The following is a 144,179-nucleotide window of genomic DNA, read 5'->3' as shown; positions in this document are numbered from 1 at the left end:
ATATTTAATTGTTAGAAATTAGTTTATTCTTAATTGTTAAATATGTCTATGAACATGTTTAATTAGTTTTATTTTATAATTTGTATTTCTATATTGAATATAGGAAATGAAGAGTGATGCATCTAAACCAAAAATAATAAAAAAAAAGAATGGTACAACAATCCAATCTTCAACATTTTTATGTTCAAGAAAATGAATGGTGAGAATCCTTCTAATGCTAATGTGGCTCCTACAAATGATTCACCTCAAGAAAAGGCTATGGATTTGGGTGGTTTAAGTGCTAATAGTGTGCCACTAGAGGAGAAAGAATTGATTTATGATGTTGAACTTCTTCCTCATAATCCGAGAAAAAGAATTAGCATAATGGATTATCCTCCGAATATGCGAGATTCGATTAGAAGATCCTATATTCTTAAAAAGCCTTGTCAACCAAAAATTTATGATTTTCCTCAAAAAAGACTTTAGAGCTTCATCACGCCGATTTATTCCTTTTTGGTTAAAACAATGAGATTGGCTTAAATATAGTATTCAGAAAGATGCCATTTTTTTATTTATTTATAAATTTACAATATTAAATAAAGAAATTAAAAGGCTACGGCACAGGGGACTCGAACACAAGACATTTGGCCTTAGGCATTAATCCCTTACCGCTTGGCCAACACACGCACGCTAAAGATGCCACATTTTGTGTTGTTTGCTACTTGTTCAAGAATGTGTTGGATTTGTATACTGAAAGCAAGAACCTTTTATGCTTGTATACAATGATTCCTATGTTCACTGTTTAATCCCCTATCTGATTGTGTTCATGATTGCATATGTATGTTCCTTATCTCTATATAAGTAGATTATATGGTGTGTTGTAGATCACAGAAGGCCATATAATTGGAATAACCTTAAGAGATATAAAATGATCACAACCGAGATGACTTTAGAACGAGTCATTGGTTTAGGTTACAGTATAGATGGAAGCAGTTTGTCTTGACTACTTGTCTATACTGGTACGTCATAACGTATTGATAGGACCACAGTGAGATGTATTCTTCTGTCTGACTTAAGTGAAGAATCAAGATCTCGGTGACTTAATAGAATCTTAATACTAATAAGATTTCAAATATATATGTTGATTCGTATATCACTTTGACTTACTATGGGTGAGAGTTATATAGTAACTTGAGTACTCTGTATCTTGGGTGATAGCGATCGATATATGATATTTGATTATCTGTATTTGTACCCGTATCCGGTATAGGATAATGACATCCCCTTAAGGAGCTCAATAAGGTTTATTGCGTTAAACCCTGCAGGTTGATTAAGTTCAGACGCAATAATAAGGTTTGAGTGGTACCGCTTAAGGATTATCAAGATATTAATTAATTTTATGATGTCAGAGCTCTAATTAATTAATGGATGTCGGATATTTTAAATACGGAGATTTAATAAGTCTAAATACAAGCCCCGACTCATCACCGGCAATAAAGGGGTAAGTCAATATTGGTTCTCTAGTGGAATGAACTAATATTTATAAATTAATTATGGTCTGGGCTGATCATGAAGAATTAATTTATTTGAGGCCCATCTTTATTCCTTGTATCTGGTCCCTGGACTGGCCCAAAGTCTCCTAGCCCTAGAAGAGGCAGAAATCGCCCAGCTCAGAGAAGGAGGCGCCCCATAGCTTATTTAATCTATTTAAATACAGCTGTCTGCTCTCAGGAAAAACACAGACAAAAATTAGGTTTTTGAGAGCAGAGAAGGAGGCGCCAAACGTGTGGAGCAATTTTTCTCTCTTGGGACTTCATAGCTCGTTGTCCATCCAACGGTGAAAGCTGAGCGGGATACAGTTCAAAAGGTCAGAGCTGGAGTCGTTCAACACGATCATTGACAACCTCTGCATACAATTTACAAGTAAGTAATCCTAACTTCAACGTGCAGCACTTAAATTCATAGGAGCATGTTAGGATTAATCGTTGTATGGTAAATTAAGATATCCAAGAAACGATCCCGTGGGGCTATTAATCCTTCAGAATGATGTTGAAAATAATGTGGAGGGAGATGCATTTGTCACCATTATTCTTTCCCTTGGTTTGCTTAAATAGACTAATCATGACCAGTTAATCAAACATAGCCTAAAAGTGTCTTGGGAATAAAATATAAATTGCCTATTATATCCATATTACATAATATTTAATTTTAAGGGTAATTTGTGTAGTTTACATATATTTAGAAGAATATATTAATTCATTAGATATTAATCTATTTGATGTGTATCTGGAACTCTCTTTAGTATCCTGAAACAGATAAATATCTTATAGAATCTACCACTTAATTAGATAAATGAAAAACATTTGGGATTTTATTAATTTAGAAATATTAATATATCGAAAAATTGATAATTTTTTAATTTATAGAGTGTCTTTTAATTTCAAAAACTATAATTTTAAATAAAGTTATAAATGTGTAAACGTAAATGAGAGAAAATGTTTAAATTAAATAAATAAATGTATCTATCAATTCATTGTCGCTGATATTACTAGAGATCATAATGATGATCGAGTTGAAGATGATTCAACAATAAGTTTATATTTTAACAAGTTACTGATAATATTCATAATTCTTATATTTTAAAAATTATTAATTTATAATATTAACAAGACCTATATATTTATAAACGAATTCTCTAAAATATTATTATTTTATTATTTTATTAAAGTTAATGATTTTTTAAATTTATCTAAGTCGGAACTAAAGAAATTTATTAGTTTATAGAGTTTATTAATTTATTTGAGTATTAATTTAAAGATGTATCAAATAGACCAAATTATTTATTAAAAATATAAATATAATAAATATTATATTTATATATTTTACTTTTATATATGCTAGTATATCTAAAATTGAGTTATAAGATATTTATCGCACACGTCTAATGATTTGGATTGTATCGGATGAGTCCCCAATTTCAGGCTTTCATTGTGGCGACTGACTCATGAGAGCATCTGGAAGGCATTAGGTACATTCGAGGAGATTTTGGAGATGAACGATTTTGATGCTCTCTCAGAACATTCTAAGCCTTTTGTTAGATTCAACCTATTAATTATTTGGGGGTTGAAATTACTTTGCATTAATAAATTTTCACAAAATCTTGGGTACACCTGGGTGTATCGTACAATCGGGTTGATCTGTACCCAAAATAGTATTATTTAAATGGATTGGGTCAGGATATGAGTTCAAATTAGGATGCGGATCAAAGTTTAAGTAAAGGTATAACCCAGTTGTACGGTACACCCGGGTGTAACCAAGACCACCTCATAAATTTTTGTATCATTTCACCATATAGAAGATAAATCTAATTAAAAACTAAGTAATAAACTAAACAATTCTCGAAATTAAACATGTACATTACATGAGCATAAATCTGATTCAAAAAATAAAAATTACAAGGGAAATAAAGAAATACAAATATTTGCATCAAATGAGCATCTGCTGCTCAACATAGTTCTCTTGAGTGATTGTCAGCTCTAGGCACATTTTCATACATCTCCAAAGCCCTCAATCTTTTAGGAAAGATGCAGCGACCACCATGCCGCTGCTGCACAAACACAATCACAACCAACAAGATAAACCCCACAAGGGATTCTGATGTCCTAGTATTGGTGAGTAGTAGGTTGCATTCAGATCAAACTTGGGGTAGTTGTGAGCCATGTATTGGTTATAAGTGACTCAACCTAAACACTACACTAGATCGACTCGCAATAGGACGAGATCTATTGTAACGTGTAAGCTAACCCAAGTCGTCTCTCAAGGAAGATCTTAAAAGGCTTTTAATTATATCGCAAAAAAACAGTAAGGAAAGTAGTAAATCAACCCCCCCACACTTAGCCTTTTGCTTGTCCTCAAGCAAAATCAGTATGAATCCTAGGAAAAGATGGGTTTCAACGATGCTTATTTCCATCCAAACATTCACAAAGTCAATTCAAAATTTTGCAATCAACACACATCTCTCGATCATGCAAGTAACTCAAAGTTTAAGAAGCAACAAAACAGTAATGCAAGTAATTCGACCAGACCCAATTATCCGCTAGAAGTGAATTCCCTAATGTGATCGCCTTTATAATCAATATCACCATTTTTCACACTTTGTGTGCTTAAGTTTTGGACAGTTGAGCCATAATTCATGAAATAAAAACCATTTGGATGTAATCCGAAGTCTTTTCACGTCTTTTCCCATGCTCATAGTTAGACTAGAGGAGCAGAGACTCAGAGCTGTCACGTTTCAGAGCTAGCCAGATGTTTCAGAGCTGGCAATTCATCCAGCATTATTTACAGATAAGGATACGATCGTAGGCAATCACAATGACAACACTCCTTCTAGCATCTACTGGACAAATCACGTTTTACTTACTTACAATCGTGTTGCAACAAAACTCATAATTCTTTGCACAATCAAGAAACATATATCAAGAGTAAAACAAGAATAATCACCATTCATTCACAAACCCGAAATTCACATCGAAAATCATCTTCTCTTCCACAAATTCATAAAAATTAGCAAGTATCAAAGAATAAGCTAAGCATAAAGAGATCAATCTCGCCCAATTAAAAGCATAAGCACAACAAAACACCCCCCAACACTTAAAGCATGCCATGTCCTCAGGGCACAAAAGAAATAAGTAGAGTTAGAAAAACGTCCCTGATTATCGGCATTAAAAAGCATAAGCTCTGTGAGAGGCGGCGGAAAGTAAGGTTTACGGTCTGTGGCAGAGTAGAATTTCAGCGTTGGCATTTGCAGAGTGGAATTTCAGCTCTGACTCTGTGCGGCAGAGTCAGAGAAGAAGTGCAACGCTGGCATTCTTCAGAGTAGAGTTTCAATTATGGCCAGTTCAGAGCTGGCCTTTTCAGTGCTGGCGGCAAAGTCAGAGTAGAAAATGCAGCGCTGAAAACAAAGACATAAACACCCAAAAATCAAAGCATCCGCACAAGCAACCAAAACTTAGGAAAACACAAAACAAAAACAGAAAACAAAGAACAAAAAAAACAAAAACAAAAAACTAAACCAACGGTGGGTTGCCTCCCACCAAGCGCTAGTTTAAAGTCGCCAGCCCAACTTCAGCTCGGATCCTCAGCCTGGATTGTGCAGAGCTTGAGACTCTACCACCATCGGCGGGCTCTGGTGCTCATAGTACGGCTTCACTCGATGGCCGTTCACTCTGAAACTCTCCTTCGTATTCTCATTAAACAGCTCTACAACACCATGCTCAAACACCTCATTTAGTAGAAAGGGACCACTCCATCTCGATTTTAGCTTGCCCGAAAACAACTTCAGTCTAGAATTGAACAATAGCACCTTCATTCCGGGGCAGAGCTTCTTGTGGCAAATGCGGCGATCATGCAGTCGCTTCACTTTATCCTTGTAAATCCTTGCATTTTCAAACGCCTCATTGCGTAGTTCATCCAACTCCTCCATTTTGCAGCGTGCGCTGCTTCACGGTAGAGTCCTAATCATAATTGGCAGCCTTGATTGCCCAGTATGCTTTGTGCTCAATCTCCACTGGCAGATGGCAAGCTTTGCCATAAACGAGGCGGTATGGACTCATCCTAAGCACACCCTTGAAAGCAGTTCTGTATGCCCAGAGAGCATCATTCAGCTTTGCAGACCAATCCTTGCGCGAGGGTTGCACTGTCTTTTCCAAAATGCCTTTGATATGCCGATTGCTTGTCTCAGCTTGTTCAGAGGTCTGCGGGTGATATGGTGTTGCCACCTTGTGCGTGATCCCATTCTTCTTCATGAGCTTTGCAAACAACTTGTTGCAAAAGTGCTTGCCTCCATCGCTAATGATAACTCTGGGAAATTCAAATCTACAAAGAATGTTCTCTTGCACAAACTTAAGCAGAACATTAGCATCACATGTCCGCGTGGGAATAGCTTCAACCCATTTGGACACATAATCTACAGCAAGCAAGATATATTGAAATCCATTCGAAGCAGGAAATGGCCCCATAAAATCGATGCCACATACATAAAAAATTTCGACAATTAGTATGCTCTGGAGGGGCATCTCATTCCTTCGGCCAATATTTCTTACTCTTTGGCACCTGTCGCACGCAATAGTAAACATATGTGCATATTTAAAAATGGAAGGCCAGAACAAACCTGATTGAAGAACTTTGTGCGCTGTTTTCTGCCCCCCAAAGTGTCCTCCACAATGATCTTCATGGCACATTTTCAGAACTTGCTGCTGCTCTTCTGCTGGCACACACCGTCGAATGACTTCATCATTTACAAGCTTGAAGAGGTGAGGAATCTCCCAATAATAGTGCCTGCACAAAGCTAAAAACCTCTTCCTCTCCTGTGATGTTAGCTCGGGCCTCAATACTCCACATACTAAATAATTAACAATATCTGCATACCAAGGTACAGCGCTCGCAGGGTTGAGCTGGGCAGAGCTGACTTTGTCAGAGCTGGCCTGGGAAGAGCTGGACTCGGCAGCGCTGATCTCGGCAGAGCTGGACTTTGCAGCGTTGAACTTGGCAGAGCTGGCATGGGCAGAGCTGAGCTCGGCAGAGCTGAAGTCGGCAGCGCTGAACTTGGCAAAGGTTAATTCATATGCATGCTCAAAAGGAAAAGACTCAGGGATGAAGTTATGACCAGATTCAATAAAATGATTATCCATGCGTGAAAGATGATCTGCCACATGATTCTCACTCCCTTTTCTATTCTTTATCTCAACATCGAACTCTTGCAACAATAACACCCAACGGATTAAACGAGGTTTAGTTTGTGTTTTAGTCATCAAGTATCTCAGCGCAGCATGGTCACTATGAACAATAACCTTAGACCCAATGATGTAAGCTCGAAATTTATCTAAGGCAAAGACCATGGCAAGCATCTCTTTTTCAGTAGTGGTGTAATTTACTTGTGCACTGTTCAGGGTTAAACTAGCATAATAAATCACATGCAACATCTTATCCACACGCTGTCCTAACACAGCTCCTACCACAGAGTTAGACGCATCACACATAATTTCACAGGGCAGAGACCAATCAGGCGCAATCACAACAGGGGCAGAACTCAACTTCAGTTTCAGTAACTTAAAGGCATTCATGCAGGAATCATCAAAATTAAAAGGTACGTCCTGAGCTAGTGGCACGCACCCGTCGTGCGGTGCGGACAAAATACCTGTGTAAGCCCAGTACGGACAATACACGCTCCTACTTCTCACGACAAGGACTTAGTCTTAGCGGTAAGCGTAGGGTCGAATCCCACAGGGAGTGAGGAACCACTTTGTTCTCCTACGACAAACTGAGGTGTCACAATTCTCAATCTGTATACACTGCACAAGAAATAAACAAGATCAATAATAACAAAGGGGTGAGGTTTATTCGGTTAGGTCATAACTGTTGTTAACATTCGTTTCGGTCATAGGCACACTGATGATCCGTCTATGATCCATGCAATTCCAGGGCGTGGCCCAAAGACATTGGGGCGTTTCAAGGAATTGTACTTCACATTTAGGATGGTTGATCTCATTGTGGTCACTTGGTCCGAAGGTCACACAATCCCCGGTCACAAGGCAGTGCTTCACTCCTCCTTAGATAGTAGTCATACCCGTTACTCACCAAGTATGACCCTCACCAACCTTCTCTCCCGAGGTCCCCAACTCCGCACTAGAGTGACACATGCCTCCTGGACTCAACTATTTCCGGCCTTGTCGACCGACCAGTCATAGACATGCTACGGCGCCGAGATTGCTTTCCTCGTTTGATAACCATGGCTTTATGCCTCGTCACAGTTGATGGATATTCTCTAGAGAAGCCCAAGACTGAGGAAGGACAGTGTATCCCATCAATCCTTTCCCCACCTTTCGGATCTACAACGTCTTTTGTTGACGTTGCTCAGCTACTCGGTCTTTGGTATACCGGTTGTCGTTCCTTGGTACACCCTGGCCTTTGCTTGACACGGACAGCGTTTTACCGAACGAGGGTCTCCCGCTAGGCCTCTACTGCCCATGATATCGAACAGATCCTTCCGGAACCACGAGACTCAACCGAAAGAACAAATGCCTCACGAATGTTTACATGTTAACAACAATTATTTCCTCCCCTATAACCTCACCTAAAGGACTACTCACACATAATAAAATTCATAGATGCAAAAGGAATTAAACTCATGATTGAACGAAATGAAATACTAAAATAGATAAAATAATACCTAGGCTTCAAGCCTTCGAACTTTGTCCAAAAGTAACAATCACGACGAAATTAAAGTACGGAAATGTAAGTGTTTTTGATGCCACACGCGGCGAATAAAAGCAATAACTGATGAAAAGTAAAATGTTCGGGGTGCCAAGAAGTTCTTCACGCTGCACAACATTAGCCTTTTATACTGCCGAACGGTAGAGGCCTTAACCCTAGCTGCGCCGGTTACCAAATCTTCGCCGGGATCTTCTTTCCTTAATTAGCTCGATCTTTGATTGATCCTGATTGAAGATGGCGTCCAGCTGCAAGCTTAGTCAACCTTTCCCATCCCTTCGGTCCTTCTAGTCTCTTCTTCAACCTTCCGCTTGTTCCATGAGATCTCCGAGATTGACCTTCCTTTTATGGCTCTGGCTGTCTGCTTCTTCTGGTAACGATCAGACCGACTGCTCTTATCGGTGTGGCTCATACCAGGTGGTGGCTCCAGGTTCCCATGCCCCAAGTTGAATTGGAGAGGTACTTGTTGGCCGAAGCTCCATGCTGGCAAACATGATTTGGCAATCTGGGCTCGGTAATGCCCATTCTGACCGCATTTCTTCTGTTTCCGCTCTACTGATCTTCCTTTCTCCACAACTTTGTTTTCCCCCTGGACAGACCTGAACTGACACAAATAAAGAGAAAAAGAGGGCCAAATGGCCCAAAAGTCGAAGACGCATCACACCTACACACTTAAAGCATACTTGCCCTCAAGTATGTAGGTGGATTCACAGAAGACACGGACGAAAAGGGCGAAAGAAAAGAAATAAAACTAAGAGACACGAAACTTGCATATATTTCAGGATCAGATCATACCAACATGCATCATTCAGTTCAGTCAAACCACAAACCAGAGTACTGATCATGCATAAAGTGTGATGGTAGTCTCTCTTCTCGCTCAAGCACCGGGCTATGTGTTTGCACTCATAATTTGCTGTGCTAGTTCCTCTAAGAGTTTGATCGAAGACTACAAATTAAGCACACTAGTATGACTTATCAAAGGGTCTTTGTTGGGTTGTAATGTGGCATACGGAGCTAAGGTGGGAAAATATGGTCCAGTGGCTAATTTCAGTATCACCCTTACTCAGCATACACATTCAGTACAGCTATAACCAACCCTTAATTTCCCCGCTTTCAATGGGGTTCATTTCCCTTTTGATTCTTCTTATGGGCAATCATCTTTAGTCACAAAATTTCTTCTTGTGCCCAAATTTCTTTCTTTTCTTATAATCCCCTGTTCACCATTTCATTCATTTCACAAATTCTTCCTCCTAGATATAGCATTATCAAAGCTTAAGAAAGAATGAGTTCGGCTCAAGTTGGCATACTAGGGATTATTTTCATACTAGTCATCAAAGAAAATCTGGGGCCATAAGTCAAAGAATCGTGCCCAAATCACACAAGTCATGTACTAGCAAAATTGAGTCCTCAAACAAAACCAAGATTCCCTAGTCACAGCAAATTCTCACCACAAGCATGCATTTTTTAATTTTGGTCCTGATCTCACCGGTGGGGTATTCTCTGTATTCTCACAACTACCATCATGCATTTCATACTCAATCCACCAATCATACCAAAACAGAAATCAGCATGCATAATCTTTCACCATCAAACAATGCAAGTAGACTCGACATCAAAAACAGATTAAACCGACACTAAAACAAGAAAAGCAAAAGATAAAATAAATCCTAATCTACGAGTTCAGGGGAAAGTACTTAGTCATTTTGGTCGGAGGATCTCACCTCCGCAGCCATCATTTCTTTGATTTCCTTAAAGCAAGCTTCCATCGCTTTGAATCCTTCCTCCACAGTGTCCCTCAGTGTGGCCACTTCTCCTCCCAGCATCACCAGCTCGTCCTTGATTTCTTTCAGTTCGTCCGTCAGTTTGATAATCTCGCCATTGAGTGGGCGAGAAGTTCCTTGTTCCCTTGCACCCTTCGGTTCAGGTCGAACTGAGCTGCCTTCTGGTTGGACTAAACGGTAGCTTCCTCCTTCATCCATCTCAACAATCCGCCACCGCACCAGCCTCCCGATATCAAAGAGTCGGGTTTCTGCCACAGCTGCCTCATCTGGGGTTTTCTCGTCGAAACCAGCAAGCTTCTTCGCCAAGAGGGTCACCAGTGGGCATAGGGAGAGATACTTGTTGGTATGGGTTACCCCATACTGAAATTGTAGTGCAGCGGTGAACCCAAAGTTCACCCTCTTTCTCTCCACCATGCACCAAAGCACAAAGAGCTCTTGCTGCGTGACGACGTTGGATCCCTCAATCCGGCCATAGATGTTATAGGCCAACCAACGATGGCAAATCTGCAAGGCTGGGTCGCGGAGTTCGTTGGATTTGCTAATATTCTTCACATACTTGGTCCCTGTTGAGAGTTGGGACCAGTACTGGTCAATCTGACTGCGCCACTCTGGTGAGGCCATGGTCTCGGCTTGCCTGTACTCATCATCATACACCTCCTTGTCCTCGATTACCCCCAGGTGGATGTTCAAGTCGTTGATGGACAGAGGGAACATCTTCCCTCGCAACTGGAAGCGGAGGGTACCTGGTGTTTCAATCGAGTAGTTTCCCTTTGGCTTGAATTCCACCGTGCTCATGAACTCTTCCGACAAGTTCTTGAATGCCAACGCATTCCACTTCAGAATCTTTCCCCAACCAATGCTCTTGAAATATCCCTCCACACGCTCTTTTATTCCGAAATTCTCCAACATTTCAGTCACCAGAAAATACCAAGGGGTGATCTCCCGGCTTTTTAAGACGGCATACCTCTCACTGTCTCTCGGTATGACCGTTTCCGTAGTGCTGGGTCGCACTATTCCCTTGCGCTTGACGCCTTTGGATTTTGAGGTGAGTGTGCTCGTTACCGGCTTAGCAGGGGCGATCACATCCTCTGAGTTGGAGCTTTCAACCGTCTCGGTTCTCTCTGGATCTACTTCCATTGGCTCCTCCATCTCCTTGGCCTTCCCCTTTTCGACTGCAGTGGGTTTCCGTGGCTTCTTGCTCTGTGCAGCTCTGATTCGGGTCTTACTGCCTGCCTGCGTCGGTTTGGCCTTCACTGGTAGTGGGGGTTTTGCAACATCTAGCTTTCTCTTTACTCCAGGTCTCTTGCTCTGGGGTGTTGGGATTTCCACTTCCTTCTCTCGAATTGCCTCAACTTCCTCTGCTTCATCAGCCTCCTCCTCATCCACCTTCTCTTCTTCGCTCTTCTCCTCCTCCGCTTCTTCTTGTTCTTTCTCCTCCGTATCCTCGGAAGCTGTCCTTCCTTCCTGCATGGAGGTTTCCAGAATTTGTGGTTGGGGTTGAGTTTGAACAGGTGGTGGCGCGATAGTTGATCGCGCCGGAGTTGCTTTGCTCTCCTGACCCTTCTTCGATTTCTTCACAAGAGGGGTGAGCTCGGGCTCCCCTTCTCCCGGTTGAGTTGACTCAGCGGCTGTTTTTGCTACTTCTCGCTCCTCTTGTTGAAGGACTTCGGTACGCCCTCTGTCTTCGGGCTGGATTTTCAGCAAAGGATCTTCAGTGATTTTGGTAGAAGTCTCCTCCGAAGCGCTTCGCCTTGTGGTGCGCTTTGGAGGTGGAGGTTTGGTGTCTTTCTTCTTTGGTGGTTGGGTGTTTCCGGAGCCTGCTCCTTTGGTCTTTGCCATTGTGATTTGCAGAGCTCAAGAAGATTTAGGATTTGTGCGGAAGTTTTGGATTTTGTGGGATTTCCGGAGGCGAGGTTGGTCTTTAAGAAAGGTGATCGGCAGTTATGGAAATTTAGGGTTTGAGGTGAGTGGTGATCGTGGTGTAGCAGTTTTCGGAGGTTAGGGTTTGTGGAGAAGAGAATCGTGGGTTAAGGCTTTGAATATGGTAAGTGTGACGGTTATGGCAGAAAAAGAAATTTTAAGGAAATAAAAATCATGGCCAAAATTTGAAATTCAAATTTTCTGCGGAAACCGAAGGGTTGCAGTCACCTCGCCGCCTGCCCCCTGACACGCTTGCGTCATTTCTCTGCGTAAGCCCTTTCCCAGACCGTTCCAATCCCTAGCTCTCCACCTACACACTTTGCAACGCAAAGTGGGCTCGGATCAACCTCTGGGCCTCTTCCAAATTATCTCGGCCCGATTTCCCTGCAAGTTAGTGCATCCAAACACAAAACAAAACAACTTAAAAGAAAAGAAAAGAAAACTCGGTATAGACCATACCGAAGTAACCACACTGGGTTGCCTCCCAGCAAGCGCTCTTGTTTTCCGTCTTGAGCTCGACCTCCCTTCACTCTTCACTCGTACTCAGGGTCGAGAAGGTAGCATTCCTCTTTCTCCTTCTCTATTTCAGCAAGCTCGTGATAGGGCTTAAGGCGGTGCCCATTTACCACGAACGTATCAACTCCATTGTGATCATACACTTCAATGCTTCCGTTTGAAAAGATTTCTTTGATCACGAATGGTCCTGACCACTTTGATCGAAGTTTCCCAGCCATCATCTTGAAGCGTGAGTTGAAAAGTAGGACCTTTTGTCCCACCACGAACTCTTTCTTCCTGATCTTGGCATCATGGACCCTTTTGGTTCGTTCCTTATAGAGTACCGCATTGTCGTAAGCCTCCAACCGCAGTTCCTCTAACTCACTCCGTTGCAGCTTCCTTGTTTCTCCAGCTAGGGTCATACTGAGGTTGATCTGCTTGATTGCCCAGTACGCCTTATGCTCGATTTCCACGGGTAAATGACATCTTTTTCCATAAAGTAGGCGGAACGGGGACATTCCAATGGGTGTCACTCCAGTCTTTACGATTGGGATGCACCACCTTTTCCAGGATGCTCTTGATTTCCCTATTGGAAATCTCGGCCTGCCCATTTGCTTGGGGGTGATATGCAGTGGTGACCTTGTGTGTCACCCCCATCTTCTTGGTTAGTGATCTGATAATGGCATTACAGAAGTGCGAACCTTGGTCACTGATTAGAATTTTTGGTACACCGTATCTCCCGAACACTTGCTCCTTCAGGAAACCTGCCACGGTATGGGCATCATTGCTTGCGGTTGCCTTGGCTTCAACCCACTTTGATACGTAGTCCACTGCCACCAGAATGTATTCGTAGTTCTTTGACTTTGGGAAGGGACCCATAAAGTCAATCCCCCATACGTCGAAAACTTCGACCGGCATGATCGGAACTTGTGGCATTTCATCCCTTGCGGTGATTCCTCCAGTCATCTGGCACTTCGGGCAGCTCTGTACCCATTTCCTTGCATCCGCAAATATGGTGGGCCAGTAGAATCCACTCTCCAAAATTCTGTGGGCTGTGCGCTTTCCTCCAAAATGTCCGCTATTTGCTGTTCCATGACACATGTCCAAAATTTGGGCATGCTCATCCTCAGGTATGCATCTCCGTATGACTTGATCTGCTCCAGTCTTCCAGAGATATGGATCCTCCCAATGGTAGTATCGTGCTTGCGCGAGTAACTTCCGTTGTTCGAATCTTGTCAATCCTGAGGGTAACTCCTTAGTAACCAGATAGTTAGCTATATCCGCATACCAGGGCTCCTGCTTGGTCAGAGCATACAATTCTTCTTCTTCCTCTAGGATGCTTATGGAATATAGCTTCTCGTCTGGAAAGGTATCGGTAATGGGCATACCGTCATCCTCTTCCAATTGTAACCTGCTCAGATGATCTGCTACGAGGTTTGCAGCCCCTTTCTTGTCCCTTATCTCTATATTGAACTCTTGTAATAGCAAGATCCACCTGATGAGTCGAGGTTTGGATTCCTTTTTGGCCATCAAATACTTCAACGCGGCATGATCCGTGTAGACCACCGCTTTCGTTCCTAAAAGGTAGGAACGAAACTTCTCTATGGCAAATACCACCGCCAGGAGTTCTTTCTCCGTAGTTGTATAGCTGCACTGTGCTGGGTTCAGTGTTTTGGATGCGTAGTAGATCACGCAACTCTCCTTGCCTTTCTTCTGTCCCAGTACTGCTCCAACGGCGTGGTTGCTGGCATCACACATGATCTCGAACGGTAAATCCCATACTGGAGGTTGAATAATGGGGGCCGACACCAGCTTGCTTCTCAGAATCGTGAAGGCCTCCTTACACTCATCATCAAACTCAAACGGCACGTCTTGTTGGAGAAGTCTGGTCATGGGCTGGGCAATCTTGGCGAAGTCCTTGATAAATCGCCGGTAGAAGCCTGCATGGCCCAGGAATGCCCGTATGTGCTTTACTGTTGTCGGGTAGGGCAATTTGGCGATGGAATCGACTTTCGCCTTGTCCACTTCAATCCCTCTTTCTGATATCACGTGCCCAAGCACTATTCCTTCTCTTACCATGAAATGGCATTTTTCATAATTGAGGACCAAGCTTTTCTCCACACATCTTTTCAAGACAAGCTCTAGATGCTTCAAACATGTGTCGAAAGAACTACCATATACGGTGAAGTCGTCCATGAAGACTTCAATGCAATTCTCCAATAGATCGGAGAAGATGCTCATCATACACCGTTGAAATGTTCCCGGTGCGTTGCAGAGTCCGAACGGCATTCTCCGGTATGCGAATGTTCCAAATACGCAGGTGAAAGTAGTTTTCTCCTGGTCTTCATGTGCCACAAAAATTTGCATATATCCAGAATATCCGTCTAGAAAGCAGTAATAGGCATTACCGGCCAATCTCTCTAACATCTGGTCGATAAAGGGTAGTGGGAAGTGGTCCTTCCTGGTAGCATCATTCAGCTTCCGGTAGTCAATGCAAACTCTCCATCCAGTTTGTAATCGAGTAGGCACAAGCTCGCCTTGATCGTTCTCCACAACCTGTATCCCTGATTTCTTCGGTACGACATGGACTGGGCTCACCCATTGACTATCAGATATGGGATAGATGATTCCCAATTCCAATAGCTTAAGAATTTCTTTTAGTACCACCTCCTTCATGACCGGGTTCATCTTCCTTTGAGAATCTCGAACGGGTTTGGCTCCCTCTTCGAGGTATATATGGTGCATGCATTCCGTAGGGCTGATGCCTTTGATATCGGCTAAGGTCCAGCCGATGGCTTCCCTGTTCTCCCGTAATACTCTGACCAATCGCTCTTGCTGTACGACAGTTAGATCAGAACTGATGATGACTGGTAGCGTCTCTTCTGGTCCCAGATAAGCATATTGTAAATGCTTAGGTAATTGTTTGAGCTCCAAAACGGGTGCTTTCTGGATTGAAGGTAGCAGCTTCTCGTTCTGCCCATACCGAGCCAATAACTCCGGTTTGCTTGTCTCTGCTCCTCCGGCTAGATAGACTTCCTGGATTAATCCCTTGATCTTCTGGTCCACCTCCACCTCGGCTTCCAAAGTGCTTTCTTTGAGGGAGTAGAGCTCCATGATAGCTTCCTTCATTTCATCGTCCTCCATATGCTCGGCATCCCGATCCGTTAGACCATACTGAATTACCTTCTCTGTGGATATCCCTGGAACCGAAAGTGATTCCTTGTTCTTGCACCAAAGGTTCGAGTACATCGATCATGTCCACCGTCTCCATTGCTTGTTTCCTCTTCATGGTCTCATAGATATTGAATTCCACTTGAACTCCGTCAAACTCACATGTTAAGATTCCGGTTTTCATATCGATCTTGGTTCCGGCGGTCATCATGAACGGCCTCCCCAATAGTATGGCATTCTCTCCAGTTTCAGGTCCGGTATCTAGAACATAGAAGTCTGCTGGGAAAATCAAATCCCCAACCTTGATCAGCACGTCTTCCACTACTCCTTCAGGGTAAGCGTTGGACCTGTCAGCCAACTGTATGACCACACGGGTGTTCCTCATCTCGCCAATATTCAGTCTCTTGTATACAGCCAATGGCATCACATTAATGGAGGCTCCCAGATCCATCATCGCCTTATCCATGTTGGTTCCTCCTATGTTGCATGGAATAGTGAACATCCCTGGATCCTTTCGCTTAGTGGGGAGCTTCCGTTGGATCACCGCCGAGACACTTTCTCCCATTACGTAGCGGACCTCTTCCTCCATTTTGACTTTTCTTGAACAGAGGTCTTTCAAGAATTTAGCATATTTAGGAATTTGCCTGATGGCATCGAGTAAAGGTACGCTCAACTCAACCTTTTGAAACATCTTCATCATTTCACTTGCTTCTTTCTCTCTTGCTTTCTGTTTCAGGCGTCCTTGGTAAGGTGCTTCGGTTGGGTTGCTACCTCCAGCTTGTTCATCAGTTGGACCTTTTCCGTTCTTATTCCAGCCTCCTCGAAGCAATTCAGCCTCCGCTAATAATTCTTCCTCCTTTTCTTCCCCCTCAGGAAATTCGGTTATCACCACTTGGGCATGCTCTCTGGGGTTGATTCCCATGGCTGGAAGTTTACCAGCGTTCTCCTCTAGTTTGGCCACTGCTTTAGTCAAATGACTAATTTGCTGGTTAGTTTGGTTCATGCCGGCTCGAATTTCATTGCGAAACTTCTCGCTCTCCTTAGCCATGCTTTCAATTGCTTCCTCCCAAGGTGCTCTCCGATGTGGGGGTTGGTAAGGAGGTTGTTGCTGGTTCTGGTTGTGGTGTTGAGGTGGTCCTAACTGGTACTGTTGTTGATGTTGGTTCTGATTATACTGAGGACGTTGCATTGGTACGCCCATATTGTTCTGCTGCTGGGGCTGACCATCTTGCTTCCACCGAAAGTTGGGGTGATCCCTCCACCCAGGATTGTAAGTATTTGCATAGGGATCGTACTTTCGTGGATTCCCATCATGTCCTCCGATGGCATTGACATCAACAATATCTTCACCAAAATTTGGACAATTTTCAGATTGGTGTCCAGTGGCATCGCAAAGGCCACACTGGCGAATCTTCTTCGGTATAGTTAAACCCGACAGAAGTTCTTTGAGTTCATTCATGCTCTTCTCCATCGTTTTCTCCAAATTAGACATCTCCCCCTTTTCTTCAGCTTTCCTTGGCTTCTCCAGATTCCTTTCATGCCCTTCATCACGCGATTCCTCTGCCATGGTGCCCAACAGTTGGAAGACTTCCAACGGGGTTTTGCTCATCAATGACCCATTACAAGCTGCTAGTACCAGACTGCGATCATTCCTCCGCATGCCCTTTACAAAACTCTCCACCTGATCTTTTGGGGAGATCTGGTGATGGGGGCAATTGCTTAACATTCTCTTGAATCTCGTCCAGTATTCGTAGAAGGATTCTAGCCCATCTTGCCTGATGCTGCGGATATCCCATCGCATCCGCTCCACTCGTGCTGCTGGGAAGAATTCTTCCAAGAAGGCCTGTTGCAGTTGTGCCCATGTAGTGACACTCCCCTCTGGTAGGTCATACAGCCATCTTCTTGCATTGTCCACCAAGGTAAAAGGGAAAAGTATTAACTTGACATACTCTTGCTGTTCGTCATTTGATTGGTGCATGATTGTCATCTCAAAATCTTGGAGATGAGTATGAGGATCATCTCCTTGATATCCATTGAACTTCGGTAAGATCTGAAGCAATGATGGCTTCATGTCATACCGACGAGGTGCGAACGGATTGGCGGGTAAAGTGATTCCGTTCGGCCTCAAGTTGAGGTTAGTTGGATATGCCAACTGTCTGAGGGTCTGCTCCGGTACGACATCTGCTTGTTCGGCTTCTGCCATAGCTTCGCGTCTCGCTATTCGTGCTTCTGCGCGTAGTCGTCTTTCTGTTCGATCAATATCGGGGTCAAACACCAATGCTCTTACAGCTCTACGAGTTCCACGCATACACCAGTAGCGGAAGATGGAATGAGGAGAGAACAAAATTGCTGCGCGTCACTCCCCGGCAACGGCGCCAATTTTGGCACGCACCCGTCGTGCGGTGCGGACAAAATACCTGTGTAAGCCCAGTACGGACAATACACGCTCCTACTTCTCACGACAAGGACTTAGTCTTAGCGGTAAGCGTAGGGTCGAATCCCACAGGGAGTGAGGAACCACTTTGTTCTCCTACGACAAACTGAGGTGTCACAATTCTCAATCTGTATACACTGCACAAGAAATAAACAAGATCAATAATAACAAAGGGGTGAGGTTTATTCGGTTAGGTCATAACTGTTGTTAACATTCGTTTCGGTCATAGGCACACTGATGATCCGTCTATGATCCATGCAATTCCAGGGCGTGGCCCAAAGACATTGGGGCGTTTCAAGGAATTGTACTTCACATTTAGGATGGTTGATCTCATTGTGGTCACTTGGTCCGAAGGTCACACAATCCCCGGTCACAAGGCAGTGCTTCACTCCTCCTTAGATAGTAGTCATACCCGTTACTCACCAAGTATGACCCTCACCAACCTTCTCTCCCGAGGTCCCCAACTCCGCACTAGAGTGACACATGCCTCCTGGACTCAACTATTTCCGGCCTTGTCGACCGACCAGTCATAGACATGCTACGGCGCCGAGATTGCTTTCCTCGTTTGATAACCATGGCTTTATGCCTCGTCACAGTTGATGGATATTCTCTAGAGAAGCCCAAGACTGAGGAAGGACAGTGTATCCCATCAATCCTTTCCCCACCTTTCGGATCTACAACGTCTTTTGTTGACGTTGCTCAGCTACTCGGTCTTTGGTATACCGGTTGTCGTTCCTTGGTACACCCTGGCCTTTGCTTGACACGGACAGCGTTTTACCGAACGAGGGTCTCCCGCTAGGCCTCTACTGCCCATGATATCGAACAGATCCTTCCGGAACCACGAGACTCAACCGAAAGAACAAATGCCTCACGAATGTTTACATGTTAACAACAATTATTTCCTCCCCTATAACCTCACCTAAAGGACTACTCACACATAATAAAATTCATAGATGCAAAAGGAATTAAACTCATGATTGAACGAAATGAAATACTAAAATAGATAAAATAATACCTAGGCTTCAAGCCTTCGAACTTTGTCCAAAAGTAACAATCACGACGAAATTAAAGTACGGAAATGTAAGTGTTTTTGATGCCACACGCGGCGAATAAAAGCAATAACTGATGAAAAGTAAAATGTTCGGGGTGCCAAGAAGTTCTTCACGCTGCACAACATTAGCCTTTTATACTGCCGAACGGTAGAGGCTTAACCCTAGCTGCGCCGGTACCAAATCTTCGCCGGGATCTTCTTTCCTTAATTAGCTCGATCTTTGATTGATCCTGATTGAAGATGGCGTCCAGCTGCAAGCTTAGTCAACCTTTCCCATCCCTTCGGTCCTTCTAGTCTCTTCTTCAACCTTCCGCTTGTTCCATGAGATCTCCGAGATTGACCTTCCTTTTATGGCTCTGGCTGTCTGCTTCTTCTGGTAACGATCAGACCGACTGCTCTTATCGGTGTGGCTCATACCAGGTGGTGGCTCCAGGTTCCCATGCCCCAAGTTGAATTGGAGAGGTACTTGTTGGCCGAAGCTCCATGCTGGCAAACATGATTTGGCAATCTGGGCTCGGTAATGCCCATTCTGACCGCATTTCTTCTGTTTCCGCTCTACTGATCTTCCTTTCTCCACAACTTTGTTTTCCCCCTGGACAGACCTGAACTGACACAAATAAAGAGAAAAAGAGGGCCAAATGGCCCAAAAGTCGAAGACGCATCAGCTAGCAGTTTACATAGGGGTTGACTAATTTTAGAAAAATCTTTTATGAAACGCCGGTAAAAACCGGCATGACCTAAAAAACTCCTAATTCCTTTGACATCAATAGGGGGTGGCAACTTTTCAATTACCTCCACCTTGGCTCTGTCGACCTCTAATCCATGCTTAGACACCACATGACCCAAGACAATACCACGTGTAACCATGAAATGACTCTTTTCCCAACTCAAGGTTAGGCCACTTTCAATGCACCTTTGTAAAACTAAGTCAATCTTATTTAAGCAATCATTGAAGGACTGCCCAAACACCGAAAAATCATCCATAAACACCTCCACGAATTTACCAATCATTTCCGAGAAGATGGACATCATGCATCGTTGAAACATCCCGGGTGCATTGCACAACCCAAACGACATCCTCTTCCATGCAAACGTCCCAAAAGGAGTGGTGAAGGCAGTTTTGATTTGATCTTCCGGCGCGATCGCGATTTGGTAATATCCTGACAAGCCATCAAGAAAATAATAAAATTCATGCCCCGCTAAACGATCTAACATTTGATCAACAAAAGGAAGAGGAAAATGATCCTTTTTTGTGACGGCATTTAGTTTCCTATAATCGACACACATCCGCCAACCCGTGGTAGGACGAGTTGGTACCAACTCCAATTTATCATTGCGCACGACTGTAATCCCTCATTTCTTGGGCACGACATGCACTGGGCTCACCCACTCACTGTCGGCGATAGAGTAGATAATCCCTTCGGCCAGCAGCTTGAGGATCTCCTTGCGCATGACTTCCATCATAATAGGATTCAGTCGTCTCTGGCCATCTCGCTTGGGTGCAGCTCCCTCCTCGAGGTTGATTCTGTGCATGCATGTGGCTGGACTAATGCCATGTATATCCGCTAGACTCCATCCCAGCGCTGCCTTGTTTCTCTTCAACACCTCGAGCAGCGCTGCTTCATGCTCCAGAGCTAAAGTAGAAGATACGATCACTGGCTTCTCATCTCCTTCTTCTAAGAACACGTACTTGAGATTGGCAGGGAGTTCCTTCAGTTCCAACGTTGGCTTCCTGGATCCCACCTGTTCATCCAACTGCAGCTCTGTATTGCACGCCTTTTCAGATCTGGACAGTTCAGAGCTGGCGAGTTCAGAGCTGGATTCTGCAGAGCTGAACTCGTCAGCTTCCCGAGCTAGCTCCTCTATATCTGCCGATCCTGCACAGACTTCCACACACTCCTGCTCCTGCACAAATACCTTCTCAACCAAGCCATTAATAGAATCTATATATGAGCATTCATTAATAAAATTTACAGAAGGCATTGCACGATTTTCATGCACCGAGAAAGACACCGACTCCCCTAACACTGTCATTTTAATAGTTCCATTTTTAACATCAATCAACGTGTTAGTGGTTGCCATAAAGGGTCTTCCTAACAAAAGAGTGTGATCTCTACCGTTCTTGTGAACATCCCCAATCTCTAACACTACAAAATCAACGGGGACAATCAATCCCCCGACTCTGACCAGAATATCCTCTACTATCCCATGAGGATACCTAATGGACCTATCAGCAAGTTGTAGACACATGCGAGTAGATTTTAAATTACCTAACTCTAATTGTTGAAAAATAGAGTAAGGCATCAAGTTAATTCCCGCACCTAGATCTAACATACCCGTGGCTTCCTTACCGTTCCCCTAAGCAATATTAATAACAAAACTACCTGGATCTCGCTGCTTCGGTGGTAAGGACTGCTGCATGATCGAGTTTGCTACTTCCGAGACCAGCACTTTCTCATTCTTTTGTTGGATGCCAACTCCTTGAAGAACTTCACATAAGCAGGGATATTTCTGATCACGTCAAGAAGAGGCAAATTCACGTTCACCTTGGCCAACATATTGTAAAAATCCTTGAACTGCCGGTCCTGCTTCTCATTCCTCAATCTGCTCGGAAAAGGGATTGGTGGTCGATAAGGTGTCAAAGATTTGTGAAGTTTAACCTCCCTTCATTTCTCCATCTCTCCATCTTTTGGCTGGCTCTGCTGCTCTGCCTTCTCTTCTTCGCAAGGGCTCGTCAGAGCTGAGCTCGGAAGAGCTGAACTCGGCAGGGCTGAGCTTGTCAGATCTGGATTCTGCAAAGCTGAATTTTGCAGAGCTGAAGTCTGCAGAGCTGGATTTGGCAGAGCTGGATTTTGCAGAGCTGAAGTCTGCAAAGCTGGATTTGGCAGAGCTGAAGTCTGCAGAGTTGGATTTGGCAGAGCTGGATTGATCAGCTCTGGCATTCTAGTCTGCTCTGGTATGCGAGTCTGCTCTGATATGCGAGTCTGCTCTGATACATCCACTTTATTATCTACCATCTTACCACTGCGAAGAACAGTGACAGCTTGAACCTGGTGAGTCTGCAAGGGCTGGCCATAAAATTTTCCGGGTTGCTGCTGCAATGTGTTCAGAGTGCCCGACAGTTGCCCCACGGTGGTCTCGAGTCTTTTTATGGTGGATGCTTGAGACTCCATATTTTGCTTGCTGATCTCCATGAAAGCTTGCAAAGTCTCCTCCAGCGACGTTTTCTGCGGTGGCATCTGCTGCGCATTCTGGAAGTGTTGTGGCTGAGAGTTCCCTTGCGGCATGGAGTACTGCTGCTGGTATTGCTGCCGGTACTGCTGAGGATGATAATGCGGCTGTGGTGAATAAAACGGTTGTTTACCTTGATAGCCCATCTGCTGCGTGGGTTGGCGGAATTGGTTATTATGATTTAATCCTGCCCCTTGGCCAGGAGCTGAATTCCTCCAACCCAAGCTCTGCTGCCCTTGATTGTAGAGAGCGCATTGCTTGTAAGGCAGTCTTCCCTGGTATCCCTGTGCCACATAGGCTTCGGCTTGTCCCTCGGGTGTGAACTCACCCATCCGGTGGCATTCATTTACTCCATGTCCGAACTCACAGCAAATCCCACAACTCTCAACATAAGGCTCTTGGGGCCGAGGTGTATCCATTCTCCCCATCTTCATCTGCTGCATATCTCTCATGATATCGGCTACTTGCTTCTGCAGCTCAAACTAATTCGCCACAGCGCTGGCCTCAACTCTCCTTCCACAGACTGATTTCTGCTGGGAGCTCTCGGCTAAGGTCTTGAATATCTCCTTTAACTCTGTTGCCGTCTTCCTAGCAATGTTCCTTCCTGCCAGCGTCCACCATAAATTGGGCAGTTTGTACTAACCCATCATAGAAGAATTGTATCAACGTTACATTGGTAAATTGATGTTGAGGGCATTGGTGAATGAGTTCTTGATATCTTTCCCAAGCTTCATGTAAGGGCTCGTCCGATCCTTGGGTGAATTCCATGATTTTCGTTCTGAGCTCTTGTGTTTTGTGGCTGGGATAATACTTTAACATGAATTTCTCACAAGCTTTTCCCCAAGTAGTGATGGAGTTGGGCGGCAGAGTGAGCATCCATGTCCTTGCTCGATCTTTAAGTGCATAAGGGAAGCACTTGAGCTTTAATTGGTCCTCCGTGAGATTCAACAATGGGATGGTTTGCACTTGCGTGCAAAAATCGCAGATGAATTGCAGGGCGTCCTCACTCGGCATCCCATGGAACAACGGTAGCAAACTTGAGTCATTCAGCTTTAGATTGTAATTTCTGACTGCGGTGGGGAGCACAATAGCCGACGTGTTGGTGTCTCCGATGACGGGCCTGGTGAAATCTCCCATGTACTCCATGTTTTGCGCCATCTCTTCTTTGTTTTTATTCTGCTCTGATCGGTCAGAGTCAGAGCTAGCTTCCTCCTTCGTATCAATGGTGTGCTCTGTAGGCTGTTCTTCTTCCGTAGGCTGCTATGACGAGTTAGAGTCAGAGCTCGCGGGTGGTTCTGGAAGCTTGTATTCCTCCTCTTCTACGCTCTGCTCTGGTAGGTCAGAGTAGAAACAGTCAGCTTTGTCACGTGCTTCTCCTTCAGAGCTAGACTCAGAATCGTCTGCTCTGTCCTCAGCGAACACTCCCTTGCAACTGTTCTTCCTGAAAATCCCTTCGCTCGTACTGTGCAACGGAGACACAAGTTTGCCTTTAAGACTATGGCATCCCTGCATGCACAACACTAAACGAACGGATCAAACGCACCGGTGGGAGGAAAAGTAACAAAAATGAGAAAAAACTGAAATTTAAATAAAGTAAGTAAAAGCAAAAAAAAAAAGCGACACAACTAAAACGCCTAAAACCTTCCCCGGCAACGGCGCCAAAAATTGACTCAACCTAAACACTACGCTAGATCGACTCGCAATAGGACGAGATCTATTGTAACGTGTAAGCTAACCCAAGTCGTCTCTCAAGGAAGATCTTAGAAGGCTTTTAATTATATCGTAAGAAAATAGTAAGGAAAGCAGTAAAGGTTTGATTTAAAAACTTGTAAAATAAACTTGAACGTAAATTTAAACTTAAACTTAATCTAGGCAAGAAACTATGAAAACCCTAGGTAAGAATTAAACAACTTAAAGTAAATCTAAACTTAAGAATTTAAAGACGATTAAACTATGAAATTTAAAGACTTGAATTAAAACTTCTAAACTAGGCATTAAACGAAAGTGCAGAATTTAAATTGCATAATTGAAAGGAAAGCATAAACGTAAAAACAAAGCGTAAACATGATGAAACAAAGTAAATTGAATTAAATACGAAATACCATAAACTTCTTGAACGTGCAATCGCTGTCACTCGATCACAATCCAAGAATAAACTAAAAACAAACTAAATTGAAATCTAACTAAAACAATGAATTCGAAAACTTGAAGAAACTAAGAAAGCTTGTAAAACGCCTAAGTCTTGGTTGCCTTGCGGAACACTGCTCTCAAGGTGGAACGAAGATTAGGGCAAAAGGATTAATTTACATTGAATAACAAAGCCCTATTTATAGACTTCAATCCAATCTTGATCACCATCAAACTTGCCATGCAAAATTGGACTCTTAAGGAAATAGAATCGTGCAAGGGAAGGAAAGTCCATCTGGATCGTGCTCTGCAAGTCATCTTCACTCTGGCGAGAATTGGCTACTCTGGAAGTTCGGCTCTGGAAAGTAGAGTGCAGAGCTAGCGAGTCAGCTCTGGAAAGTTCAGATCTGTCGAGTAGTGCAGAGCTAGCGAATCAGCTCTGCATAAGTTGACTCTGGCAAAATATGTTGGCTCTGTCGATCTTCGCTCTGCTCTGCCGAATTTACTCTGGCGCGTAGTCAGCTCTGATGTTTTAGCTCTGCTCTGTCGAGTTTAGCTCTGCTCTGGAGATTTCAGCTCTGATAGGGAAGTTCAGCTCTGGAGATGTAAGCTCTGACTCTGCAAGTCAGCTATGCTCTGCAAGTTAGCTCTGCTCTGCATTTACGCTCTGCTCTGCGCGCGGGCTTTTAGCTCTGAACATGGGCTTTTCAGCTCTGGCACGGGCTTTTCAGCTCTGAACACCAGAGTGCGCCAGAATACACATTTCTCATCCAAAATCTCCAAAATTACACTCTTCCATCAATAAAACCTAAATCTCCTGCAAAGCATAAAATAAACCATAAAACGCACCAATTTTCATAATATTTAACTTAAAACATGCACATGCAAACCCCCCAAATTAGAACAATTAAGCATAAATCAATAAGCATGAAGCACTAGTCGAACCGCGTTTGTCCCAACGTATGTGCATATCGAGCATATAGGCGTAGGAATTCACTAAGAGCTTTTGGATCCAATACAACCAGTTTCAAGCTATCAAGTGCTTGAAGTATTTCATCCGATTTTCCTCTCCCGAACCTTCATAATATCCGTATCCAAAAAATTGTATCTTTATAATTTTTGTTGCTCCTTCTAAATCTCTAGAGAAGAGTCTTTGACAAACAACTTGTTCTTCTTTTGGACAACGGTGTTGCTCCAGAACTGTTTTGCCATTCCAGCAAAACTTGCATCAAAGACTTTGATAAATTCATTTTTATCATAGTCTATAGTTGCAATCGCAATCTTCATTGCAGATGCCAATTTATCAATGAGCAATTCCCAATCTTTGAAGCTTGCTTTTGTCAAGATTGAGAACTTCCCAACAAGTGTATTGGCTCTAGTGTCACCTTCCCAACAGGTGTATCCTACATCTATTCATATGGATGGATTGGCTCTAGTGTGACCTTTCCAACAGGTGTATCCTGCATCTTAGGTTTCGGCCTTGTTCTTCTTTTGAAGCCACTTATTGGTTATTGCTTCTTCGTGCTCTAATGGACCATATACGCCTGGTCTATTTGGCATAACCGATGGATTTCCTTGTGGTGGGATTTCGACTTTGGACTTGAAACCTCCTTGATTCATCTTCAGATCTATCATGTTTAAGTTAGCAAAGGATTTGGCTAACTTTTGTAGATCCTCCAATCTCGTTCTATCCAGGTTATTCAGGATCTTTTCCCTTCAAGAATCAAATTGCCTCATTCTGTTGCAATCTTATTTGTTGCATCAATCGGTAGGGGATATGTAGGGTCTTTGGACTATGTATTTTTCTGAATTTTACCATAACATGGTTGTTGCATATCTATCTCTTTCTCTTTTTTCTTGACATCTCGCAAGAGGATTAAGATTTCCTCTTGCTTTCCTAATATCTTGCTCATCTCCTGGGGTAGGTCATATAACTTATTGCCATAGTATTCTACTATTCTTTAAATCTAATGTAACTCTATGTTGACAAAAGAGTTTGGCTTGATTATTTGGAATGCGCGGGGAAGACAGTTTCTGCTTTGTTCTTATGCTCTATCAGTTATGCGGTGGATGGATGTTGGCTTGAATTCGTCTTATTGCCGATTGGATCTCTAGGATGTGTTTTTGATAGAACTCAATACTCAGTGATGATTTCACGAATATTCTCCTCGTTTTTTCCTTGACGAACATGTCCCTCAAGGCATCATTCGTACCATTGGAGATTGTCTCGTAATCTATCTCTTTTTTCCTCCAAATTTTGGAAAATAACCCTGCATGCATTACATCTGAGACAATTGTTTAGATTCATAATTTTTCTTGGAGTCTCCTTCCTCATAGGATTAATTACTCAATCAAATAAATATAATATAATTTCTCAATAAAAATTTGCTTTGATACTAATTTCAAAGCACAGATTGATGTATTAAATGAAGAAAAGAGAAATTTCTTAAAATTACTTGTCCAAGATATTTGAGAGTGAAAATAGCAATTTTAAGAATAGTATTTCACCAAAATTTGAGTAAATTTATTATGAAAATGGATATGAGTATTTCCTATATACGTTGTGGACGTAGGTATTTTACCCTATTAACACTTAGGCTGCATTTACTTTGATGGATAAATTTATCCATGGAAAAGAATGGATAACAAAAATTTATGCTTTAAAATATCTCATTTCTTTTCCAATATTGACTCAAAAGAGATGTTTACCATTTTTCCTTCCTTATTTTCACTTCAAGGATGGATAATATTATCCTCTCATTTTTTGAGTAGATAATATTATCCATCCTTGAAGTGAAAATAATGAAGAAAAAATGGTGAACATTTTTTTATGTGTCAAATGTTAGAAATAAAAGAAGATATGTTAAGACATAAATTTTTATTATCCTTCATTTTTTATAAATAAATTTATCCATCAAAGTGAACGCAGCCTTAGAAAAAACGACAGGTACATCATCAAATACTGGGAACATCTATACTATATTAAAAATGGAGTTTCTAATTTGAAACAATTTCAATGGCGATTTTGTAATTAAAAGTTTATTTAAGAGCAAGAATTTCAGCAGTAATGTGAACATAAAAAAAAACTGCCGTTTGGTGATAAATCATGTGTCCCGCTACTTTTTTTATCATCTCACAACAAATTTTAAAAATTGTGAATATATAATATTAAATTTATATTCATCATAAGCTTTGTGTTCCATTTATAAAAAGTGAAAATATAGTAGTATTGTTTTATGTTTTGCTATTTTTTTCTCTTATGAACCATTATTTTGCTCAACGTTATGCTATATTTTGAAAGACAAAAAAATGCCACTCAATCCTCTCAAATTAACAATGTTAAAAATTTAAATTCATTTGTTTTTAGGTAAGGAATATATATAATAATTCACAAAGTTGAAAATAAGTTATATAAGCCCACAAATATTAACGTCTAAATTATAAATATATTATTTATTTATTTTCACAATTGTGAAAAAAAAATAGCCAAACATAATTTAACTATATATACATATATATATATTAGGTAATGACAATTGTAAATAATAAACAAGGTTTATACATTAAAAATTCAAATAATACACTTAAAATATATTTTTTCACACGATGGAGTAATATTCTTAAATGTCCCAACATGATATTAAAATAAAGTAGAGATAATCAAGTTACATCATATAGCTGATATTTTCTTACTTAATTAAAATGAATACTTAAATATTAGTTTTCAACTTTGCATTATGATTAAAAGATTTAAATAAGTTACTTATTTCATATTTTAACTTGACTACTTTTTTTTAATATTATTACAGTTTAATTCTGCAATCAATTTAAATAGGGGAGATAAATTGACTAATTTACTACAACTACAAGGAATGGTTAGATATGATGAGTGCGGGCTACGTACATTCCTATTTATTTTATCTTTTGAACAGGACTACCTACTTCTATGATTTTATTTTGTAGGAGTATAATTTGATACATAATTCATTTTTCTTTAGCCTCTATTTAATTAAATAATGAAAATAATAATGAATGTTATAAAATTATGCTTTCTTAATACCACTACGTGGATTTAGACGTTTTAATATAAATTTTTAAAATTACATTATTTTTTACCATTCATAATTTTACATTTATGTATTTGTACATTTTAATTTTTTGTGTTATTTTTTAATACTATAATATAATGGCCGTGAATGGCACGGTGGACAAATGCTAGTTTACTTGAAGGAGTCACAAGTCCTCTAGAAAGACAAATTAATTCCAATATTATAATTTCTAAGTAAACGCTGACCAATAAAGGTCTTTAAGTCCACTTGGGAAATTTATCCTCAGTCCCCACTTCACTTACTTCCAAACCGCAACAAGCTTATCTACTTCCAACTACACGACATATGGTCAAATCCGGGTTCCGGATGAGATAGTGTCTTAAAATTTATTTAAAAAGAAAAAAAATTAAAATTGTAAAAATTTATATTATCATAACTTTTAATTTATCAATCTATTAATAATTAATGAAAGTGAAATTAAATGATAAAAAATGATTTTATACCCTAATTAATTTGAATAAACCTTAGTAAATAATCACAAAATTAAACTAAAATATATATAGTTGAAATTAATATATATATATATATATATATAATATATAAAATTGAAAATGAAATACAAATGGGGACATCAAATATGATACACTGAATTTCAATCCGATCAACACTATGTGTCAGCATAATATATAAGCAATTCAAATCAAATTCAATAATTAAGGATTATTTATGTGTAAATATATACATAAACTTTCAACATTTTCTAGTTTTTCCCATCAACTTTATTTTTTGAATATAATTACACAAACATTGTATTTATCTAATTTTTCCCACGGCGAGCAATTCCGATCAAATTGTAACTAACTTGGCTTTTACGTGGCATATTACTGTCTACGTGGCGTACACGTGTCAATTTTTAATTTAAGTTATTTACAAGTAAATACACGAACTTTCAGCCTTTTCTAATTTTTTTCCACAAACTTAATACTCTCTGATTTTTCTCACGAACTTAATACTCTACTAATTTTTCTCACAATTTTTTTCCCCACAAAAATCATTTCCCTCGTATAGTTCAATTAATTTGTGTTGCAATATTGGTTATTTTCCAATATTGGTTCATTAATTTTTTTTTATTGTATCAATAAATTGAAAATCTTTAATATAATATCTGGATCCATAAAATTTATCATGACATATTTCTCAAAGAGTTTGTACTTAATTAGTTATGGTTAAAATGTTAATTTAAATTTTTTATTGTGTTAAGAAATTGAAAAGCTTTATGATATTTGGATCAATTTTTTTTATCATTGAGTGAGAAATAGGGGGAAATTAATTTCGTGGATAATCCTTTACAAAAACATAATTAGCTGTCAACCTGAATCATAATTCTATGTTTGTCTATTGAAAAATAAAATAAGAATTAAACTAATTTCAGAAAACAATTGGAATATTTATTTTCTGAAATGATTTTTTGAAGTTATTTTCTCCTAATTGACGATATTTTTTTTTTCCGAGTGATTTCAAAGAAAGAGAGGCGTGGAAAAATGCATGAAGAAACTGGTAGTGCTAGACTTGTTCATTTCCTTCCTTACTTTTATTTACACTCATAATTCCATATCCATTATAATTAAACAACATCCTCATCTTCTTCTTCAGCTCGATTTACAGAAACTTTTCGTCACCATGTCGTGTTCATGGTTTCGCTACTTATCTTTCTTCTTTCTCTTGGCTTCTATTTGCACAAATCATGCCTTTTCTAAATCCGGAAACGATGACTTTTATTCCAAACACTGTGCTTCTGTACTTCCTCCTTATGATACCACCTCACGTAGTCGTAGCTTGGACGACTCTCTACCTTTCCTCTCCACACCCTACTTCACCGGCGGCGGCAGCCTTCTACGCGTGGAACCAAACCGGACCTACTACTACGTGCAGAAGAATCTGAGGCTCCGACTCCAACCGAATTGCTATCAGACTACCGCCACCGGCGTCTACAAGGTCGATGGCTTCCTCTACATCCGATCTTCCTACTCCGACGACGACGTTCATTCCAATTACAGCTACAGCGGGTATAACCGCCGGAGGAATCGATCAAACGGATCCATCAAGTTTTCGATGTCCGGATTCTGGTCGAAAAAATCGAGGAAGCTCTGTATGATCGGATCTTCTCTGTGGAAAGGCGTCGATCGTGACGCTGTTCTCAAGCTCAAGTTCGACGACGGCGAGAATCCGACTGTGTATACCAGCGTTGTAAGCGGGAGTTTGGAGAGCACAGCTTCTGCAAATGATCCGCGCTACTTCGCCCCCATTCTGATCTTCAGTTTTCCAGAAGTTTCCAATTACAATTACTCGCTGCTCAAGGAAGAGGTCTGGGGAGCGTTTCCGAGTCGGAAAGGCGAGTCACTGAGTCTGGACGCGGCCGAGTTCTGCTCGGTGATGAGGCGGGGGCCGAGATCTCTGGAATTGGAGTATGTGCCCGACTGCACGAGGCGGCGTTGTTCGCCACTTAGTGATGGTGATGGATTTTTGCCTGGCTTTGTCTCTCTGATTTCAATTCAGTGTCTCGAGGGATCAAAAAAGGCGAGATTCATCGCAAACTTTTTAAATTATTCGAGTTATGGTTATGATTATGATAGTTTTGATGTGGGGTCGACGGTGATCGGGGAGGCGTCGTGGGAGGATGACAGCAATAGAGTGATCGGCGTGGCGTGTGGAATCTTGAATCCTTCTCATGAATTGGGAAATATTGTGGGGAATTGCACAACCAGGTTGATTCTGAGGCTTCCTTCTGTCCTCACTATGAGAAATTATGCCAAAATTGCTGGACAGATATGGAGCTCCAAAGGCTACTTCACACAGATTAATCTCACCACTAGCCATCAAAATCATGTGGAGTCTTTACCGGAGCCGAGATATGAATACACAGAGGTGGATAGAGCGACAAAGTCTTGCACCAAAAAGGCAGCCAAGAAGGGGGATTTGTATCCTGATGGGCAGTCCCCAGATATGAGATTTGATATGAACATCAAAAACGGCAAAGGCCAAGAATTGGCATGGGCATCTGCTACACCCCTTTGGGTTGGAAATGATTCATACCAAGGCGGCGATGGATGGGGCAATCTTGTTGAAGTACAACCCATTGAAGCGGTGTCTTATGCAGAATCCACGGCGGTTCGGAAACGAGACTCCACCACCTTTTCGCCTACAAAGATTAGCTACAACATAAGGATCAACCCTTACTATATTGCCACCTCAAGTAATAATAATATCACATCACCGAGTCTCGATTGGCCTGTGGATCCTTACAGTAGAGTGGAGATCACAGCGGAAGGAGTGTATGATGCTACAAATGGACACCTCTGCATGGTGGGGTGCAGAAAGCTTCACAACTTGACATCTAGCACTTTCAAAGACTGCAACGTTGTGGTTGAATTCGAGTTGCCTCCGTTGAATAGGGAGAGAGGAAGTCTTACAAAGGGTGTCCTTAGAAGCACGCGACGAAAAGAGGATCCACTTCACTTTGATGATCTCATACTCGACTCCTATGCTTACTATCGTGGAGAAGCTGAGCGATCCATATGGAGGATGGACTTGGAGATCGCGATGGTGTTGATATCCAACACGCTCTCCTGCATCTTCGTGGCTCTGCAAATCTTCCATGTCAAGAGGAACCCTGAGGTACCCTCTTCTGTCTCACTCGTCATGCTTGTAGTACTCTCTGTAGGGCACATGATTCCGCTCGTCTTGAACTTTGAGGCCGTGTTTTTGGGAGACCGGGATAAGAGAACGCTGGAACTTGGTAGTGGCGGAAGGCTTGAAGCTAATGAAGTTGCAGTTAGGGTGATAACAATGGTAGCACTGCTGCTGCAACTTCGCCTTTTCCAATTAGTTTGGACTGCAAAACAGAGTGAGGAAAGCTCGTGGAGCGGAGAGAAGAAGGCTGGTTTTGTTTCCTTGACGTTGTACATTTTAGGTGCATTGCTAGCTTTACTGCTGAATTGGATAAGGAAGACATATATTGGTCGGAGATATTCTGTTTGGGGGGATTTAAGGTCTTATGCTGGTCTGATTCTTGATGGCTTCCTTGTTCCTCAAATCATGCTCAATGTGTTGAGGGGCTCAGCAGAGAAGGCCTTGTCTCATCCATTCTATGTTGGGACAAGCGCGGTTCGACTAGTGCCCCATGCTTATAACCAGTACAGGGCTCACAACTACCCCAAGTATGATCTGAATGCAACATACTACTACGCCAATCCAGCTGCAGATATGTACTCCACTGCTTGGGACATCATAATCCCTTGTGGGGTTATCGTGTTGGCTGTGATTGTGTTTGTGCAGCAGCGGCATGGTGGCCGCTGCATTCTTCCTAAGAGATTGAGGGCTTTGGAGATGTATGAAAAAGTGCCTATATCCGACAATCATTGAAGAGTATCTACGCTGAGTAGTATTTGAAGTAGATACATATGTTTGTTTTCTTTGTCTAGTCCTTTTTCTGAATCAGATTATGCTCGTGCAACTTGTATCTTCACTTTAAAAAAAAGATTTCAGTATATAACTTGCTTTGAGATTTCTCTTGTTTGAGTCGACATTCACACTTCAAGTATACGTGATGGTGTGTAATTTATGTGTAAACGAATGAACCATACTAACTACTAAGACAGATTTAAACTCAAACATTAAAATAACATTTGATTATGGAGTTCCAAGAAAGTTGTTTGTAGCATGCTCGCTATGTTGGTTGTATCAAGGAGTCAAAGAAACAAGGAATTCTGAATAGCTCAAAGAAGAAAAATAAGAAACGAAAAAAAAAAAAAAAAAACGAGAGAAAACTGAATTTAAAGGTCATTAATTTTATAAATTATCTAAAAATTAAAGTCCAATTTATTAATTTTATTAATTATTTGAAAATAAAGGGAATATGAACAAATATCGAACTTTGATTTTTATGTAATTTATCAAATAAATGAGCTCAATTACAATTTATGAAGTATTAGAATAAAAGTAAGTGTCTAAAACAAACAAAAATAATGCTAGCGAATGCTAAACGTGAGCGGTGCTCACATAAGGAGCTCATATAAGATATGCAGCTTAACTCTTTCTCTCTCTCTATATATATATATATATGAGTGGACTAAACTAAAAACACCTTTTAGAATATAAAATAGGAACTATTTTCAATCATTAGATTATTTAGACCTACGGTTGATTCATCACTTTATTGAGTGAATTCATGGTTTTGAGTTAATATTTTTTGAAAATTATATAATTATTTTATTTTACTTTTATTTATTGTTCCCTTTATATCTTGAAACATTCTAAAAAGAAATAAAAGATTATCAAGTGAGACTGATGAAGAATATTTTAGTAGAAATTCGATCCAAATTCTTTGTTATATATATATATATACTAGCATTTTCACCCCGTGCAATGCACGGAAAATATTTTTATATTTTTATATATAAAAATTGATACCAACTCAATTATTATATTTATAAATATAAGAAAAAAAATTATTTTTCACTTAATATATTTGAGTTGAATATTAAAAAAATAAAATAATAAAGAAAAATTCACAATAATAAAAATTGATATTGTGAAAAGGCATAAATAATAAGTAAAAAGAATAAAATAGAAAAAATAGATTTATTCAAAAAAAGAGGAGAGATGAGAGAGAATTTTTAAAAATCATCAATCTTTAAATAAATAGAACTCTCCATTTTAAATCAAATATTTACATAAAATATATCAAATTAATGCTCTTATCATGATATTTAATTTGATATATTTTATAAATAATTTTAATTTCACAATTTTAGAAAGAAATAATATTAAAAAATAAGAACACAAAGAAAAAATTATATTGTACAAATAAAACTTCAATTTTTTATAACTACAAAAATGCCACTTATTAATTTTGAAATCAATTTGAAATTGAAAATGATCTTCTTAATATATTATAAATTATTATATAAATATAAATTTATAAATTATTTATAACCAATGCCTTATAAATTGTGTATATATACACATATAAACATATAATTCATTATGGAATTATAAACGTGGGTTATGCAATTTTTCTTTTTAAACGTGGGGTGTGCATTTTTTAAAAAATTATGGGTTATGCAATTTTAATTGAGTTAGTTACTTAATTTTTGAATATATACAATAAGTCATTATTTTTGTAAGAAATCACAAAATTGTCATTGAAATTGAAATCAATTTCTAATTGAAAACTGTTGTTTTAATATAGTATAGATATATATATATATATATATATAGGGGGCCGCTCCAATGAGACCCCCTAATTTTAGTGAGATCTAGGACATGATTTGGTGCGTTTATTTTATCAATCTTATGGCTGATATTGTATCTGGAGGGTGATTTTTTTTCGCAGGGTTCGAATCCTGGAGAGAGCATAATATTTTAAATTTTGTTATTCATCAGTATATACTGCATTTTTCATCAGTATATACGGCCCTGTTCATCAGTATATATGTCTTATTCATTACGAATTTTTTAAATTTTATTTTTCATCAGTATATACATCTTGTTAATTAGATATACGTTTTGTTCATTAGTATTATATGTCTTATTCATTGTACTCATGTTACACGAAAAATATGGAGTCTCATTGGAGCGCGCCCCTATATATATATATATATATATATATATATATATATATATATATATATATATATATAGGGGGAGGCTAAAATAAAAACACATTTTAGGCTATAAAATAGGAACAACTATGGGCCCTTGGATTTAAAATATCACACGGCCAGAATTAATCTTATTTTTAAGATCTGAAATTCACGCCATTATAGTGTAGGAGAGGATGGTAATTTTATTCTTTAATATTCCGTTAATCCTTAAATTTGGGGATTACATAATTTACTTTTATATTATTTTCCATATCTACACAAATTTATGAAATTTGAGATTAAACTTAAACATTAAAAAATAAAAACATTACTACATTCACAACTTTTCACATGCTGCATCATACAGAAAAATATGTTTATTCATACAGAAATCTAAACTGATTCATACACGAACATCAATAGATGCATTTATAAATATCCATTGAATCATACACATGCTGATTCATATAAGGTTAGAAAAATCATTAAACATAAAACTAAATACTCAAACCAAGAAACATATTTATTCATACAAAAATGAAATTGGATCGTACACACGTTGATTCATACAGCACCATCATCAGGTTCATTTTAAATGAATAATACACATGTTGATTCATACAGAACCATCAATAGGTTCATACACAAATTAAACATTCTTCCATTTATATAGAAATATTTAAGGGTTCAAATAAAAGTGAATCAAATTTATTATTTAAAATTATGGGTGCAAAAATTAAGAATATATTTATATGGGTTTAATTTGGCAGAAAGAAAAAAAAATGAAATTGGATATCATTCATTGAATTATCGCGATTTCAATACATATTAAATTATGACAAATCTGTACAGATTCAGAAAACATTAAAGCAAAATTTAAATTTCCTAATTAGTGAGTGTGAATCTCGGAAATTAAGGGGTTGCTAATGGAAAGTCAAATTTGTGTATAATATCAATTATGTCCTTCTATTAAATAATCGGATGAATTCTACTAGAACTGTTATGAATTGGGACGAATCAACAAAATTAAATCCAGGCCGTTGATAGAGCCTAAATCTATGGTTCAAAATCATTCCTATTTTATAGTCTAAGGACTGTTTTCATCCTAGTCCTCCCCAATATATATATATATATATATATATATATAGGGGCGCGCTCCAGTGAGACCCCCCCTTAAGTGTTAGGATTAGGGTACAATATAAACCATAGGATCTTATAGATCCAACCGTGTAGATTTATTTGGTATTTTTTAATCTATTTTTTTATTAAACCGTCTACTTTTGCATTCACACTGCTAAAAGGATTGTTCAGTAATTTGCTCCAAAATGCGTCTGAACCGATCCCTTGAATCTCGGTGGCTAATTAATTGCTGAAAATTACATTTTCTCCCTCATGCGGCTCTGTTGTAATTTTCAGCTACATTAACTTTTTTTTAGTTCCTTCATTTTACCTTTTTCTTCCTTATGCGTTTAGATTTAGGGTTTTGACTTCTTTTTTTTCGTCGGTTGATTGTAGAAGAAGAAGAACTTGGTGAATAAAGTCGGCAAAATAAAGAATAGGTTTTTTTTTCGTTACTCTTTTTCTTATTAGTAGTATATATAATCTTTGAGGATTTTGTGGCGTCGATGGTTAAAATGGGGCAGATCGACGTGTTGAACGATTTCACTGGTCAGATCAAGAGCATATGCTCTGTAGTTAATTAGGTCATATTTGTGGAATTTGGGGATTTTTCTTCTTGCATAGTTTGGGTTTTCCGTTTGTTTAATTTCAGTTCATTTGTTGGGAAATTATGAGTGAGTCATGATTTGGTGTTTTGAGCGCATAATTTTTTTTTGGTTTATCAGAAAATATTATTCATTTTTCTTTACAAAATTTAGATTAGGGGCAACTATAGGGATTATTCTTAAATGGTGTTGACAACTTACAAAGAACAATGAAGAAAATGTAGGAAATTGTTCTTAAATCAATTTGGTGGTATTGGCTGATGAGCTTCACTCTTCATGAATGCTAGAAATCAATTTTTAAGTTCTACATATCACTTGCTCGACGAATTGCTTGATAGAATTTCTCATTATCTTTAATCTTGTTTTCTTCAAAAAAAAAAAATTGTGTTCCTGATTAAGCTTCTTATTTATGATTGTAGGGGAATGAATTGATTGAAGTTTAACTTTATTCATATTGAAATATTTTTTATTCATCAAAAACGTATTTTATTCAATATATTTTGTTATCTTATTTTAACTTTGTATGGTGTTAGTTATAAAACGAAGTGAAAAATGAGATCTATTTCTTTTATTCTTTTATGCAAATGAAATTGTGCAGGCTTACGATTGTCAACAAAGGAGGAATGAGAGGTAAAGATTTCTTGTGAATAAACTTGTTCATATATATTCTTCTGTTGGTATCTGTTTAGGCTTATTAACTATGATATCTCTATTTTTGTTGTTGATATACAAATATATTAGTTGCAAAACAGTGCTTTATTTTTTATTTCCAGAACCTGGTTAAGGCAAAGTCGATGCATCACGTATGGCTGGACAAGGAAAAAATAAGGGTAAAGAAAAATTAATCGAATGTGTGTTATTTGTCAGTAGTTTTTTTATATTCAGTTAAACTTATGTATTATGCATTAGAATAACATGTAATAGTAAATGCAGGTGAGTGTTCTAATGCGATTGCACGGCGTAAGGACAATCTAGGTTGAACGATAATGTGGAGAATTTGTTAAATATGAACTTGTTCTTGTGAATTTATTTACAGATGGATTTTAATGATGAAAACTGGTATGATTTATTTTATTTTATTTTATTTTTTTGTAGTTTTTTAGTACACCAAAATTTAAATTTTATTCATCAGTTGTTAATTCTTATGCGATAGGATATGAATTTAATGCATCTAATTTGTTCATGAACATATCTCATATTATAGTAAATGTAGGTTGGATCTTTCATCACTTGGCCATGATATGCGACAGACTTTTGTTGTTGGTGTCATTAAGAGCATTGAGAAGAAGGATTTGAGTGGTGCCAAGGTTACCAAGTGAATGGTGTTGGCTTCGACTTTTACTGATGTAGAAGTCTATTTGTTTGATAACTTGAGTTGTAAAAACCATTTAAATTTTGTTACTTGTTCAGGACATTTATTCTTGGTGTGCTGTAGTTTTCTGCGTTCGACATCGCTTCACTATATATCATGTTTTATTTTAATTAATGTAATCGTTATTTATAATTATAGTCACATAAAACACAAAAAAAATTATTTATATTCACTACATATTATGTTTTATTCTCATGAATATATGCATTATTCATTAAAGGGGTTAGTGCCGGAAAATATATGTAGTTTGTTAATTTTCTGGTTTATAACATGACCTTATAATTTGATCAGAAAATACACATATTTTCAATTTAATCGTAATTATAACATGACTTTATAGTCTGACCAGAAAATACACCAAGTTTTAATCGCAATTGAAACTTGGTGTATTTTTTGGTCAAATTATAAGGTTATGTTATAAGCCAGAAAATTAACAAACTACATGTATTTTTCAACAATAACCCCTGCATTAAATTATGAGCACGTTATTCAATTTGGGGAAAGTCTTATTTATAAATATTTGTTATAAATGTTACAAAGGTACACAATGATTAATAATTTGTTCATTACATATGATGTTTTATTCTAATGAATGTAATTATTATTCATTAATAGTTATTCATAACTGTAACCACATAAATATATGAATAAATAAAATTATTTATATTCACTACATAGTACTATGTTTTATTCTCATGAATATATGCATTATTCACTAACTACTATTAGCAGATCAGCATAGTGTAAAACTATTCTCCGCAACTTAGTTCTATTTGTAATCGAATTGAATGCGTAAATCTGATTTTGTACATCATGTATTATAATCTTATTCAGTGTGTATTATACATTATTATGACACATCACATAATATAAAACTATTGAATGAGTTCCATCTGGTGGATAAATAATATTATTGGATATTGTATTTTTAAACAATACATATGAACAAGCATGGCTGCATATTGAATAAAATATAGATTTCTATAGTTGCATAGAGATTAACTTTTTTAAAATAACAAATAAAAATGTAACAATCGAAAATGAACTAACATAAATTCATTCAGTAGACTATAAAAAATTTACTGATAAAATCCATAGTCGATGCCAAACAATCCATAGTTAATGCCAAACAATATTTTATACTGACTAATTAACAATTACAGAAGCTCTGTTAGTACATAAAATTATTAAAACTCAATTCAAACTAGAAAATTCATATAATATATAAACATCTAAAATTTAAAATTATTAATGCGACTGTATGGACAGCTAAGGGGTCAGGCTTATCCTCAAACCTTCACGATTGCACAAACACCACCTCTTGCAAATCGTTCCATCCTTCGCTCGTCTGATTGTGCTTTTTCTAGTTTCAAATCCACAATAACCAGCATAATCATCATAAAATTTCTCTCCTACTTCCCAAGGTAGGAAACACTAGACCAATCCGGGGTTTTAGAGAATCATCCCATTCAAGAAAAAATAATTCTTCATGCGAATCATTTTCGGAATCATTAATAGGCACTACATATATAAATTATAAAATAGTATTAAAAAATGTATTGAACAATACATGGTTTTACTGAATAAGACAACAAATATTACTAACTATGTTAGCAAAAATTAATATACTGTATTGGAAATTAAGAATTTGATAATGAAAAAATGCGAAAGAATATATATTAGGGTTTTTGTGCAAAAACAATTACTGAACAAATACAAACTCAGGAAAAAAATTAATTGAACAAATACAATACACTATACATTATAAACTAATGTAAATTCTGATGCATAATATCCAAAGCATAATGAATAAAATCAAACTATTGACAAATAACGCACCTTCAATCAATTTATCTTTACCATACCCTTGTCTTTTACTTGTGCAACGGTATGTGCGGCCTCTTCTTTGGGAGAATCAAGTTCTGCAAAAAAAAAAAAAAAAAAAAAAAAAATAAAAAAAATTAGAAGGCGTGTGAAAGGAATACAGATTGCAAAATAAAGAGAAATCAAAAAACGAAAACTACGAAAACTATTAAATCTTAAGATGATCCAAAAAAATTATGCAAAAAAAAAAAAAAAAACAAATTCAAAAACTTACCGGAATTCTCCATGAGAGGTATATATGAGCAAAGAAGATTTTCGATTGCAAAATATGAGCAGATTAAAAATAATTACTTCCCACGTCAAAGATATGTATGAAATAAAAATTAACATAAATAAAAATAATAATTAAGATATGAAAAGGTGTAAGATACGAAAAGAATCTAATAAGGATATGGAAAAATTAACAATGACAAGTCTAACCTTTATGGAATTAAATAATAAATAAAATCAAAAAAAATCTAGCCATAGGATTGAAAAAATAAACGCACCAGATCGTGCCCTAAATCTCACTAAAGATAGGGGGTCTCATTGGAGCGGCCCCCTATATATATATATATATATATATATATATATAGTATCTATATATATATATATATATATATATATAGGGTGTGTATCTAGAGAGAACTACATTATTTGTGAGAACGGGAGAACCATCAAATCTAATGCATCCACTGTGAAAATTAATGCATTCGCTGTTAAAATTAATGCACTAAAAAAATTTAAAAAAATGCTCCCTTCAGGATTCGAACCCAGGATCTGCATTCATCCAACAAGATGATGCATCCACCGTAGATCTTGATGATCGAATGGCTGAAAATGGTTCTCCGGTCTTCTTTTATTATGGTTCTTTCTTGAACCTCTCCCTATATATATATATATATATATATATATATTTATATTTATATATAAATTGTTGTTAATTAATATACGTTTTATTAGCTCGTGAGCAAATTCGTAGCGAGTCCTTTTTTTTTCAAGCGGATTAACTTGATCTTAACTAAGTGTGATTATTAGTGTTGGGCGAATCTGTTACAACCGCGGTTCAATAATTCGTCACCTCTCTTTTTTATCTGTCATGATATATTCTCTTCGTCTCACAAAAACATGAATATTTGTAAGTGGTTCGAGTTTTATAAAACGTTAGATAAAAGTGTATTATGAGTGAAAACTGAGTTTCACTTTATGAAAAATAGAGAGAAAAGTAAATAGATTGTGGTAAGGTAGTTTATAATAAAAAAATATGTATATTTTTTTTTGAGACGCCCAAAATGACAAAATATTCATGTTTTTGTAGATGGAGAGAGTGTATGTTATAGCATGCATCGCACCTCCATCTCCGTGAGTGATTCCCTCTAAAAAAAACCTTGCAAGTATATATTCAGATCTTACTGCAAAGTAGGTGCAAAATTGTCGACTCGTTAATTTTCATAGTCTATAAAATGACGATGGTTATTGGGAGAAGACTTGTTCATTTCTATACCAAATAAGTGCAAAATTATAGACTCATTAATTTCTAGTCTATAAAGTGATAACAATTATTGGGGGAAGACTTGCTCATTTTTATACCCTACCAGTATCACAACCGTGTGATGCACATGATGTACATCTATTTATTTTCATTTATACTAAAATTAATTATATTTTATGTTTCTAACTTTCAACGTTTCCTTTAAAAATATTTTAAATTTTCATTTGTTATTGAAAAACTTCAACTTTCAGCGTTTCTCATTAATGTTAAGCTTTGCAAAATTCGCCAACAGAACCAGGATTCACCTTGCCGAATTTTTAGGCTGAACAATGTTATTTTATTAGCGAGGTTGAAAAAAAGTTTCCACATAATAACACTAAGAATCTGGCAAGGTGATTCGTCATTGTATAGCCAGATTTTGTACAACGAGATATTTTTTGGACAATCATTAATGATAAGGGTATTTGAACAGAAAAAGAAAGTACGAGATATTTTTTGAAAATTTAAAGCTGAAAGTTGGAGATACAAATATGATTAACCATTTATCTATACATATTATAAAAGAGTGTTGTTTTACAAAATTGGTTTGCCTATTATATCCTTATGCTTTAATTTATTTTAACGGCGACAATGTGATATCATATATTGTCGTTGTTGTTTTATGGAGGGTGATGTCAGTCACGTTTGGATCAACATACACTAGCAATCTGAAACCACGAACAACGTTAGAGCCCTCCGAGGAGCACCAATGGGGGTGTCGATGGAAGGACCTCCGACGTTTAAATTAATATCGAATTAATGTGTTATTCGCCCAATAAATTATCCCAACCATTAAATTAATATTCTTTAAGCATAAAATTATCATAATAACATCTTCGATCTAAACAAAAAAAAGTAATAGTGTACGCCAACCATGTATGTAAGAACATGCATAAAAGTTTAACAATTTTCATACCTTAGGTACTATTCTTGAATCCTCAACTTCAGATTAAAATTCTATCTTACATTGGCAAATCATGGATGAATTAATAAACAAATTTTCGGGAGTGTTTCTAATGCATTTTTTTGTGTTTCTCAATTTAAGGTTTTTGAATGATTTGTGTTTCAGCAACCTTAATCAAAATGAAGTTCAGAAAAATACCTTAATGAATGCGAAATGTACGATCCAATAAATGAACTAAATGTTTGTTGTTGAGATTTGATTTTATTCATAAATGTGTAGTTGTGTAGGGAAAGTTTTTGCCAACCAATTTATTCTCGATTGATTTTTTTCTTTTTTGTTTTTTTTTTTATTAAAAAGTCACTCAACAAGTACAAGAAAATAAATGAGAAAAACTTATATATTTATCCAAGTCAATATCAACACCTTTTAAGGATATTTTAGACTTTTCACCTTAAAAACTGGCTATCAAACTTATAGTTTATGAAGGTTGATAAAAAATTCATATATTTTACCAAATAGGCTATATTCTTATGTATTGACTCTTTATGACAGAAGGGTATGTAATCACTTGACATTTTTTTAAAGGGACTATGTAAGCCCCCACTTTCTAACCCAAGTAAAAGCATATCTCCATTATGACGTGAATCTAGTATAACTCATCAAACTTATACATTTTAAAATTAATATTTTAACTACTATAAATAGGAATGCATTTAATTGACATATTCGATCAACATAAAGTCAAGGTCTTGACTTGAGTACAATATTTACCTATTTTTACTAAGTTATATATATATAGATTCCACCCGCACTCATATACGTATAATTACATTGTATAATAACTATATTTAAGTTTTTTTAATTTTTCATTGTTATATTTTATGCGACTAGCTTTTTTTTATCTAATATTGTTGAAAAAAGAAAGATATATTTAAACCCTTATGTTTTGATGATATCAAAACCACCCAAAGTTACACTCTAGCTAGCTGATGATGCTCCTATGATCTTAACTGTCTTAAGTTCTTTGTATAGCTTGAAGGATCAAGAAAATTGAAATAACTAAAGACATCGTCTCGACTGAAGAAGTGTTTGACAAAAAGACTCCACACGAGTCTAGAACATGCGGAAGATGCAGACTCAACTAAAAGCTCCTAACTAAAGGAAACTGCATCAAGAATGACTGAAGAAAGAAAGGCCACATGAATAAATTCCAAGACATGCCGCAGTCAATGAAGAAGTCAGAAGCATTGACTTTATAAGAAGATGTCCTTGTACCTGAGCCAGAAAAGACTAGTTGGTATATTACAATACCCCTTTTTAAAAGAGCGAGAAGAGTGTTTGTAATCGAGCTTGAGACTTAGACCAAGCTCAGTGGTTGTTTAGTACCAGTAAACTAAACAGTTAGGTTACTTAGCACCCGCAAGCTAAGTGTGTAAATCCAACTCAATGAGTTGGTTGCTGTAAGGAGTTTCTTTTCAGTATAGGTTGTTTTTCACCCGTAAGCATTGCAGATAGGTTTGCGTTGCACCCGTAAGCATCGTGGTTAGGTTTGTTGTGCACCCGTAAGCACATGCCCATAGTGTTTGTCAGACTAATCATCTGGCCGTGGATGTAGGAACGTTGTTTTCCGAACCACGTAAAAATTCCTTGTGTTCTTACTTGCTTTTATATTTAGTACTTGCGCATATCTCTGTTTCTCTAATACTGACTATCTGAAAAGAGTAACTAATGGATTCTCTGTGAAGAAAATCTTTCAAGGCTATTTCACTAAGTTTAATATTCCGCTGCTAGAGTTATAGGTTTAACTGATCAATCTTTAGATAGTAAGTTAAATAAGTAACTCTACTCTGTTTTACTTACGACTGAAGCTTTACTTGGACTAAAGTTAATTGACCAGCTCAATTAACTGAAGTCACCCACTGAACCTTTGTTTCAATATCAGCTGCCACCTCTTGTCAATTGAACCGCAAACTTTCAAAGCAGTAAAACTGTCTTTCAGTACAAAGGTGTTTGTTTTAAGTAAACATTTGAAAAATAGCCTACAGGTGTATTCCCCCCATACACCTGTCCTTTCAACCCTCAAGGATCTAATACTGTAGCAAGTACTGATATTTTTGTCGAAAATAGGAGAGGACAATCGTATATCCAAAATTCAGTTATAAGATATTTCATACTTTCATCAGGACCTTGTAGTGACAGTGAGCCTTGATGCATAGCTTCTAACTCATGACAGGATTTTGAGGTCCATTTGAGGCAGGTCGTGAGGAGATTTTGGAGATGAACGCTTTCAATGCTCTCTCAGAACCTTCTAAGTCTTTTGATACCTGATTTTATGTGAATCATGTTGTTGGATTCAACCCATTATTTGGGAGTTGATATTATTCCGTATCAATAGTTTTTAGCTTTTTTTGCAGATTTTGTATCATTTTACTATAAAAGGAAAATCCAAAAACTAAGTTATAAACTAAACAATACTCGAATTAAATATGTAAATTACACGAGCATAAATCTGATTCCGAAAATAAAAATTACTAGGGAAAGAAAGAAATACAAATATCTCCTTCAAATGAGCATATAATGTTCAACAAAGTACTCTGTAGTGATTATCAGTTATAGGCACATTTTCATGCATCTCCAAAGCCCTCAATCTTCTAGGAAGGATGCAGCGACCACCATGCCGCTGCTGCACAAACACAATCACAGCCAACAAGATAACCCCACAAGGGATTATGATGTCCCAAGCAGTGGAGTACATATCTGCAGCAGGATTGGCATAGTAGTATGTTGCATTCAGATCATACTTGGGGTAGTTGTGAGCCCTGTACTGGTTATAAGCATGGGGCACTAGTCGAACCGCGCTTGTCCCAACGTAGAATGGATGAGACAAGGCCTTCTCTGCTGAACCCCTCAACACATTGAGCAGGATTTGTGGAACAAGGAAGCCGTCAAGAATCAGACCAGCATAAGACCATAAAACGCCCCAAACAGCATATGTCTGCCTCATCCTATTCAGAAGTAAAGTGAGCAATGCACCTATAACGTACAACATCAAGGAAACAAAACCGGCCTTCTTCTCTTCGCTCCACGGGATTTCCTTACTCTGTTTCGCGGTCCAAATTAATTGGAAAAGGCGCAGTTGCAGCAGCAGTGCTACCATTGTGATCACCCTGACTGCAACTTCATTAGCTTCAAGCCTTCCGCCACTACCAAATTCCAGTGTTCTCTTATTGCGGTCTCCCAAAAACACGGCCTCAAAGTTCAAGACGAGCGGAATCATGTGCCCTATAGAGAGTACTACAAGCATGCCTAGTGAGACAGAAGAGGGTACCTCAGGGTTCCTCTTGACATGGAAGATTTGCAGAGCCACGAAGATGCACGTGAGCGTGTTGGATATCAACACCATCGCGATCTCCAAGTCCATTCTCCATATGGATCGCTCAGCTTCTCCGCGATAGTAAGCATAGGAGTGGAGTATGAGATCATCAAAGTGAAGCGGATCCTCTTTTAGTCGCGTGCTTCTAATGACCCCCTTTGTAAGACTTCCTCTCTCCCTATTCAACGGAGGCAAGTTGAATTCAACCACAATGTCGCAGTCTTTGAAAGAGTATGTTGAATTCTGAACAAGCCTTCTGCACCCCATCATGCAGAGGTGCCCATTTGCAGCATCATACACTCCTTCAGCTGTGATCTCCACTCCATCATCAAGACTCACCGGCCAATTAAGAATGGGTGATATGATATTATTGCTGGAGCTTTGTAGTTCAGCTTTGTAGTTACGGTTGATTCTTATTTTGTAGCTTATCTTTGTAGTTGAAGAAGTGGTGGAGACCAGTTTCTGAACAGGTTCAAGAACCGCAGCAGATTGAGCAACCGTATAAGGCACCGTTTCAACGGGTTGTGCTGCAATAAGCACATCGCCGCCTTCGCCACCTTGGTATGAATCATTTCCAACCCAAAGGGGTGTAGCAGATGCCCATGCCAATTCTTGGCCTTTGCCGTTTTTGATGATCATATCAAATCTCATATCTGGGGACTGCCCATCAGGAAACAAATCCCCCTTCTTGGCTGCCTTTTTGGTGCAAGACTTTCTTGCTTTATCCAACTCTGTGTATTCATATCTCTGCTCCGGTAAAGCCTCGACGTGATTTTGATGGCTAGTGGTGAGATTAATCTGTTTGAAGTAGCCTTTGGAGCTCCATATCTGTCCAGCGATTTTGGCATCATTTCTCATAGTGAGGAAAGAAGGGAACCTGAGAATCAACCTGGTTGTGCAATTCCCCACAACATTTCCCAATTCATAAGAAGGATTCAAGATTCCACACGCCACGCCGATCAATCTGTTGCTCTCATCATCCCACGACGCCTCCCCGATCACCGTCAAGCCGAGAACAAAGTTATCATAAAAACCACCCAAACGATTTAGAAACGTGGCCATGAACCTCGTGTTAAAAAACATGTTATCATCATAGAAGAGAGAATTTGTTTCTTGAATATTGTTCTTGTATTTCTTTTTCTTGATATTTCCTGCTGATACAATCATCCCCTTTTATAGTGTTTAGAAAGGGAGCTGATATTCTACAACATCATGAGGAACCCTACAACATCATGAGGATTCCTACAACATCATGAGGATCCCTACAACATTATGAAGATTCCTGCAACATCATGAGGATCCCTATAATTAAGGGATCCTTGATTATCTTTTGACTAACTTTATCTTTTGACTAACTTTTTTTATTCTCAACACTCCCCCTCAAGTTGAGTGACGGGATTTCCGATACTCAACTTGGAAAGAACTTCTGAGAAACTTTTGAAATCTACAGCTTTGGTTAGGATATCGGCGAGCTGATCTTCGGACCTCACGAACGGGAGCTCCACAATCTTTTCCTCAATCTTTTCTTTGATGAAGTGCCTATCCACTTCGACATGTTTAGTTCTGTCATGTTGAACTGGGTTCTCAGATATGCTGATGGCAGCCTTGTTGTCGCAGTACATTTGACACGTCTTTGTTGAGTGAAGTCCTAATTCCATCAACAATCTTCTTAGCCAAAGGACTTCGGTTAACCCACTCTTGATCCCTCTGAATTCTGATTCTGCACTTGAGAGAGCTACCACCTTTTGTTTCTTACTCCTCCATGAGACAAGATTCCCTCCGATGAATGCAAAGTATCCAGCTGTTGACTTCCTGTCTACTGGGTTTCCAGCCCAGTCAGCATCTGTGTAAGCTTGTACCTCGAGGTGTTCAGTCTTCTTGAACAGCACTCCATAGTCAAAAGTCTTCTTTAAATATCTCACAATTCTGAGCGCAGCTTCCATGTGGTCAGCCTGTGGTTGGTGCATGAATTGGCTAACAACACCAACAGCATAAGCAATGTCAGGTCGAGTATGGGAAAGATAGATAAGTTTCCCTACCAGACGCTGATATTGTCCTCGATCGGCTAACTGAGCTCCTTCCACAATTTGTAGCCCATGATTTACGATCATAGGAGTTTCTGCTGGCTTGCAATCTAGCATCCCAGTTTCAGCTAGGAGATCTAGAGTATACTTCTTCTGGTTGATGAAGATCCCCTTCTTTGATCTGAGAACTTCAATTCCGAGGAAGTATTTTAGTTTTCCTAAGTCCTTCATTTCGAACTCTTTGAACAAGCTTTCTTTCAACTTTTGAATCTCCTCTGTGTCATCCCCTGTTATAATCATGTCATCAACATAAATAACCAAACAAGAGATTAGATCACCTCGTTTCTTTAAGAATAAGGTGTGATCTGAGTTGCTTTGCTGGTACCCAAACTTCTTCATGGCTGCGGTGAATCTTCCAAACCAAGCTCTAGGAGACTGCTTGAGCCCATATAAGGTTTTTTTCAACTTGCAAACTTCACCCTCTCCAAAATCTCCTGAAAAGCCTTGAGGCACCTCCATGTAGACTTCTCTCTCTTCTTCAAGCTCTCCATGTAGGAAAGCATTTGTAACATCGAACTGATGAAGATCCCAGTCCTTATTAGCAGCAATTGAGAGGAGCACTCTGACAGTGTTCATCTTTGCAACAGGTGAGAAGGTCTCCTCATAGTCGATTCCATACATCTGTGTGTATCCTTTTGCGACCAATCGAGCTTTGTAACGCTCAATAGATCCATCCGGTCTCCTTTTGATTGTGAAGACCCATCTGCATCCAACAGTTTTCTTCCCTTTTGGTAGTCTACACTTCTCCCATGTATGGTTTCGATTCAGTGCACTTATTTCTTTCTTCATGGCATCTCTCCAGTGTTCACTTTTCAGAGCCTGTTCTGCTGTTTGTGGTATTTCTTCATCATACAGGGCCGCCTCATAAGCTGCGGCGGTTTTGGATATGTTTCCTTTTGCTACATTCCCAATTGCGTACCGAGAATTCTTCCCAAACTTTTCCGGGGAATACCGTTTGGGAGGGATACCCCGAGTACTCCTGGGTGGTAGAACATATCCCTTTGTACCTCCATTTGCTGTATTCTCCTCATGATCCCTTTCAACAAGGCATTGATTCTCTCCCTGATTCCTTTCAACATCTTGAGACATATGATCAGTGAAACCATAAATCTCAGTGGTAAGTTCAGGGGTGTTTACCTCAGATACCAGCGGCGGAGGAGATATTGACTGAGGAGGCGGACTAGGCGGACTTTGTACAGTAGTGGATGGAGTTTGCTCTGTGGCAAGGTTAACTTTTTCTGTTGGATCTGCTTCCGGGCTGTTTGGCATTGGTAACCAACTTAACAAGTCAATCTCACTCTCACTCTCCCCCTGACTGGTAAGGTGGTTATTGTAAAAATACTCAGTTTCAAGGAAATCACAGTTCATGGTGGTGATAATTTGACGGGTTTTGGAATTGTAACACCTATATCCTTTTTGATTAACCCCATATCCTACAAACACACACTTGACTGCACAAGGAGAGAGTTTGGTGCGTTCATGTTTAGGAATGTGAACGAAAACAGAGCACCCAAAGACCCGTGGTTGAAGTGTAAGGGCAATAGGTATGGAAGCCAGGGTAGACAATTTCTGTAATGGGGTTTTAAGTTTAAGAGTCCTAGTAGGGAGACGGTTGACAAGGTAAACCGAGGTTGCCACAGCCTCGGGCCAAAACGAGGAGGGAACATGAGACTCAATCATCATAGAACGAGTCATTTCAAGTAAAATTCGGTTTTTTCTTTCGGCAACTCCGTTTTGTTCAGGAGTGTGGGGGCAAGTAGTTTGATGAATAATCCCTTTTGTTTGACAAAAAATTTTCATGGAATTATTAACAAATTCCCCCCCATTGTCGGTTCTAAGGGTTTGTATGTTTTTCTGAAACTGAGTTTGAGCCATAGTATGGAAATGAGTAAATTTTTCAAAAACTTCAGATTTGTGTTTTAAAAAATATACCCATGTCATCCTAGTGCAATCATCAATAAATAACAAAAAATATTTAAAACCTTGTCCCCCTATCACGGGCGAAGGACCCCAAACGTCAGAATGAACTAAAGAAAACATAGAGTTCACTTGTGTATCATTTGATTTGAAAGATTGTCTATGGCTTTTAGCTAAGATACACGTCTCACAAGAAAGAGTATCACTTTGGAGTAATTTTGGAAATAAAAGTTTAAGGTATCCCGTGGAAGGATGTCCTAACCGACGATGCCAAAGCCAAGCTTCCCGGTTTGCAGTTCCGTGAGCCAGCATCACATTGCCTTTTTGAGCAATCTCATCCACATAGTACAGTCCATTTTTCTCAGTGCCACGCCCAATAATCTCCCCCGTCCTGATATCCTGAAGAAAACAGAAGTGAGGATGCATTAGCATGGTACAATTGAGTTCTTTGGTAACATGACTAATTGACAACAACTTATGAGATAGGGACGGAACATATAGACAATTGGATAATCGCAAGGTTGGGGTAATTTCTATATTTCCGGCCCCTTCTACTTGAGTTAAGTCACCATTAGCAGTTTGCACATGAGTTCTAAAGGATTTTGATGACTCAAGTATATCTGATTTATCAAAAGTCATAGTGTCTGTAGCCCCACAATCAAAAATCCAATTTTTGTTCCTACTGATTTGTTTATTTGAGACTTGACATGCAGTAGGGGTTTTTTTCGAATTTTCACAAAGTTTAGGGTCAAAATTAGACTTTTGCATAACTGTGGGGCTGTTTTGAATAACATGGGGTTCATTCTGGGATTTCCCTAAACTTGAGGGACTAGACTCAAAAAAATGGGGTTTCTTTTGCAATTTTCGAAAAATAGGGGACTGAAATTGAGAGAAGGCAAAAATGGGAGGGTTTGATGGATATTCATCAAACCCTATACCTAATATTTCCTCCCTTTGACCGAACAATCTCGCCTCTCTCTCCCTTTGACTGGAATCAGCCGCTGATTCCTCCTTTCCTCTCTCGGTTCCGCCTCCATTAACGCCGGCATAGGCTCCGGCAGTCGACAGCCTGATGTTTCCTCGGCCATCTCGGCCTGGGAAGGCGGTCGCGGTTACGCCTCTCTCGGCTCCACCCACGGCGGAAATCTCGGCTCCACCCACGGCTACCGCCGATCCGGCGGTCTCTCGGCCATCAACGCCGGCCGCTGCCTTCCCTTTTGCTTCCCACCATTCGGGGTAGCCGATGAGTCGAAAGCACCCTTCTTTGGTGTGCCTCGTCATTCCACAGTTTGTGCAAATGAGCTTCGATTTGTCCTCCCTTTTTGGTTTCGAAAATGGTAAGCCGGGACCTCTGCCGCCGGAGGTGCTGGCAGCGTGGGGTGGTCGGCCGCTGGTTCCAGAGTGGTGGCGGGAGGAGGCGAGTCCAGCCCCTATTTCTCCCGATGATGAGCCTTTATTTTCGGTAGAGTTGGTTGCCGGCTGCAGGATCTGTAGCCGGGCGGCCTCTCGTCTTACTTTTGAAAAAGCCGATTCGGCTGAGGGAATGGGTGTTTCTTTGAGGATGTCTCGGCGGATGTTATCGTATTTCCGATCCAACCCAGAGAGGAATTGATAGAGTCTCCGGTTCTCGATTAATTTCTGGTATTTATTGATTCCTTCTTCACAACACCCGAGAGGATCCGGCTCCCTTCGATCGATGGTGAGCCAAATCGCCTGCAGTTCGTTCCAATAATCCTCCAGAGTAAGTACTCCTTGGCTTACTTTGTTGGCCTTAACTTCAAGGTCGTAAATCTGAAAAGGATCGACCCCGCTTCCATAGGTGATAGCGAGGCTATCCCAGACAACTTTTGCCGTTTGGTGTTGAGCAAAGTTCACCACTAACTTTGTTTCCATGTTTTGTATGAGCCATGAAAAAACTGATAGATCTGTTTCCTCCCATTTGTAGTAGTCGGGATCCGTTGTTTTTGGAGGTGGTGGTCGGCCGGTGATGTGGCTGGATTTCCCTCTACTCCCTATGGCCACCTTCATGAGACGAGCCCATAGGGCGTAGTTATTGCCATCAAGCTTGATTCCCAGCGAGATGGTGTTTGAGTTTTGCACTAAATTTGCAATCTGTAGTGATAATTCTTGTGAGGCTGTTGTTTTTGGATCGGTAATTTGGGTTTCTTCTGACATGTTTTGTTTTGTGGTTTGTTTTCAGGAGAAACAGCGTGAGATAAGAACAGGTTTGATCGAAAAAAAAAAAGGTTTGAGTAAGGGATTTGGAAACTATGATGATAATTTTCTGAGTTTCAAGGATTTAACCTTGCTCTGATACCATGTTAAAAAACATGTTATCATCATAGAAGAGAGAATTTGTTTCTTGAATATTGTTCTTGTATTTCTTTTTCTTGATATTTCCTGCTGATACAATCATCCCCTTTTATAGTGTTTAGAAAGGGAGCTGATATTCTACAACATCATGAGGAACCCTACAACATCATGAGGATTCCTACAACATCATGAGGATCCCTACAACATTATGAAGATTCCTGCAACATCATGAGGATCCCTATAATTAAGGGATCCTTGATTATCTTTTGACTAACTTTATCTTTTGACTAACTTTTTTTATTCTCAACACCTCGCCTTTTTGGATCCTTCGAGACACTGAATTGAAGTGAGAAAGAGAGCGCGAGGCAAGAATCCATCACCATCACCGAGTGGCGAACAATGGTGAGGCTGAGGCCCCGCGCAGTCCTTTGCATACTCCAACTCCAGACATTTGAGACGCCTCATCACCACCGAGCAGAACTCAGTATCGTCGAGACTCAGCGACTCATCTTTTCGGCTGGGAAACACTCTTCCGACTTCCTCCGTAACCAACGAGTATTTGTAGTTGGAAACTTCTAGAAAATCGAAAATCAGAATGGGGTCGAAGTAGGACGGATCATTTGCAGAAGCTCTGCTCTCCAAACTCCCGCTCACGACACTCGTATATATCGTCGGATTCTCGTCGTCCGCAAACTTGAGCTTCAGAACAGCGTCACGGTCGATGCCTCTCCACCAAGTGGATCCAATCATACAGAGCTTCCTCGATTTCTCCGACCAGAATCCGTTCATCGGAAACTTGATCGATCCGCTTGCTCGATTTCTACGGCGACTGTATCGGCCGTCGCTATAATTGGTAGTAACATCATCGTAGTTGTATGGAGATTGAATGTATAGGAAGCCTTGGACCTTGTAGACGCCGGCGGAGGTAGTTCGATAGAAATCCGGTTGAAGTCGAAGCCTGAGATTCTTATCAGCGTAGTAGCTATTATGGTGTGGATCTATCCGTAGAAGGCTGCCGCCGCCGATGAAGTAGGTTGTGGAAAGGGAAGGTAGAGAGTCGTCGCTGCTGCGAGCAGTGATGTTGTAACGAGGAATTATGGCAGAACAATATTTGGAATATGAGTCATCATCAGTTTCGGATTTGGAAAAGGCATGATTTTTGCAAATACTAGCAAAGAGAAACAGGCACAAAGAAATGCAAAACCGCCAAGACTGCATTGTAGAAGCACAAGGGTTGAAATCTTACGAGCTCTGCAACAAATTACGACAGAAATTAAGAAGAAGAAGAAGTGGTCATAGTCAACTCAAAATTGCATAATCTATGCGACCTCCAATTTGGTGGCAGAATAGTTGAATTAATATTTCACATTTCATAAGTAAACTGCTAATTATTTAATCCATTTAGCAGGCTGAATGAGGACACGAAACATATTCACACCATTTCCATTGTAAAGTAATACGACCACATTCATGATTCCGACGCAAGCAAAAGATTCTATTTGTTCAGAGTTGTAATTTAATCTAGCCTGTTCAATGGATTAATTTATTAGCAGTTTTCAAGAAAAAACAAAAACAAAATGATTAGGTGAATTCAATTTATTCTGCCAGCAAATCGATGTTGATAAACGATGCAATTTGGAGTTGACTATGAGCACTTGTTGTTCTTCTTCATCTCCAGTTTGCTGTATGTAACTATTCGCTTGTTGCAGAGCTTGTGTCATTTCAAGTTTTCAACCCTTTTGCTATTATGCAGTCTTCACGATTTTGCATTTCCTTGTGCTTGTTTCTTTTGGCCTTTTCTTCTTCTTCTTCTTCTTCTTCTTCTTCTTCTTCTTCTTCTTCTTCTTCTTCTTCTTCTTCTTCTTCTTCTTCTTCCAAAGCTTCTAAATCCAGCCCCGCTGTTAGTGCTGACGAATTACACTCTACACTTTCCTTTTTCACATCTTATTACACAGGTGAAGAAGCACTTATTGGCAAGTTTCCACACAACACTACACATTACTACTTTACGAGGAAATATGCAAGATTACAAATCCAGGAGCACTGCAAAACTAATTCAACGGGCGTCTACCAAGTCAGAGCTTACTTGCTCATCCAATTTCCATACTGGTATGGCGGCGATCCTCCTTCAACTCATCATAACTACGCTGCATCTCGCGTTGCAAGTAGAGCACAAGGGCTGATCAGATTTTGGCTGGAAGGTTTGTGGTCCGACAAGTCCAGGCAGCTCCTGATGGTCGGATCTGCTCCTTGGGTGGTTGAGGGCAACCCCATCATTCTTGATGCTGTTCTTGATCTCAACTACACAGCCAAGAATAATCCAATCCTTTATAATTCCTACATTAGTGGGAGCTTAAAGAGCACTGTTGGTGCCAATGATCCTGGCTATTTCGACCCTTTATCTATATTCAGTTTCCCAGTACTTCCAAACTACAATTACTCCCTTCTTTCACAAGTAGTATATCAAGGCCGCACGTTTTCGAGTGACTCTGATGTCGCAGGAAACTCATGGCTAACTAATGAGGGACACGAGTATTGCTGGGTGATGATGAGAGAATCGATAGTTTTGGAGGTTGAGTATGGAGCAGAGTGCAGGGAAGCGCATTGCTCTCCACTCGATGGATCATCGTTGCCGCGGTTGCTGCTCTTCACTCCAATCCAGTGCTCTGCAGCTGAGAGAAAGCTGAGGTACATAGCCACATTTCAGAATACCAAATATGGTCAAGCCTTCGGCCTTAATTCAACTGTCATTGGAGAGGCATCGTGGGACGATGACAAGAAAGAGCTGTTTGGCATTGCTTGCCGATTCCTTGATCCATTGAATCGCTCTGCAGATGAACAACTGGACTGTACAATGAGGCTGAGCCTCAGCTACACTTCAATCTTCACTGTCAGAAACGAGCCCAAACTCGCTGGCCGATATTGGAGCACGAGACACAGACATAACTCCACCTACTTCCCATATATGAATCTCACAAAATCTGATGGGATTGGCCTCATCACTCTCCCAGACGTGAGATACGAGTACACAAAATTGGATCAAGTGAGCAGAAGTTCATGCGTCGCGAAAAAGCGGGTGAAGAAGGGGAGGAACACATATCCTGATGTGCTTTCTGGTAATATGAGATTTGATCTTTCTGTTGAAAACTCCAGAGGCCAACAAATCAGTTGGGGCTCCGCTTCACCTCTTTGGGTCGGAAATGATGCGTATATGATGATCTCTGGTGGTGAAGCTCACCACACCAACACCAACACATCCCACTCAAAAATCAGCTATATGATAAGCTTAAGCTCTTCTTCAGAGATCGAGTTTGGTTCTCTGTTTACGAGTCTCGACTGGTCAACCAATGGAAATTATGAAGTGGAGATCACAGCTGAAGGAGTGTACGATGCCGAAACCGGGTACCTCTGCATGGTGGGGTGCAGAAAGGTGGAGCCATATGGAAAGAGCTCAGCTCATATTTCCGGTGACTGTGAGATTCTTGTGACACTCCAGTTTTCTCCACTCACCGGAAAGAGAGGCGGCCGTACCAAGGGGACCATCACGAGCACGCGAGCCAGAACAGACCCTCTTCACTTCCACGACATGATAATGAGCTCCGCTGGTTATTATGTCGAGGAGGCTGCACGCACGGTATGGAGAATGGACATGGAGGTGGCCATGGTGTTGATATCCAACACCCTCGTCTGCGTGTTTGTAGGGCTGCAGATAAGGCACGTGAGAAGGTATTCCATGGTGCCATCATCCATTTCACTCTTGATGCTTCTAATACTCTCCGTGGCGCACATGCTCCCGCTAATATTCAACTTGGAAGACGTGCACTCGAGGAGACACCGCGGCAACGGTGGAAGGCTTGAAGCGAATGAGGCGGCGGTTAGGCTGAGCTCCTTGGCAGCGCTCCTGCTGCAACTGCGCCTCCTCCAGTTAGTTTGGACTGCCAAACAGAATGGAAGTAGCCCGTGGGGTGGCGAGAGGAAGCCCGGGTGCGTGTTGGTGTCGTTGTATGTTGTAGGTGGCTTGCTTGGTTTGGTGTGGAACAAGTATAGTGTGTGGGGAGGTCTAAGGTATTATGGTGGTTTGATTGTTGATGGCTTCCTTGTTCCACAAGTGGTGCTGAATAATGGCTTCCTTGTTCCACAAGGGGAAGCTCTGGTGTGGCCATTTTATGTGGGGATTAGCGCAGTTCGGGTGGTACCTCACGCTTATGATGTGTACAGGGCACACAATTATCCGGCTTATGATGTTAAGGAAACATACTACTATGCTAATCCAGACTTGGGATTCTACTCGAGGCCTTGGGATGTGGTCGTTCCTTTTGGAATCATCGCTTTGGTTCTCATCATTTTTCTGCAGCAGCGCTCTCGTGGCTGCGGCCTTGCACTTTGAATTCACTATTCAGACTTGCTTCTTCAAACTATCCTAATTCATTGCATGTGTTTTTCACTCTTCCATCTAAATTGATACTCTTCACAAATAATCAAATTCTATTTTATCAGTTATTTTCTTGATTACTCCATGAGTGCTCATTATCTTTTCCAACTGGATTTTCAATTAATCAACTCATAACCAATAAACAAATCCGAGTCTACCTACTTTACTAGGTCACATGAATGAATCCGGAATCGAAATTTACTAAAATTGTTCTTAAAAATATTTATAAATGACAGTCTTGGTTGATTAGTGTGTATTTGGTAGCAACTACCAATAATGTACTATACCCATCAACTTGGCCTCAATTTGAATGGCTTAAAGAAATAATGCAGATTCCTGAATTGTTTAGTTTGTCAAACATAGAATCTAAAGATTCTGATATGGTAGTAGTACCACTTGACCTACTTAAACCATATCACAGCCAGGAAGACTTCTGGGAGTCTTCATAGAAAATAAGCATTTCTTATAGTAATTGTCAACGCTAATAAATTTGTCTTCTCTCGAATAATATATCAACAAGTCAACCGCTCCTGCCTGCCTGCATGAGTAGAAAATTATATGCTAATAAGATGTAGGCATAATTACATTTTCATGAAAACCATCACTAATATTCATGAATATTATTAACTGATAATACACCTTTCTTAGTTTTCTTCTTCTTGATTTTCAGTTTTCTGAGAATTTGCTGTTTGGTACTGAACAACGTCTTCATCCTGGATTTGCATCACCTTTTGCTTCTTTGTTTCCTGCCTTTTCTACTTCCATAGTCCCTAAATCAAATCCCACAATTCGTACTAACAAAGACTCCATACCATATATATTTACATCTTTCTTCATAGGTGGAAATACGATTCTTGACCTCAAACCATTATAAAAGAACTACCACCTTGTTGGGAAAGTATCCCAAAATTCATAATCTTCCAGATTACCATGAAAGAGTTTGCTCCGTTTGATGAAAATGAGCAACTGTTGAAAGCACGCGTCGTGCTTTCCTCCTTTTTTGGTTTGAATCTAATCAAGTGACAGTTACACTTGTTTATGCTTCTTTCTTGAAATTATCTGCATATGTCGTGCTGTTTCTTGGTCTTCTTGTAATACTGTTTTGTATATGTAATGGATCCTTGTTAATGTACAACTCTAGATTTAAATGCAACAATGATAAAGTTACACAAAAATTTGTTGAAACCTAAGTCACTTATTATAATTTTACTAAACTTGGATCGTGTCTAGATGGTGGATGGGTGATGCATAAAATAATTAGCAGTCAACACCATGTGCCTGCCAGGAAAGAGAGGACTAAATATATGCAATTTTTGAAAGACTTTAGACTTTAAAAATACGTAACAGTAAAACCTTCTTCTTCTTCTTCTTCTTCTTGATTTTGGTTTATTTGAATTTTCTGTGTTGCTATACAATGCCTTGTTCATGGATCTACATCTCCTTCCTTTCCACTTGTATCTGCACAGTTCATGCCTTTTCTTTCTCAAATTCCACAACTGTTTCCTACACAGATCATTGCTCTTCTGTAGTGCCTCAATCCATCCCAAATAACTGCACTTACAAAAACTTTATACCGCGTTTCATCACACCTCATTTCACCGGTGGAGAGAGCCTCATAGGCAGGAAAGCAGGGAACCAGCCCAATCAAAATCTTGCCAAATCTCTCTTACTTGAATTTCAACCAAAATTCAATGGAACTGCTGAAAATGGCATCTACAAGGTCGAGGCCTTATTGCATATCATGTATGCATTCCCGTTTTATCACATCCCCGGATACACAGGATCTTATTACGAAACCACTAGAGATCAAGAGGCCATCACATTCTTGCTGGAGGGCTTCTGGTCCCAGATTTCTGGGAACCTTTGTATGGTTGGATCTGCTTATTTGGAGCTCGAGGGGGGCTGCTGCGTCAATCTGGATGCTGTTCTTAAGCTGAACTACGCAGCTGAAGATAATCCGTCTGTGTATACTAGTCTTATAAGTGGGACTTTACACAGCACTCTATTTGCTGGTGATCTAGCTTACTTTGATCCAATCTTGATATACAATTTTCCTGTTTTTCCCAACTATACCTACTCCCTGGTCCCAAAAGAACTCAATAGCATGTTTCTGAATGATTATGTCTTCCCAAAAGATCGGTCCCTCAGTTTGGAGTCGTCTAGTTTCTGCTCGGTGGTAACAGCAGGACAGGCTTTCTTGGAGTTGGAGTATGCAGTAGAGTGCTCAGATTCTCAGCATTGTTCTCCACTTGGTGATAGGTTCTCTCAATTCTTGCCTCCCTTTCTTTACATGCTCCCTTTGCAGTGTTGTGAGGATAAGAGAGAGCTTAGATACTTGGCAAAATTTCGACATAACAACTTTGCTTACAACAAAACTTTTAACCTTGATTGGACTCTGATTGTGGAGGCATCATGGGATGATGAGACTAATCAGTTGTTTGGTGCCGCGTGTCAGATCTTGAATCCGGCCGACCATTTTGGGAATGCCGTGGGAGATTGCACAATGAGGCTTAGTCTGAGGTACCCTTCAATCTTGGATATCAGAAATGAGGCCAGAATTGTTGGACAAATTTGGAGCTCCAAAACTGCTGAGGAGTCTGGCTACTTCAGAAGGATCAGCCTCACCGATACTTCTGAGAATCGCGTGGTGGCACTGGGCCACAGATATGAATACACAGAGATGGATAGAGCGAGGGAGTCGTGCCCCGTGAAGAAGTTTGAGAAGAATGGGAAAACATATCCAGTTGGGAACTCTTATACTATGTCTACAAGATTTGATGTTTTTGTTGAAGGCCAAAAATGTGGTTGGGGTTCTGCTGTGCCTTTTTGTGTTGGAGCTGAAATTTTTGAAGTGGATCCTAGGGCACAGCCTGAGCCTATGATCAGATCAGAAAATGCCCTTTTCAATATAAGCTACAAAATAAGCATCAATCTGTATTCTGAGGCGAAGTGGCCCAAGATTAATCCCCATCGCGAAATGATCATCACAGCTGAAGGAGAGTATGATTCTGAGACTGGATATGTTTGCATGGTGGGGTGCAGAAAGTTGAGGCCACAGATTCAAAGTGGCTCAACTTATGCAGCAGTAGACTGTGACATAGTTGTGAAGTTTGAGTTTGATTCCTTGGATAACAATGGTGCCTTTCTTAAAGGGAGCATCGAGAGCACAACATCACAAGCAGATCCTCTCCATTTCCCGGATTTGAGCCTCCTGTCACCCTTCCCTCATCATGACTTTGAAGTGAATCTACCTCCGACGTGGAGATTGAACGTAGAACTGAGCATGCTCGTGACATCCAACGCGCTCTCTTGCCTCTTCGTGTGGCTGCAGATTCGCCATGTGAGACGACACACTGAGGTGGCCTCTTCCATTTCTCTCCTCATGATCCTAATTCTGTCTCTAGGCCACATCATCATATCAGTAGCTTTCAACTTCAAAATCCTGTTTCCCAGCAACCAAAAGGAGCAGACATTCCAAGATAGCTTACTAAAGAATGATAAAGTAGCATCAATGGTGATCTCCGTGATAGAATTCGCTCTGCACATACGCCTATTCTACGTCGTTTGGAATGCAAAATCAAATCAAGGAGGCTCGTGGATACGTGAGAGAGCAGCCTCGCTCGTCTCAGTGTCGCTCTGCATTTCTGTGGGCTTGCTCAGCTCAAGGCCGTATGCAGGTTTGATGTTGGACGGATTTCTTCTTCCGCAGATTCTGCTCAGTATTTTGGGAGATTCAACAGAGAAAGCTCTGTGTGCTGCGTTCTATGCTGGCATGAGCGCAGTTCGATCAGCGCCCCATGCATATAACCAGTACAGGAAACACAATTATCCAGCTTTGTCCAATGTTGATCAAACTTTCTATTATGCAAATCCAGCTGCAGATTTTTACTCAGCAGCTTGGGATGTGATCATTCCTTGTGGTGTTATCGCTTTGGCTGCGATCGTGTTTCTGCAGCAGCGGCATGGCGCCCGCTGTCTTCTTCCTCCAAGATTCAAAGCTCTGCTCCAGTGGAAATATGATTCGAGACTCATGTAATGAAGCAGAACTTAATTTTCGTATACATGTTTGATAGTGGGGTTGTTGAAAATTGGTTTTGAGTTGATGAATGTTTGTGCAATTTTTTGAGTAACAAAAAAAAAATAATTTACTAGAATTAAATGGCATATATAGGCTCAAACTAGGTTTTTGAATATATGACCGTAGTATATTTATCGGAGGTTTGCAAAAATACCCAACTTCTCAAAAGTGTCTACAAAAAATACCTAAATTTTATATCATCTACCTCCTATATTCGTTTCTCTTTTTTAATAATTGTTGCTTACACAATGTCATAGAAGAATGTGGCGTGCTGTCGAGAACAAATAATTACATAGTTGATTGTACTTAGATTCTATTTTAATTATCTGTAAATATGCGCGTGATGTAATCGATTATGCCCCCCGCATAATAAATTATGTGGCGACAGTATAATGGACAATCCCGGACGATATAATGGATTATGTCGGCGGTATAATAGATTGATACATATATGCATAAAATGAGTTAATTTATTTTTAAAATGCGCACAAATTACAGTTTGGGTTGGGTCGAATGCCTTCCCGAGACTTTATCAGTTAGCCGCCAATAAGAGAGCAACTATTGGGGAGTGGGGGAGATGGGAAGAGGGGACTTGGGAGTGGGAGTTTAAATGGCGTAGGGAAGTGAGGGATAGTGAACAGGAGGTTATTGACAGATTAACCAATTATATTGGTCAATGTTCCCCTTGTACAGGTACCAACGACACTTGGATTTGGCTGGTTGCACCAGACGGGAATTTCAGTACCAAGTCGGCATACACAACGATCAAAACCAGAAGGAGTGAACCAATTAGGCAGGTCATTGACGCAAAGACCCTCAATGCAGTTTGGAAGGCTAAAACTCCACATAAAGCCTCGATGACAGCATGGAGAATGCTGAAAAATCGTCTCCCGACATGCGATAACTTGAGGAAAAGGAAGATTCCGGTGAGCGAGGAAGACTCGAAGTGTGGAGAGTGCGGTGGGGTGGAAGAATCGATCAACCACCTTTTTCTTCTCTGCCCAAAGACGGAGGAGGTGTGGAATGAAATTCAAAAATGGCTTGGCATCACAACAGCTAGGCCATTCTCCATCGACAAGCACCTTGGTATGTTTACGAGTTTCAGAAATGATAAGAAGATTCAAAACTTGCTCTTGGCTATTTGGATGGGATGCATTTGGATTTTGTGGAAAAAAAGAAATGAGAGACGTTTTCATAGTCAAGATTGGGCGACAAAAACTTTTGTTTGGGAGATTAAGACTAGAGTGTGGTGTTGGAATAAGATTTTGAAGATCGTTGACAAAGAGATCGAGTTGGACTCATGGTGTTCCAACAATTTGATTTGTAAACTGTTGTAAGTTCTTCGTGGTACTGCTGGTACCTCCCTTAATGATATCATTACTTTTTCTGATAAAAAAAAAATTACAGTTGGAAAAATACGATTGGTAGATTCAAAATGTGCAAACTACAGTTGAAAGTTGAAACAATCGTCAACGGAATTGTAAAATGCGGAAGTTCAGAAATAGATTATGCGTCGGTGGTATTAATGGGAGGTTTTAGTACAAAGACATGATTATTGTTAGTGGGGTCGGGATCGGCAAATCAATGTAGAATCTTTGTTAAAATTAAAGGTAGTCAAATTTTGGCTGCAAAGTATACTTCAATGTCAGATTTTGTTCCATGTGTGTTATTTAACAAATATTTAAATAATATGATGGATATGTGGTGTAGATGTTTGAAAAAATGATATTTCTTGTAGATAGTTTGAGAAAAGTAGATAGTTGAATATATGGATAATTGCATGTAATATCACCACCTTTAATCAAAATCCAATTTGTCCATGACCTTTGAATTTTCCAAAATTTATCATAACATTTCATTATTGTTCAATTTGCCCATACCAAACTTTTTGACTTATTTAGATTTTCCCCAAATTTGCACAAAATTATACAACAACCCCCATCTTCTTTGATCTTTGAATAAATAGGAAAAGGACCCCCAACATGAATTAAGCAAAATACGCTTAAAAGTTTTCTAAAATAAAAGAACAATAATCAAATTAATAAAAGGCCCAACATGCTTCCGTATCACTTCAAAATTAATCTAAACATAAACCAATTTCATACCTTTAGTCGAATGGTCTTCTTCAGGAGTCAGTACTTGTTGCGTTTTACGGACCGTCTACCCCCTCGGCTCCGTCCAACCACGCACTTGCAAGAGATGGTTGCAACCTTCCTCCTTCACTAAATTTCGACGTAAAATATTTTGTTGAAAAATGAAAGAAAATTCTTACTAAACCGGAAAGTTGAGCAAAATAAAAGCGTTCATAGAGGAATTATAGAATATTTAATTTATTTCATAAAATCTCCCTTAGGGAGGAGATAAACTTGTTTTAGCTACTCATTAGTAGCTAATACTTGTATACATAAAAGAAACTAAAAACTAGAACTTTAAAAACTTTTAAAAACAGATAATTTAAAATTACAAAGATAATTTCTAGAGAGAGTGTGTGTTGTGTGAAGGTGTTGTGTTTTTCCGGATGCCTTCTTCTCTCCAGAGCTTGTGGTTTTATAGAGGTTTGATGCCCTCTATAAGTCTTGGTGGTTGGCCTCGGATTCCTTTCCATTGAGGCCAGCTCATGGATTGTGACTGCCACCTTCTTTTGTCGGCCATGATTGCCGACACTAGTTAGTGCCTTCACATGGAGCTGAACCTTCCTTTTATTATATTGTGATAATTATTGGTAAGGGCCAGCTGCTTTTTCCTCCACTCAGCTTTGTTTTCTGCTTTTTGGTGAGTGGAGCTTCTGTAGGATTACCCACTTTCGTCTTCAGTGGGTAATTAGTCCGCATCCACCCATTTTTGTCGTTTTTCTTTTAGTGAGTGGTCCTCCTGTTTCGAGTCACATGACTCCCTTTTCTTTGTCGGGCATCTTACGTTTTTGGCACCCTAGGTGCTCGTCCTCGTGGAATCTTGTGCTCCTCATACTCGTAGGACCGGAACTTATTTTTATCGGGTTTTGGAAGGAAACCCTTGGAAAACTCCGGTTCTTTCTGCATGGGACATTCCACGCAGACGTGTTCATTCCAATGGCCCAAGTGAGCCATATTACAGAACTTGCGACGAACCTCTTTGCTCCCCGCGATCTTGTTTTGCCAAAGTGTTAGCCTTTTTTCTTCAAAGGCTTTTTCAGCATACTTGGTAGTAGTTCCTGTCATGGTATTTAACAAGAATGATCACAAATTCGAATTCTGAGAGAACTTGAATCTAGACTTAACTTTGTCCATCTCTATAAGACAGACCTATAATCCTCATGCTCGCCTTGTGGAAATATGTTCTTCCGTAAATGTGGCGACAATAGAAGACTGATGGTCGGGAGCCTTGATTCGGTTCAAGGCTTGATTGTCGGGCCGTCGAAGCTTTATGAAATGGAAAACCTCATGGTTGCCCTTTCCTATCGGTTCTGGCGCTGCACTATAGAAATACAGTTCCAAAACATCCCCTCGTTTGAGGGACTCATTGTTCGCCAGGCGTCGTAAACTGTTTCTTGGATCCACCTTGGTATACCTTTGATTTCGTTGAACGCCGGGAAGATAGTATAAACCGAGGCTAGCACCCCGAATTCATACCATTCCTTGACATCTTGTGGATTGGCTCCGGTAGTCATCCACACTCGAGGATATTTTTCCCCGACATCAACCCGGCTGTTTCCCGGATTAATGCCCTTTCTTGTATTTAGTTTCTCCCATCTGGACTGGTAAACCTGCCAAATTGGAGATACTTCAAGAAGATCAGTATCAACCTTAGATTTTCCCGTCATTGGCCTAAGATTGATCTCTCCCTCTTTTACCCCAGAGGTGGAGGGTTGACATGTTGGTTCGGGCGATAAAGCTTTAGCAACATCTTTTTCTTGAGGATTCGGTTTTGACACCTTAGCCTCAGAACTTGTGCTAGGGGTACTTGAATCCCCTGCTATCGGTAATCCGGCCAGTACGGTAATGCCTGCTTCGATCAGGGGAGCCCTAATCCCGCGCAAAAGCGGCTTGTGGATCATGAAGATTTATCATCTTCTTAAGGCATTCTCGTATACGGTCAGATACTTTGGCTTCATAAACCGATTGTATCCTTCCAGCTTGTTTGGCATGGAGTACACACTCTTTACCATTCCTGTTGTAGCATCTCCATGTTATCCTGGAGTTGCCTCTGGTTTAAAATGATGGCGTCAACCTCAGTTGGTTCCATCTCTTGTTAGGAAATCTGCAAGAACATTATCATCAGAATTCAGAATGACAATATCAAAATCATAATATTGGCATTCAGCCTGCCATCTAAGTAATCTAGCATTTTCAGGTTTAGATTTAATTTTCTTAGTTAAGAAATAATTAACGTTAGTGTTATCAACTTTCAAAATGAATTTCTTTGCAAGTAAAAATAGCGGCCATTTCTTGGACGCCTTTTTGACTGCATAGAATCCTTCTCGTTGATGTGCCATCGCACAGCCTCATTGTCGGAAAAGAGACCACTACAGTATCTACATGGTTCCTCTCCATAAGGGGTAATTTTTGTGAGCACTGCTGCCCACCAAAAATCACTTGCGTCGGTGTATAGGACTAGTTCGTCCTCGTCTTGTGGTATTGAAAGCTTTGGGAGATTTTTGCAAATCTCTTTAAGCTTTTTCATACCCTCACGATGCTCCTCCTTCCATATGAATGGAACATCTTTCTTCAGTAGTGGACTGAAGATTTTTCTATGCTCTGCAAGATTTTTGATGAACATCTCTGCAAAGTTAACAACTCCAAGAAAGCTTTGGAGCTGCTTCTTTTCCTTGAGATCCTCTGGAAATTTTTGGACCTTTTCCACAATATGATCTTGTAGAATTATCCCAGACTCATCGATCTCGATTTCCAAAAATTCCATCTTCTGGGTTGCCACGACTGCCTTCTTTTCAGACAACACCAATCCTTCTTGTTGACACACATCCGCAAAGATCTCCAGATGCCTAACATGTTCATGAGTGTTCTTTGATGCAATTAGAATGTCATCAATATAAACAAATATGAATGAAGAATAATCTTTAAAAAGATTATCCATCTTTCTTTGGAATATCTGAGGTGCATTGGCTAACCCCATTAGCATGGCATTCCAGATATAGTGTCCCTGTGGAGTTGAGAAGGCTGTGAACTTCTTGCTTCCCTCATCCATACGAATCTGGTAAAACCCAGATTTGCAGTCAAACTTTGAGAATACCTTTGCACTTCTGATACAGTTGATAAGGTGTTCTCTGCTCGGGATGAAGTATCCGTCAAACTCAAGAATATCATTAATTCATTTGTAATTAATGACCAGTCTCGGTTTTCCTCTTTTGATCTCCCCATGATTTCTCACCAGGAATCCAGGGCTGCTGTAAGGCGAATTCCCTGGTTCGATCAACTTTAAATCAAGGTGTTCCTTGATTATGTTCCTCATATCCTGCTGATCTTGAGTATTCATCAGGATAGGTCTGAACCTCACGAACTCATGCTCCTTTCCAGTTTTAACTTTTAAGGTAGCTTTGAGTTGGTTCTTGTCCTACCATGCCAAAGGATCCTCGTGATAACACTTCTGGATTCTCCTCTTGACATCGGCTATGGACATCTGTTCTTCTTCCTTAATATCTTTATATGATATCAAGGAAACTTTGAGGATTTGAGTTTCTTCCTCTGAGAGATCTGGAAATCCTTCGATTCTGCATTTAAGCAAAACATCTCTGAATCTCCGTTGATCCTTCATTTGTGGTCTCCGGAGTCTACCATCATCACCATGCTTGCTGCGAAAGTTAACTGGCATCGATCGATTAAAAGCTCATTCGAGCCTTTGCACAATGATTTTGTGGTCACAATTGGTTTTGAACACCAGCCTCCTGGCCTCATTGTCCTGTGTGTACTTCTTGAAAGTTTGCAGAAAATTATTCCCGAATAATATATTTGCTCCAGTATCATGGAAATAGATTGGTGGAGTCTTGACCTTGTACCAAGGTGTTTGGCCTGCTCCGCCTATCAACATCTTCGTCTGTTTTACTCATTTGGATAAGAGTAAAATTTTCTTGGAAAAGTCTAGTCCTACAATTCGAGGCAGTTCCTCTTCAACTTTTGTTGGAAAGACTCCTCTTTTTGTTGTGCAGATTCCTGCTCCTGAATCAATATAGGTAGCAAAATATTCTGCCTTGTATTTCCCATATAACATCCCTACGGAGATGTAGATCGAGAATGGACTCGTCATTTGATCAGCAACCTCTTCTCATCGATGGTGATCTCCATTCCACTTGCTTTCCTTGACCATGGTTGATAATTGTCAAGGAAATTTCGTCCTAAGATTAGGACGTCAGCTTCTTGTCCGGCTTTGCCTTCGATCTGGATCTCGAAGCCCCCAATCTCCAGAATTCCAATGTATCTATTATTTTCTGGATTTGCCAAATAATACAACGTGTTGCAAGGAAATTGATTTTTCCTTTCGGTTGTATCAAACTTTGTGGAAACATTTCTCCAACCTTCGGGGCATTTGAGTTTTACTCTTATGCCTTGAACTGGTGCTTCCTGGATTGCTTTTCTCTCGTAGAAATGAGAAAAGCTTCTTTCCAAAGGCCTTGATGTAAGCCTTTCTCCTTGGAATGACAACCTTGGCGCTTTCAATCTGAGACTTTGATCGTATTTCAGCACCTGCTTGTCTCCGATTTGGATGTCAATTTCCCTTATTTGTGGGATTTCGACTTGGTCAGGGCTAATTGCCTTGGCCACCTCCTTGCATATTTCTGGGATTTCAATAAAATCTTTTTCCAAAAATAGATTCGTGTGGTGGGAATTTGATAGGGTATATGAGACTTGATACGTAATCGAATATGGCCTATTTCCTCCTGTTAAAATATCCTTCCTCTTGTAGTCCTGATATAGTGTCAGGGCTCGGCTGAAGGCTGCATCTTGAATATTATAAGCGATCTGTGGGTACAACTCGGCTATAATCTGCTTAGCATAAAGATTGCCTGAGAAAGCTCCCAGTACTGAATCTCTTGAATTTGTGACTCTCTTATCACAAATCACAATGTCGATTGGTGTATCTGTTCCTGGATAAAGAGCAGACTTAACCACCAGCTGAATTGCTCCGATATGAATCCATTTCATCGTATTAGCGACTTCTGGCTTCATTTTTGAGAGATCTCTTCGCACGTCTTCGGCTGGAATTAACTGGATCTCTACTTGGTTGTTTGTCAATTCTATTGGAAGTGACAGCTCCCGGCTGGTTGTGCCAAAGAAAACATGATGCTTTCTTTTGAATGGACTCAAGCTTTGTAGAACTTGATCCAATCTTCCTCTTGAAAACCCTTGGAATGTTTGTATATCCACGGTTTTATTCTTGATTTTTTTCACGAGTTTATCCACCACCTTTTTCTGCGGGATCAGACAATGGCTGGTATATCCATTCTGATTGTCCTTCTGCAGGTGGGTAACAACCTCGTCTTCTTTAGTCTGACTCGCCTCCAGATGATCCATCCGTCATGTCTGAATCTTCAGAACTAAAGACTTCTTCCTGCTCGTATATACTCTCATCAGAGGATATGTCCTCGAATTGATACACGGGTATCAGTTCTTGGTTGTAGAGGGTGTCTTCGATATCCGGTGTGGATTTGAATTTTCGTATTCCTCTTTTCTCGTTGTCAGGGCAATTGGTAGAAATATGCCCTTTTGCACCGCACGTCCGGCAGTTACAATCTTTAAAACTTTCATTTGTTTTGGCTTGGGTACGCCTGAAAGTTTTCCTCGCTGGAGTTCTCTTTTTGAGATGAAAATCGGCTCCTCAATGGTCCGCTCCGTTGACCTGATTTGTAGGAACGAGCCTTCTGTCTGGTCCACATTGTTCTGGGCCTCCAAGATCTTTGCCTTGTTCTTGGTTTTGTTTCATAGGGTTGATACCTATGTTTCTTCCTACTCCTCCGTTGATACAGCAACTCAGCTCCAATCTCTGTTGGAAGATCTAGGTTGTCGCACATCAATGGAGATCTTTTGTTGATCCTTCTCAATTTCTTGAGATTTCTCTGGTCCGCTGCCTTCTGGCACCATTCGGACAACTTCTTGTGGACATATGACATTCTTCTTGATGCACTATCCAGTGGATAATCTCCTGGTGACACGTACTCGTTGATGAGCATTTCCCTCCATGGACTTGGAAACTTTGTAAAAAAGAGGTCCCTAGCTGTCTGATCATCAACTAACCCCATATGGACATATAGGGTATAAAGGCGCAAAAATTCATCAAGAGCTTTTGGCTCCAGCACTACCAATCTTAGATTGTAAAGTGCTTGTCGATATTTTTGACGTTTTTCTTCTCCCGATCCTTCAAAAAAACCCATTCCGAGAAAATGGATTTTAACCTGGTGGGCGGCATACTCAAGGATTTCCAGAGCAGATTCTTTGGTGAACAGCTCATTCTTCTCCTTTGTTGATGCTTTATCCCAGAATTGTTTTGCCATTCCAGCAAAACTTGCCTCGAAGATTTTGATAAATTCGTTTTTATCATATTCTATCGTGGCAATCACAACCTTCATTGCTGAAGCTCATTCATCGATGAGTCCTTCCCAATCTTTGAAGCTAGCTTCATCGAGGTTGAGAATCAATCCGTATGGATGGATTGGTTCAAGTGTGGCCTTCCCTACAAGAGTATCCTGCATCTGGGGTCGGCGTCGTCTGGTTCGTTGATAATGACTCGATTCTTCACGAGCCCCATCTCTCCTAGACGATTCTGCTTGTGGATGCTCAGCTTTGGGCACCTCTCCTCCTTGGTTCATCTTTAGATAAACCATATTTAGGTTAGCAAATGATTCTGCTAACTCTTGTAGATCTTCTAATCCGATTCGATCAAGGTTATTCATGATTTTTCCCTTTCACGATTCGAATTATGTCCTTCGGCTGTAGTTCCTTAGGCGCTGCATCAAGTGGTAGTGGATACGTCGGGTCTTTGGACCATGTATTCCGAATGCTTTCGGAACATGGTTTCCGCATTTCGATGTCTTCCACCTTCTTCTGGATATCACGCAAGAGTTTTAAGATTTTCTCTTGTTTGAGTGATATTTGGCTTATCTCCATTGGTAGATCATATAGCTTGTTGCCACAATATTCCACCGTTCTTTTAATCCCCCGTAAGTTGATGTTCTCAGAAGAGTCTGGCTCGATCTTCTGATAAGCTGGATAGGCGGTTCCAGCTTTGTTCCTTGGCTCCATTAGTCGTGTGACTGGTAGGCGTCGTTTCTTGCTCCCTCAATCGCTATTCTAATCCCGGCAATTCCTATGAGGTGTTCATGATAGGAATGAATACCCGTGATGATGTCACGAATAATCTCAACATCTTCTCCTCGCCGAATATTTGTTACGAGGGCTCGATTGTTCCAGTTGAGCTCGTCTATCAAACGAGTAGTTTCTCTCTCCAAATTTTGGAGAGAGTTCCTGTACATAATACATCTCGGACACTCGTTCGGATCCATAAGTTTTAATGGAGTCTCCTCCCACACAGGTTAATTATAAAATAAATTAAATATAATATAATGCCTCAATAAAAACCCGCTCTGATACCATTTTAGGCCAGAGCGTGGGGTCAATTTGATTTATAATTAAAAGAAAACATATTAGATGGGTATTTCATAAGATTTTGAATACACTGTCCTTTTCTATATCAAAAGCCTCAAAAGTGGGGTTTTGTGTAATTATTTCTGAAATGGGGTAGTTTCCAAATTTTCAAGAAATTGGGTAGTGGGGAGATTGAACAACTATCAAATGTTGTGATAAAAATTGGATTTTTCAAATCTCGTTGGCAAAATGGATTTGAGCTAAAGGTTGTGATATTATACGCAATTATCCCTTGAATATATTACTATTATATTTATTTACTCAAAATCAATTTTCATTGAGTAAGAAACAATTATTTAAAGTTTGTTACTTAAAATATGGTGTTATCGAATAAAGTGATAAATATAAAAGATAAGTTAATGCTTATCCATATTGATTAATTAACGTCAAGTAATCTAGTATAAAACTTATTACATCAGTATATGTAATAATTATGCATACAAGTGCGGGCTGCAAAGTCCTCACATGTGACGTTGTTCGCCCGACCCGGTCCCAGGGTCGTACCCACGTCGATGTGCCCTATCATCAAATATGTTGACAATTTAGAAATGAGAGAGAGAAAAAATGTAATCCATATCATTCATAGATGAAGAGTATGTTTAGCTAAACTTATTCCGAAGAGTTTTTAAGCTTTAATATTAATAGCTTATAAGATATTTCAAGAGTTTATAAGTCAAGATCTTCCTCTGGAAATGTTTGAGTGGGGCTCTACCGACGAGAAGAGCTCTAATAGCGCGATCTATTGAGGTTGATCCGGCTTGCTGCAGATGCGGATGGGAGGTTGAAACTATGGAGCATGCTCTTCGTGATTGCCCGTGGGTTACTTTCATGTGGGAAATCTCGCCAATCCGGCTTCGTCCCATGAACGCGACTACAGTTTGGAATATTGAAGAATGGTTCGAACAGGTGAGGCTGAATCCCAGCAAGGAGGTCCACTCCGCTTTTGCCACCATTGCTTGGGCCTCTTGGTATGCTCGAAATTTGTTGCTCTTTCAAAACAAGAGACTCACTCACATTGAATGTCTCATGGTGGCTCAGGGTGCCTCTTGGAAAAGACCGACTTGCTTCTCGCTGATCAGCTCTAAACCCAGGAGTGTTTCGTGTGTCCGAGAAACACAGGTCAAGATCAAATGCGACGCTGCTATTGGAGAGGGAGTGGGAATGGGTTTTGCAGCTGTCATGCTAGATGCGGAGGATGTTCTGTTGGGTGTTAGGTGGGGTTTTATCCAGGGGGTGTTCACGGCTGAGGAGGGAGAAGCTAGGGCCATTCTTGAAGGTTGTATCTTCTGCGAAGAGAAGGGATGTAGAGACGTCATCCTTGAAACGGACTGTCAAACTCTTTATTGGAGATTGCTCAAAAGGGAGGAGGACTTATCTTTCATCGGGGACACACTCAAGGACATTTTTTCACGAGCTGACAGTATGCACCAAGTCAAGTGGAGTTGGACGCCGAGAGAAAACTCTGTCGAAGCTGATCGTTTGGCAAAATATGCTTTAGTTTCTCGCTCTGTTTTTTCTTCTTCTGTTTTGTTTCCTTTTGTCTCAAACTCTACTGCGTTTTAGTTGAATGAAGCTCATGCTGGTTCTCAAAAAAAAAAATTAGTAAAATTTTTTCAAAAATTTATAAATTGTGAAGTATTTGGATAATAGAATTTATAAGTTAAAAAAAAAAATTTATGCAAAAAAGAGAAAATCTTTATTAAAGAAAAAAAAATTAAAGATAAATTTAAGAGTATAGATACAATTAACAAATTATGATTGAATAGTATTTGTAAAATGTTTATTGTATATAAAATTATAAAAAAAAAAAAATTGTGATAAAAACAAGTTACTCCCTCCGTCCCAATAATGAAGACACACTTCATTTGGGCACGGAGGTTAAGGTGAGGTAATTTAGAGAATAAAGTGTAGTGGCTCACATCATTAGTGTATTTGATTAAGGAGTTAATTAGGGGCTTTATTTACTTTACTCTCAACTCTCAACTCTCTCTCTCTCATCTTCTCCGACGACCACCACCACCGCCACCGCCGACCATCACCACTGCCACCTCCGAAAATCAAACCCAGAAAATCAAAACTAGACCACCACCGCCACCGCCGACCATCACCACCACCACCTCCGAAAATCAAACCCAGAAAATCAAAATTAGAAATCGCAAATTATCCAAAAAATTTAACACCAAAAACTGATTCAAACCACTGCCGACCACCGCCGCCGCCGCCGACCACCACCACCAGTCATTTTTAAAGAACCCAGAAAAGCAAACCTTGAAATCGCTCTCCCCATCATCCGTTAAAGAAAAATCAAAGAAACATTGAAAAGAACAGAAAAGCTAGCCTTTGATCCGGCGAGCCATCACCGCTGTCCCCGTCACCCTCTTTCCCTTCGCCCCTGCTCCCTCCGATCTGAGATCCCCAAATTCATACCCTCAAATCAGAAATAATCCCCAAAATCAAGGTCTTCATAGGCATGAAACATAAGTAAATCTGCAAATTTGAAACCCAAAAGGTATTGCAAGGGCGGCGGCCTTCCTGCCGTCACTTTGATTCGCCGGAGAAAGAGAGATAAACGACCGTCGATGAGTGTTGTTGACTAGTGCGTGAGAAAGAGAGGGAGGGAAGGAGGAGGGTGAGATGATCGAGGGAGATGGAGAGGGGCCGGAAGCCATAGCTGCTGTAACGGTGAGATGAGCGAGGGAGATGAAGAGGGGCCGGAAGCCATGGCTGCTGTAACAGAGAGAGAAACGATGGGTGGCTGTGAAGAGAGAGAAAAACCATTGGAGAGAGAAACTATTGGTAGGTGAGAGAAAAGAGTTAGGATTTAGGTTTCTATAGAACCTTAATTAATTCATGTTAATTTTAGCCCAAAATAGAAATGTGTCTTGTTTAATGGGACAGCCCGAAAAGGAAAGTGTGTCTTAAATAATGGGACGGATGGAGTATTTTTTAAGAAGCTGATAAATTAGTACCTTATTTTTACAGCTTATAAGTTATTCAAAAATTTATTTTATCAAATATTTTAAAAGAACTTATAAGCTCATTATCAACTTATAAGCTATTTTTAAAAACTTATATGCTCGCTCAAACACCTACTAACTCACATAACCAACATTACAAGGATGAATGATAACATCTATATTATCTCCAAGATAATATATTAATACAGCAGCATCCACTATACAAGATCTTATAATTAAGGGCTATCAAAGCAATTATTTGAAGTGGCCGATAAAGATGGAACAGGGCTTGAAGCCCCAAAACACAACACTCTACAAGAATTTTTCTATGCATGTCGTCAATGTAGATTCTGGTACAGCACCTATCACTGCATCTTTCTTCTCACCATTCTTGAACACTATCACAGTTGGAATGCTCCGGATTCCGTACTGGGTCGCGATTGAAGGGGATTCATCAGTGTTAACCTTGTACACCTTGAGCTTCCCGGCATATTGCAGGGCCAGCTTGTCGATAACAGGGTGGATCATACGGCACGGCCCACACCACGGAGCCCAAAACTCAACAAGAACGGGTAGGTCGGATTCAAGTACGAGAGACTGCCAAGTTGAATCGGTGACAGCAGGAGGCGCTGCAGTTTTTCAACAAGCTAATGAATAACCATGTCATTGATGCTAAGAATGTTTCAAGCGCATACATTGTCACAAAAATATAATTATGAAGGATTTTGATTCATAATATCTTTATCACAAATGAATGCATTCACTACCAAGAAACTTGAAAACATATACTGATTAGGGCACCAAGTAACTATTACTAACTAGCATTGCTTGGAAATTTCACAATTATGAACTATAATCAATTATATTGAACTTAACAACACAATTTGAGCATAACAACGAACTGCAATCCAGATTCCATCATTATTCATCCATGAACATTGGTTAACCTTTCGTCATCTCGATTTTTTTAGTCAATTTTCAGAACCAACAATGGATTACAATCTTGAATATTTTAGGAACGGGCTATGAACACAGATTTATTGAAGGATCATCTCACTGGAAAGGCTTAGGTAGTTAAGAAAGAAGCGTGATTTTACATATCATCTTCAACAATATAAATGGCTCCATGGATGTTCACTTCCTTAACCTTTATATCATCAATTTTTAAGAATCCAACAGGATTTTCACTTCATTTACAACATCAATATCAAAGAATCCCCACAGGCAAGCAACAAAGCGAGTCTACTGTCAGTAATAGCAATTGTGTAGTTATAGTGGCTAAATTCAAAGGATTTTGTTAAAATAGGATAATCCCCAAACCCCAACAAAAAAAATAATAATAATAAAAGACCTCCTCATTCTTATCCCCCCCCCCCCCCCAAAAAAAAAAAGATTGAGCTTATTTAGGGGCATTTAAGAGCTTTTCATAAAAAGTTGACAACACGCTTTAAGCAAGCTGCTTTTAATGGCGTATTCTCAGACAAATTCCTGTTTTGTTCCACACGATTCCAATAGAGATCGAATTAAGACATAATTTGATTTTGAAAAATATTTGAAGTTTTTTATCACAGCAGTCACTCCTTTGCTAATTGAATTTCAGCTAAAACTACACTCCAACAATATGCTACTACACACGACAATGCTTCAGCAAAACCGAAAAACCTACACTAAAAAAAGAGTGATCGGACTAAAATCATTCAGCAGAAAATTGAGGTATGAACCGAATACAAACCTTCGACAGCTGTGTCCTGCGCCTCACAGACGATTCTACTAGCAAGTCGCGCTTTCCGAGTTGAAGTGAGCTTGACGGAGGGGCGAGTTGGGTGGATCTTGAGTCCGCTGAAGTTAGAGAATCGGATGGAGGTGGATCCGACTACGGGAAGGAGGGAGGCGGAGGCGCGTGGGACGATGAGGGTTTCGAGGAGACCAGCCATGGCGAGGAAATTGGGGGAAACGGATATTCACACAGAAGGAGTGAGAGTGTAGATAATCATAAATGGAGGAGTGTGGTTGAGTGAAGTTTGTTTGTATTGTGTATGTGATTGAATGGATGAGGAGCTGTCTCACGTGGATCACGTGGGCCTCACATGGTCGTTGCACCACGTTTCTTTTCCTGGGCTCAGCCCTTTGGATTTGGGCTTTCAGTCAAGCCCACACGTCCTACCATCAACAAATAAAATAAGGAAAATATCATGTTCAAAACTCAAAAGAGGATTTGACCAACAAAATTACCAACTAGTTCAAAATTGTAGTTTTAGTGTAACTTTTAAAACGTGGTGAATTAAATTATCACATTAATAATTTTAGCAATTTTGTCCCCTTAATTTTCTTTCGATCTCTGGAGCGCTGAATTGGAGCTTATATGAATTAGTAAAGACGATTCCGCTTTTGTGAGGCATAAATGATGATGTTTCGTACAATTTTAATTAAAAATTTCTCAAAATTATAAAGAAAATGTATTATGTATATACACCCTAATTTTCGATATTTAACAATTGTATTGCAAACGACGTCGTAACATGAATATTACGTGACGAACTAATCCACGTAAACTTCAACTCAATAATCCGATGATTGAAAAAAATTAGGGGGACGAAATTGTAAAAATTAAAAAAAATGGTGATTTAATCCGCTGACTTCAAAAATCAAGTTATATTATAATTACAAAATAATTTGTGAATTTATTTGCCAAAATTCATTTTTGAAAAGGGTTAATTACATTTTGTATAGTTAAGAATTCAGTTGAACCAAATAAAAATTTGAGAACCTAGTCATTTGTACCAAAGGGATAATTGAAGACCTATTAATTAATTATTATTCGAAAAACGCAAGTCGCTCGAATACATATCTCTACAAGAGCTCTCTGCAGATAACTCGCTGGAACTGTACATTTCAAATACAAAACTTACTTCATCTATCTATTATACTAAAACAAAGTTGTGAAGCCAAAATTTCCCGCCTAAATTCTATGTCTCTTCAACTTCTTCTATGTCTCTTCACTGTATTCTCATTCTGCCTCTTCCAACTTTTTTCTTTGTCTTCTTTTAATTTGATATATCCCTAATTGTCTCTTCGAATTCTCTTGGTGTATTCCCAATGTTTCTGCAGTTTACTAGAATTCAAAAACATTATACTCCTTTCTCTATTTTTACTCCATAAACAATGTCATTTTTTTCATCTTTTGATTGAATTGACAATATTTTTCTTGAGTTCTTGCATTTTTTATTTGCTATACAAACTGTGTTTTTCTTGCATTTCTTATTTGCTATATAAATTATTGTTGCATTTCTTATTCGCACTGCAAGTTATAGATTTTTTTTTTGTTAATCTTCAAGTAGATTTACCTTCAATGTGTTGAAATTACATTTGGTAAAAAGAAATTCATGTACCTTCCAAGTATGTGTCAAAAATTGCTTCAAGATAGGCAAACTAAATGGCTCAAGTCCATCGAGAGGTTCCCAATGTAAATTTGTAAGGGATGAAGGTTTTTTGGCAGCAACACGAGGTAGATCGAAAACTAATTAATGAACTTGCAAGAAATAGAGCTTAACAAGTTTTATATACACAAATAAGTTTTTTTTGTACTTTTTTTTGCGTCGGCATTGTAGGATTACTCTTCTATTCAGAGGAGGAAAACATATCGTGTGAAGAAGAATGTGCAGTGCTATTTTTTTTAAGAAAAGATGCAACGGCGCAACGATGTTAAAGTTTTAGGGTTGTTGTCTTTTATTTTGTACTACCAGAAAGAGCGTACATTGTATGCATTATTATTTTATTTGATAAAATATAAAATATAAATATAATATATATTTATTATATTTAATTTTTCAATTAACAATTTAGTCTATTTAATTCTATTATTTCTTACAATATTTTTTTAGAAAATCTATTAGTTCATTACTTCTACTAATTATAATTATTGGATATATATATTTATTTATAAGCCTTATCAATAGCTATATATATATATATATATATATATATATATATATATATATAGGGAGAGGTTCAAATAAGAACCACTAATAAAATAAGAACGGAGAACCATTTTAAGCCATTCGATCATCAAGATCTACGGTGGATGCATCATCTTGGTGGATGGACGCAGGTGCTGGGTTCGAATCCTGAAGGGAGCAAAAAAATTATTTTTTTCGGATGCATTAAATTTAATAGCGGATGCATTAATTTGTATAGCAGATGCAGTAATTTTATTGGTTCTTATGTTCTCACGATAATTGTGGTTCTCACTATAACCGCACCCTATATATATATATATATATATAGGGAGAGGTTCAAATAAGAACCACTAATAAAATAAGAACGGAGAACCATTTTAAGCCATTCGATCATCAAGATCTACGGTGGATGCATCATCTTGGTGGATGGATGCAGATGCTGGGTTCGAATCCTGAAGGGAGCAAAAAATTATTTTTTTCGGATGCATTAAATTTAATAGCGGATGCATTAATTTGTATAGCAGATGCAGTAATTTTATTGGTTTCTTATGTTCTCACGATAATTGTGGTTCTCACTATAACTATATATATATATATATATATATATATATATATATATATATATCACATAAATTTAGTGTAATATTTAATCAATTAATATATTCTTACAAATATATAATATGTAAAATAATCTTAAAATAAAACATGTAATATGGATAAAATAGGCAATTGACATGTTGTTTACAATGCTCTTTTTATTATTAGTATAGATTTTTATTGTGAGCTGTTGGATTGTTTGATTCTATTGGGCGCCTATGACTATCATTTACTCGTTTTAGACTTCAATATTATTTAGGGGTTTTGGCGAATAAAATCACGAATTATTTCGAATTTGTTATTTTAACGTGACATTTGAAGTGTTGCAAATTAAATCACCACCTTTCCAATTTTGGCAATTTCATCCCCCCAATTTTTTCCAGTCGTCGTATTGTTGAGTTTGAGTTTATGTGGATTAGTTATCCACGTAATATTCATATTACGACGTTGTTTACAATAAAATTACTAAATATTAAAAATTATGGTGCAAATATAGTATATAATCCTTTTATAATTTGGAGAAATTTTTAATTGAAATTGTATGAAACGACGTTGTTTAGACCTCACAAAAATGACGTCGTCTTTACTAATCTCCATAAGCTTCAATTCAACACTCTGGCGATCGAAAAAAAAAAGTGGGGAAACGGAATTGCAAAAATTGAAAAGATGGTGATTTAATTCGCCACACTTCAAAAATCGCGTTAAAATTACAAATTCGAAATAGTTCGTGATTTTATTTGTCAAAACTCCTATTATTTAATTATTTTTTTGGATCTTTTTAGTGTTAAAAAACTATAGAATCTCTTCGTTTTTTGAACACCAACCTAAGAAATGTTCTCAACTCTCAAGACTGTATCAATAGAATACAATCTCTTCTATCTTTCACAAAGGTTTTGTTTGAAGTCTTATGTTATGTGCTAATTATGGTCTAATCTATCTATCTATATATATATATATATATATATATATATATATATATATATATATATATATAAAAGTACAATCACTTCCAAAAATAGTAAGTTGTATTTTCCCGCCAAAAATCACCTTATTATTTTTGTAAATAATTATATTTTTAAATTTTATTTGTTACTTTATTTCGTCTACTCTAGATGATACAAATATCTTTTTATTATATTTTTTTCTACTCATATAATTTATTACATTTTCATGATTTGTAGTTTTTATTTTAAAATGAGTTTGTAGCCTAACTTTTCCTTATATGACCATATTAAGTATGTCATAACAGAAATTTTTCTGATCATGAAATATTATATATATATATATATAATAAATATAAATAAAATTATCAAAATATTAATATAGATAAGATTTATGATCATATATGGACTTTTAACATATGTATTTATTTATCTTTCTTTCATGAATATTTAGTCAATTAATTAACAAGTATAAAAGAAATTTTGAACATTTAAAATTAATCAAACCTCTATAATCTATATCTATATAATATATAATAACGACTACATATTGTCGTAATTAATAACTTTTATTTTCAATTATGTTTCATATATAGTTTCTAAAAATGATATGTATAAATAACATATCATATTTATTTATTGATAATTTTGAATCAACAATTAATAACTAATGTTACAATGGCATAACTCATGACAACAAATTAATTTTAATATTTTAATTGAATGTTATTTCTATAGTGGCATGTAATAAACTTAAGAAGATTTACTTATATACAATTAATACTCCATATTATGTTATATATATAATATATTCCATACAATATATGTGTATATATGTAACGCCCCGATTTTTCATAAACTTTTCAAACCAAAAACTTGAAGAACTAATAGTTAAAAATAAAATTCCTTGACTATCAAAATTTAAAATAATAAAAAAAATAAAACAATAAACTAAACTTAACTAGTTCAACTAAAATTTTTCTATGCATAATCTTTATCTCTAGTCATTCTCGACTTCCATGGCCACCTCGACCCCAAAACTGCAAAACTGAAAAGATAAGGGGTGAGCATATTGAAAATATACTCAGTGAGGAAAAATAACGAAAATATTCATATACGTTTTCACATACGTAATCAAATCAAGTTATCGTACTTGCAAACATACGCCAAGAGACCGGAGCCCCTTGACAAACATAATCATAGTTTGAGTCGATGGCTTAAGTCCCATGACCAAACACATACATAGATCAATGGCTTAGGTCCCATGATCAACTTATCAACATATATAGATCAATGGCTTAGGTCCCCTGATCGCACATAACATCGTAGATCAATGGCTTAGGTCCCATGATCGCACATAACATCATAGATCAATGGCTTAGGTCCCATGATCGCACATAACAACATAGATCAATGGCTTAGGTCCCATGATCACACATAACAATATAGTCATAAGATGCACGTAAACAAGTAATCAAATGCGATAATAAAAACATATATAACCATATGAATAAGCGTAAATGTAATACCCGGGCTTTTGATGACGTGTTTAATTGCTTGAGTTTGAGTAATTAGGGTTTAGATCCCTTGTTTGATTTACTTTGTAAATAGATGAGGAGTTATATGAAGTTTTCTTGTTATTTTTTTTAAGATGTTGAGATGTTCTTTCGATGATGTGAGAATGATGTGGGATTTTATATCCGTATTTGAGTTTGAGTATTTGAATAATTCGAGATAATTATTTGAATGAGAACGATGAACTCGGAAGTGAGATCTGAGTCCGTTAAGACGTTTTTGAAAATTTTGACTTTTTGACGATGAATAGTAAAATACTGCTATTTCGCCTTTTTGTCGACTTTCAAAATCTTACGTGCACGTCGTCGAGAAATATTCTTAGTTTTTCGATACAAGTCCAATAATGAAAGTTTTTATTTTTGGACGACGAGTGAATAGTAAATCGGGATTTCTCGATAAACGAACCGAGCTCGTTTATCAGAATTTTGAGAACGAGCTTGCGTTTTCTATATTTATATAGAATTACGAGTGCAATGAAAGTGAGTAGAGGTTGAGAGGGCGAGTAACAAAGAGTATGGGTTGTTAGTTGTTAAAACGAGACGAGACGAGATATTTAACGACTAACGGGTTAATATCCTAAATATCTAACCTACCCTACCCCTAACCACCCCCAAACCTCCCAAAACCCCTTTCCCCTCACTAACTCACGCTATATCAGCCCACACCACACACACAACTCACATATTCACACACACAACACCTAAAACACACACTACACACGCCATTTTCCATTTAAGCTTGGACGGAGCTTTTGACCTCCGATTTGAGCACCGAGACGAGCGCCGATCATCTTTTCGATCACGTATCTAAGTAGGTAAGATCTTTACCTACGTTTTGATGGTTTTATTTTCGATTTTCGTCGACGTCGAAAAACGTCGATTCTCGACTTTATTTTGAAACGACGTCGGATCGTCGTGAAATTTTAGTATGTTGTTCTTGGGTAAATGTTGAGCATGTTTAATGAAGGGAGTAAGAACGGAACGAACCGTAGCTATGAAACCCATGAGGGCAGCCCCGTTTTTCACATATTAGCTTGTCTTTCGATTTTTGTTTGATCGTTTTGACTTGATATTTGTGCTTAGGGGTATGCTAGAATCGATATATATTAAATTCGTATTTTTCCAAGCACGAAAATTGTATAAATTTTTAGAGTATGATTATTTAAATTCTTGAAGTTTGAGACGTTGCATAATGAATATTATTGCGTATATGTGTTCTACGATATCACATGAGCATGCTAATTGATTTACAATTTATGGATGATAATTGTTGAACGAAATTAAAACTGGAATTCTGTCAAAATTTTACAGCAGTTTCAAGCTTATGTTTCGATGAGTTTTCATTGCTTGATGGCTCTGAAATTTTAGTATGTTTATCTATGATATGTGTATTTCGTTGCTGCAAAATTTCATGTCTTTTGGATGATTTGTGCTATTTTAAAGATATTTTGAAAAATCCTTGACAGAATCTGTCAACTATTGGTAGACTTCACAAAAACGTTTATATCTATTAATCCATGAAGGATTTTGCATCACCGTTTTTTTTTAAACGAAACTAGACTTCAATACTTTTCTAAAAACATAAGATTTCGATTTTTATGACCTCTGAAACAGAGCAGTTTATTATTTCAAAAATGCCCTGTTCTGCTGTCATATTTGTCCAACAGTAAAAGTGTATGAGTTTCATTGTTTATTTGGCAGATCATATGAACGTTTTCTCTTGTGAAATTTTAACCAAATCTTCAAGGATACCTTTAGTTTTGGATGATTAAATTTGATGGAATTTTATTAAGGTTTGCCTTGGTTTCTAATGGCCTAAACAAAATTGGCAGAAACTGTCAATCTTTGACAGCCTGCACTAAAAGAGCAATATCTCCAAAAACCTTTAACCTTTTTGGTTAACTACCATTTTTAGAGTGAACTACACTTCATGAAGTTTTTGAGATCAATTGGTATGAGAGTTTATGATGATTGAGTTGGTTGTTATGAATTTTTAAAGATGACACAAAAACAGCAAAACTTTCTAGAAAACAACTTGATTATATTTGTTTTGATGGATGATACGATATGACTAAATGGTGTGAGTTGTGAGAGTTATGATTAACGCACATAAATGTTGGTATCTGACACTCGAACAATTGGTGTCGAGTATAAATGATAGTTTACTGATAAAGAGTTTTGATGATTTTGAATTGTTTGGTTTGCGTTGAAAAGATGTCAAGATGTTAAGTTTTGAGTCGAGAGACGAGTTCACGTAGTGAGATTCACGCGTTGAAATCTCGTGGCTGACATTATATATGAATAGGTCATGCCGAAATTTTTAGTGAAATTAGAATTTGAGCATAGTCAATTCTTGTTGACCCGTGACTCAAATACATGCCTAATGGAAAGTTTAACTTTCTAATCGGTTAATTAGACGAGATGAGAGCGAATAGATCTGCTAAGAAAGTGGACTTTTCGATGTGTTAAATATTTCTTTTAATTGAAGCGCTGCTAATTATAACATAAGGATGTTATAATTAATGAGTAATGACGAGAGATAATAATTGTTATATTGATTAACAATCAAGGGAGATGAACATTAGAGATACTAATGTTTCATAAAAGAGATTAGATTATTAATCGAGGTTTCTTTTATAACTTCTCACCAATTCTTCATAACGATGAAGGTCCTTTTGGGAAGTAACGACTTGAGGGAGAGAGTGACGTTACTCATTGATACAGAGACACAACGAGGTGGGCATTACTTTTACTATACGTATATAGAGATCCCCTGCTTGTCGTAGGCCTCTTATACGAATGAATGCATGAGATGATTTAACTGTTAATTTCAGTTTTATATATCTATCAAACGAGTTTAATGCTACCTTTGAGCAAGTTATTTCATGACAAAATCTTTGAGTTAAAGTTATTTCAAGTATTGTCTTGCCATAAAATGTTTAAATTTTAGTATGATATCTATCTGCTTTGGCTTTGCCAATGATGCAATCGAATTCGGGTCCTGGGCAGTTGATAGCTATCCTGCCAGGACTAGTGTACACCAGTGACCGTGAGTCATCTAGCGGGTTGGCCGGTCAAGTGACCGTGAGAGGTGGCCACCTCTCCGGCACACAGTTTCAGATATGATAGATTACAAAAGAACTTAGTCTGATCAGACGAACTTTAAGAATCACAAATGAACTTAGTAAGCTTGGGCCTTTTTAGCGAAAAACTCCCTTGCTGTACTGATTATGATGGCATGACAATTTATAGTTTTGAAGCATGTATTTTTATACCTAGGCATACGTGCCCACTGAGTGCTTTTGTACTCAGCCCTGCATATGTTTTCTAAATGTGCAGGTTGAGCTGATGTGATGATGGTGCTGCAATGAGCGGAGTCTCCAGGGTTGTTAATAAATAGTTAACCTGTCTAGAATATGTCTTCATACATATGTCTAGCTACTTTCCGCTGCAAGATGTTGTTGATGTTATAGTATGTTATGTCATACTTTGAGTCTTAAGAGAATGGTTGCATATGATGTATAACTTGATTAATGATATTAATTAACTTTTATGCAGTCTTTCATAGACTGTTTTCAATTGAGTATTAATGAATAAAAATGACGAGTTTTATTAAGATGAGTAAGTTTTACGGCTATAAATGACGCCCCTTTTCTTCCCCTTCTTCTTTAACCCCATCCCTAGTCGTGGATCACTCGGCCTAACTATCCCTAGTTAGGGCGGGCTGTGACAGAGTGGTATCAGAGCGAAGGAAAGCTCTGAATTAGAAGTCTTGAGTTTAGTCTAGAATGAGTCACTAGACTTATAGTTATTAACAACCGTGAGCTCAGCGCACCATCACACCAGGCTCAACGAGGTATGTAAAATTTCAAGGTTTATTTGACGTTAAATTTTGAAGAGCATGATGTTGAGGTTATATGATGAGTTATGATGTTACACTTTAAAGGTGCATAGTTTGAGTTTGAGGATGACAACATGATTAATAATGAGTTATTATGTTGTAAGAGCATATGTTGATGTTACATGATGAATCATGAGAGCGTTTATATCATATGATGTTATATGATTGAGGATGCATAATTATGAGTTATGATGTGATGTATTTGAGATGTTTTGTGATGAGAATTGTTTGAGCAGTTGTGATAAGTCACGATGATTTAGATGAAGGAATCTAATGTCATTGTTAAGAGAGATTTTTTTTTACTAAGTAGAAGGATGAAATGAGAACTTAGAGCTAAAAGCTTGAGAGAATTAGCAATTGCTTTAAGTACTTGTTGGTTTGAGTTATGAGTTTGAGTTATGAGCTTGAGTATAATAGCATGATTAATGATGAGTTATTAGCATGCTGCAATGAGATATTGTACGATATGTTGAGTTATTTTGTGACGCGAGTTTTGCTCACGCAACCTTAATGGTACTTGAGGAGGTATCATGAGCCATAGTCTTTGGAGATGGCTTTGAGAGAGAATTGTTGAGTTGTCTTACTGAGTCACGATGATTTAGATTAAGGGATCTAATATCATTGTTTAGAGAGATTCCCTACTAAGTAAAGACGGGACGAGATGAGAATTTAGATGTTTTGAGCTTGAGTTTTAAGATAACAGTACTACTTAATAGGAGTTTTGCTAAGTTATGTTTTGTTTATTTCTGTTGCTGAAGCCAAGTAGAGTTAGTTCCTAGAGTCACCTTTAAGTTCTCCTTATAGGTTGGCCAGGACTGTTGGCACTGCACGAAAGTGGACTGTTGTGAGATCGAACTCAGGAAAGATCGGATACGAGGACGAGGCGTACAGTATGTGGTAGAGAGATACCCTAGCAGATTTTCAAACACATGTTCATAGACTATGAAAGGATGAAAGCCTTATGGTTGTTACTAGACTGGATGGCATCGTGCACCTAGTCCCCGTGCTACCAATCGAGTGGTAGGATTGAGCAAGGAAGAAAGCCACTCAATATAATGGGACATGTCGTCTTGAGCATTGGACCCACAGGAGATGGGACTTGTTACAGATACCCAGATTTTGTATGCGGATCTACTGACCGGATGCTTGTTTTCTACCAGGGACTCTAGAAGAGTGTAGTAGATATCGAGTCGATCCTTGAGTATCAATTACCAAAGATGATAAAATGATAAACGATAATGAGGATGAGAAGTAGCCGAGGAGGGCTAGAGTTGATGAGGATGAGAAGAGAAGTCGATGTAGGCTAGAGCTAAGGATGATCTTGAGAGTATGCGCGGTACACCCTCGTTTTTGATTAGTTGCAATTACATTGCGATGTATATAACTTACTTAGGAGATACTGGTACTTGAGATTTTGACATGATGATAGATAAGCATGCGAATTTAGTACCCTACTGATGTTAAATAGATGGATGTTCCTAGTGTGCTAAAGTAGCAACTAGATGAGTTAACTGGTAGCAATTACCGTAGGAGGTCCAGACCGAGACATAGTACTATTAATGGTGTCGATTTAGAAGGGACATTACGATAGATACTATGGTTTTTGTAGGGTTTAAATAACCCCTTTATGTAAGCCCTCTAAAAAGAGGCATTCTACTGATGGATATATTAGGTTGACCAGAGTGGTCTTTTTGTTAGCATTTCGTGAGTGCTTATTGCCTTACAGATGAATGTTAAGGTGACCGTGAGGGTTTCCTTAAAGTTGAGTTAGTAAATTGAACTTGAGTTTTGAGGATGCTTAGAGCGTTGGTCGAGTTGAGTTTTCCTTTTGTGATTTCAAAAATGCCTCAAAGATGTCATCAAGAGTGTGATGTGAAGGATAGGCGGGATAATACTCCGCCACCACCACCGCAACATGAGAGGAGAGTCGAAAAATATTGAACTTTCGAAACAAGAGTCTAGAACATAGGACCCTGAGTTTAAGCTTTTAGCTTGCTGGTGTGAACTTAAGTTTTGTTATGTATAGTATGTTGAGGGTTTAGAAGACACAGAATTTCCAAGTTCGGGATAGTATATCCCGTGTGACTGGGGAGTGATTATGTTGGACCTGGCCAGTCCGCATGATCCAAATCTCAGTAGACGTGTTTTGGGTTTATAAACCCACGTGTTTCAACTTTCGGTTGAAAAGCCAGATGGGTTCTTACTCTAGGTCATTTTTGTTCGACCTGGTAGTTACTTCATTCTACCCTCTGGTCATTCATTTGAGTCTCTTGAACAATTTGTTTTGATGTCGTTCTAGTGTTGAACCCTTACAACTTTTGAGTTATCCTAGTAGATTCTTTTGATGTATAAGACTAGTGAGAGGCACGTCAGAAGACTTTAACACCCGAGCAACTGGTAAACTACACCTGAGAACAATTGAAGACTACTCTTGAGAAGTATGTACCAAGGAGTACAGTAAGCAGAGAGAGGCTGATTATCGAAGTTTGATGCAAGAAAAGAAATCGGTTGTAGAGTATAATTGAGAATTCTGTGAGCTATCACGTTCGCTCATCAGAAGATGGATACTGATGAAGAGATGTCTAAGTTTTAAGTGTTGGTTTAAGGCAGGACTTTAAGGTAGTATGGGCAAGTTATTGGATGCACCAGTTAGAATCCTGTTTAATACAAGAGCCTCGCATTCTTTAATTGGTTGAAGCATGTTACCTTCAAACTCGAACCAAAACAAGCTAGTCCCGAGTTGAGAGTAATCACTCCTGTAGGAAGAGCTACTACAGTTTCTCACATGATTTCTAACTTAGAGCTTGAGTTAGGATCACTAAAGATGAAAACAAGAACCTTGCACTTAATGCCTATGTGGAACGTAGACATTATTCTAAGGATGGACTGGTTAGCAGAGAACTTTGCCCCGATTGATTGTAAGAAAAGACAGATAACTTTCCAACCACCTGGGAAGGAACAGACATGTTTTCACGGCATTGATAGAAAGAATAGAGTTCCAATCGTTTCGGCACTTCAGGCGTCGAAATTGGTAAAGAAGAAAGGAGCACAAGCTTACCTAGTTTACTTGAATGATGAAGGAGAATCAAGTAAAAAAAAAACTTTGAGGATGTAGCAGTGGTAAGAGAATATAGAGATGTATTTCCCGAGGTCTTACCAGGATTGCCACCAACAAGACAGTTGGAGTTCACTATCGACCTAGAACCTGGATCAGCACTAGTGTCGAAGGCACCCTATAAAATGGCGCCTAAGGAGCTACAAGAGCTGAAGATTCAGCTACAAGAATTGCTTGAGTTAGGTTTTATTAGACCTAGTGTATCCCTGTGGGGAGCACCAGTCCTTTTTGTCAAAAAGAAGGATGGCACGTTGAGAATGTGCATAGATTATCGAGAGCTGAATAAATTGACACTCAAGAACAAATATCCTTTACCAATGATAGATGACTTGTTTGATCAATTACGAGGAGCGAGCTTTTTCTTGAAAGTTGACTTGAGATCATATTACCACCAGTTCAAATTTTGACAGAAGGATATACCTAAGACAGCTTTTCAAATGAGGTATGAGCACTATGAGTTCATAGTTATGCCATTCGATTTGACGAAGGCACCAGTAGTTTTCATGGATCACATGAATCGAGTTTTCATCAATAACTGGATAAATTTGTCCTAGTTTTCATAGATGATATTCTCATCTATTCGAAGAATGAGCAGGAGCTCCAAAACATTTGAAAACGATGTTGGAAACACTAAGAGTTGAGAAGTTTTTTTTCCAAATTCACCAAGTGCGAGTTTTAGTTGAACGAAGTAACTTTACTAGGACATGTTATATCATCTGAAGGAATTAAAGTTGACCCCGCCAAGGTACAAGCTGTACATGAGTGGAGATCACCAACTACACCTAACGAGATTCGCAGCTTTTTAGGCTTAGCAAGATACTATCAGAGGTTTATTGAAGGATTTTCCACGATAGCAAGACCGATGACACAATTACTTAGAAAATAAGCTAAATACAATTGGAAAGAGGAGTGTGAAAAGAGTTTTTAAGAGCTTAAAGGAAATTGACTACAGCACCAGTGCTGATAGTCCTAGAAATGGATAAAGAGTATACCATCTACGCAGATGCGTTAGAGAATGGGCTAGGATGTGTTTTGATGCAAGAAGAAAGAGTTATAGTCTATGCATCACGATAACTTAGACCCCACGAGATAAATTATCCAACGCATGATTTAGAGCTTGCAGCCGTTGTGCATGCCCTGAAAATTTGGAGACATCATCTCTACGGAGTTAGATGTGAGATTTTCACGAACCACAAAACTTTGAAATACTTTTTCGAGCATAAGGATATTAACATGAGGCAAAGGAGATGGCTCGAATTAGTAAAGGATGTTAACTGCGACATTAATTATCACCCTGGCAAGGCCAATGTAGTAGTCGATGCATTGAGCCGAAAGGTCTCGTCAAAGTTAGGATGTCTTCTCACGAGAGAGGATGAGCTTATAAAGGACTTTGACAAGATGATGATAGAGATGATAAAACCACCAGAGACGATAGCGAGTATTGTTGCGACGATGCCTAGTTTGAGGAAAATGGTGATTGAAACACAAGGAAAGATGAGACAATGAACAAGTTACGAGAAAGGATAAGAGCAGGAGATCTCAAGAGTTACAAAAAAAAAAAAAAAAAAAACATCAGACAATGCTATCTTATTTGAGGGGAGAAGATGCATTCCCCGCGATGATGAACTTAAGAATACGATCATGAGTGAGACTCATGACACGCCTTACACCGCCCACCCAGGAGGCACAAAGATGTATCAGGTTGTAAAAAAATAGATTTTTGTGGGACGGAATGAAATGAGACATAGCTTCGTTTGTAGAGCGATGCTTAGCTTGTCAGCAAGTGAAAGCATTACACCAACGACCCTATGGGAAGTTAAAACCGTTGGAGATTCCCGAGTGGAAATGAGATCACATAACGATGGATTTTGTGATAGCTTTACCCAAAAGTCAAAGAGGAAATACAGCAATTTGGGTGATTGTAGATCGACTAACAAAATCTGCACATTTCATACCGATCCTAATCGCGTATGGACCAGATAAGTTATCACAATTGTACGTTCGTGAGATTATAAGATTGCATTGAGTACCGGTGTAGATCACCTCAGAAAGAAAAAAAAAATTTACATCACGTTTTTGGATGAGTTACAGAAAGAGTTGGGTACAAGGATGAATTTTAGCATAGCAGGCGATAGAAGATATGATAAGAACTACTATCCTTGATAGAGGAGTACATCGGGAGAATGTGTTGCCACTAATTGAGTTTGCCTATAAGATGTGAGACAAAGTTTCGAGATAGGAGACAAAGTTTTCTTGAAGGTTTCACCCTCAAAGGGGATGAATAGATTTGGAGTTAAAGGACAGCTTAGACCCAGAGTTATAAGTCCTTACGAGATATTGCAAAAGATAGGTCCAATAGCGTATAGGTTGGCTTTGCCACCTAGCTTTGGAAATGTGCATAACGTGTTTCACGTGTCACAATTGAGAGGATATATATTTTCGACCCAAACCATGTGGTTTACTAAGAAGAAATGATCTTAGAACCAGACTTGAGTTATGAAGAGAGACCTCAGATGATGCTAGATCATAAAATTCGGCAATTGAGTAATAAGTCGATTGCATTGGATAAGGTCCAATGGAGATATGATAGTTAGAAAGAAGTGGAAAGAGAGCTTGAGGATAAGATGTGAGAGAAGTACCTGAAACATTTACAAGAGGTACAAATTTCGGGACGAAATTTATTTTAAGGGGGAGGGTATGTAATACCCGGGCTTTTGATGACGTGTTTAATTGCTTGAGTTTGAGTAATTAGGGTTTAGATCCCTTGTTTGATTTACTTTGTAAATAGATGAGGAGTTATATGAAGTTTTCTTGTTATTTTTTTTAAGATGTTGAGATGTTCTTTCGATGATGTGAGAATGATGTGGGATTTTATATCCGTATTTGAGTTTGAGTATTTGAATAATTCGAGATAATTATTTGAATGAGAACGATGAACTCGGAAGTGAGATCTGAGTCCGTTAAGACGTTTTTGAAAATTTTGACTTTTTGACGATGAATAGTAAAATACTGCTATTTCGCCTTTTTGTCGACTTTCAAAATCTTACGTGCACGTCGTCGAGAAATATTCTTAGTTTTTCGATACAAGTCCAATAATGAAAGTTTTTATTTTTGGACGACGAGTGAATAGTAAATCGGGATTTCTCGATAAACGAACCGAGCTCGTTTATCAGAATTTTGAGAACGAGCTTGCGTTTTCTATATTTATATAGAATTACGAGTGCAATGAAAGTGAGTAGAGGTTGAGAGGGCGAGTAACAAAGAGTATGGGTTGTTAGTTGTTAAAACGAGACGAGACGAGATATTTAACGACTAACGGGTTAATATCCTAAATATCTAACCTACCCTACCCCTAACCACCCCCAAACCTCCCAAAACCCCTTTCCCCTCACTAACTCACGCTATATCAGCCCACACCACACACACAACTCACATATTCACACACACAACACCTAAAACACACACTACACACGCCATTTTCCATTTAAGCTTGGACGGAGCTTTTGACCTCCGATTTGAGCACCGAGACGAGCGCCGATCATCTTTTCGATCACGTATCTAAGTAGGTAAGATCTTTACCTACGTTTTGATGGTTTTATTTTCGATTTTCGTCGACGTCGAAAAACGTCGATTCTCGACTTTATTTTGAAACGACGTCGGATCGTCGTGAAATTTTAGTATGTTGTTCTTGGGTAAATGTTGAGCATGTTTAATGAAGGGAGTAAGAACGGAACGAACCGTAGCTATGAAACCCATGAGGGCAGCCCCGTTTTTCACATATTAGCTTGTCTTTCGATTTTTGTTTGATCGTTTTGACTTGATATTTGTGCTTAGGGGTATGCTAGAATCGATATATATTAAATTCGTATTTTTCCAAGCACGAAAATTGTATAAATTTTTAGAGTATGATTATTTAAATTCGTGAAGTTTGAGACGTTGCATAATGAATATTATTGCGTATATGTGTTCTACGATATCACATGAGCATGCTAATTGATTTACAATTTATGGATGATAATTGTTGAACGAAATTAAAACTGGAATTCTGTCAAAATTTTACAGCAGTTTCAAGCTTATGTTTCGATGAGTTTTCATTGCTTGATGGCTCTGAAATTTTAGTATGTTTATCTATGATATGTGTATTTCGTTGCTGCAAAATTTCATGTCTTTTGGATGATTTTTGCTATTTTAAAGATATTTTGAAAAATCCTTGACAGAATCTGTCAACTATTGGTAGACTTCACAAAAACGTTTATATCTATTAATCCATGAAGGATTTTGCATCACCGTTTTTTTTAAACGAAACTAGACTTCAATACTTTTCTAAAAACATAAGATTTCGATTTTTATGACCTCTGAAACAGAGCAGTTTATTATTTCAAAAATGCCCTGTTCTGCTGTCATATTTGTCCAACAGTAAAAGTGTATGAGTTTCATTGTTTATTTGGCAGATCATATGAACGTTTTCTCTTGTGAAATTTTAACCAAATCTTCAAGGATACCTTTAGTTTTGGATGATTAAATTTGATGGAATTTTATTAAGGTTTGCCTTGGTTTCTAATGGCCTAAACAAAATTGGCAGAAACTGTCAATCTTTGACAGCCTGCACTAAAAGAGCAATATCTCCAAAAACCTTTAACCTTTTTGGTTAACTACCATTTTTAGAGTGAACTACACTTCATGAAGTTTTTGAGATCAATTGGTATGAGAGTTTATGATGATTGAGTTGGTTGTTATGAATTTTTAAAGATGACACAAAAACAGCAAAACTTTCTAGAAAACAACTTGATTATATTTGTTTTGATGGATGATACGATATGACTAAATGGTGTGAGTTGTGAGAGTTATGATTAACGCACATAAATGTTGGTATCTGACACTCGAACAATTGGTGTCGAGTATAAATGATAGTTTACTGATAAAGAGTTTTGATGATTTTGAATTGTTTGGTTTGCGTTGAAAAGATGTCAAGATGTTAAGTTTTGAGTCGAGAGACGAGTTCACGTAGTGAGATTCACGCGTTGAAATCTCGTGGCTGACATTATATATGAATAGGTCATGCCGAAATTTTTAGTGAAATTAGAATTTGAGCATAGTCAATTCTTGTTGACCCGTGACTCAAATACATGCCTAATGGAAAGTTTAACTTTCTAATCGGTTAATTAGACGAGATGAGAGCGAATAGATCTGCTAAGAAAGTGGACTTTTCGATGTGTTAAATATTTCTTTTAATTGAAGCGCTGCTAATTATAACATAAGGATGTTATAATTAATGAGTAATGACGAGAGATAATAATTGTTATATTGATTAACAATCAAGGGAGATGAACATTAGAGATACTAATGTTTCATAAAAGAGATTAGATTATTAATCGAGGTTTCTTTTATAACTTCTCACCAATTCTTCATAACGATGAAGGTCCTTTTGGGAAGTAACGACTTGAGGGAGAGAGTGACGTTACTCATTGATACAGAGACACAACGAGGTGGGCATTACTTTTACTATACGTATATAGAGATCCCCTGCTTGTCGTAGGCCTCTTATACGAATGAATGCATGAGATGATTTAACTGTTAATTTCAGTTTTATATATCTATCAAACGAGTTTAATGCTACCTTTGAGCAAGTTATTTCATGACAAAATCTTTGAGTTAAAGTTATTTCAAGTATTGTCTTGCCATAAAATGTTTAAATTTTTAGTATGATATCTATCTGCTTTGGCTTTGCCAATGATGCAATCGAATTCGGGTCCTGGGCAGTTGATAGCTATCCTGCCAGGACTAGTGTACACCAGTGACCGTGAGTCATCTAGCGGGTTGGCCGGTCAAGTGACCGTGAGAGGTGGCCACCTCTCCGGCACACAGTTTCAGATATGATAGATTACAAAAGAACTTAGTCTGATCAGACGAACTTTAAGAATCACAAATGAACTTAGTAAGCTTGGGCCTTTTTAGCGAAAAACTCCCTTGCTGTACTGATTATGATGGCATGACAATTTATAGTTTTGAAGCATGTATTTTTATACCTAGGCATACGTGCCCACTGAGTGGTTTTGTACTCAGCCCTGCATATGTTTTCTAAATGTGCAGGTTGAGCTGATGTGATGATGGTGCTGCAATGAGCGGAGTCTCCAGGGTTGTTAATAAATAGTTAACCTGTCTAGAATATGTCTTCATACATATGTCTAGCTACTTTCCGCTGCAAGATGTTGTTGATGTTATAGTATGTTATGTCATACTTTGAGTCTTAAGAGAATGGTTGCATATGATGTATAACTTGATTAATGATATTAATTAACTTTTATGCAGTCTTTCATAGACTGTTTTCAATTGAGTATTAATGAATAAAAATGACGAGTTTTATTAAGATGAGTAAGTTTTACGGCTATAAATGACGCCCCTTTTCTTCCCCTTCTTCTTTAACCCCATCCCTAGTCGTGGATCACTCGGCCTAACTATCCCTAGTTAGGGCGGGCTGTGACAGTAAAATCCCTCACATTAAAGTCGAAGCTTATAATTCAATCAAAATCCGGAACGAAGGATCCTAGTTACACCGCACCTAATTAGATAAATAAATCGCTTCAATATTAATCCTAATATAACTTAAACTAAACAAAATCCTAATAACAAATCTAGGTAATTGTGTGAAAAAATTATATATACATATAACATAACTGACCGAAAATATAAATATATATATAGCTAGGAAAAATAAAAGTTCTGTAGACAAACTAATAGTATGGAAACTTTAAGAAATAACCATGTTTCTTATGTGAAGAAATATATATAGAGTGAATTTTTAAAATGGCCACTTTCATATTGTAAAGATAAAAAATGTCCACTAAAATAAAAAACTTAAAAAATGTCCACTGTTACCAAAATACCCTTCACATAAAAAATTAAAAAAATGTCCACTTTACATCACCCCTTTAAAAAATCCCGCAATTCACACTGGTTGTGAATTGAGAATTCACAACCAGTCGAATTCACAACCAGAATTTTTTGTTTGTGAATTCACAACTAGTCGAATTCACAGCCAAAATTTAATTCACAACCAGTCGAATTCACAACCAAAATTTAATTCACAACTAGAATTTTTTGGTTGTGAATTCACAACCAAAATTTAATTACAACCAGATTTATGTTGGTTGTGAATTCACAATCAGTCGAATTCACAACCTGAATTTAATTCACGATCATAATTTTTTGACTGTGAATTCATAACCAATCGAATTCACAACCAGAATTTAATTCACAATCAAAAAATTTTGGTTGTGAATTCACAGCCAATCGAATTCACAATCAGAATTTAATTCACAACTAGAATTTATTTTGGTTGTGAATTCAATTAGTTGTGAATTTGAGTTTATAAAGATTGAATTCACAATTAAAATTAGAATTTATTTTGGTTGTGAATTCAATTAGTTGTGAATTTGAGTTTATAAAGATTGAATTCACAATTAAAATTAGAATTTATTTTGGTTGTGAATTCGAGTTTTAGTTGTGAATTCATAAATCTAGTTGTGAATTCAAGAATATTAAGTTATAAATTCATCGAGCTTGTTGTGAATTCAAGAACATTAAATTATGACGAGATAGTAAACAAGTAATACTTAAAGAAACAACATAATCATTTATTACATAGCAAGTTGTTTCAGCTTACACATTTTTTGTCGGAATACAACCAAGAAATTTGGCTGAATCATTGTCATTACCCTGCACAAGCCCATTCCAATAAAAAATGATAACTAGAAAAAACCTTTGAATGGCATGATAAGATTGGATAACTAATTGTTTAACCGATGATGAAAGATGACATTTAAAGTTTCCATTGATGTCTTCCTCAAAACTATTTTTCTTTCAATTGAGAACGAAACGAAGCATCTATCATCTGCTCATAAAAAGGGATAAAAGCTGAGAAGCATCCATATGATCATCGTTTAAGTTGGTCTTTCATAGTAGACTATGGAACATTACAAATATACAAGAAAGATTCATATTCAAGATTCCTATCTTACTCAATACTCATTCTGCAGGATGGAAGAGTCTGAACTTGGCAGATACATCACAAACTATCAATTTGTATCACAAAACTAGAGATTGGTTCAAACGGAGACATACAATACAAGTTGTGAAAAAAGAGATTGACATGTTGTCAGTCGTGTAATCCATGAACTTCGCTCTCGTGTACCGCTCAATATCGTGGGAATCATAATAACCCCAGCGAAGCTGCACGTCAATCCAGTATTTATTGCTGGCCTTCTGGTCAAAAACATCCTTCGACTCTGCCACAAGACTTGGTTTTGACATAGGCCATCTATGGGCAGCAAACAACAGGATATCAGCGCATGAGCTGTTCATTTTGTAACTCTTTCGAGGGTGAATTGTTTCTTTCTGAACAGTCTCAATTTCCAACGCATCCAGCTCCTGATCCAAAACTTGACAAAGATCCATCACTACACTCTCATGTATCTGGATCAGAGATATCTTCAGAGTTGGTATCTTCCCATGCATAAAGATCCCAGTGAGATCCAGCTGGACTTGGAAACCAACATACACGTTTGCTCTGTTTATAGTCGGCGACCACCAAAGTGTAAATCTTCTGTTAGGAATTTGGTTGAGACCAGATCTTTGTGCATTAGTTAACTTCTTGTACTTCATGGACTCCTCAAAACCAGAAGCCTTCTCCCAGAAAATACCCTCCCATGCTGGGAAACTGAAAAATCACATGATCATAGTAAGACAGGATAACAATCATATGAACTTAGAAAGAAAACAAATGCATGCATCAATGATGTTATCTAAAACTATTGAAGACAGATACGTCAAAATACAAACTCCGGCAAGTTGGCAAACCAAAAACCAGAATGATGATAACCCAGTTACCGACAATGGGGAAAATAATAATTAGCTATTGTATCTTCCGGTGAAATTAAGATCTACATGAACCAATTAGGCTCATGACAACAATCTCTCATGTTAAACTTAATAACAAAGGCCAAACTATCTCTCTCAATCAACATACATTCTCCTTGTTTGGGATGAGAGATGGAGGCAGAAATAACAAAATAAATCAAGCTCAAAGGATCACAATTTTCTCATTGAAAGATCAAAACAGAATGTCGATATTGATCTACATAACAAAATATCATGCGACCAAGCTCAAAACATCACATGATTAGGAAACTGAGAACATTTCAAGATCATAATGGTAATCAAATTCCTTCTACACAGAGCCAGAAATAACAAAATTGAACAGCTTAAAAGATTATATTTGTGAAAGCTAGCAATGATGAAACAAAGGAGTAACAATTCACAATCAATCAAATTCATACAACGAGACAAAGTATCATTCAACCATAAAGAAAAAATTGGCAACCAAGCCCTAGCACATTATAACAATCACCTCACAAAAAATTGTCTTTCAGAAGAGAGTTCCAAAGAAGAAAAATGAATTGCGCAGTGAATTGTAGAGAGAGAAAGGTTAGCAGCAATTCCCCCCATTCGAATTTGATTTCAGAGAGAGAGGCTTCGCCAGCAATTCCTCACCTCTGAATTGTGCCACCGCCGTGCCTCCACTTCAAGCTCAACCCTAGATCTGCGTAGAAGATGACCGGAAAATTGAAAATCGGCAACAAGGACGCCGAATCGCTGGCGGCGAAGGGGGAAAACCTCGCCGAATTGGTGGCGGGCAGAGGCTAATGTCGCGGCGGGGGGTAAAGCAGGAGATGGCGGAGGCGACGAGGCTGGGGCAGCGGCGCTTCGCCGGCGATCTGAGCTCGAAGGAAGAGAGAGAGAGAGAGAGACGGGGGAGGGAGAGCGAAACCGTGAATGAGGGAGAGGAGATGAAATGGGCTATTTTAGGCCGAGGGGCATTTCCGTCCTTTCAACCACAAAGTGGACAGTTTTTATTATTTTTATCTTAGTGGACATTTTTTATCTTTATAATATGAAAGTGGACAGTTTTATATATTTACTCATATATATATATATATATATATATATATAGGGTTGGGTTCCGGTGGATCCCTATGCTTATAATAGATCCGTAGATCCAAATCTAGACCACACATTTATGACATGTGGCGCATCAAGATGGTGACACGTGGCAAGGCATTTCAAGGCAAAATCTGGAGAGGGGTAAAATTGGAATGTAATTTTCGAAATTCAAAAAAAAAATTATATTTTCTCAAAATAGGTATATTTTAGATGCATAAAGTTTCATACGAGAATGCATGAACTTTCATATAAAAATGCATAAAGTTTCATATAAATATGCATAAGATTTCACCCCACCCCAACCCCACCCCCCACACCCCAGAACCCCACCCCCACCCACCCCCTACCCCCCACCCCCCCCACCCCCCAAAAAAAAAATTTATTTTTTTAAAAACTGATTTTCTGACCACTGACCCACCCCTACCCCCACCCCCCACCCACCCACCAAATTTTTTTTTTTATTTTTTTATTTTCTCAAAAACTGATTTTCTGACCACTGACCCCCCCACCCCCCCCCCCCCCAATTTTTTTTTTTTAAAATCAGTTTTTAAAAAAATAAAAAAATAAAAAAAAAAATTTGGGGGGGTGGGGGGGTGGGTCGGTGGGGGTGGGCCAGCAATTAGAAAATCAGTTTTTGAAAAAAAAAAAAAAATTTGGGGGGGGGGTGGGGGTGGGTGGGGTGGGGGGGCAGGGGCAGGGGTGGGGTGGCGAAACTACCAGATTTATTAAAATGAAATGCATTTTTTGTATAATTTAATGCATTTTTATGTGAAAACTTTATGCATTTTTGTTTGATTTTATATGCATGTGAAACATGCATATTTTTGGGGGGTGGTAATTGGGAGGGTTGGGGGGTGGTGTGGGCTGGATTGGGGGGTGGTATGGGGTGGGGTGGTGAAAATACCAAAACTGGAAAAATTAAATGCATTTTTCTGTTCAAAGTTATGCATTTCATGTGAAAACTTTATGCATCTTTGTGTGAAACTATATGTATCTATAATTTTTTTTTGGGGGGGGTGGGTCGGTGGGGGGTGGGGGTGGGGTGGGGGGGCAGGGGCAGGGGTGGGGTGGCGAAACTACCAGATTTATTAAAATGAAATGCATTTTTTGTATAATTTAATGCATTTTTATGTGAAAACTTTATGCATTTTTGTTTGATTTTATATGCATGTGAAACATGCATATTTTTGGGGGGTGGTAATGGGGAGGGTTGGGGGGTGGTGTGGGCTGGATTGGGGGGTGGTATGGGGTGGGGTGGTGAAAATACCAAAACTGGAAAAATTAAATGCATTTTTTTGTTCAAAGTTATGCATTTCATGTGAAAACTTTATGCATCTTTGTGTGAAACTATATGCATCTAAAATATATCTATTTTGAGAAAATCTAAAAAAATATACTCCCTCCGTCCACGAAATGAGTACCCATTTGTGGATGGCACGGGTTTTAAGAAATGTATTGAGTGTAGTGTGAATAGAATATGGGTCCCACCTTTTTGAGTGTATTGATTAAAATGTTGTGTGGGGTACACTTGCCAAAAAGGGAAATGAGTACTCATTTCGTGGACGGACAAAAAAGGAAATATGAGTACTCATTTCGTGGACGGAGGGAGTATATATTTTTTTAATTATTAAATCCGAAAATTACATTCCAATTTTACCCCTCCAGATTTTGCCTTGGAATCCTTGCCACGTGTCACCATCTTGATGCGCCACATGTCATAAATGTGTGGTCAAGATTTGGATCTAGGGATCTATTATAAGCATTGGGATCTATATGATCTCATTCCTATATATATATATATATATATATATATATATATATATATATATATATATATATATAGGGTGTGGTTCTAGAGAGAACTACATTATTTGTGAGAACGGGAGAACCATCAAATCTAATGCATCCACTGTAAAAATCAATGCATTCGCTGTTAAAATTAATGCACTAAAAAAATTAAAAAAAAATGCTCCCTTCAGGATTCGAACCCAGGATCTGCATTCATCCAACAAGATGATGCATCCACCGTAGATCTTGATGATCGAATGGCTGAAAATGGTTTTCCGGTCTTCTTTTATTTATGATTCTTTCTTGAACCTCTCCCTATATATATATATAATAGTTATGGAATTAAACCATCTAATCTAAACTCATTTAAAAATTTGATACCTTAATCAAACGTATAAGTTAGCAGACTACCATTTGACCACAAAGATAGGCTCCACTAATAAACATCATTCTTAACCAAAAAAAAATTTATAATTAAGTAATAAAGCTACAAAAAGAAAACGCATTAATAACAAATTAAATTTGATTTGACTTTTTATATGAAAATCTTTATAGAAAAACATCAAAAGCTATAGGAATTCCAACTCTGTATATGCGAAATAATTATTTTACTAAAACATAGACTACAAGACAAAATCAATCAATTGAAACCTAAAAAAATATTTGAAATAGTATTTTGATGTAGCAATACAAAACGTAAGCAACATCGATTTTTACAGAGTGGAAAAGAGGACAAACTAATAAATATTTTCAGTCACTAAACTATTTTCAAAAGCTTACTGGTTAGAACAGACTACAGCAATTCAGGAAATCTTTGCGTAAAAAAAATAAATAAGAGTAAAAAAATATGTGTACCGATAGAAATAAGTCGAGAGAAGAAAACGGCGGAACAAATTTGCGTGTAAACGTGTGTTTTTACCGTGCTAATTTTTCCTCTATTTATACAAGTCTTTAAAAGAGTTTGGTAAGTATAAAAATTATATTCTATGTATATCTCCTAATACGATAAAAAAAATAAAGATGATAAAAGAGTTCTAATTCTAATAGGAATCATTAATAATAATAATAATAATGATGATGATGATGATGATGATGATGATGATGATGATGATGATGATGATGATGATAATAATAATGATGATGATGATAATAATAATAATAATAATAATAATAATAATAATAATAATAATAATAATAATAATAATAATAATAATCTAGATTAAATTAATGGTGCATATCTATATGTATCATGTAATTATCTAAAAATAAATAAACTATAAAAGAAAATATTAATAATTCAACTTATATATAAATCTAAATATTTGGGATGTTACAACTTATCCCACTTAAAAATAATTTCGTCCTCGAAATTTCTAATCATGTTTCATTCCTATCATCTGAATAATTTCACAATTCCAATTATTTCTAATAGATCTAAACGTAGTAGTACTAGAACATAAGAGCATCATAAAAAAAAATATCATGTAAAACATCATAACAGCCATATACTTGAACAATTAGAACACATACATTGGAGTCGATGCAGCGCATGAGTTTCAAATGACTAGACTTACTTAAGTTTTTGAAAGCCATTTTTTTTAAAGACGAGTCTACAAAAACGTAAACCTGGCTCTGATACCACTATGTAACGCCCCGATTTTTCATAAACTTTTCAAACCAAAAACTTGAAGAACTAATAGTTAAAAATAAAATTCATTGACTATCAAAATTTAAAATAATAAAAAAAATAAAACAATAAACTAAACTTAACAAGTTCAACTAAAATTTTTCTATGCATAATCTTTATCTCTAGTCATTCTCGACTTCCATGGCCACCTCGACCCCAGAACTGCAAAACTGAAAAGATAAGGGGTGAGCATATTGAAAATATACTCAGTGAGGAAAAATAACGAAAATATTCATATACGTCACATACGTAATCAAATCAAGTTATCATACTTGCAAACATACGCCAAGAGACCGGAGCCCCTTGACAAACATAATCATAGTTTGAGTCGATGGCTTAAGTCCCATGACCAAACACATACATAGATCAATGGCTTAGGTCCCATGATCGCACATAACATCATAGATCAATGGCTTAGGTCTCATGATCGAACATAACATCATAGATCAATGGCTTAGGTCTCATGATCGCACATAACAACATAGATCAATGGCATAGGTCCCATGATCGCACATAACAACATAGTCATAAGATGCACGTAAACAAGTAATCAAACGCGATAATAAAAACATATATAACCATATGAATAAGCGTAAAATCCCTCACCTTAAAGTCGAAGCTTATAATTCAATCAAAATCCGGAACGAGGATCATAGTTACACCGCACCTAATTAAATAAATAAATTGCTTCAATATTAATCCTAATATAACTTAAACTAAACAAAATCCTAATAACAAATCTAGGTAATTGTGTGAAAAAATTATATATACATATAACATAACTGACCGAAAATATAAATATATATATAGCTAGGAAAAATAAAAAGTTCTGTAGACAAACTAATAGTATGGAAACTTTAAGAAATAACCATGTTTCTTAAGTGAAGAAATATATATATATATATATATATATATATGGTCAAGTTAAACAAAGAATGACCCTATGTATAGAGAATAGAGAATAAATCTCATCCCTGGATTTTAATAGATCATGCGGTTGATATATAATCTGCCGAAAATTTTAATTTAGCAATTAATATGTTCTTAATTCGTTTTTAATTGAATTAAGGGTAGTTGGGTAAAAACTCATTATAGTAAATAAGGTAGTTTCGGATTTTACTCCTATCTACCGTCTTGAAGAAGTTTTGAACAGTCACCAAAAATTCACTTCATCTTCCACGATTCTCACGGTAGCTAGGGTTTCTCCCGGTTTGCTTTGAGCAGACGGCGACGGCGGCGCCTATCCAGGTAGGATTTCTTTGATCTGAAATAAGGCTGATTTTTTCCCCAATTCGTTTCGATTTTTCGAACAATATAATACAGGGTTTTGAACGGAACTTTTCTCTGATCTTCTCTCTCGAATCGCCGGCAACTTGTTCTAAAATCTAAAAGAATTTTTGGGTCGAATAATAGAGGTTTTGGGTTTTATGATTTGAACAATTCATTATCCCTAAATATCGAAAAACTTTTGAGAATAATAGAAGTCGTCGACAGAGTATAAAATGTTTTGGGTTTTATGACTGAATTTTTGGTTCGAATATAAAAGGTTTTGGCCTTTATACTATTTGATTAAAGAATTGTAGGTGTTGGTTGATATGTACATATGCAAAAAAATGGTCCCCCACTGATGAATATACTTTAATTTGTTTTTGTTGTTATTCACCTTTAACTTTTGTGGTTATTCTGTTGTAGGTATTTTGAATACAATGGCTCGTACGAAGGGTAAAGGAAAGGCTGTCGATGGTAAAGTTTTGGTTCATTTGCTATTCTCCTCCAGTTCATTTTTTGTTCATTTTTATTCTGCTCATGTTCGTTTTTGTTCATTTCATAAATGTGCGAATTCGCAGCTGGCACCTCACGCGTTAAAAAAACAAAAAAGGTAGTGCAAGGATCGTCCTCTGGCCCACCCACAAAGAGACTGAAAGTGGGCGAATCATCCGGAGTGAAGAATGTGGAAGGTACCTAATACATTCTTTAATTTTGCAAAATGATTTATTACAGTTCGTTGCGTTTCAATATATCATAGTATGAATACTGAAATATGAGGTTTATTGTTTGGGTGTGTTTCTTTTATTTGAACAGATGGTTCCGAAAGCCCAAAAGTAAAGAAGCTAAAGAGAAAGGAATTTGCAATTCCAAACGAGGTGAAGTGTCGTCGACGGATTAAGAACACCGAAGATGGTCCAGATGCCAAAAAGAAAACAGACCACCCAAGGCTCAAGACCCGTACCACAACATGTACATTCTTTAAAAAATTGACAGTTTTGAATGAAGCACAAAAGGATGCGGTCCGTTCTATTGGATTCGGGCATATATTAGAGTTCAAGGTGAACAGAGTACCATCAGAACTTGCTTATTGGGTCTTGGACAGGTTCAACCATAGGAGCTGCACATTAGAGCTTGATGTACTTACAAAAGTTGAGATAGAGGAGGATGATGTGTACAGGGTCTACGGATTTCCGAAAGGAAATAAGCTGATAGAGAACTTTGAAAGGACGGCTGAAAATGAGCTCTTTATCGAGTGGAAGAATTTCTTCAATGTAGCGAACAGAGACAAGATCAAGATAAAAGCAGTGCTACGACGTATGGTTGACAGTGCAGATGGCGGGACGTGGTTTAAGCGCCATTTCGTCATTGCATTGTGTTTCTCGCTGATGGAGAGTTGCACTAGTGGCACCGTACATCCTTACATATTTAGTGCTCTTGCTAACATCGAAGAAATCAAAAGCTGGAATTGGGGAGAGTATCTGTTGAGGTGTTTGATAGATCATAAGAAATCGTGGATGGCAGACAAGACAAAGGTCTTTAGTGGGCCGACTTTGTTCTTAGTGGTAAATATTCAATTAATTATATATATTACAAAATGATTACATTTTTTTATAACTATATCCTTTTTAGTGATTTGTACATTTTTCGTGTAGCTTTTCTACGTGGATAGGATACAAATCGGTAGGCAATCTGTGCCTAGAGGATTCCCTATTTTCATGCAGTGGACAGGGAAGATGTTGAGAGAAAGGCAGGATAAAGAGCTGGATGATGATTTCTTTGGGGGTGGTGCTGTTGTCAAGCCAATTGATTTGCCAATTGAGTACAAAACCGACGTCCCAACTGAATATGCACAGGGTGGTGAATACGAGGGCCCCGTAGCAACTAAATTGATGAACGATGCAATAGTAATTGGTGAAATGATCCGCATAGCACGTGAAATGGTGCAGAAGGCTTCGGATGAGGAGAAGAACTCACAGTATTTCAAGGATAGCTTGGTTGCAGCGTCAAAAATTATTGGTGTAACGATTGAGTTGGGTGGGAAGTTGCGTGACAAGTTGCCTGAGGGATTGCAACCTGAAACTGACCCGTTTTGGTATAAGGACGAAGTTCACGCTGCTGTTGATGCAGCCTCAGTTGAAACTTTGCCAAATAAAACACGTGACATGCCTGAGAATATTGATATTCCAAGTTTCTCCCTGAACGTAACACAGGAATTCGAAAATGCTCCTTCCAATGTAAGTATTATGATGACACATTCGTTTATTTGTGTGCATCTGTTATCTTTTTGAAATGGTCTGTTCAGTGGTATTCGTTTATTTATATGAATCTGTAAATTCCTACTAAATATAATATATAGTTTGTAGGTACTTTCTCAAATCTTGCTATTTAACAGTGGTGTTCGTTTACCTGTGTGGCTCTGTTCAATTTTTGATATGGTCTGTGCCTTTAGTGTTATAAAAGATATAGTCTGTGCGTTCCTTTAATGTTATAGAATATAAAGCTTGTTATTATCTGATATCATCTGTTCCTTTAATGATATAACATATTCTTTGATAATAACTTTGTGAAAGGTTGATGTTATGGGTGGTATTGGAGCTGAAACCCATGAAGGCATCGGTAGCAGAGTCGACGTTGGTGCAACAGCTGAAGTGACTGAGGATGTAGGTTTTAAAGAAATCAAACATTAAATTTTGGAGCAACAATCATAAAAATTCAATATATAACTTTTTACATTTTATATGCTTATTAATAGCAGGTTACAGAAGAAAATGAAGGAGCAATTCCAAGGGGGTCGGGTACTGGGATTCAGAATGACGGAGTAATGGACATAACTATCACGACGGATAAGGTAAATTATTAGTTCACTATCAAATTCATTATGAATATGTTTGTGTTAAAATAAATTTATATTTTAAACCTAGTTTAATGCATTTCAATTATATGTGTGAAAGGATGTGGTTGTCGATGGAAGCGTAAATGTTGGACATGGAGGGATGGAAGATTCCCTGCTGGATGATGTCAATGAACAGGAAGACATTGCTTGTGACATAGCCGTCGCAAACAAATTGAAGAGTGCGGCGACTGACGATGGTGTTTCAGCAAAGAGCGATGAGGTATTTGGTTACTATAAATACATATCATGACGGCAACGTAAATAAAATTCATTAAAAATGTGCTTCTACTCTTTCTTCAACGACAACAATTGACATTTGTTCGTTTCCTTAATGCATCAGAATTTAATTGCCGCGAATAAAAAAAATGCAAAGGAGCAAGGCAGGGATGTTAGCGGCGTTGTTGTGGAGAAGATAGAGGTCAGGCGTTCTAATACGGTAATTGATCGAGCTCTGTTCATTTTTTAATTATAGTTATTCGTTTTGTTAAGCCATTCTGTTCTTTTATGAGTGCCGGAATAACGTATGGGATTTACAGGTTCAGGGAAACTTTGGGCGTGATGCCAACAAGAAATTGATGAATGCTACAACAACAAAATCTGGGGTAAAGGTGGCATACCCTAAGAAGAAATGAAAAAATTCGATATGGTTGTATGTTAATTATGTAATTCTAACAGGTTGACGGGTGTGCCAAAACAAATTGTGTGGTGGATCGGTTAGCATTACAAGCCATTGACACAAACGTATGTGTCTTTTTGATTTGTTTCTAATGATGGCTTCATGATGATGTGGTGTTTTGTATATTATTGGTATTCTATATATCATAAGGTTAAAATATTATCAAAATCTTCTGATAATAGTAATATGTGCATTGTAATATATATATATATATATATATATATATATATATATATATATATATATATATTTGAAGATTGTTAGTTCAGATAAAACTGATACTAAGACGCCCAAGAAGAGCATGTTCTTGCATACTCTCAAATTCCGCTCGCCCTATATGCAACGAGATATATCCACTTCAAAACCACTACAAAAAATTGAGAAGGAGTTGGGATATTATGCCATGTATTTGGAAAGTGGGGAGAAGTAAGTCAACATTTTATTATATTATTATATAAAATTCCATGGTCTTTTGCATATTCATATTAATTTGTTTGTCTTATATGTAGGAATGAAATTTTATTTTCATTCTTTGATATACACGTAAGGCGTTTTGAGATGTTGTCAATGAGAAGAGGCAATGTGGTGAACATTTGTATCGTAGATGCGTGGACACTAGTTCTGAACTGGAAGGAGCAATATCGTTCAGATAATTCACCACTACGCTTCTTCGCTACAGCCAGCCTATATGTAAGTTTTGTATCTTCATATTTTTAAAAACTTAACTACAACTTACATTTTATTATTGTTTTAGGTTGACAGTATAGCTCCAAGTAATTCAACTGAAGAATCGCAAAGAGCTTCATTCTTCATGTCATTATATGTTGAGTTGAACGAGTTTGGCAAAAATCCAGTTGGGAAAATTGATATGGTAAGAAATTACTTTCGATTTATATAATAACCATTGTAATGTACCTATTACTTATAGATATATTTGTTGTTGGACAGTTCTTCTTTCCAGTTGTTGAACAAAACCAGTACTTTGCTTTGTGTGTGGATTTAAAGAGGGAACGAATCTTCGTGCTGGATAGTCTCGTAGATATATCAGATGATAATGATTTGGGAATGTATGAGAGCATTTGTATTAAAGTTGTAAGTATTTTCAACTAATAGCAATGTATATACATGTGTTCAACAGTAATCATTTATTAGTTTTCATTGCAGCGTACACTGTTGGCGTATTATCTCAACTACAAAGAGGAGACCATCAAGGCAAAAACTGTGGCTAATTCAAAAATACATATTGTCAAGTTGAAGTGGGCGGACAAGCGAAATACATTGGACACAGCTATTTATCTTATGCGACATTTGGAAACCTTCATGGGGGGATATTTCATCAAATTGGAAGTGTGACATGTACAACGCAGGTGCACGCCAATTATCTCGAATGCGCGTGAGGTATTGCTCGTCCATAATATCATGGAATCAGAACGATAAGAAACAAGAGATTCAGGATACTGCTGCAAAAGAATATCATGAGATTTGTCTTGATCCATCTGTTAACATAAATGCATTATTGGTCGGATGACTTAGCTTCATTTTTTTGGGAGTTTGATTATCTAGATTTCTGGACATATTTTAATTATTAGTTTGCAACAATGCTTATGCTGTTAGATTGATTTGAAAAATTATGAACATAAGTTAAATGATCTGTGTGTTTTTTTACTATCTATATTGTTTTGATTAATTTATGGTATTTGTGTCTTATTCGATAAGTTAAATTCTCTGCATTTTTTTTACTATCTAAATTGTTGGGATACAACAACAATTTAAAACCAGAAAGTGAAACGTCTACATATAATTTTTTACTAACTAAAGGAACAGATTAATGATATAAACAATGACTTTAAAGAACAGAACACATATAATATTTGAACGACATATATAAAACTACTGAACACATAAAATAATACTTAAATAGAAAAATATTTCACACTAAGAATTACTAAATTAAACAGAACACATGTAATATTTGAACGACATTTATAAAAGTTCTGAACACATACAATATTACGCGCAAAAGTAAATATATTTTTGAACATAGAAAATATTTCACACAAACAATTCCTAAAATGAACAGAACACATATAATATTTGGACGAGCTATATAAAAGAATTGAACACATAAAATATTACGCGAAAAAATAAATATATTTTTGAACATACGTGAACAAGATGATATCAAATTAAAAAGTTCAACATATTTCTTGAAAATTAAATAGGTAAATGTTCACAAAAATAAGAAAAAATAAAAATTCAACCAAATCAGATAAAATAATCAATGCAAAGTCTTTTTTGTTGGGCAATTCCTTGAATCATGATGCCCCATCGTATTGCACTTCTTGCAATTACGCATTGGCTTCTGAGCAAGAACCATGGCCTTCTCTTGGTTTGATTTTCTTCTTCCACCAGTGCCACTGCCTTTGGTTTTGGCTATGAGCGGAGGTAAAACAGATGGTGTTTCAGGTGGTGCAATACCATAAAAATCATTGAAAAGCCTATGCTTAGCTTCGATCTTAGACTCTATACTGCCCTCCTTTGAAAATCTTTTTTCCACTTCAATCAGGGCTGCAAGTAGTTCTTCACGTAGCTCTTGATTGTCACCGACATACCCAACACAATTGCAAAGAACATTGAAAAACTGATTGTTACCAATAACAGATTTTTGGCTAGGGGCACTACCGAGCTCAAGTCCAGGAACCATGGCCGACAAAATTCTAAACTTGCTCCAGCGAATTGATATGTATTTATCAGGAATTCTATCCACTTGCAATGTGCGAAAAGCAAGAAAAATGTGTTTGCACAGAATACCTTTTCTGACGAACAGGTTGCAGTTACAAAATGAATAACTGTCATCCAGTCTGTGTCGCACCACAAATTTGCCATCAACATTGTCATGCACAGTATATATGCTCTCATCGGCTTGATCCTCCATCTTATACATGCTGCAATAGGATTGAGAAGCATATATCTCTTCTTGTACCTCCTTGAATATGTTGTTGGTGTATATAGATGAAGCATGCTTCTCTATTTTAAGGCTCGTCTTCAAGGGTAGAACGCCAGTCTCGTCAGCAAGAGTAATCTTATGATAATTATGACGTTGAGCCTCCAATGCACTGCAATAGTGCATGTACAACATCATAATATTTCCGTTCTTGTTAAGAAACCGTTTGAAGTAGCTATTCTCGCTCTCTGACAACGATGTCGTTATGAATAATCCACTCATACTCACATCTCTAAAATATGCCGGGATCCAGTGTGAACGATCCTCAAACATATCTGAAAACCATCTATTATCCAACAAGTCGTATTCATCCATAAGATTCTTCCAACTCTCCTCAAAAAAATAAGGCTCAACCAAATCAGTCCACACAATTTTCCCAAACTTGGTCTTGAAATCGGTGCTATCCCTCAATCTTGACGGCAACTTCTCAGCCACCTTGATTGTAATATGCCACATGCAGTATCTGTGACGTGTTTCAGGCCACACAGCCGCAACAGCCTTTTTCAGCCCTGGATCTTAATCAGTTATTAATAGTGGTGGGGCATTTCCCACGCATTCCACAAACTTCTCCAAAACCCAAGAATAAGAATCAACGTCTTCTCGAGATATAATGGCTGCACCAAATGACAAACACTTGCCATGGTTATCCCTACCGGTGAACGGTGTGAAGATCAATTTATACCTGGCGAAACAAAATATGAAAATGGTAAGACTGAAAACAGTGGACGGTTGTCAAAGACAATACAAACAGTGGCCAAGATAACATACGCCAAAAATTAAAAATACCAATGAAACTGATAAAACGAACAGTTAAGTAAATAAAACGAACAGAATAACAAACGACAATGAACATATAAATACCTGTTGGTATTGTATGTTGCATCAATGAAACTAATAACGAACATTTAATTAAATAAAACGAACAGAAATACACATGACAACGAACATATAAATACCTGTTGGTATTGTATGTTGCATCAAAGGACACGTCTTCACCAAATAATTTGTAGTTTCTGATAGATGTTTCGTCGGTCCAAATCAACCGAATCAGCCTGTTCTCATCGTCTACCTCGTAAAAATATTGGAAGCCATTGCCTAACTCTTTTTTATTCTTGAATGTTTCTAAAATCATGTGAGCATCTGAATCAAGTGCATAAACATAGAGCTCATGAGCAAAATTTTTGAAATCATCACTAGTGCATCCAATGTCTTCATATTTATCCACAATCTCTCTGTACATGCGAAAAGATCTCATAGGACCAATACGTGCTTTAATGGCAGAAGTAATCCACATCTGATGGACGGGAGTAACAGTCCGGTTGACGGGCATAAGGTGTCGAGATACAGTAGGAACCATGGTGTGGTTATGACCCTCGTTGAACGTACGAACCTTATATACACCTAAATCCAAATATTGAAAAATAATTCGTGCCATGCACTTCACCTTGCATGATGTTTTCTTACGCTTTTTTATTGAACTTCCACTTTCAGGCATCAACAACACATCTGGTACAGGAGGATGGCCTTCTCTATTGCATAACATATAGTATGTTACAATTGTACCATCAACTTTTGTGCTTGTACTTTTTCTGGCTGCAAAGCCACATAGTTTTGCATAGTCTTTGTAGAATTGACATGCTAATTGTAGATTTGGAAATATCTGCCCCTCAAACGGTTTGCTTTTAGCATCACATTCCGGAAATACAAGTTCAATTGTTTCATCTTCTAAAGACGCCGGATATTCTTCAAAACAACAAAAAAAATATGTTTTACTTAGAATACCCACGCAAAATCTAAATGGTGAGCCATTAAAACTAAAGTTTGATGAACTGTTAATTCTAGATTAATAATATAATAGTAAAAAGGAAAAGATTAGTGAAATATGAAGCCCACTTTAAAAAGAAAAAAAAATAAAAAATTGGAATTCAGAAGACAAATAACAAAATGAATGAAAATCATCACAAAACGAACAGACAACTTAAAAAATCAAACAGGGATGAACGCACTATAAGAGATGTGGACATAATAGTGTAGATAGACTAATCATGTACATAACTTAACACAATTATTCCTACAGAAATTAAAGCTTTAATAACTATAACATTAAACTGAAAAAGATTAGCGAAATATGCAGCCCACTTTAAAATGGAAAAAAAATGAAAAAGGGGAATTCAGAAGACAACTGATAAATGAATAAACACCATAATAAACGAACAGACAACTGAAATAAACCGAACAGGAATGAACGCATATCTACAGAAAAATGAAAATTATTACCTAAATCCTCCATGGCCGCCGACTTGAAGCTTCCCAGACTTACAGGTTTTTGGTATAATACGGAGATGAAGAGTTTTTAGAATATAAGATTTTACAGAAGAAGAATTTACGTTAGAAGAATTTACGGTAGAAGAGATTGGAATGGATATTGAGAATCAAATCTTACCAAATAAAAATAGATAAATTAAGATTTGTTTCCCTTAAAACATGCTGGCCGAAAATTGCTTGTGCCTAATTTACCCTTTTCGGTTTTAATAATAGAGAATATATTGAAAAATAAATGACCATTAGATTTGTTAGATTGGATGATCCAGATTAATTCTCCTTTCTCTAAATACTTAGCATTCTCTGTTTAACCTTTCTCTCTCTCTCTCTCTCTCTATATATATATATATATATATAGGGAGAGGTTCAGGAAAGAACCATAAATAAAAGAAGACCGGAGAACCATTTTCAGCCATTCGATCATCAAGATCTACGGTGGATGCATCATCTTGTTGGATGAATGCAGATTCTGGGTTCGAATCCTGAAGGGAGCATTTTATTTTATTTTTTTGAGTGCATTAATTTTAACAGCGGATGCATTAATTTTTACAGTGAATGCATTAGATTTGATGGTTCTCCCGTTCTCACAAATAATGTAGTTCTCTCTGGAACCACACCCTATATATATATATATATATATATATATATATATATATATAAAATAGTTATGGAATTAAACCATCTAATCTAAACTCATTTAAAGATTTGATACCTTAATCAAACGTATAAGTTAGCAGATTACCATTTGACCACAAAGATAGGCTCCACTAATAAACATATCATTCTTAACCAAAAAAATTTTTATAATTAAGTAATAAAGCTACAAAAAGAAAACGCACTAATAACAAATTAAATTTGAATTGACTTTTTATATGAAAATCTTTATAGAAAAACATCAAAAGCTATAGGAATTCCAACTGTCTCTGTATATGCGAAATAATTATTTTACTAAAACATAGACTACAAGACAAAATCAATCAATTGAAACCTAAATAAAATATTTGAAATAGTATTTTGATGTAGCAATACAAAACGTAAGCAACATCGATTTTTACAGAGTGGAAAAGAGGACAAACTAATAAATATTTTCAGTCACTAAACTATTTTCAAAAGCTTACTGGTTAGAACAGACTACAGCAATTCAAGAAATCTTTGCGTAAAAAAATAAATAAGAGTAAAAAAATATGTGTACCGATAGAAATAAGCCGAGAGAAGAAAACGGCGGAACGGATTTGCGTGTAAACCTGTGTTTTTACCGTTCTAATTTTTCCTCTATTTATACAAGTCTTTAAAAGAGTTTGGTAAGTATAAAATTATATTCTATGTATATCTCCTAATACGATAAAAAAATAAAGATGATAAAAGAGTTCTAATTCTAATAGGAATCATTAATAATAATAATAATAATAATCTAGATTAAATTAATGGTGCATATCTATATGTATCATGTAATTATCTAAAAATAAATAAACTATAAAAGAAAACATTAATAATTCAACTTATATATAAATCTAAATATTTGGGATGTTACAATATATATTTATTGATTTTAATGTATAATAGATAATATATTATAGTATATGAATGTTCATTAATTTAATCTAATATATATCTACAAAATAACTCATAATATCAATATTATATGTAATCAAAGTAGTTCATTAAAAGTAATTTGTCACTCACATACACAAACATAAAAAGATTAAATTTTCACCTTTAAAATTTTGAGGACATTGTAGAGTAGCAGCTCTCAATCAAGACAAGTGATTTACTACATTTGTTACCAACTTTATAATTTTTCAGTAGAAAACACGAACTAAGAGGTGAGTAGGATTAAAAAATTTAGAATAAAATCAAATTCGTTATTACAATTTGAACTTATGAAGATGATCAATTTTTTTCATGAAGTGTCTACTTCTATATAAAAAGAAAGCAAGATGTGAAAATGAAAATGTGAATACAAAATAATTTCACTTCATTGAATTTTAAGAAAATAAATCATTTACTTTCTTAAAAAAAATCTTAAACTTTTATATTATCTTATGTAATTTTCCTCATTCAATTTATTCAATTAAAAAGAATTAATTCATTTTAGTTTCAAAAATTTATCTAAGAAATCATAAATTCACACCGAAAAAGAGTATAAATTTTAGTGTGCTCAAAACAATCATCCAACTTCTTCTCATCTCTATTGTCCTTATCCGCGTTGATAAAATATATTATATCCATCTCAATTAAATAGACTTATTTTTTTGTTCAGATATCTCAAAATATAGGTCGATTTTCATAAAAGGGAATGCATTTTAAAATTATTTACAAATATATCTCTATTTAATTTTTTGATTAACTCTAGCATTAATGTAGTGTCAAAATAAATATGGGTATATTAATTAGAAAGTTACGTGTATAAATTTTCTTTTTCAATAATTTTCTTAATCCTTATGCAGAAAATCTTAGAATAAAAGTTATAGAAAATCTTTTTTTGCTAATATGCATAAAAAAAGTTTCAGAAAATCTTTCTTGCTTAGTAGAAACTTTAAAAAAAAATAGATGGATATTTTGATGGACATATTAACTAGCTAACAATGATCGTTGATAAACATATTTTGTTAATTGAGATATTGGTCATTGATTTGACTCACATAGAACTATAAAAAGTCACCTTTATAATTATTTGAACAATTATAGTATTAGTGAGATTTATCTTATATAAATTAAAAAAAATTATGAATGTTATCTTTTAAGTTATTAAAAGATTACTAATTTTATTGTAGTTGACATTTAATTTTAAAAAGTATAGATTACTTATACTTTTAAATAATTTAGTTAAATAACTATTACCGTGCATCGTACAAAACTAGTAAAGTGAGAAGGGAGAATGAGGATTGGAACCTTCTGGCAGTATGCTAAAACAAGTCCCGTTGTCGCATATAATGCTTAATTTTCTCTACATCTTCTGGAACATCAATGTCATGGCATTCGTGCTCAACTTTTTGTCAGAACCGGGTACACGATCAAGATATTACAAAATAATATTTTGAGAAATTACAACTCAAAATAATTGAAATATTACAAAGTAAATAATTTGAGAAATTACAACTCAAATAATTTGATACAACTGAAATACACTGTATAAATAAATTATACGTATAAACAAAATCGAGTCGAGATGAATCTCTTCCCGCAAGAAGATTATCGCCCCGGTAGTGCTCTTCGGTTTGGCGTATCTTCCCCAAAGGTAAAACGACTACGTCTCGGCGGATGTAGCACCACAATCCGGCGAGCTCCGGCGAACTGAATAAGGATCGAAAACTGAGCTAGAGGTGGAATGCAGAATGCAGACTATTTTGTGAGTTGTGAGTTGTGAGTTTTCAGAGTGAATTCTAAAGCTCACCACACACCCATATTTATAGGTGTTAAACCGAGTGTGAACGGATCGGCAGTCAACTCCGGCGGCTGCGGTAGGTGGCCGCAATCGTTGAACGCAGAAGTTGAAACAGTCAATTCCGGCGGCTGCGGTAGGTGGCCGCAATCGTTGAACGCAGAAGTTGAAACTGATTTTCCCTCTTCAACATCCAAACTTTGACATAATATCTCACTCACCGGAAATCGGTTTTGAGACTTCAAGTATATCACGTTGATCTACTCGAGATGTAGATTAACATCCAATCATTATTTTAATTAAATAATAAATATTTAATTAAATAATAATTTCCAGATATGGCATTAAAACCATATTTCCAACAATCCCCCACATGAGTGAGAAATCAGTATGCGTATGTATGCAGACATTTAGCTCAGTCTTCTTAAGAAACAACATTGCTTTTGGAAAGGTAGCTTGTGGCTTTGAACCTGCCATAGTCAATATTATCGAGTATACCGGCGGCCTAGTGGATTGTGTTCCTTGAACTAGTCCTCCTCGGTGTATACTTAGTCAACAATATTGACACAATATTGCTTCAATCCTTATTCGTTCTCACGTTTGTGTCCATTACAGGCCTTGGAACACCTCTTTGGATTCATAAGTGTTTCAATCGAAGCGGCCCCACTTCACACTTACATAGGTGACTCTTAACTCAAGTATCCTGCTATACTTGTCCTCTTCGAGGAGTTCTAGAGTCATTAAAAGTCAAAGACTTAACCTCACCACGTGCAGGTTTCCGAACACTCACTGTTCTACAAGGAATAGGCAATTCGAGTGTTCAACACACGGATTTTCATAACTTAGTTGTCCCATTGAACCAAGTTCTTGGGATCCTCCAGTCATCATGGTTGGGTTGCCACTATGATTATCCTTAATTTGTGGACTTCAAACCCATTCCCCCTAACAGTTTATACATTTGATCTCGATGGATACTTTTTGTCAAAGGATCCGCTATGTTATCAATTGATCTTATATAATCAATTGAGATAACTCCACTAGTGATCAAATGTCTCACGGTATTATGACGTCGACGAATATGTCTCGACTTACCGTTATACAAATGGTTTTGTGCTCGTCCGATAGCAGCTTGACTATCACAATGAATTATCACGGACGACACAGGTTTCGACCAACATGGAATATCCTCGAGGAAATTTCTAAGCCACTCGGCTTCTTCACCAGCTTTATCCAAAGCTATGAATTCTGATTCCATGGTCGATCTAGCAATACATGTTTGCTTCTTGGATTTCCAAGACACAGCACCACCCCCCACAGTGAATACATAACCGCTCGTTGAAAACGAGTCTTTGGCATCCGATATCCAATTTGCATCACAGTACCCTTCAAGTACAGAGGGTTCCCTAGTATAATGAATCGCATAGTTTTGAGTATATTTCAAATATCTCAAAACCCTTTCAAGAGCTTTCCAATGTTCATTACTAGGGTTAGCTGTAAAGCTGCCCAACTTGTTGACCGAGCATGCTATATCGGGACGAGTGCAATTTGTTAGATACAACAAGCTCCCAATAATCTTCGCATATTCTATCGCGTCAACAGGTTCTCCCTTGTGTACACTCAAATGCACATTAGGTTCCCATGGTGTCTTAGCTATTGGCTTGTCAAAAGCGTTGAATTTCTTTAACACTTTCTCAACGTAGTGAGATTGTGTTATAGCAATACCATCAGGTCTTCTTAGAATTTTAATTCCAAGGATAACATCAGCTAAGCCCATATCTTTCATGCTAAAATTTTTACTTAGCATGCCTTTGGTTTCTTGAATCACTCGGGAATTACTTCCCATAATGAGCATGTCATCTACATAAAGACAAACAATAACATATCCGTTATTAGAATTCTTAATGTAGACACATTTATCGCACTCATTGATTCTGAATCCATTTGACAACATTACACTGTCAAATTTTAAATGCCATTGAAGCGGTGCTTGCTTCAACCCATATAAAGACCTTTGAAGTTTGCATACTTTGTGCTCTTGCCCAGGTACTACAAACCCTTCAGGTTGCTTCATATATATTTCATCTTCCAACTCGCCATACAAGAACGCAGTTTTCACATCCATTTGGTGAATCTCAAGATTGTGCAAGGCAGCAATAGCGAGAAGCATCCGAATAGATGTTAGTCTGGTCACAGGTGAATAGGTATCGAAGAAATCGTATCCTTCTTTCTGCCTGAAACCTTGAACGACAAGTCGGGCTTTGTACTTATCTATAGTACCATCAGATTTGTACTTCTTCTTTAGGATCCATTTGCATCCTAAAGCTTTACTTCCAGGTGGTAGATCCACTAACACCCAAGTATGATTCTGCATAATAGAATCAATCTCAACATCGATGGCTTCTTTCCAGAGAGTTGCATCTGAGCCAGACATAGCTTCTTTAATCGTCACTGGTTCGCCATCTAGCATTAAGACAACATAATCCGGTCCATAGACATTAGCTTTTCTAACTCGTTCCCCACATCTTGGTTCTACATCCATAGGTTTAGACCTTGGTCTTTTCCTATTAGGTGGTACAGGATTAGAACTTGTGGCATCATCTACTTGAGTAGAATTACTTGCTACTTCCATAGGTTTAGAACCTGTAGCATCACCATCAACTCCATCATTAGAGTTCGATGTACCTTTATCCTTGTGAGGATAGATATTTTCAAAGAATATAGCATTCCTTGATTCTATCGTTGTCCCAACATGTATATCAGGTATCTCCGATCTGTGCACTATAAAACGATAGGCACTGCTATTAAGTGCATGACCAATGAAGATACAATCCACCGTTTTAGGTCCTATTGTAACTTGCTTTGGTAAAGGCACTTCTACCTTGGCTAAACACCCCCACACTTTGAGGTATTTATACGAAGGTTTCCTTCCTTTCCATAGCTCATAGGGAGTTACATCTTTCCCTTTGAGTGGAATCTTGTTCAAGATATAGTTGGCCGTTAAGACAGCTTCCCCCCACATGTTCTGGGGTAATCCTGAACTAATCAACAAGGCATTCATCATCTCCTTAAGAGTTCGATTGTTGCGTTCAGCAACGCCGTTAGATTGTGGTGAATAAGGAGCCGTCGTTTGATGTATTATACCACTTTCGTTGCATAATTCAGCAAACGGAGCTACATATTCTCCACCTCTATCACTTCGAACCATCTTAATTCGACATCCAAGTTGATTCTCGGCTTCATTTTTGAAGTTTCTAAAAGCTTCAATAGCCTCATCTTTACTTTTCAATAAGTAAAGGTAACAATACTTTATGCAATCGTCTATAAAGGTGATAAAGTACTTCTTGCCACCTCTAGTTTGCACGAACTTTAAATCACAAACATCGGTGTGAATAAGTTCCAATGGTTGAGTGCTCCTTTCTACCGATTTAAACGGTAACTTAGTCATTTTGGCTTCAACACAAACTTCACATTTTTCTTGTGAGTTGTATTCATCAACTTTTAGTAAATTCATTTTTACTAATCTCTTTATAGCATTTAGATTAACATGTCCAAGTCTACAATGCCATAAATCAGAACACTCAATCAAGTAAGCAGAAGCATTTGATGCATCTTTATTGATTTTAGCCTTGGCAGGCTTACAAGCTCTTACCCCAAGTTTGAAAAGTCCTTCGGAGGCATAGCCTTTCCCTAGGAACTTTCCCCACTTGCGTATTACAACATAGTCAGATTTGAAAAACAATTCAAAATCCTTATTCGTAAGCCTAAAGCCCGAAATTAAATTCTTTCGGACAGTTGGAACGTGTAATACGTCTTTCAATGTGATCTCCACGCCCGACGTGAGTTGAAGAATCACATCTCCCATGCCAAGGACTTGGGATGTCCGCTCGCTAGCCTCCATTATCGTTTTGTTTTCCACTTCTTTGTAGTTGTGGAACAACTCACGATTTATGCATATATGGACGGTAGCGCCGGTGTCCACGAACCAAGCGTTCGGGTTGTCCACATGATTCACCTCGGAGATCATGGCAGCAAAGTCATCGTGGTTCCAATCGTCGAAGTCCTTCTCGACGTTGTTCACGTTGCCATTTGCTTTCTTCCGCTTTGGCTTGCGGCAATCCTTAGCCATGTGACCTTTTTTGTCACAATTATAACATACACCATCAAACTTTGATGGTTGACTACCGCTTTGCTTTCCTTTACCCTTATAATTAGGGTTAGGACGACCACGTTTGTTGGAGGGACCGCCTTTCTCGGTGAGATTGGCCTTTGCCTCCATTGGAGCTTTTCCCTTTTGATCACGACTTCTCACGTGATCCTCCATTTGAAGCTTGGATATTAATATCGGCACGGACATCTCCGAGCGCTCATGCTTCAAAAGTTTTTGAAATTTCCTCCAACTAGGAGGTAATTTCTCTATGATGATTGCAACGAGCAATGCATCCGCCAAGGGCATCCCTTCGGCTTGAACCTCATGTGAAAGATTTTGGAACTCTTCCACTTGGTCCATCAATGGTCGGGAGTCAACCATTTTATATTCCAACCATTTGGCAACGACATACTTGGTAGTATTCGCCTTGTCCACTTGATACTTTAGATCAAGGGCCTCCCACAATTGTTTCGCGGTTTCATGAACCTTGAAAACACGGTAGAGCCGTTCGTCCAGAGACATGAGAACGGTGTTACGGCACAAGTAGTCGCCGCGACACCAGTTCAAATATCCGGCACGAATTTCTTTGCTTGTCTCCCCTTCCCCTTCACTCGGGGTTGGAGGTTTATCCTCCATTAAGAATCCGGCAAACCCCACGGTTGTGAGGTAGAATAGCATCTTCTCTTGCCAATAATTGAAGTTCTTGCCTGAGAACGTTGATGGTTTCTCGGCAAGACCAATAGTTCTAGATGTTGACGAAGAAGCCCCCGTTGATGCAAACGAGGAAAATATTGACGACGTGGTTGAACCGATGGTTGCAGAGGTGGTGGAGCCGTCCATATTGACGTCGGTGTGAGCCATTTCTCGAACGTGTATCAACGGCAGAGAAATAATCTTCTTGCGATTGTCAGAACCGGGTACACGATCAAGATATTACAAAATAATATTTTGAGAAATTACAACTCAAAATAATTGAAATATTACAAAGTAAATAATTTGAGAAATTACAACTCAAATAATTTGATACAACTGAAATACACTGTATAAATAAATTATACGTATAAACAAAATCGAGTCGAGATGAATCTCTTCCCGCAAGAAGATTATCGCCCCGGTAGTGCTCTTCGGTTTGGCGTATCTTCCCCAAAGGTAAAACGACTACGTCTCGGCGGATGTAGCACCACAATCCGGCGAGCTCCGGCGAACTGAATAAGGATCGAAAACTGAGCTAGAGGTGGAATGCAGAATGCAGACTATTTTGTGAGTTGTGAGTTGTGAGTTTTCAGAGTGAATTCTAAAGCTCACCACACACCCATATTTATAGGTGTTAAACCGAGTGTGAACGGATCGGCAGTCAACTCCGGCGGCTGCGGTAGGTGGCCGCAATCGTTGAACGCAGAAGTTGAAACAGTCAATTCCGGCGGCTGCGGTAGGTGGCCGCAATCGTTGAACGCAGAAGTTGAAACTGATTTTCCCTCTTCAACATCCAAACTTTGACATAATATCTCACTCACCGGAAATCGGTTTTGAGACTTCAAGTATATCACGTTGATCTACTCGAGATGTAGATTAACATCCAATCATTATTTTAATTAAATAATAAATATTTAATTAAATAATAATTTCCAGATATGGCATTAAAACCATATTTCCAACACTTTTATCACTTCTACAGTGGAATCTAGTAGTTCACATCGTAGGAAGCAAAGCAACACGAAACACCTACAAACAAGATCACAGAATTCAACTAGTTAAATGTGAGCACGTTTTAAATTAAAAGTGATACAGCCGATTATAAATGTGGATTGTCCGATTTTCACAAATACTAGTTCTTATTTTATATGTTATGAAGTCACGAGTTAGGGTAGATTGATTTGTGGGTGTTGATTTCATATCTTATGAAGGATATTTACCTAGATGACAATTTTTTTTACCAGTGTTCGAATCTTGGATAGAACGAAAATTTTACCAATTTTTTTATCGTTATTTATCGGTATATACTGCCTTATTCATTGTACTCATGATCTCATGAAAAATAGCTAATAAGACAAATGTTTGTAGAATTGAGAAGTAATCATAACCATCTATTTTATGCAATCTAATGGCTATCAATTTCTCTGATTTCATGCAAATTATTTAACTAAAAATTTGATGAACATGTTAATAATTTTGATGAACACGAGGGTTCGAATCCTAAAGTGAACATATTAAATAAAATTCGAATCCTAAAGTGAACATATTAAATAAAATATGTCGCGTTCATCAAAATTATTAACATGTTCATCACAGTTATTGATTTGTTCAACGTTTCGTATCGCAAAATATTTAATTTCTCAATGAAACCTAACTATATATATATACTAATAACAAAATAGTAATAATACTAAAGAAAACTAAAAGTGAAAAAAAAATCGGTTATTGATTGCTAATAAATTAATTCCATTACAATTTTCACTATATATATTATCTATCAATCATCCATATATAATTTTATATAATATCAGTAATAAGTGTATATATGCGATGATAAAATAAGCGACGAGATAAAAAAAAATGAAATAATAAAACTATCTAAACATTTTATCTAACGTTTCCTGATATAAGCTTAAACCACTGGGTTTGGGGAGAGTGTAGGCAATTGATGGAAGCATCTTGCTCCAAACAGAAGCACTTGTTGGCTACAACTCTTGATGAGTTATTAGGATCCCATTCCAAGCACAAATAATCCCCATTTGCATCCCTATTTGCCACTTGAAACTTGGTGTTGGAAACCAATTCCCATCGACTCTCTCTGCTATTGCAATCCTCAGAAAGCGTTACGGCTTTTCCTTTCCCATTTGTTGAGAGACACAATTCGGTGCCTATCAATTGAATTGAATGTCCATTTTCATCATGACTCCATTCACTAAAACCAAGGCAATCGCCCACCTCAACCTCCGAATTGTTTGCATGAATGCATCGCCCGCTTAATGGATGGTATAATATTTGGTATGTTGGACCCTTTGAGTTGGGTTCTACAAAACATTGTGTTACGCCGTTAAATAAAAAATTTCGAACTTTCAGCGTTTTCCAACTGGTCCCCAAAATATTTTTTTCGGCGAGATAATTCATTTTTTTTTCATTGGATTCTGTATAGTGGGACATTTTACGGAAAAAATTGAAAGTTCGGGATTTTTTAGGAGAAAATGAAAGTTCGAGACATTTTGTGAAAAATGCTGAAAGTTCGGGATATAAAACACTATTAACCATAATAATAATAATAATAATAATAATAAGCGAAATTGACCTTGGATTTTGTGCTGAATAAGCTGAAGTTGCTGATGAAAATCCGGATTTCTGATGGAGCTCCAATCCGAATCCAACATCCCATACGTCTCATCAAGCCCACGAACCCCGTCCCTTATATAATACCCTCCTTGCAAAGCCCACACGCTCCAATCCAGATCCATTTCCGCCAAATAGCCCACGAAACAGCCCAAGAATAGCCTCTCGACCCGACCCATTTCCACCTGCTTTATTCCAAATTCACTTGCAAATAAAGGAGCTGCATTTTCACCCTTAATCAGAAAACCTGCCTCTTTCTCAATCTCTCGTGTGATCCTATCACAAGCTGTGTGAAAGGGTTGTGTTAACCACAAATTCCTCTGCCCCGTTGAGAATGCGTATCGATGGAATTCGAACACCAACTTATTCTTGAATATTTTCTTCAATGGCTTTTGCTTCAAGAACTCGAAACTAAGGTCGTAATGCAATCCCGACACGATCACTAGAAGATTCGGGTTAGCTTTGTGGATCGTTCTTGCTCCTTTTTGTACGTACTTGTACCACACGCTCGAGTTCTGTAGCGTGCCACGAAGTTCGTTTCGCATACTCATGCCCACCACCTATATCATAAACTAACACAATATCAGGTCATAAAATATGTAAAGGAAATTGCATCTAAGTACATAAACTTTAATTCGATTTAGATTTTATAATTAAACAAAACAAATTGTCTTCAATTATACATAATTTTTCAATTATTTTAATTTTTACACACATTTAAACGATTTTCAAAGAGTTAATACCATTGTGATTTAACTGACAAATTAATGTCGTCATAATAGTTGGACTGGCGTAAACATGCAATAACACTGCCATTTAAGTAATTACTAGTATACGCCCATTCGTGCAATGCACGATGGACATCATATCGAAATTAAGAGGTATCCAGATTAAAAAATTTAAGGAAGTTGGTAAATTTTAAATAAAAATATCCTTAAATTTTATGAAAAATATTTTAATACACATTCTTCATAAAGTAGGGGATTCAAATATTATATGAAAATTTATTCACATGCCTAGTTTATATATGGATTGGTTATTGTGAAAATTATGTTTTTCGTAAGAATGTGAGAATACTGTATAAAATATATATAAATGTGAGAATACTGTATATAAAATTATTGGTTATCCGTGAATTTATAAAGTTAATGCATTTAAAAATATACTCCCTCCGTCCATGAAAGAACTTCCTAGGAGGGAGTGACACGGATTTTTAAAAAAATATTATTGAGTGTATTGAGAGTGAATAAAAAGTAGTTGAGTGTATTGAGAGTGGTGAAAAAGTGTTATAATTAATATTGAGAGTTGTGAAAAGTGAAAAGTAAGAGGATTATAAGTAGTGGGGTATAGTCCAAAAATAGGTAGGAAGTTCTTTTGTGAACGTCCCAAAAAGGAAAGATATAAAGTTCTTTCGTGGACGAAGGGAGTATATATTACCAAAAAAATTATTGTTAAATTAAATAAATATAAATCGTATGTTCAATTCTACTTTTTTTTACAGGAAAAATAAATTACAAATCTATGAATTTATCTTTTTTTTTATTAGATTAAAGAATTCTAAAATAAACCAATATAAACTCCTACACCAATATAACCAATACGAAATAATCTATTGAAGCAATCCAGACATACGACAAACATATGAAAATAATTAAATGCACTATGGTCCTTATCTCTCTACACTAATAACAATAAAAAAAAACCTATAAGTATAACGCAAAAAGAAATTATGAAAAACTCATGCAAGTTTAAAACATGAATATAGTGAAAAACTAAAATAAAAACTTGAAATAAAAGAGTAATAAAAATAATTGCAGTCTTGCATAATAAAATGTACATAATTTTCATGATTTCATAAAATATTTTATGCAAATAACAAAAAAGATGAAAACTAACTTCATTTATAAAATAAGAGAGAGAAAGAGATTAATTTTTAAAAAATTAATTTGAATATCTTCTTTTTAGTTTAAAGTTTTTTTATATACTATTATAAATTAAATTAAAGCTCATGTCATGATATTTAATTTGATATGTGTATTAATTTTTTTAATTAATTTAAATGTATAATTTTTAGGAAAAACAAAAATTCCAAATGTCAAAAATAAATTAAAGAAAAGAAAAAAAAAATTGAAAACTTGCAAAGAAAAAGAAAAAGGAAAAAAGAGGGAGAGAGAGAGAGAAAGAGTGAGTGACGGATAGTTGGTTAGAAGTGAGAGAAATTGGTTAAATTTAGAGAAAATGGGAGAGAGAAAATTTAGCGGTAAAAAGTTACTGTTATACTGATCTTTTATATTATATATAGATACAGGCATTTTAATCCAGCGTCCACCTCAATGTTAATTTTAGACCAATTAACAATCAATCATGTGAAAAATAGAAATAATTGGAAGTTCGTGTATTTGGAAGGTAAAATCTTAAATTCGCGTGCTAAACTAAAACATTGATAATTTTTATTTTTTAATTTAAGCGCAATTACCCTACTATCTAAATGCCAATTAAATGCCATAAGTAAACTTACCATTGGTGTATGTTTGTAGCGCTTGGCCACAATTTCCAAGCCATGTAACCACTCATTGGCATCAAAATTCTCATCCCCAAAGAAGCCATTTCCATCATGATCGCCACAGCACCACATGGGCTGGCTGACATGGTTGTCGAGTACAACCATTAGACCCTTTCGTACAAGCTCTTCAACCACGGCCCGTTGCGCGTCGACCACGGTGAGATTGAGAAAGCCCGGGTTGTTCCGGGCTATCCCATCCGCAGCCTCATGAAGCTCGAGGCTACGAAAGGACTGGGCCACCGTGGTCGTGGCGTATCTGGTGAACATGTAGGTGGCCCAAGTGAGGCGCACACAATTGTATCCCATTTCTTTCACGTGCGTTGCAATGTGGTCGACGGGCTTCTTATCAAGCCCTTCGGCCAACATGGGCTCGAGGTGGGCTGCCCAATTGGTGCACGCGAGCTTCACCCGTGCCCGGCTATGGTCATCCACGATCCATCTTGACCTAGTTGAGAGAGGAAGTGAGAAGCAGAGATTTGCTAAGGAGAGAAGCAACAAATGTCCGAGGATTTTCTTCATGGGTTATGGTTCAACTATTATTAGTGATTAATTGAGCCTCAAATGTTTGTGTGGGATATATAGAAGGAGGCTAAGGATCAAGGTTGTTAATTTCTACAACAACATTGGAACAGAATTGTATCAGTATCCTACCAAGATTTGAACATTTATAGAGTCCTTAAATTAATGAAAGAAGTTGAGGCAGGGATTAGGTGGTTTAAAGGGAAAAAGAAATTAATGTATTTAAGTTATTATTTACTATTGATGTTCTTATGTCATACTATAAATTTGCACGGAATTGTCGATTGTAAATGGTGCTTTAGATTTTCTTTTGATGTCATCAATGAAAGTTAAGTGTCATCAATGTGCTCTTAACACATGCCCGTATTAAATTATGAGGTTAATATATATTGGGTAGGGTTATAATAGTAACGTTTCCTTCAACACATACTACGAGTCATTATTTCGTTTTATTTATGCATTAATGTTTTTTAATATATATATTAATATGGGCAAATAGCGTCAAAATTCACGAACTTTTATCCAATTCTCGTTTTTCCCACTACCTTTAAAAGTTAGGCAAAAATACATAATCTTTTGATTGATTTTGATTTTTCTTGCGATTGTTAATTTCGCCCAATTTAAAGCTTAGGTGGCACTCGGAATTGCCAACATGGCAACGCGTCCGGCGAAATAAACGACATCATTTCCAACTGTTAAAAACGCTATCGTTTTGTGTTAAAAAAGGTAGAAATTGGTTGCAACTTATAAATTAGGGTTTTTCATTCATTAGGGTTCTTCTTGCACAGAGATTGGCAGGGTTCTTGTGCAGAGATTGGTAGAGTTCTACTTGCGCAGAGATTGGTAGGGTGCGATTCGGCATAATCCATGGCTAGTTCTTGATGTGCTCTTCAAATATGCAAGCAATAAACAATCGAAAGTGATGAAGAGAAGCAATTGTTGTTAGCGCGCGATTGAGAGAGAGATACAATTGTTGCAATATAAAATTAGGGCAGATTTAAAAATTTTACAATAGAATGACAGTGTTATAATTTAAATTGTAACGACGTCGTATCCTCATCAGCATTATTAAGCCACGTCAACTTTAATTTTTGCCGGAGAAATTTATGGTGAGAAAAATTGGAATCAATCAAAAGGTTATGTATTTTTATCTAATTTTTAAAGGTCGTGGAAAAAATGAGAATCGGGTAAAAGTTCGTGAATTTTGGCGCTATTTACCCTATTAATATTTAGAGTTGATAACTACTTTATTATATTTCATATATCGAAACAAAAAATTATCCATGAAAAAAAAATTGAAAATAATAAATTTTTTTATCGCGTGAGAGATCTTGGATTCAATTGTCAAACAAAATGAATCTGAAAATTCAATATCAATCGGCAAAGTGGTAAAATGAGGCACTTAAAAATTCTTCATTGTTAAATAATTTTACGGTCAATTGGCACCGAAATGAATCTGAAAATCCATTATCAATCTCTATGAAAATAATTTGTTAAATAATTTTACGGTCAATTGGCACCGAAATGAATCTGAAAATCCATTATCAATCGCTATGAAAATAATTTATTCTAATACTAATTTTCTTGATGCAACTAATTTAGTCAAAGTAACTCCAATATTTCGGTGGTCTATATATATAGAGGATTTAGGAACATAATTCAGTAGCTAGTTGAGAGGTTGAACTAAAGGACTATTTCACATAATTTGTTTGGGTGGTCAACATTAATGATTTATTGTCGAACTGTTGTCCATAAATTAACTCTTCCTTTCCTTCCCTGTGTAGTACTCCATTGAGCCAACAACTACATGCAGTATTAAATTTCGATTACCTTAATATGACTTCTTTCGTATAATTTATTTTAGGGTAAATTTGGTATAAAATCATAATAAATTTTTAAATTTTAGTTTTCCCATAATCTTTTATTTTTGTTTCAAAATTCATAATAAATTTATTATTTTTGAAATTTCTCACGATGACAGATTCCAATAAAAAATTTAAATAATGTGCCAATACAATGTAATAAAGCGCCAACCCTGACGTTAGGATGTTAAAGCGATATGGGTGTCAACGTTGAGGGGGAAAGTGATACTTAACCCTTAAACTTGGCACATCACTCAAGTTCGGCGCCACGTCATTTAAAAAATTCGCTGAAAAGTCACACATGGGAAATTCCAAAAAAAATGATTTATTATGTATTTTGAAACAAGAATGAAATTTTGTGGGAAAAACCAAAATTTGGAAATTTAATATGATTTTAAACCAAATTTACCCTTTAATTTATACATTTATCATACATTACTCTTTGTCATTTATTACTAACTAAACTTGCCTTCATATGATCGATGCATGAGAAATATTTTATATTTTTAAATTTTTTTAATTATTTATATAAATGCGAATAACTTGAGAATTTATGATTTATAACAAAAAAATAATAATAATGTGGTATTGATTTAATTATTAAATATTATTTTAATTATACTCATATATTGAACTAATAAAGTATATTTTATAGTTTTAACTTGAAAAAATATTTTAGCTGCTTCGTCGGATTTATATAGATACAAATCGGATTTAAATTCATATTCCTTAAATAGTTAAAATATAGTGAAAATTAATAATAGTAGTTTCAATACCAGAAGAACAAGCAAAAATGTCATATGTTTCAAATTTACAGCATACATAAAAAAAATATTAATAAATATTCATATATCTACATATATTTGTGGACTTATATTTCACAAAACCATTCAAATAGTATATAGATATACATTTTATGTTGTATTTATAAAAAAATATATTTTAAACTTTATAGTAATATTAATCATATTGTTATCTTAAATATGAAAATTCTTTAAGCAAATAAATTACATATAGCTATATACATATTAATGTAATTAATAATTAAGTAATTGAGTTAATTTATATATATATATATATATATATATATATATATATATATATATATATGGGAGCGTTCCAATGAGATCCCTTATTTGTGGGTGTTGATTTCATATATCCTATGGCTGATATTTAGCTAGAGGGTGAAATTTTTTACCAGGGTTCGAATTCTGGAGGGAGCGAAATTTTACCAATTTTTTAAATATCTTTATTCATCAGTATATACTGCCTTATTCATTGTACTCGTGATCTCAAGAAAAATAGCAAACCTTCATCAGTATATACTACCTTATTCATTGTACTTGTCAATTTTGTGATTGAACTTCATCAAGTGGCGAACCTCTTCAGTTACAAGGGTATGATTGTGAAATTCAGAGAAGCTAGTAAAACCGTATTGGCCAAGGTCGTTGAGGGTTGCAGTAATACGAGCCTTACAGTCGTTTTTGGTCGATGATTTTCGACGTCGTATTTTGATTTGCGAACTTGCTTCTGTTAACTCCTCTTGCGACTTCGGTTTCAAACCTTCTCTTGTACAGATAAAGTATTGATACAATATTTGTCCATGTTTGCATCTTTTGACAGTGCCCTTGCGAGTTCCGAAGCCCTCGACATATCCATAGTTTGAATAAAAATCATATGCTTCATCCAATGTTTTGAACACTTGACCTAGGTAGGGTTTCTTACTAGCCTCACAAGCTGGTAAGTGTGAATGAAAAGCAACAGCTACACCGTGGTGAATTTCATCATCTGTAAAATGAAGAGAATACAGATTAGGAAAAAAGATTATTTATATGCATTGCATAGGTTGTTGCTGTCCAAAGCAATACGTGTTGTATAGATTTTTGGTCCATATACCTATGGTGTGAACTACGAATTAGTTATGATAAACTAGGTGATAAATTTCTGAAATCATGTTGGACATAAAACAATAGGCGATAAAACCAGAGGGCAAATTTTGAAGCGTGAGTGAATACATAATTCCATCATCTATAACTTAGAACAGTACGAATTACTAAAGTGAATGTATGAATCGTTGGAACAATTCCTTAATAAAATATAAATTGAACGAATTCGTTCTGAAAGGTAAATTAGTTCATGCACGTATATTGTGAACAAATACATTATCATGTATGAATTGAATATGTACCTCATTACAATTCGTACTGAATTGTAATATAGTTCATAAAACTCATGTCTTGAACTATCACATCATAACGTATGAATCAAATAAAAAAAACAACCAAATCACATAAGCTACATTCTAATTCCGTGCAGTACTAACGGTAAAATAAGGGGGGGAGACTTTAAACTGTGAATATGAGTTAATAATATGAAATCATGAATAATCAAAACAATTCCTTATCAAAATTTGAATTAATCGAATTGGTGGTCTATATATATCGAGCAATCCAAGAAATCTTTTTTGACAATAACATGTATACTAAATAAATAGACATGGATAGCTAGAGCAACAAACTGATTAGAGTGACGTACCAGACGATAAGATTAAAGGAATTTCGGGTTTTCTGCGTTTTCGGTCTACAGATTTTCGATGCGCAGAAAATTTCGTGAAAGCTTTGAAGATAATGCACGCTTGGGTTAGGATATAATGAATGAAGATTTGGTTTAGATATGAGAATAATATGCTAATAAAAAAACATATCATAGTAACCGTTTACAAAAAGATAAAATGACCTGAATATTCTCTTGGAAATGGAGCGTGTATATTTAGGCTGGATTGAAGGATAAAATCTGGCCGTGAAATCTGTGAGAATCAATGGGTGATATGTGTTCCTATTTTATACAAAAAATTCTGTTTTTATTTTAGCCCAACTATATATATATATATAGGGTGTGGTTCTAGAGAGAACTACATTATTTGTGAGAACAGGAGAACCATCAAATCTAATGCATCCACTGTAAAAATTAATGCATTCGCTGTTAAAATTAATGCACTAAAAAAATTAAAAAAAATGCTCCCTTCAGGATTCGAACCCAGGATCTGCATTCATCCAACAAGATGATGCATCCACCGTAGATCTTGATGATCGAATGGCTAAAAATGGTTCTCCGGTCTTCTTTTATTTATGGTTCTTTCTTGAACCTCTCCCTATATATATATATATATATATATATATATATATATATATATAGAGGTTCAAATAAAACCACTAATAAAATAAGAACGGAGAACCATTTTAAGCCATTCGACCATCAAGATTTACGGTGGATGGATGCAGATGCTGGGTTCGAATCCTGAAGGGAGCAAAAAATTATTTTTTTCGGATGCATTAATTTGTATAGCAGATGCAGTAATTTTATTGGTTCTTATGTTCTCACGATAATTGTGGTTCTCACTATAACCGCACCATATATATATATATATATATATATATAGGGGAAGGTTAAAATAAAAACGCTTCTTAAAATATAAATTAGGAACCATTTTCAGCCCTTAGATCATCAAGATCTACGGTTGATTCATCACCTTGTTGGATAAATTCATGGTCCTGAGTTCGAATCCCAAAGGTAGCAAAAAATTATTTTTCGCAATTCATGCCTTTATACAGTTTTATTCATGCGTGTTATATATAAAATTCATGCATTTTTGCTGGTTCGTAATTCTTAAAATAAGGGTGGTTTATTGAATAACCGCCCCCCCCTATATATATATATATATATATATATATATATATATATATATATATAGGGAGAGGTTCAAGAAAGAACCATAAATAAAAGAAGACCGGAGAACCATTTTCAGCCATTCGATCATCAAGATCTACGGTGGATGCATCATCTTGTTGGATGAATGCAGATCCTGGGTTCGAATCCTGAAGGGAGCATTTTTTTTTATTTTTTTAGTGCATTAATTTTAACAGCGAATGCATTAATTTTTACAGTGGATGCATTAGATTTGATGGTTCTCCCGTTCTCACAAATTATGTAGTTCTCTCTAGAACCACACCCTATATATATATATAGGGGCGCGCTCCAGTGAGACCCCCTATTTTTTGTGAAACACTAGGACAATGAATAAGACACATAATACTAATGAACAAAACGTATTCCTAATGAACAAGATGTATATACTGATGAAAAATAAATTTTTTTAAAATTTTTTAATGAATAAGACATATATACTGATGAACAATATAATATATATTGATGCACAATGCAGTATATACAATGAATAACAAAATTTAAAATATTCTGCTCCCTCCAGGATTCGAACCCTGCGAAAAAAATTCTCCCTCCAGATACAATATCAGCCATAGGATTGATAAAATAAACGCACCAGATCGTGTCTTAGATCTCATTAAAATTAGGGGGTCTCATTGGAGCGGCCCCCTATATATATATAGGGGAGGGCTAAGATGAAAAGTTGAAAATAGTCTTTAGAGTATAAAATAGGAATGCTTTATGACCATTGATCTCGATAAATTAATGGCTCAAATATGTTTTATTGTGCATTTGGGATTCATAAATAATGTAATTCGTACATTTTCATTGAGTATTAAATTGTGGTGTTGTTCGACAAATGACTGGAAAACACTTAGAAGTGTCTCTGGAATGGTGATCGTAACTTTTTTTTCTTGTGTCGGGGTAGCTTCCAATCGTCGACCTCTGGTACCTCTGTCGTCGACACCTTGAGTAAATCGGGATTCAGATCTGCAGGTGATGCGGATCTAGATCCTTCTAGTTCTTTGTCAAAGTCTGGCAACAGATTCCTGAGTTTATCCATTTTCCTGTAAAATAAAAGCATAAATAATAATCCTTTACGTTTCAACGCTGTTGACTTCCTCATGAGAGACCCCCCTCCCCTCTTTCCATGAAATCCATAAGGCAACGAGGAGAATAATCACATTTTCAAATAATCCTAGAAATCTCCAGAAATCTAGTAGACAGAGCGGAGCGCCGGCGCACGTAGAAACCCCCAAGAGAATTCCTTCATAATACGTTTTCCTGGAAATTTACCTAGAGAACCTTCCCAAAGATCACAAACAAATATTTTTTCTGCTCATGAAGATTGAAAATGGTATGGAAAAAATCCATACCGAGTACGGAACCATCGCAATATGATAAGGAAACTAAAAGACAATCAACGGAAAACATACAAACTATCGAGAAACTCCGATAACCAACATATTCATCAAGTAAGTTTTTCAAACGAACAACAACAGTGACTCACAATCTTTATTTTCAAAAATAGGAGCACTTATTAGACAGTGAAATTCAAACATATATATTTCTTATCAACAAACAGAGTATACCCAGTGAAGAAAAATATAGCAGACTGGTATCTTAACGAAATCCATAAGATTGAAACAACAAATCCCATTACCAAACAAGAAAAATGACCACATTGCGTAATTAATAAAAGTTATAAGAAATCCCACGTCTTAACACAAAAATTTCCACAGACGGCGCCAGTTGGTGAAGGCTGGTCTAACCAACACAGACATTCACTGTAATAAGCGAGACATTCTAAGCCTAGTGTGGAACGTCAGTGCCCCTTTAGCTGCTACCGACCGAAACAAATCTTTGATTTTTCTTTTTCTTACTGATAACCCTTCTATTATCTTTAGATTTTTGAATATGAAGAGCTTTAAAGAAAATCGATAAATACTTGAATTTGCATAAATTTGAATCAACGTGCTTTACAAGGTGAATTCTCCTACTATCTATAGACTATTACAAATGAGGGCATTTTTGTAATTAAGCTCTGAGTACCGGGGGGAGGGGGTATTTTCAGTCATCTCCGATCTCTCATTCTTTTTGTTTAAAGGTATGGGGATGTCTTTCGAACTTTTGGGCATCTTCCACAGCGGCTCCTGCAAAAGTTGAAAGGACCACCTACAAATCAGTTACAACAACCACTCCTAGGTGCACTCTTTTGCAACTACAAAAAATGACTTTTGTTACTTTTTTTAGATTTGGCGGTTTATCGAAATCGTGTTTTTCCTCCATCTCTTCCCCGAGGGTAATATTTTTTCCTCTGAAGGTAGAACACACTTCCCTAATCATTCCATTGTTAATCTACCCTTCCTTTTTTTTTTCTTTGATGTCAACTTTGGACTGTCTAAACTTCTTTACATAATTTTAAACATTTATATTGCGAACTCTTGTTTTAAGGCGAAAGTCCCATGAGCTTCTTTCTGTGCTTTCAAGGGTTCTCTTTTAGGCTTTTTCTTTTTCTTTTTTTATATAAAACCATATTTAATTAATTAAGGTGAAAGTCCCATGAGCGTATTCTTAGTCCGCTGAAGGCCCATATTTATATTGATAGACTTGGGTATTTGGGCTGATTTCCTTAATTTCGGCTCATCAATATGTATATTGAATATTCTACCATTAGTAAAATTAAACTTCATTCGTCCACAAAGATTGTGTGTTTTCCTTTTTTAGAAACCTCCTATATACTTTAAACCTCATTCACACTCAATATTTACAAAATATCACCCTTTACTTTTTCAATTTGGTGGGCCCAATACTGCCCTTTAACTCTAAAATCTCACATTCCAATTTTTTTATTAAAATCTGTGCCCTCCACTCCACCAAACACTCTTTATGCACGAATGGATTATTATATTTGAAAAGAAAAAAATAGAAAAAAAATTGTACTCCCTCCGTCCACGATATCGTTTTCACTTTGTGAACGGCACGAGTTTTAAGAAAAAGCTGAATAGTATTTTTTTTTTTTTGAGAATATAGTAGTGAGTGCAGTTTAGATCTCACTATAATTGTGAGTGGAGTTTGTGGACCCTACTATTATAAATGGAAGTATGATATTGTGGACGGACCAAAATGACAAAAGTGAAAACGATATCGTGGACGGATGAAATATTAGTGTGAAGGCATTTTGGAGTACAAAAAAATCAATTTTTTTAAAAAATGACGCTAAAAAGTACTCCCCCCATCCCAATAGTAGTGTCTCATAACTTTTGGGCACAGAGATTAAGAAATGTGTAAAAAGTAGATAAAGTGGGTTGATGATGAAAATTATTTAAATATTACGTATAGAGAGAGAATATATTGCCAAAAAGGAAATGAGACACTTGTATTAGGAAGTCCCAAAAAGGAAAGTGAGACATTACTATTGGGACGAAGGGAGTATTAGTTAAGAACTGTGATTTTGTATCATATATATATACTCCCTACGTCCCGCTTCAAATGGCCCTAAATTTTTTGGCACGGAGATTAAGATGCGTGATAAATGTGTAAAGTGGTGGTGGGACCATCCAAAAAGTAATGTTAAATATTTCTAAATTTGGGTTGGGTCATTTGAAGTGGGACAACCTAAAATAGAAATAGGGTCATTTGAAGCGGGATGGAGGGAGTATTATATATATATATATATATATATAGATTGATATTATAGTTTTTCTATAAACAAAAGGAATTAAAACTGAAAAAAATAGAATAAATAAAGTAAATTAAATAAAACCAAATTCTAAAAGAAAATATAAAAAATAAATAAAGCAAATGATAATATCCAAACATTATAAGAGAGAGAAAATTAGTCTTTTGAAATCTACACCATTTTTATTTTAAATCTATTTTTAACATAATATATATCAAATTGCAGTTCTTATCATAATATTTAATTTGATACTATATATCTATATATATATATATATAGGGAGAGGTTCAAATAAGAACCACTAATAAAATAAGAACGGAGAACCATTTTAAGCCATTCGATCATCAAGATCTACGGTGGATGCATCATCTTGGTGGATGGATGCAGGTGCTGGGTTCGAATCCTGAAGGGAGCAATTTTTTTTCGGATGCATTAAATTTAATAGCGGATGCATTAATTTGTATAGCAGATGCAATAATTTTATTGGTTCTTATGTTCTCACGATAATTGTGGTTCTCACTATAACCGTACCACATATATATATATATATATATTAAATATTTTATTATGAATTAAAATAAACAATTTTTAGAAGAGACTAAAAAGAAACAGAATAACAATAAAAAAAATGTAGTGGAAAGAAAGTTGAGTGAAACCTAAAACTTAATTTGTATGCATGCGAAAAATAGGCAGAAGTAAAATAGATGAATGAAACTAATTTTTAAAACACATAAATAGTAGTGGAAAAACTTTTTAACAATTGGCGGAGAAAACACTGTGTTTTTTTATATACTCCCTCCCTCTGTCTTATAAGAAGTACTCCCTCCGTCCCACTCCAATAGGCTCAGTTTCCTTTTTGGGTTGTCCCACTCCAATAGGCTCAGTTTCCTTTTTGGGTAAAAAAGTTGTACTTAATTGGTGTGGACCACACCACTTTACTACCATTTTCCTACTAAAAAGTAAGTTTTCTTAATCTCCGTGCCCAAAAGAAGTGAGCCTATTGGAGTGGGACGGAGGGAGTAGTATCTTTTTTATTTTTGTTCGTTTCATAAAAAAATTTCACTTTCATTTTAAAACACATGAATTCACTTTCTCTTTTTAATTACAACCACTCATTTCTACAGAAACCTCAATTAATTCAACCACAATCATTCATTTTCACTTAACACATTAACTATCATTTTTTTTTCTTAAAATTCGTATCATCCCTAAGTGATACTCTCTTATGGAACGAAGAGAATATTATATAGATAAAAAAAACATAAAATATAAATACAAAAAAATAAAAAATGTAATAAATCAAAATAGAAAAAAACAACAACGTGAAGCTCATGTGAAAGAGAGAAAATATGAAAAATAATAAAAAAAATGTTTTTTTATTAATTTTGAATCGATAATAATTTTTTCGTTTTAAATATATTTGTTATGATTATTTTCATGATCCTTAATTTAAGATGCATATTAGATACTCCATTTGTCCCATAAAAACATGCATAATATGTGACAACACGAATTTTAAGAAATTCTTTAAAGTGTAGTGTGAGTGAAGAAATAGTTCCACAATGATTGTGATGTTTAGTGAGAATCTTTTTATTATAAATAGACTATACATGTTTTTATGGAACAGACGAAAAAGGAAAATTATGATTGTTTTTATGGAGTGAAGGGAGTATTTTTTATAAATCAAATTCAATAATTAAGAAAAAAAACTTAATAGAAAAAAAAGTAGAAAGAAATTAGTCGCTAAAAAATAATTGTTAAAATTACATTTTCATACTATAATACTCCCTCCGTCCTAATAAAATGTATCCAATTCATCATTTTCATCTGTATTCATAAAATGTAGTATCAAATTTATTTATGGTAAGTTTTCTAATCACAAAAAAATAGCCAAACTAAACAGCTAATACTAACACATAAAAAAGAAGAATACAAGTAGTGACAAGTCAAACCATTTTCTACGCATAGCGAGAGAAAATGGGAGAACATGTTGGGAGAGAAACACTGCCCAAACCAGACATACTGCTCAAAGCAGAAGAATTGGTTAAATCCGCCATGGAAGGAAACGATGCATCCCACGACGCCGCACATGCGTTTAGAGTCAGAGACCTCGCTCTTTCTCTTGCCCGTGAAGAGCCTCTCTCCGCTTCTCCCCATTCCATGCTTATCGTAAGCTACTTTCTCTCTTCAATTGGACTCTTATTTTTAATTCATTTGCTTCTAATATTGTGTATGGTTAGATGGATATGAGGCCGATGATGATTGCTATCCATGTAAATTGTAATATTCTTAATTCGAGTGAAGTTAGACGTGAATACGCACTGAAAGGGGCTTTGCTCTTCCATGGTAAATTCATGATTTATCTGGTGATTGTTATTTAGAAAAGAAAATTCTTTGTGTTAACTGCTGCTGTGTCTTGATTTGAGGCACTAATCATTAGGAATTCTACTATGTAGGTTGTAGCTTTTCATATGATCGAGCACCTTATTCGTCCCAATTTTAATTTTTCAGAATTAAATTAATGTGGCAATACACAAATATACCCAACTTTTGATAGCAAAAACAGTGGGCGTGTCTCCATATTTCTGTATTTGTATTCTGTGTTTCATATATGACTTAGCAAATCATGTATGTTGAGATGTTGTCTTCTTGCTGTTCAGGTGGAGTTAGCTGCACTTCTACATGATATAGGTACTGATGCCTTTTCCCTTCAATTCTTTTTCATAACAGGGTTTGAATTGACTTCTAAATCTTTTCATTTCTTGTCCTCTAATTGGCTTAAATAGATAAACAGCTCGCATTTCTCTGGTTTCCTTTTAAAACCACTGATCACGAGGATTGAAATACAATATTGTATACTTTAAATAGGCAGTTTTTCTATCTTAAAAGGCATTGCTCATCGGATATTTATGATAAAATCTAACAGCTTATGGAAATATTTTGATAGCACCCACATCTTTTATATACTTATTCATGTATTTTGATGCCAAGCCTTTATCCAATAAGACTTTGAAACTATCGCTTAATTGGGTTTGGGTGTACTCTTGTAGTAGTTGCTTAAATAATCAGTTTTTCTTTTAAGGTTGTACTTTCCATGGGTATTTTGAGTACATGGCTGTAATTTATGGTAGCTATTGTGTGTGCTCTTGTTGTATCACTATGCTTTTCTTTGCAAAGGAACTGAATTTTTCTCTTTCTTTCTTTTTTTTTTTCCTGATAATTGCAGGGGACTATAAGTATATAAGGTTGGTGTTATTCTTGTTAAGTGACGCTGTTTTCTTTACTCTGCCTGTTTTAGTTATACATATGGTTAACAGCTCCGTTTTGCATCTTTTGAATAGAAGTCCTCTAAATAATTGGAAAAATAATATTTTCCCATACTTTTAGGGGGTGATTACTTTGAAGGCTTAGCCTAGATAGATAACAATGGTAAGGCTAATCTCTTGTTTACTAAGACGGATTGAAACTTTGGGATATTCCAAGGCCCTTGATAAAAACTATCATTTGAGCTAGTTTTGCTTGATTCATATCCCATTGAAAGGAAGAGATTGGAGAAATCCTAGTCTTGAGGATAAAAATAATCAATCATGTATCTTATCAATCATGCAAAGTAAACACCCCCTTACGCTTGAAATTATCTTTAGCCAGATTATGCATTTCTTGAAATCAGATGCATTTTCATATGGTAAACTTATGTTTCTAATTAAAATCTCAATGAGGAACTGCATATGTTTCTCCCTGTTCATAATGAATTTTCGTGCAGCTCTGTAATCATAGCCATAGGTTGATGGTGCTTTATTCCTTGCCTTTTTCCTTATTGATTCAATTCCAATATCATTGTCTTTCTTAATCTTTTTGGTCTTATTAATACTCTGATTCTAGAGATCCATCAGAAGGGAAAACTGTTGAGAACTTTCTTGTGGAGGAAGGAGTAGATGAAAATACAAAGACAAGTATATTAAGCATAATAAAGGGAATGGGTAAGTAACTCCAGAGCTTTTATTTCTTTTATTTTTCCCGGTGGGTTATTGTTACATGTTGGAGTCCTAAATTGCGTCCATACTATTTGAATTTTTGGTACCCCTCCCCCTTGCGTCCATATTGAATGCATGAAGTTGTCTTCTGGTACATTATGTATGCTTCTGGAATTTGGTGATTTTTTTAATCATTTTTATGCTACATCGATATTTTTGTGTTCTAGTACCAGCCTACTCACAATTGAATTTGCTAACGTTTTTCAGGCTTCAAGGAGGAGATTGGTGGGCTGACAGAGAGTAATCGTTGTCCAGAATTCGGAGTGGTACAAGATGCTGATCGCCTTGATGCAATTGGTGCAATAGGTAAGATACTTCAAGTCTTGGCCGTGCATGAGAATTCAATATTATGTAACATTTTGTAGGTATATTTGATTGTACAACTTAATTTTTGTTTCATGTATATGCATGAGAGATTTCTTACTCTGGGCTGTTGCAAGCTCATCAAGCTTGAAATGCAATGCAGAACTTTTAGAAATGTGTATTAAGTGAAAGCATTGGCATATAAATAACCTTGCATCCATTCATTACCAAGTTGGACAAAGTGTGAACAGAGAGGTGTGGGGCACTTGGGGATTGATCTATGTTCACTTCTAGCCTTGTGAAGTGTGAAGTGTAGAATTGAAATTTCCTAATTATGAAAATCTTGGAAATAGATTCTATTTCTTTCAAGTTGGAAGTGTAGAATGGTTTACTTCATACGTATGATTCATTTTCAATTTGTCATTGCTGATAAGAATTGCTTGTAGGAATTGCTCGTTGCTTTACGTTTGGGGGAAGCAGGAATAGGGTGCTACATGATCCTCAAATAAAGCCTCGGTCTGATCTGTCCAAGGATAAGTACATGAACAAAGATGAGCAGACAACAGTGAACCATTTTCACGAGAAGCTTCTCAAATTGAAGAAGTTGATGAAAACTAAGGTTCGTACAATCATGCATATATAAGTTTGTTTGCTTCATACAACTGAATTGGATAGCAATAGCATATGCTATAGAAAAGAAATGTTCTGCATGAATACAATCGTTTGAGTTTTAGATGTGTGATATCGGGGCATAAAAAATTGGATGATGCATTGCAGGCTGGTCAGAGAAGGGCGGAAAGAAGGCACAAGTTCATGGAGGAGTTCTTGGAAGAATTTTATGAAGAATGGGATGGGAGAGCTTGACGACGATGGTGTACCTCCTTTCTTTCCAAAACTTCCATATTTGGGTCATAATTTGTTCTGCAATTTGATTATGTTCCTGAAAATGCAGCAAACTGATTTTCACAGTACATGTTATGCAACAAAAGTTATTATATTGGTTTATCAATTTGTGCACGGGAGCGAGAAGGGTTTACCTAGTCCTCACACCTCTTTTGTAGTGGCTCAGTTTTCCCTCTATCTGCAGTGATCTTTCCTTGGTGTTTTCTCATTGGATTTTCACCCTGGGAGGTTTTAATAAGGCTCGGCCCATGGTGATCGAGCTGTGATTGTTCAGGATTTTTATTATGTGTTTTGCTCTGTGATTGTTCAGGATTTTCATTATGTGTTTTGCTCTTTTTGTTCTCTTTTATTATACGACCATATTTTTCAGCAATGAATTTTAATGAGGCTCGACCCGTAAGTGATCTGAGTTGGGAAGTAAAATTATGAAGGAGAGTGGGAGTAGAAATATGAAGGTAGGACATAGAGAGATCTTTCATTTATTCAATTGCATTATTCCACCAAGAATATTATTAACTCATTACTTTCTTCAGTTACACACAGCTAGCTATGCTGATATTGATAGTTTCACTCTCACACCCACAATAAAAGAGTTGTCACAGCACTTGTGCATATGTTGTGATAAAAAGATGAGACTGCTGCATCACAGGATTTACTATCATAAAATAATTATTTATATGTACACGAACGAACACAGACAAATCAAAGTAATGATATTTTTTGTTCTTCCCTTGTTTACCCTGACCCATCCTATTCCTTTTTTAAGAAGACACTAGTGCAAAGCGTTTACACATCGGGTGTGTTATCTTTAGTTGGTAAATAAAAAATAATTAAATTTTATTCTTTTAAATTTCTTTTTTTTCTTTATTTTTAATTAAAGAGAATTTTACCCTTTTTTATATCTTATTTTTCACTTTAAAGAGAGATAATATTATCACATTAAAAATGAAAGGATAATATTATTGATCATTAATTTATTAGCAACAAAACTACAACTATAACAGTGTAATTGTAGCAACAAATAGCAAGTAGAGTATCGTATCAATGATGACTGATAAACGAAATTACTCTAAATAATTTTAAAGAAAACTCTAACAATATTCAGGCAACACACTGAGATGACTGAATTAATTAAATCTAATCTTAGAATGAAGCAAATAAAATTCAAGAATAAAATCAGATAATAAAAGACTGATCCTAGGGAAGTAAATTCATTAATCAAATTCACATAATCAACACATTAATCCTAATTACCAGTTTAATCCAGCTATGATGAGAGATCACACATATAATCAAATACTCTCGCTAGAGCAGCAATGACAGTACGTTAGTAAATTATCTATCTCCGTTAAGTCTCCAAAAAATCTACTAACTCTCAAAAGCACCTAAGAATAGCTCCCTACGATCCACCTATCTTCGTTAGGTCTCAAGGTTAAAATCATATCATACATTCCTAAATCCACTAAACAGTTATCTCCATTAGGTCTCAAACTGAATAGCTACACATGCAAATTATTGATCAGATAATCCACAAAAATTCAAGGACCAAGAATTATGAATCATAAACTGGAAGGCAAAAAAGGTATCAACAGATTAAAAGGATGAATCAAATTAACTATTTACAAACCCCAGAATCAGATAAAAAACTTAGTCAGACATAGCAAAATAAAACATAAACATAATTAAAAAGACAGTAATTGTAAAAACAGAATTATATAAAAAATCGAATAAACCAAAGTTACAATCTTGAATCTTCAATCCTTGCAGAAATCCAATTCAAGCTTTAAAATCTGGAAAACAATAAAAATCTAAAGATATGAAATTCTACATGTAAAACTGAAAAAAATAAGAAAAGATGGAGAAAAGATGTGAAGAAAGGTAAAGAGAGGTGTCTAATAGATCAGGAAAATGACCTATATATAGGCACAGAGGATAAATACAGCATAGAACTCGAAAATACTGACAAAATCACAAAATTCTGAAAATTCCCGAAATTTGGAATTCACGTCGTGCACTATTCACTACTGCACGCGACTTTCTTATTTCGGTCATATATTCTTCGTCTGAACTCCGATTTACGATCCGTTCGTGCTCATGAAATCGTATCACGATGATCTACAACTTTCATTTTTAGACCTTTTTTCCAAATTCAGACTCAATATTTCTGTAAAATTCATCAAAGTATGAGCAAGTATCATATTTAACAAGGTAAAACAATATAAGCACAAAATAACTATCCAACACTCAATTTCCTATAAAATTGACATCATATGAACATTAAAAACCATGATTTCTTCTGGTGAGGGTGGAGGTTCTTCGGTCAGGATAGATCGCAGTCCTTCAATTGCTTCTCGAGTGGGGGAGTGTTGAACAGGTGGTGTAGTAGGTTCTGCACGTTCTTCAGTTACAGTCACTCTTGTTTCTTCAGTCGTTGGAGTTCCCCCTTTACTGACGCCTTCAGTCCTTTGACTGATCTTCTGATACTGGAGTTTTTCAGTATCTTCATCTCTTCCTGGTACCCACACCAACACTTCAGTAGGTTCGGTGCTTTTTATTTTAGTATTGGAAACCCTAAAGTTTTCAGCATTTTCTTCAGTTTCCTGTTTCCTGAAATCATCAATAGACTCATCAAAAATAACATGAGGTGTTTCTTCCATACATAGAGTTTGACAGTTAAACACTCGATAGGCTTTGTTGGATCTTTCAGTTCCAGAATATCCAAGGAAGATTCCTAGATCAGCCTTGTTGTCAAATGTGTTTAGCTTTCTCTTATCATTGTTATGAATGAAACACTTAGAACCGAAAGCATGAAAGTATGGAATTGTTGGCTTCCTGTTCTTCCATAGCTCGTATGAAGTTTTCCCATGTCTTTGTGTGAGGAAAGATCGATTCTGAGTGTAGCAAGCATTGTTGACGGCTTCAGCCCAAAACTTCAGTGGTAGTTTTGATTCAGCTAGCATAGTCCTTGCTGTTTCCTTCAATGATCTATTTCTTCTTTCAGCAACTCCATTTTACTGTGGAGTTCTTGCTGCAGAGGTTTGATGACTGATCCCTCGTTCCTCGCAGTAGTTCTAAATAACTGAGTTGAGAAATTCAGTCCCTCTATCTGATCTGATACTGATGATATTGATCTCCTTTTCAACAGTAAGTCTTTTCATCAGTTTTGGTAGTTCCTTCAGTGTCTCACTTTTCCTGTATAGAAAAATAACCCAAGTGTATCGAGAATAATCATCTACAACTACTAAGGTGTATTTTCTACCGTTATAACTTCTGGGAGACACTTGACCAAAAAGATCCATGTGATGCAGTTGAAGAATTCTTTCAGAGGAGTGTCCTATTTTTGACTTGAACGAAGTCCTAATTTGCTTTCCTCTTTGACATGCTTCACATTCTTGCTGTTTCTGAAACACAATAGAAGGCAAACCTTCTACCAGTTGATGTTTAGCAAGTTTGTTGATCGTTTTGAAGTTGAGGTGGTTGAGCCTTCTGTGCCATAGTCAGTTGAGCTCTGAGCTGCTCTTGCTGATGAGGCACATTTCAGGTGGGCTATCTTTCCATGATACAACGTAGAGATTTCCTTGCCTGATTCCTCTCAGCACCACCTTTTTCTGGTTGTTTCTTACAGTGAATTTATCTTTCTTGATCTTCACTGCGAATCCACTGTCACAAAATTGACTCATAGACAACAAGTTATGTTTAAGACCGGAAACATATCTAACATTACTGATACTGGCGTTACCCATGTTGAGTACACCATAGTTTTTTGTTTCACCTAGTGAGTTATCTCCGAATGCAACTTTTGATCCATCTTTCTCAACGTATTGCATGAGATATTCTTTATAGCTCGTCATGTGCTTCGAGCATCCGCTGTCCAGGTACCATGTTTTGATTGAAGCGTTAACTTCTTCCTTCTTCTTATGCATCTGCTGTCCAGGAACCCAATCAATGTTTGGGTCCTTCAACATTAGTAATTGTTCCTTTTGGAACCCAAATCTACTCAAAACTGGTCGTCGCGCTGGTCCTCTGTGGTTGACTGGTTGTCTGACTGAAGCTGTTGGTACTTCAGTTGACACATGTGCCTTTGTTGGTTGAGCTTTCTTCTTTGGAACCTCTTTCTTGTAGTAGTTTTGTCTGTTTTGAACTGGAGGTCTCCTTTGCTTCATTGTGTATCTTCCTTGAGATACATAAGTCATTCTTGACTGATGGTGTCTTGACTGATACTGAGAAGCATAGAACTGATATTGTCCAGTCACATGATGTTGTGAGTGAAGTTGAGCTCGCCTGAACTTGTCATTGTCTTGTCTCCATGGCTGCTGTTCTTTCCTAAACTGAACTAGTTTCAGTTGCTGATAGCTCTTGTTGGTCTTCCCTCTTAACTGATGAGGAGGACTTCATTTCTTTGCTCCATGGGCGTGCTGTTGCTTCAATCTGGATGTTCCTTCGCCATACTTCGACTGAAATCTGTTCTCCAGTCTTTTCAGAAGGGCAAACTGATTTGGTGCCTCCTTTGCTCGTTTGTAGTTCCGTGGAGGAGGAACATTCTGATTCACCATCATATTTCTCTTTAAGATTTTTTCTTGTCATAATCCCTTGGTTCTTCTGTAGAATTGTCATCAGATGCTTCAGCTCCATCCTTGATTATGACCTTCTTTCTTTTATCAGCTCGAATCACCTTGCCTCTTATACTT

At 37.1% G+C, this 144,179-nt stretch overlaps 14 protein-coding genes and 3 long non-coding RNA genes across 17 annotated transcripts; 8 read left to right on the top strand and 9 right to left on the bottom strand.

Moving 5' to 3' along the window:
- Nucleotides 1-5,116: 5,116 nt before the first annotated feature.
- LOC131008290 (uncharacterized) lies at nt 5,117-5,461 on the bottom strand. The gene has a single exon (XM_057935178.1). The coding sequence runs from the start codon at nt 5,459-5,461 to the stop codon at nt 5,117-5,119; it is 345 nt and encodes a 114-aa protein (XP_057791161.1).
- A 24,725-nt stretch (nt 5,462-30,186) lies between these two features.
- LOC131008289 (uncharacterized) lies at nt 30,187-32,928 on the top strand. The gene has a single exon (XM_057935176.1). The coding sequence runs from the start codon at nt 30,187-30,189 to the stop codon at nt 32,926-32,928; it is 2,742 nt and encodes a 913-aa protein (XP_057791159.1).
- A 3,772-nt stretch (nt 32,929-36,700) lies between these two features.
- Nucleotides 36,701-38,360, top strand: LOC131013314 (uncharacterized). Its single transcript, XR_009097633.1, has 3 exons — nt 36,701-37,704; nt 37,808-37,933; nt 38,088-38,360. It is a non-coding gene; the product is annotated as an uncharacterized LOC131013314 (long non-coding RNA).
- A 322-nt stretch (nt 38,361-38,682) lies between these two features.
- Nucleotides 38,683-40,455, bottom strand: LOC131013313 (uncharacterized). The gene is made up of 3 exons (XR_009097632.1): nt 40,345-40,455; nt 40,086-40,168; nt 38,683-39,767 (listed from the first exon to the last, which is right to left on the bottom strand). It is a non-coding gene; the product is annotated as an uncharacterized LOC131013313 (long non-coding RNA).
- A 4,599-nt stretch (nt 40,456-45,054) lies between these two features.
- Nucleotides 45,055-53,558, bottom strand: LOC131013311 (uncharacterized). The gene is made up of 2 exons (XM_057941388.1): nt 52,542-53,558; nt 45,055-46,983 (listed from the first exon to the last, which is right to left on the bottom strand). The coding sequence occupies exons 1-2, from the start codon at nt 53,447-53,449 to the stop codon at nt 45,126-45,128; spliced, it is 2,766 nt and encodes a 921-aa protein (XP_057797371.1). The 5' UTR covers nt 53,450-53,558; the 3' UTR covers nt 45,055-45,125.
- Nucleotides 51,039-52,538, top strand: LOC131013312 (uncharacterized). The gene is made up of 2 exons (XR_009097631.1): nt 51,039-51,659; nt 51,864-52,538. It is a non-coding gene; the product is annotated as an uncharacterized LOC131013312 (long non-coding RNA).
- Nucleotides 53,559-53,878: 320 nt separating the features above from the next.
- LOC131008288 (uncharacterized) lies at nt 53,879-56,618 on the top strand. The gene is made up of 2 exons (XM_057935175.1): nt 53,879-53,915; nt 54,187-56,618. Exons 1-2 carry the CDS (start codon nt 53,879-53,881, stop codon nt 56,616-56,618), a joined length of 2,469 nt encoding a protein of 822 aa, XP_057791158.1.
- A 1,459-nt stretch (nt 56,619-58,077) lies between these two features.
- Nucleotides 58,078-60,699, top strand: LOC131008286 (uncharacterized). Its single transcript, XM_057935174.1, has one exon. The coding sequence runs from the start codon at nt 58,078-58,080 to the stop codon at nt 60,697-60,699; it is 2,622 nt and encodes an 873-aa protein (XP_057791157.1).
- Nucleotides 60,700-66,974: 6,275 nt separating this feature from the next.
- Nucleotides 66,975-68,243, bottom strand: LOC131008285 (uncharacterized). The gene has a single exon (XM_057935173.1). The coding sequence runs from the start codon at nt 68,241-68,243 to the stop codon at nt 66,975-66,977; it is 1,269 nt and encodes a 422-aa protein (XP_057791156.1).
- A 2,916-nt stretch (nt 68,244-71,159) lies between these two features.
- On the top strand, nt 71,160-71,933 carry LOC131008284 (uncharacterized). Its single transcript, XM_057935172.1, has one exon. The coding sequence runs from the start codon at nt 71,160-71,162 to the stop codon at nt 71,931-71,933; it is 774 nt and encodes a 257-aa protein (XP_057791155.1).
- Nucleotides 71,934-73,485: 1,552 nt separating this feature from the next.
- LOC131013310 (uncharacterized) lies at nt 73,486-75,386 on the bottom strand. Its single transcript, XM_057941387.1, has 2 exons — nt 75,060-75,386; nt 73,486-73,956 (listed from the first exon to the last, which is right to left on the bottom strand). Exons 1-2 carry the CDS (start codon nt 75,259-75,261, stop codon nt 73,640-73,642), a joined length of 519 nt encoding a protein of 172 aa, XP_057797370.1. The 5' UTR covers nt 75,262-75,386; the 3' UTR covers nt 73,486-73,639.
- Nucleotides 75,387-95,172: 19,786 nt separating this feature from the next.
- On the bottom strand, nt 95,173-97,082 carry LOC131013309 (pre-mRNA-processing-splicing factor 8A-like). The gene is made up of 2 exons (XM_057941386.1): nt 96,961-97,082; nt 95,173-96,127 (listed from the first exon to the last, which is right to left on the bottom strand). The coding sequence occupies exon 2, from the start codon at nt 96,070-96,072 to the stop codon at nt 95,497-95,499; it is 576 nt and encodes a 191-aa protein (XP_057797369.1). The 5' UTR covers nt 96,073-96,127; nt 96,961-97,082; the 3' UTR covers nt 95,173-95,496.
- A 4,932-nt stretch (nt 97,083-102,014) lies between these two features.
- LOC131008283 (uncharacterized) lies at nt 102,015-107,076 on the top strand. Its single transcript, XM_057935171.1, has 16 exons — nt 102,015-102,133; nt 102,578-102,628; nt 102,733-102,843; nt 102,968-103,716; nt 103,807-104,388; nt 104,725-104,814; nt 104,910-105,002; nt 105,106-105,267; nt 105,388-105,483; nt 105,584-105,649; nt 105,723-105,788; nt 105,980-106,149; nt 106,233-106,413; nt 106,478-106,594; nt 106,672-106,815; nt 106,888-107,076. The coding sequence occupies exons 2-16, from the start codon at nt 102,592-102,594 to the stop codon at nt 107,074-107,076; spliced, it is 2,853 nt and encodes a 950-aa protein (XP_057791154.1). The 5' UTR covers nt 102,015-102,133; nt 102,578-102,591.
- A 925-nt stretch (nt 107,077-108,001) lies between these two features.
- On the bottom strand, nt 108,002-109,183 carry LOC131008282 (protein FAR1-RELATED SEQUENCE 5-like). Its single transcript, XM_057935170.1, has one exon. It carries the CDS (start codon nt 109,181-109,183, stop codon nt 108,002-108,004), a length of 1,182 nt encoding a protein of 393 aa, XP_057791153.1.
- A 60-nt stretch (nt 109,184-109,243) lies between these two features.
- LOC131008281 (protein FAR1-RELATED SEQUENCE 5-like) lies at nt 109,244-111,275 on the bottom strand. Its single transcript, XM_057935169.1, has 3 exons — nt 111,005-111,275; nt 109,684-110,470; nt 109,244-109,409 (listed from the first exon to the last, which is right to left on the bottom strand). The coding sequence occupies exons 1-3, from the start codon at nt 111,015-111,017 to the stop codon at nt 109,244-109,246; spliced, it is 966 nt and encodes a 321-aa protein (XP_057791152.1). The 5' UTR covers nt 111,018-111,275.
- A 9,714-nt stretch (nt 111,276-120,989) lies between these two features.
- LOC131013308 (glycosyl hydrolase 5 family protein-like) lies at nt 120,990-125,034 on the bottom strand. Its single transcript, XM_057941385.1, has 3 exons — nt 124,421-125,034; nt 121,865-122,462; nt 120,990-121,592 (listed from the first exon to the last, which is right to left on the bottom strand). The coding sequence occupies exons 1-3, from the start codon at nt 124,982-124,984 to the stop codon at nt 121,159-121,161; spliced, it is 1,596 nt and encodes a 531-aa protein (XP_057797368.1). The 5' UTR covers nt 124,985-125,034; the 3' UTR covers nt 120,990-121,158.
- An 11,094-nt stretch (nt 125,035-136,128) lies between these two features.
- LOC131013307 (uncharacterized) lies at nt 136,129-139,593 on the top strand. Its single transcript, XM_057941384.1, has 7 exons — nt 136,129-136,420; nt 136,912-136,942; nt 137,478-137,496; nt 138,134-138,231; nt 138,493-138,591; nt 139,035-139,207; nt 139,366-139,593. Exons 1-7 carry the CDS (start codon nt 136,229-136,231, stop codon nt 139,450-139,452), a joined length of 699 nt encoding a protein of 232 aa, XP_057797367.1. The 5' UTR covers nt 136,129-136,228; the 3' UTR covers nt 139,453-139,593.
- Nucleotides 139,594-144,179: the final 4,586 nt, after the last annotated feature.

The sequence above is a fragment of the Salvia miltiorrhiza genome, chromosome 2 (genome assembly GCF_028751815.1).
Source record: "Salvia miltiorrhiza cultivar Shanhuang (shh) chromosome 2, IMPLAD_Smil_shh, whole genome shotgun sequence".
In the NCBI taxonomy this organism is placed as follows: domain Eukaryota; kingdom Viridiplantae; phylum Streptophyta; class Magnoliopsida; order Lamiales; family Lamiaceae; genus Salvia; species Salvia miltiorrhiza.
This window is presented reverse-complemented; position numbering and strand designations above follow the sequence as displayed.

What these genes read in the sequence shown, in the direction of transcription:
- LOC131008290 (XM_057935178.1), bottom strand. Translation starts at nt 5,461, where the DNA reads ATGGAGGAGTTGGATGAACTACGCAATGAGGCGTTTGAAAATGCAAGG.
- LOC131008289 (XM_057935176.1), top strand. Translation starts at nt 30,187, where the DNA reads ATGTCGTGTTCATGGTTTCGCTACTTATCTTTCTTCTTTCTCTTGGCT.
- LOC131013311 (XM_057941388.1), bottom strand. Translation starts at nt 53,449, where the DNA reads ATGCAGTCTTGGCGGTTTTGCATTTCTTTGTGCCTGTTTCTCTTTGCT. An exon ending in GAAGGATCCAAAAAGGCGAG is followed by an intron (nt 46,984 to 52,541) that starts GTGTTGAGAATA and finishes TTTTAACACGAG; the next exon opens with GTTCATGGCCACGTTTCTAA.
- LOC131008288 (XM_057935175.1), top strand. Translation starts at nt 53,879, where the DNA reads ATGAGCACTTGTTGTTCTTCTTCATCTCCAGTTTGCT. An exon ending in TTCTTCATCTCCAGTTTGCT is followed by an intron (nt 53,916 to 54,186) that starts GTATGTAACTAT and finishes CTTATTACACAG; the next exon opens with GTGAAGAAGCACTTATTGGC.
- LOC131008286 (XM_057935174.1), top strand. Translation starts at nt 58,078, where the DNA reads ATGCCTTGTTCATGGATCTACATCTCCTTCCTTTCCACTTGTATCTGC.
- LOC131008285 (XM_057935173.1), bottom strand. Translation starts at nt 68,243, where the DNA reads ATGGATCATCTGGAGGCGAGTCAGACTAAAGAAGACGAGGTTGTTACC.
- LOC131008284 (XM_057935172.1), top strand. Translation starts at nt 71,160, where the DNA reads ATGGAGCATGCTCTTCGTGATTGCCCGTGGGTTACTTTCATGTGGGAA.
- LOC131013310 (XM_057941387.1), bottom strand. Translation starts at nt 75,261, where the DNA reads ATGGCTGGTCTCCTCGAAACCCTCATCGTCCCACGCGCCTCCGCCTCC. An exon ending in GCAGGACACAGCTGTCGAAG is followed by an intron (nt 73,957 to 75,059) that starts GTTTGTATTCGG and finishes GAAAAACTGCAG; the next exon opens with CGCCTCCTGCTGTCACCGAT.
- LOC131013309 (XM_057941386.1), bottom strand. Translation starts at nt 96,072, where the DNA reads ATGAAGTACAAGAAGTTAACTAATGCACAAAGATCTGGTCTCAACCAA.
- LOC131008283 (XM_057935171.1), top strand. Translation starts at nt 102,592, where the DNA reads ATGGCTCGTACGAAGGGTAAAGGAAAGGCTGTCGATG. An exon ending in CAGCTGAAGTGACTGAGGAT is followed by an intron (nt 104,815 to 104,909) that starts GTAGGTTTTAAA and finishes TATTAATAGCAG; the next exon opens with GTTACAGAAGAAAATGAAGG. An exon ending in TCGCTACAGCCAGCCTATAT is followed by an intron (nt 106,414 to 106,477) that starts GTAAGTTTTGTA and finishes TTATTGTTTTAG; the next exon opens with GTTGACAGTATAGCTCCAAG.
- LOC131008282 (XM_057935170.1), bottom strand. Translation starts at nt 109,183, where the DNA reads ATGTGGCATATTACAATCAAGGTGGCTGAGAAGTTGCCGTCAAGATTG.
- LOC131008281 (XM_057935169.1), bottom strand. An exon ending in GCAACATACAATACCAACAG is followed by an intron (nt 109,410 to 109,683) that starts GTATTTATATGT and finishes TTGTTTCGCCAG; the next exon opens with GTATAAATTGATCTTCACAC.
- LOC131013308 (XM_057941385.1), bottom strand. Translation starts at nt 124,984, where the DNA reads ATGAAGAAAATCCTCGGACATTTGTTGCTTCTCTCCTTAGCAAATCTC. An exon ending in GCTACAAACATACACCAATG is followed by an intron (nt 122,463 to 124,420) that starts GTAAGTTTACTT and finishes TTTATGATATAG; the next exon opens with GTGGTGGGCATGAGTATGCG. An exon ending in TATTCAGCACAAAATCCAAG is followed by an intron (nt 121,593 to 121,864) that starts GTCAATTTCGCT and finishes AATGTTTTGTAG; the next exon opens with AACCCAACTCAAAGGGTCCA.
- LOC131013307 (XM_057941384.1), top strand. Translation starts at nt 136,229, where the DNA reads ATGGGAGAACATGTTGGGAGAGAAACACTGCCCAAACCAGACATACTG. An exon ending in AAGCATAATAAAGGGAATGG is followed by an intron (nt 138,232 to 138,492) that starts GTAAGTAACTCC and finishes AACGTTTTTCAG; the next exon opens with GCTTCAAGGAGGAGATTGGT. An exon ending in AGAAGTTGATGAAAACTAAG is followed by an intron (nt 139,208 to 139,365) that starts GTTCGTACAATC and finishes GATGCATTGCAG; the next exon opens with GCTGGTCAGAGAAGGGCGGA.